This window comes from Manis javanica, chromosome X, assembly GCF_040802235.1.
Source record: "Manis javanica isolate MJ-LG chromosome X, MJ_LKY, whole genome shotgun sequence".
NCBI classification, from domain to species: Eukaryota; Metazoa; Chordata; class Mammalia; order Pholidota; family Manidae; genus Manis; species Manis javanica.
Window position 1 is genome coordinate 93,664,745 of NC_133174.1, and position 124,582 is coordinate 93,789,326.

At 40.4% G+C, this 124,582-nt stretch overlaps 3 protein-coding genes and 1 pseudogene across 11 annotated transcripts; 2 read left to right on the plus strand and 2 right to left on the minus strand.

The window, feature by feature from the left end:
* Window positions 1-21,218: 21,218 nt before the first annotated feature.
* GPRASP1 (G protein-coupled receptor associated sorting protein 1) lies at window positions 21,219-26,723 on the minus strand. The gene has a single exon (XM_037008545.2). It carries the CDS (start codon window positions 26,477-26,479, stop codon window positions 22,343-22,345), a length of 4,137 nt encoding a protein of 1,378 aa, XP_036864440.1. The 5' UTR covers window positions 26,480-26,723; the 3' UTR covers window positions 21,219-22,342.
* On the minus strand, window positions 26,553-67,862 carry ARMCX5 (armadillo repeat containing X-linked 5). Of its 9 annotated transcripts, none has more exons than XR_005058616.2 (8): window positions 67,785-67,862; window positions 67,509-67,567; window positions 63,612-65,524; window positions 31,309-31,421; window positions 28,471-28,697; window positions 28,125-28,211; window positions 27,109-27,191; window positions 26,553-26,791 (listed from the first exon to the last, which is right to left on the minus strand). XR_005058616.2 is itself a non-coding variant. In XM_073227895.1 (8 exons), coding segments are annotated over exons 3-8 (1,923 nt in total). In that variant the 5' UTR covers window positions 65,067-65,524; window positions 67,509-67,567; window positions 67,785-67,862; the 3' UTR covers window positions 26,553-26,790. The 9 variants fall into 9 exon arrangements, 5 of the variants coding, with proteins under 5 accessions (XP_073083996.1, XP_073083998.1, XP_073083994.1 ...); XM_073227895.1 differs by lacking the exon at window positions 31,309-31,421 and adding an exon at window positions 45,703-45,772; XR_005058617.2 differs by having other exon boundaries at window positions 26,617-26,791; window positions 27,105-27,191.
* Window positions 67,863-83,883: 16,021 nt separating this feature from the next.
* Window positions 83,884-87,197, plus strand: LOC140847356 (melanoma antigen preferentially expressed in tumors-like). The gene is made up of 4 exons (XM_073227516.1): window positions 83,884-84,185; window positions 84,638-84,878; window positions 85,035-85,240; window positions 86,151-87,197. The coding sequence occupies exons 1-4, from the start codon at window positions 83,884-83,886 to the stop codon at window positions 86,662-86,664; spliced, it is 1,263 nt and encodes a 420-aa protein (XP_073083617.1). The 3' UTR covers window positions 86,665-87,197.
* Window positions 87,198-90,687: 3,490 nt separating this feature from the next.
* Window positions 90,688-111,283, plus strand: LOC118970564 (T-complex protein 11-like X-linked protein 1; annotated as a pseudogene).
* Window positions 111,284-124,582: the final 13,299 nt, after the last annotated feature.

Sequence of the window (124,582 nt, forward strand, 5' to 3'; positions counted from 1 at the left end):
TTCTTAATCATGGGGTATAGACTGCAGCCCCACCTGACTAGGGAGAATAGAAAGCAACCCCACCCAAACAGAGAACATTCTACAGCCTCACTCAACTACAGAGTATAGCTGGTGGTCATGTCAGACCAGGGAACCTGGACAGCTAACTATCTTTCCCAACAGCAGAGTACAGCCAGTGGCCTACACAGTTGGAGAGCCTACCCTAAGGCTCTGGAGAAAAGCAAGGCAAAACCTGTAGCTCTTCCTGATGTGGAGCAAAGCCTGAGGCCTGGTATAATCATGAAGCCCAGACTCTGGCCCACATGACCTTGCAGCCCAACCAGTAGGCATGCCTAAACAGGGAGCCCTGACAGCATCCCTGTATGAATATGGAGCCCAGCCAGCAGGCCCAAATAACCATGGGACACAGATACTGGCCTCCATTCCTCCTACCTCAGAGCATAGGAAGTGGTCCTGCCCAACTAGAGACTCTGATACAAAGCCATGTCTGCACACAGACACTATAGGTGATACGTCCAGAAACCCAAACTGGACTGAATGATTAATACCTTTTCCCACTAAATCAAATCTGTAAAGACTAAAAGAAGAGACTGCTTCCTTAATTACAGATGCAAACACAAGGATATAAGGATCATAAAGAGTGAGATAAACATGACACCACCAAATGAAACTAGTAGAACTCCAGTCATTGACTCTAAAGAAATGGAAATCTAAGAACTGACTGACAAGTTAGATTCCTCTTAAACAAGTTCAGTAAACTACAATAAACATGTACAAATGTATAACTAAACAAAATTAGGAAAAGAATACATGAAAAAAATTAGAAATTCAACAAATAAATAGAAACCATTAAAAAATACTAGAAACCCTACACCTAAAGAATATAATGACTTAACTGAAGAATTCAATACATAGCTTCAACAACAGACTAAGCAGAAGAAGGAATTAGTGAACTTGGAAGACATGTCATTTGAAATGATCTAGTCAGAGGAACAAAAAGCAAAATAATGAAAAGAGTAACTAAAACATATGAGACTTAATGGACAGCTTAAAACAAAATAATATATCTGGGATTATGAGAATCCTAGAAAAAGAAGATGGAGAGAAAGGCACAAAGTATATTTAAAGAAATAATAGCTAAAAACTTCCCAAATTTGGGGAGAGAAATGGACATATGTTCTCTCATGAGGCCTAAAATTCTCTATGTAACTTGAACACAAAAAGGGCTACACCAAGACACATTATAATTAAATTGTCAAAAGTTAAGGACCAAGAATTTTGAAAGCAAGAAGAGAAAAGTGACTCGTTACATACAAGGGAGCCCCATAAGACTATCTGGATTTTGCAGCTAAAACCTTTCAGGCCAGGAGAGAACAGGAAGATATATTCAAAATGTTAAAAGAAAAAATATCCACCAAGAATACTATATCCAGAAAAACCATCCTTTGGCTATGATGGAGAAATAAAGACTTCCCAAACAAAAAATGAGCCAGTTTGTAAGCACTAGATTTCCCATAAATGCGAAAGGACGTTCTTCAAGCTGAAAAGAAAGGACATCAAGTAAGATGAAGGAGTTTGTCGTCACTCAGCCTGCCTTACAAGAAATGCTAAAGGGAATTCTTCAAACTGAAAAGGAAGGATGCCAATTAACAACATAAGAGCATATGAATTATAAAACTCATTGTGGAAGGTACATATAGAGTCAAAGTCAGATTCTCTAATATGGTAATGGTGGTATGTTAGACACTTTCAACTCTAGTGTAAAAGTTAAAAAACAAACAAATGTAAGACAGCAAGAGAAAAAGAAGGAATAAAGGATCTACAAAAAGGCAGAAAAAAATTTAACACAATGGCAATATTAAGTCATTACCTATCAATATTATTTTTAACATAAATGGATCGAATCCTCCATTTAAAAACATAGTGTGGCTGAATTTATTTCAATAAAAGATGCAATGATATGCTGTCCATGAGAGACTGACTTTAAGTTCAAACATATGCTGAAAGTGAATGGATAGAAATGATATTACAAGAAAATAGTAACAACAACAATAACAAAAAATCCAGGGGTGGCTATACATGTATAGGGTTCCTCCACAATGAAGAAGTATTGCATTCCTATGAAACCCTTCATAAGCCAAAATGGCATAAGATGAAGTGTTTCCCTCACATTTCAAAAGTTCACATTATTCCACTTCAATTTTCAAAAGACCTACATTAATTTGGCAATTTTTTTTAAAAGCAAAAATCCTCTTCAGATTTCCTTTGGTTAGTGAAAACAGGTACTAATGATATGTCTTTCACAAAAGAAAAGTTGCATAACACGAACTTTTGGAAAGTGAGGGATACCTGTATCAGACAAAATAGACTTTAAGTTAAAAGTGGTCATAAGGTCACAAATAAGATCATTACATAGTGATAAATGAATCAGTTAATAAAGAAAATATAACAGCTGTAAATATGTATGCACCAAACACTGAAGCACCAAAATATATAAAGTAAATGGTAATTGAATTGAAAGGAGAAATAAACAGCAATACAATAAAGGTAGGTGACATTAATATCCCACTCTTAACAATGAATATATTATCCAGGCAGAAAATCAATAAGGAAAAAGCAGATTTGAACAACACTATAATGCAAATGGACCTAATACACATATACAGAACAACCTATCCAATATCAGAATATACACTACTGTAAATGCCTAATTTAAGAAAAAAGATCTCAAATAAACAACCAAACATTATACCTCACAGAACTATGAAGAAAAAACTAAGCCCAAAATTATCTGAAAGAAGTAAATAATAAAGATTACAGCAGAAATATATGAAATAAAGAAAAGGAAGACAATAGAAAATATCAACAAAATTAAGAATGGGTCTTTTGAAAGATGAATGAAATCAACAAACCTTTAGCTAGACTAACCAAGAAAAAAGAGAGCAACTGATACCACAGAAATAGAAAGCATCATAAGAGACTACTATGAACAATTATATGCCAACAAATTGGGTAATTTAGAAGAAATACATAATTCCTAAAAACATACAATTTGTCAAGAGTGAATCATGAAGAAACAGAAATTTTGAACAGACCAATAATGAGCAAGGAGATTGAATCAGTAATCAAAAACCTCTCAATAGGGAAAATTCCAGCACTAGATGGCTTAACTGGTAAAGTCTACCAAATATTTAAAGAAAAATTAATGCCAATTCTTCTAAAAAAATTGGCAACAGTTGCAAACTCGTATCATAAGGCCATCATCACCCTCATACCCAAGCTAGTGAAGGACACTATAAGAAAAGGAAATTATAGGCCAATATCCCTGATAAGTATACATGCAAATATTCTCAACAGAATACTAACAAACTTGATTCAACAGCACATTAAAAAGATCATACACTATAAGAGGGGCAGAGAAAGATGGTGGAGTAGGAAGGCAAGGCAGAAATCTCCTCCCAAAAACACATAAAAGAAAATACAGCAAGTATGACTAAACCTGAAAACAAACTGAAGACTGCAGAACAGAAGGCCACACAGAAAAGGCAGAGCTGTGACTAAACAGGACCCAAGCCATCCTCTGACCCCAGCCCACAGGTGGGAGAAAGAGGAACAGAGTGGGAGGGGATAGGAGCCCAGGAGCACTACACACGTGGCCCTGGATATCTGCTCCAGAGCATGAGCCCACATTACACTAAGTTTTGGTGATTAGCAGGGCTGGACACCAGGGACAGGTGGAACACTCTGGGAGGCTGAGACTCAAGCCACTTGTGGAAGACAGGCATGCTCCACCAGTTGTGGGGCCCAAAGCAGAGGTGGCAGTTTGAAAGACCTGCCAGCAGTGGGAGGGTTGCCAGAAGGGTAAGGGTTGGATAGAGTTCTCTCCTCAGGAGAAAGGGCAGGTGTCAGATACATCCCCAGCACCCCCTTGGCCCAACAGGTCAAAACTCTCAGGAGCCCCAGATGCTCCAACCCCATTGCTAACAACGCAGCCCCAAGGCTCCTCCCTGAGCATGCTGCTGTCAGACAACCCACTTGGCCCAGCAGAAGTATCAGACTTTGCTGCCTGGCAGGTAGAGGGAGACTCCCAGCTTTCTTGGCTCCATTTCAGCCTAACTGGGTAGGTACCTGCAGGAGCAAGCCCCAAGAACTCCATCCTCCCCACAGGTGTCCAAGCCAGGTGCTGCATCTCTGGTCAGGGCAGAGCCACACACGAACCAAGCCACCCCATTATCCCTGCAGCCCCACCATTACTGCAGGTCGGTAAGAGGGCGGCCGTGCCCACAATGAGCTCAACAGTGACTCCTGAGCTGGTCACTAAGGCAGTGGCTGAAGCAAACTACCGGCACAGACAGAAAGATGCCCTGCTGACAGCATACCAATAGTGGGGCTCCTGCAAAATAGAACAAGGCACTAGAGAGTAAAGAATCTTCAGCTTCTGGGCACCACAGGACACCTTCTTCATAAAGCTATTACTCTACAGGCCAGGAAACATATCGGAGCCATCTAATACAAAAGAAGAAACACAGAAACAGAGACAAAATGAGGCAGGAGAGTATGTTTCAAACAAAACTACACAACAGAACGCCAGAAAGAGGGCTCAGTGAAATGGAGGTTGCCAATCTTCTTTATTTTTTATTTATTTATTTATTTTTTATTTTGGTATCATTAATCTACAGTTACAGAAAGAACATTGTTTATTAGGTTCCCCCCTTCACCAAGTCCCCCCCAAATACCCCTTTCACAGTCACTGTCCATCTGCGTAGAAAGATGCTGTAAAATCACTACTTGTCTTCTCTGTGTTGCGCAGCCCTACCCGTGTCCCCAAGCACTATACATGCTAATTGTAATGCCCTCTTTCTTTTTTCCTCGCCCTTATACCTCCCTTCCCACCCATCGTCCCAAGTCCCTTTCCCTTTGGTAACTATTAGTCCATTCCTGGGTTCTGTGATTCTGCTGCTGTTTTGTTCCTTCAGTTTTCCTTTGTTCTTATACTCCACATATGAGTGAAATCATTTGGTACTTTTCCTTCTCCGCTTGGCTTATTTCACTGAGCATAATACCCTCTAGCTCCATCCATGTTGTTGTGAATGGTAGGGTCTGTTTTTTTCTTATGGGTGCATAATATTCCATTGTGTATATGTACCACATCTTCTTAATCCATTCATCTACTGATGGACACCTAGGTTGCTTCCATATCTTGGCTATTGTAAACAGTGCAGCGATAAACATAGGGGTGCATCTGTCTTTTTCAAACTGGAGTGCTGCATTCTTAGGGCAAATTCCTAGAAGTGGAATTCCTGGGTCAAATGGTATTTCTATTTTGAGCATTCTGAGGAACCTCCATACTGCTTTCCACAATGGTTGAATTAGTTTACATTCCCACCAGCAGTGTAGGAGGGTTTCTCTTTCTCCACAACCTCGCCAACATTTGTTGTTGTTTGTCTTTTCGATGATGGTGATCCTTACTGGTGTGAGGTGATATCTCATTGTAGTTTTAATTTGCATTTCTCTGATGATTAGTGATGTGGAGTACCTTTTCATGTGCCTGTTGGCCATCTGAAATTCTTCTTTAGAGAACTGTCTATTCAGCTCCTCTGCCCATTTTTTAATTGGATTATTTGCTTTTTGTTTGTTGAGGTGTGTGAGCTCTTTATATATTTTGGATGTCAATCCTTTATCGGATCTGTCATTTATGAATATGTTCTCCCATACTGTAGGATACCTTTGTGTTCTATTGATGGTGTCCTTTGCTGTACAGAAGCTTTTTAGCATGATATAGTCCCACTTGTTCATTGTTGCCTTTGTTTCCCTTGCCCGTGGAGATATGTTCATGAAGAAGTCATTCATGTTTATGTCCATGAGATTTTTTCCTATGTTTTTTTCTAAGAGTTTTATGGTTTCATGACTTACATTCAGGTCTTTGATCCATTTGGAGTTTACTTTTGTATATGGAGTTAGACAGTGATCCTGTTTCATTCTCTTACATGTAGCTGTCCAGTTTTGCCAGCACCATCTGTTGAAGAGACTGTCATTCCCCCATTGTATGTCCATAGCTCCTTTATCAAATATTAATTGGTCATATGTGTTTAGGTTAATGTCTGGAGTCTCTATTCTGTTCCACTGGTCTGTGACTCTGTTCTTGTGCCAGTACCAAATTGTCTTGATGACTGTGGCTTTGTAGTACAGCTTGAAGTTGGGGAGAGAGATCCCCCGGACTTTATTCATCCTTCTCAGGATTGCGTTGGCTATTGGGGGTCTTTGATGGTTCCATATGAATTTTTGAACTATTTGTTCCAGATCATTGAAGAATGCTGTTTGTAATTTGATAGGGATTGCATCGAATCTGTATATTGCTTTGAGCAGGTTGGCCATTTTGACAATATTAACTCTTCCTAGCCAGGAGCATGGGATGAGGTTCCATTTGTTAGTGACCTCTTTAATTTCTCTTAAGAGTGTCTTGTAGCTTTCAGGGTATAGGTATTTCACTTCCTTGGTTAGGTTTATTCGTAGGTATTTTATTCTTTTTGATGCTATTGTGAGTAGAATTGTTTTCCTGATTTCTCTTTCTATTAGTTCATTGTTAGTGTATAGAAAAGCTACAGATTTCTGTGTGTTAATTTTGTATCCTGCAACTTTGCTGAATTCCGATATTAGTTCTAGTAGTTTTGCAGTGGAGTCTTTAGGGTTTTTTATGTACAATATCATGTCATCTGCAAATAGTGACAGTTTGACTTCCTCTTTACCAATCTGGATTCCTTGTATTTCTTTGTTTTGTCTGATTGCCATGGCTAGGACCTCCAGTACCACGTTGAATAACAGTGGGGAGAGTGGGCATCTCTGTCTTGTTCCTGATCACAGAGGAAAAGCTTTCAGCCTCTCACTGTTCAGTATGATGTTAGCTGTGGGTTTATCATATATGGCCTTTATTATGTTGAAGTACTTGCCTTCTATGCCCATTTTGTTGAGAGTTTTTATCATAAATGGATGTTGAATTTTGTTGAATGCTTTTTCAGCATCTATGGAGATGATCATGTGGTTTTTGTCCTTCTTTTTGTTGATGTGGTGGATGATGTTGATGGATTTTCGAATGTCGTACCATCCTTGCAGCCCTGAGATGAATCCCACTTGATCATGGTGTATGATCCTCTTGCTGTATTTTTGAATTCGGTTTGCTAATATTTTGTTGAGTATTTTTGCATCTACGTTCATCAGGGATATTGGTCTGTAGTTTTCTATTTTGGTGGGGTCATTGCCTGGTTCTGGTATTAGGGTGATGTTGGCTTTATAGAATGAGTTTGGGAGTATTCCTTCCTCTTCTATTTTTTGGAAAACTTTAAGGAGAATGGGTGTTATGTCTTCTCTGTATGTTTGATAAAATTCTGAGGTAAATCCATCTGGCCCAGGGGTTTTGTTATTGGGTAGTTTTTTGATTACTGATTCAATTTTGTTGCTAGTAATTTGTCTGTTTAGATTTTCTGTTTCTTTCTGGGTCAGTCTTGGAAGGTTGGATTTTTCTAAGAAGTTGTTCATTTCTCCTAGGTTTTCCAGCTTGTTGGCATATAGGTTTTCATAGTATTCTCTAATAATTATTTGTATTTCTGTGGGGTCCGTCATGATTTTTCCTTTCTCGTTTCTAATTCTGTTGATGTGTGTTGAGTCTCTTTTTCTCTTAGTAAGGCTGGCTAGAGGCTTATCTATTTTGTTTATTTTCTCAAAGAACCAGCTCTTGGTTTCATTGATTTTTTTCTATTGTTTAATTCTTCTCAAATTTATTTATTTCTTCTCTGATCTTTATTATGTCCCTCCATCTGCTGACCTTAGGCCTCATTTGTTCTTCTTTTTCCAATTTCGATAATTGTGACATTAGGCTATTCATTTGGGATTGTTCTTCCTTCTTTAAATATGCCTGGATTGCTATATACTTTCCTCTTAAGACTGCTTTTGCTGCATCCCACAGAAGTTGGGACTTTGTGTTATTGTCATTTGTTTTCATATATTTCTGGATCTCCATTTTAATTTGGTCATTGATCCATTGATTATTTAGGAGCATGTTGTTAAGCCTCCATGTATTTGTGAGCGTTTTTGCTTTCTTTGTAAATTTATTTCTAGTTTTATACCTTTGAGGTCTGAAAAGTTGGTTGGTAGGATTTCAATCTTTTGGAATTTACTGAGGTTCTCTTTGTGGCCTAGTATGTGGTCTATTCTGGAGAATGTTCCATGTGCACTTGAGAAGAATGTGTATCCTGTTGCTTTTGGATGTAGAGTTCTATAGATGTCTATTATGTCCATCTGTTCTAGCATGTTGTGCAGTGCCTCTGTGTCCTTACTTATTTTCTGTCTAGTGGATCTTTCCTTTGGGGTGAGTGTGTTAACGTCTCCCAAAATGAATGCATTGCATTCTATTTCCTCCTTTAATTCTGTTAGTATTTGTTTCACATATATTGGTGCTCCTGTATTGGGTGTATATATGTTTATAATGGTTATATCCTCTTGTTGGACTGAGCCCTTCATCATTATGTAATGTCCTTCTTTATCTCGTTACTTTCTTTATTTTGAGGTCTATTTTGTCTGATACTAGTATTGCAACACCTGCTTTTTTCTCTCTGTTGTTTGCATGAAATATGTTTCTCCAACCCTTGACTTTTAATTTGTGCATGTCCTTGGGTTTGAGGTGAATCTGTTGTAAGCAGCATATAGATGGGTCTTGCTTTTTTATCCAGTCTATTACTCTGTGTCTTTTGATTGGTGCATTCAGTCCATTTACATATAAGGTGATAATTGAAAGATATGTACTTATTGCCATTGCAGGCTTTAGATTTGTGGTTACCAAAGGTTCAAGGTTAGCTTGTTTACTGCCTTGCTGTCTGACCTCACTCACTTATTGAGCTGTTATAAACACAGTCTGATGTTTATTTCTTTCCCTTCTTTTTCCTCCTCCTCCATTCTTTATATGTTGGGTGTTTTGTTCTGTGCTCTTTTTAGGAGTGCTCCCATCTAGAGCAGTCCCTCTAAGATACCCTCTAGAGGTGGTTTGTGGGAGGCAAATTCCCTCAACTTTTGCTTGTCTGGGAATTGTTTAATCCCTCCTTCATATTTAAATGATAATCATGCTGTATACAGTATCTTTGGTTCAAGGCCCTTCTATTTCATTGCACGAAATATATCATGAAGTCTGATGATAGCCTGATGGGTTTTTCTTTGTAGGTGACCTTTTTACTCTCTCTGGCTGCCTTTAATCCTCTGTCCCTGTCCTTGACCTTTACCATTTTAATTATTATGTGTCTTGGTGTTGACCTCTTTGGATCCTGTCTCTCAGGAGTTCTGTGTGACTCCATAGTCCGAGCAACTATTTCCTCCTCCAGTTTGGGGAAGTTCTCAGCAATTATTTCTTCAAAGACACTTTCTATCCCTTTTTCTCTCTTCTTCCTCTGGTACCCCTATAATATGGATATTATTCTTTTGGATTGGTCACACAGTTCTCTTAATATTGTTTCACTCCTGGAGATCCTTTTATCTCTCTCTGCATCAGCTTCTATGTGTTCCTGTTCTCTGTTTTCTATTCCATCAATGGCCTCTTGCATCTTATCCATTCTGCTTATAAATCTTTCCAGAGTTTTTTTCACTTTTGTAATCTCCCTCCGGACATCTCTGATCTCCCTACAGACATCTGTAATCTCCCCCTGGACTTCATCCCTTAGCTCTTGCATATTTCTCTGCAGCTCTGTCAGCATGTATATGATTTTTATTTTGAATTCTTTTTCAGGGAGACTGGTTAGGTCTGCCTCTGCAGATCCTTTCAGAGGTGTAACTATCTCGGTCTGGACCAGATTTTTTTGCCTTTTCATGGTGACTGCAGTGGCTGTAGGCAGGTTGCGGGTGTGTCAGCTGGGAGAAGAAAGTCCTTTCCTGCTTGCTGGATGCCTTGCACTTCTCCGCTGCCTGTGACGGCTACCTGCTCTCCTGGAGCAGCCACCAGGTTAATCTCCTAAGCTGCTGTGGGCGGGGTGTCCATCAGAGCAGTGCGGAGCCCTGCAGGGAGTGGCAGGCACGCCAGGTGCACTCCTCTGTGCTAGCGGCAACCCTGCCAGGCAGCAGTGTGACAGCAGCGGCCTTTGGGTCTGGCCCAGGCGGCTGTGCGTTGCACTGGGATTCCGGTCGGCTCCTGGAGCGCACCTGCTCCCTCTGGCTCCGCTGCCAGTGTGCACGGGGCTTTTCTGCGCAGGCTTCTACCGGGCTCTGGCTTCACTGATGCCGGTGTGCGCAAGCCACACCCAGGCTGTTCGGTCGCGCCACTGCAGGCTAGCCCTGCGGCACACGGATCTGCTCTCGGTTCCTTCTAGCACTTCCGCCCCCGGTGCGCACTCCCACTCTCCTGCTACTGGGCCCGTGTGTTGGGGTCCACGCCAGTTGGAGGAATGACTGGCAGATTGCCTGGTTCCTGTGAGGGGTTTCAGAGCTGCACTGCCTCCATTTAGGGCGCCTAAGTTTCCCCGGTATTTCCAGCTGCCGGGACAACTTCGTCCAGCTATGGGGTTCCTGTCTCTTTAAGACTTGCAGAAAGCACTCACTTTTCTTTTGTCTTAGGGGCGTCAGTTGTGGGGACCTACCCACAGGTTTTGATTTTCCGTTTCTCTAATATCCAGCACCCCGTGCACCTTGTGTCTGTGTTCCGGGTGCGGATTTCTAGAGCTGGTTGTCTAGCAGTCCTGGGCAATCACTCCCTCCCCATTCCCACTCCTTTCTTCCCGCCGGGTTTTGGGGTGGCGGAGCATTCGGGTCCCGCCTGGCTGCGGCTTGTTTCTTACCCCCTTCGTGTGATGCTGAGTTCTCACAGATGTTGATGTCTACTGGCTGTTGTAGTGGATCCACTGGTGTCTTTTTTAGGAATAGTTGTATTTATTGTATCTTCATAAATATATATATGTTTTGGGGAGGAGATTTCCTCTGAAATACTCATGCCGCCATCTTCCCGTGATCCTCCGCCAATCTTCTTGATAGACATTTCAAAATAAAAGTCATAAACATGCTCATGTATTTACAGAAAAATATTCAATATCTCAGAGAAGCCTTCAATAAAGAGATAGAAAATCTGAAAAAGAGCTATTCAGCTGAAGAATACAGTATCTGAAATGAAACATACAATGGAAGGATTTAAAAGTAGATCATTTCAGGTATAGGAGACAGTGAATGACATGGAAATTAGAGAACAGGAACACAAAGCAGCTGAGAAACAGTAAAAAGGACCACTAGAAATGAAAGAATGACAATAGAACCATGTGAGCAATCCAAATGAAACAATATGTACATAATAGGCATACCAGAAGGAGAAAGAGAGCAAAAGGATAGTCTCTTTGAAGAAATAATTTTTGAAAACTTCCCCAGTGTGCGTGGGGAAACAGACACTCATGTTCTGGAAGCACAGACATCCCCTAACAAAAGGAACACCAGGAAGACAACACCAAGGCATATATTAATTAAAATGGCAAAGAGCAAGGATAATGAGAGAGTGTTGAAAGCAGCCAGAGAAAAAAAAAGACTACTCATAAGGGAAATCACATCAGGTTATCAGCAGACTTCCCCCACAGAAACTTTACAGGCCAGAAGGGAGTGGCATGATATATTTAATGTGAAATAGAAAGACATACAACCAAGTATCCTCCACCTGGCGAGATTATCATTTAAATTTGAAGCAGGTATTAAACAAATTCCAGATAAACAAAAGTCAAAGGAAATTACCACCACTAAGCCAGCCTTACAGGATATGTTAAAGTAACTGTTGTAGATGGAAATGTCTCTAAGGTAAAATAGTTGTCATCAGTGAAAACAAGCCCACAGTAAAGGCAGTAGACAAATTAATTAACAAGCAAGTATGACATTAAATAAAACAAAAGTAGAAAAATCAGCTATACACAAAATCAGTCAAGGGATATACAAAAAGTGCAGATAATGACATCTAATATGAAAAATGTGGAGGAGGAAAAGAACAATAAAAGCATATTTAGATTGTGTTTGAAAGAGTAATCAGCAATTTAAGATAGACTATTATATAGTAAGGACACTATACTTGAACCTTTGGTAACCACAGAACTACAGCCTATAATACACACACACACACACACACACACACAGACACACACACACACACACCGAAATTTTTAAAAAGAGAAATCCAATCACAACACATCAATAACAAGAGAACAGTATAAGAGCAGAAGGAATGGAGAGGAGCTGTAAAAAACAGCTAAAAAACAGTTAATAAAATGGCAATACGTACATATTTATTGATAATCACCTTAACTGTAAATGCACCAATCAAAAGACACAGAGTGGTAGAATGGATAAAGAAACAACACCCATACATATGCCGCCTACAAGAGACTCATTTCAGACCCAAAGACATACACAGACTAAAAGTGAAGGGATGGAAAAAGATATTCCATGCAAATAAAAAGGAGAAAAAAAAGCAGGATGAGTAGTATTTATATCAGATAAAACTGATTTCAAAACAAAAAAGTAACAAGAGACAAATATGGACATTACATAATGATAAAGGGATCAGTCCAATAAGAGGATTTAATCATTATAAAGATCTATGCACCCAAAATAAGAGCACCTAAATATGTAAAACAAATACTAACAGAATTAAAGGGGGAAACAGACTGCAACACATTCATTTTGGAAGACTTTAACACACTGCTCACATCAATAGACAAATCAACCAGACAGAAAGTAGATAAGGAACCAGAGGCACTGAACAATACATTAGACCAGAGGGACTTAACAGATATCTACAGAACACTCCACTCAAAAGGATACACATTTTTCTCAATTGTATACTGCACTTTCTCAAGAGTAGATCACATAGTGGACCACAAAAAGGGCTTCAATAAATTAAAAGAGATTGAAATTGTATCAAGCAGCTTCTCAGACCACAATGGTATGAAACAAGAAATAAATTACACAAAGAAAACAAAAAAGCCTACAAACACATGGAAGTTAAAACAACATGCTTCTAAATAATCAATCAGCCAATGAACAAATTGAAATAGAAATAAAGGAATACATGGAGATGAATGAAAACAAAAATACAACAGCCCAAAATCTGTTGGAGGTGGTAAATGCAGTTCTAGGAGGAATGGACATAGCAATACGGGCTTACTTCAAGAGACAAGAACAATCCCAAGGAAACAGTCTAAAATCATAATTAAAGAAACTAGAAAAATAAGAACAAATGAAGCTCAAAGTCAGTAGGAGGAGGGACATAATAAAGAGCAGAGCAGAAATAAATCAAATAGAGAAAAATAAAACAACAGAAAAAGTCAAGGAAATCAGGAGCTGGTTCTTTGAGAAAATAAACAAAACAGATAAACCCCTAGCCAGAATTATCAAGAATAAAAGAGAATGTGCACACATAAACAGAATCAGAAACAAAGAAGAATAACCACAATGGATACCACAGAAATAGAAAGAATTAGAGAATACTATGAAAAATTATATGCCAATAAATTGGGCAACCTAGAAGAAATGGACAAATTCTTAAAAAATACAACCTACCAAGACTGAAACAGGAAGAAATGGAAAATCTGAACAGAAAAATTACCAGCAACAAAATCAAACTAGTAATCAAAAAAACTCCCCCAAAGCAAAAACAGCAGGTTCAAATGGCTTCACAGCTGAATTCTACCAAATGTTTAAAGAAGAGCTAGTACCCATCCTTCTTAAAGTCTTCTAAAAAGTAGAATAAGATGGAATACTTCCAAACTCATTCTGTGAGGCTGGCATCACTCTAATACCAAAACCAGACAAAGTCACCACAAAAAAGGATAATCATAGACCAATATCCCTGATGAACATAGAGGCAAATATACTCAAAAAAATACTAGCAACCTGAGTTTAAAAATACATCAAAAAGATCATCCATCATGACCAAGTGGGATTTATTCCAGGAATACAAGGATGGTACAATATTTGTAAATCCATCAATATCATACAACATATCAACAAAAAGGACAAAAATCCCATGATCATCTCAATAGATGCTGAAAAAGCATTCGACAAAATTCAACATCCATTCATGATAAAAACTCTCAACAAAATGGGTATAGAGGGCAAGTACCTCAATATAATAAAAGCCATATATGACAAACCCACAGCCAACATCATATTTAATTGCAAAAGGCTGAAATCTTTTCCTCTAAGCAGGAACAAGACAGGATGCCCACTCTTACGCTTTTATTTAACATAGTACTGGAGGTCCTAGCCACAGCAATCAGAAAACATAGAGTTAAAAGGCATCCAAATTGGTATGGAAGAAGTTAAACTCTCACTATTTGCAGATGACATGATATTATACATAGAAAACACTATACTCCACCAAAAAGCTATTAGAACTAATAAGTGAAATCAGTAAAGTTGCAGGATACAAAATTAATACACAGAAATCTGTTGCATTCCTATATACTAACAACAAACTAGCAGAAAGAGAAATCAGGAAAACAACTCCATTTACAATTACATCAAAAAGAATAAAATACCTAGGAATATACCTAACCAAGGAGGTGAAAGACCTATACTCTAAAGATTACAGAACATTGATGAGAGAAATTAAAGAAGCCATCAATAAATGGAAATTATCCTGTGCTCATAGATAAGAAGAATTAATATTGTCTGAATGGCCACCCTGACCAAAGCAATTTACAGATTCAATGCAAGCCCTACCAAAATACCAATGGCATTCTTCAATGAACTAGAACAAATAGTTCTAAAATTTGTATGGAACTACAAAATACCCCTAATAGCCAAAGCAATCCTGAGAAAGAACAAAGCTAGGGGGATTATGCTCCCTGACTTAAAGCTCTACTACAAAGCTACAGTAATCAAAACACTTTGGTACTGGCACAAAACGGACCCATAGATCAAAGGAACAGAATAGAGAGCCCAGATATAAACCCATCTATCTATGATCAATTGATATATGATAAAGGAGCCATGAATATATAATAGGCAAATGACAGCCTCTTCAACAACTGGTGTTGGCAAAACTTGACAGCTACATGAAAGAGAATTAAATAGGATTAATGTCTAACTCCATACTCAAAAGTAAACTCAAAATGGATCAAACACCTGAATGCAAGTCATGAAACAATAAAACTATTAGAAGAAAACAAGTAAAAATCTCTTGAATATAAGCATGAGCTATTTTTACCAGGACACATCTCCTCGAGCAAGGAAAACAAAATAAAAATGAACAAGAAAGACTACATCTAGTAAAAGCTTCTGTACAGCAAAGGACACGATCAGCAGAACAAAAAGTTATCCTACAGTATGGGAGAATATATTCATAAATGGTTCATCTGATAAGGGGTTAATCTACAAAATATTTAAAGAACTCATATGCCTCAACACCCGAAAAAAAAATAACCCAATTCAAAAATGGGCAGAGGACCTGAACAGACAACTCTCCAAAGAATAAATACAAATTGCTAACAAGCACATGAAAATATGCTTCACACGGCTAATCATTAGGGAAATGCAAATTAAAACCAAAGTTAGCATGGACTCACTTCACACCAGTTAGCATGGCCACTATCCAAAAGACAAAAAAACAACAAATGCTGGCAAGGATGCAGAGAAAGGAGAGCCCTCCTACCCTGCTGGTGGGAATATAAATTAGTTCAACCATTGTGGAAAGCAATATGGAGTTTCCTCAAAAACTTAGGAATTTACCCAAAGAAAATAAGATCCCAGATTCAAAAAGACATATGGATCCCTGTTTATCACAGCACTACTTACAATAGCCAAGATATGGAAGCAACCTAAGTGTCCATCAGTAGATGAATGTATAAAGATGTGGTACACATACACAAAGGAATATTATTCAGCCATAAAAAGTAAATAAATCCTGCCATTTTCAACAACATGGATATATCTAGAGGGTATTATGCTCAGTGAAATAAGCCAGGTGAATGACAAATACCATATGATTTCACTAATTTGTCTAATATAAAAACAAAGCAAAGCAGAAGGAACAAAACAGCAACTGACACATAGACACTGAGAAGTGACTAGTGGTTACCAAAGGGGAGCAGTTGGGGCAGGCTTGGCCGGGGAGAGGAATAAAAGGGCAGAATAATTCACAATCACAATGTAAGTTGATAATGGGAACAGTGGTACAGCATGGAGAATATAGTCAATGATTTTGTAACATCTTTCTATGTTGAGAGATAGTAACTACATTAGAGGAAGTGAGGACTTGGTAAGTGTGGGTAACTGTTGAACCACTGTGATGTATACCTGAAAGCAACATGAGATTGTATATTAACATTACTTTAATTAAAAAAAAGATTATACACTAGGATTAAGTGGGATTTATGCCTGGGATGAAAGGAGGGTTCACCATATGCAAATCAATAAATGAGATACACCACATTAACAGAATTTAAAGAGCATTCCCACCATTTTTAGAACTGGTAAGATTGGCTCACTGTGCCTAAATTATTTGTGCAAATAATATGGTCTATGCTAAATACCTTTTTTCTTTTTGTGAGTTGGAATTTTGGTACATGCTAGGCAGAGGGTACCTACATGAACAGTTCCCTGTCCTCCCCCAAATCTTGGGCATCTGAGTACCTAATAAGCTTCCTTGGCAAATAACATTCACAAACGTTGTCATAATTTGTTGTTGGAGGATTTAAGGGTATCCTGTGTGACTCTACTGTGAGAGGACTATTGGAAGCTTGTGCCTGGTTTCTTTTGGACTTTCTCATTCACTTTTGCCTTAACTGATTTGTTTTTGCATCCATTTGTAATAAATTATAGCTGTGAATACAATTATATATTGAGTCCTGTGAGTCTTGCTAGTTAATCATTGAAACTGTGGCTGGATTTGAGTACCCCTGGCACACTGAATATTTTACCTTTTTCCAGGACTCAGCTGTCATCCTAATATAAATGTCCACATATATGTGGCAATATACAGGCTAGCTGTTTTCTATTTATCTTTTCCTGAGTCAGTTCTATTCTGTTTTACTAACTATAGGTCAATATTTTTTTAAATTCCTGGTGGGACAAATACTTTCCAACCTCCAAAGTATTTTTCTTTCATAATTATCTGAACTGTTTATAGGCTTATGTATATACAGAAATCCATAAGGAGTTCTTGAGCCACTAAAAATCTCTAAACCAAGAACCTCTAAATGGCAAATGGGAAAAATTTACAAATACTCTGCTCACAAAAAGAAAATCCAACTGGCTAAGAAACATCTGAAAATAGGTTTAACCTCATTAATAATAATGAAACAACAAAGCAATAACATGTTCTGCAATTCCATTAGCAAAATACTTAAAAATTACATGGCTAGTATCACAGTCACTTTAAAAACCGTATCTACCAATCTCACCATATGTTTCTAAGACAAACTATCCAGCCTCATCCCAAAGGAAGAAGTCCTTGCTTAACTCTTGAGTAAGGTATGACTACAGGACCAGCACTGGACACCTGAAGGGGAGAGTTCATGGAGTTGGTGAAAGGAATCAGGAGTGTCACCATGAATGGGGTAGAGGGCATTCTAGAAAATCTCTGAAGAATGGACAGGCCTTTGAGAGAGCTTATAGAGGGCTGGGGATGACTGGTGGTGGGAAGGGACAAGTGAGAGAGAAAGAGGACCCCTCCAGGTGCAAGAAACTGTGGTACAGATAATGATTATGAAAAGTCTATTTTTATCTGTAAAAGTATACTTCTGCATTTTATTATTTATATATGTAAATTAAATAATATTTTATAATGTATGTGCTGCCCTAAAAGGTATTAAGTAAAGAAGGTTTAAAAGAAAAATTCTAAGGTTTCTTTAAGGTACAGACACTATGTTATACAAACTCTTCCTGAGACTAGAAAAAGAACAAAAGCTATCAAACTCATTAAATGAGGCTAAGATAACCTTGAAACTACGATGAGAAAACTACAGCATAAAAAACTTTGGGTCAATCTCACTCACGAAAGAATTAAAAATAATTAGCACATTGAATCTCTCAGTATATTAAAAAATAACAACTTAAATACTGTGGTAGAATGTCAAGGAGATAGGCATATCCACAATTAAAGTCAAAGATTTCAGAACCTCTCTCTCAATAACAAGTAAAGACGAAATAAACATATACAATAAAGGACATAAACAACATTATGAAACAAGTAGACCTAACTGACATTTATACAGTTCACACAACAGGATACACATTCTCAAGTGCAATTGGAATATTTACCAGGATAGACCATATTCTGGGCCATAACAAATGTCTCAATAAATGAAAAGGTTTCAAGTCATACAAAATATGTTCTTCAACCACAATGGAATTGCAGTCTGCTTTGTAGAAATCCATAAGTGAAAAATACCTGGAAAAGCCCCAAATACTTGGGAACTACATAGTATACTTCTAAGTAACTCTTTGAACAAAAAAGAAACCAAAAGAGAAATTAGTATGTAATTTCATTTGAAGAAAAATGAAAATATAACATATCAAAATTTGGGGGATACAGCTTAAGAATTATTGGAGGGAAATTAATAATAAAATGCCTATATTAGTTAAAAAAAGTCTCAAATCAGTGACTGCAGCTTCTATTTAAAGTAGCTAGAAATGGAAGAGTAACAAACAAAAAGTAATTAGAAGAAAATAATCTAACAGATATCAATGAAATGGGAAAAAGAAAAGCAATAAAGAAAACCAATAAAACTAAAAGTTTTTTGAGGTCAATAAAATTGATAAGCCTATCACCAAATGATAAACAAAAGAGAAGACACAATTACTAACCATCAGGAATGAGAGAGGTGACATCACTAGATATTCTACAAATATTAAAAAGATGGTAAGAAAATGACTGGCAAGGTAGGGAAACAGGCACTCTCATACTTTGCTGGTGGAAAGGAAAATTTGCAAGACCCCCTTGGAAGGATATTTGAGAATACCCAATAAACTACACATGCACTTATTTGATTCACCATCCCCACTTCTAGAAATCTGTCCTGAATATAGATACCCCTAACCATACAAAAATACATTTGTACAAGGTTATCCTTTGAGCATTGTTTGCAACAGCAAAATATTGTAAACAAATGTCCATATATAGGAGAATGATTAAACAAATTATGGTAGTGACACAATGGAGCATTATGCAGTTATAAAAAGTTGAGAAAGATCTCTATGTATTACCTGGCTTCAAATATGTAAATTGTGCAAATAAATAGAGAGGTAAATGGGGTTAGAAAAATGTATTTTTCCTGACTATATTCTCCTAAAAGGACCTTGATATCCTATGGCTATCTCACAGACCCCAGCTCTGACCAAAAGGGATCAGCACAAATAATGGAGTGCCACTAAGGATAGCTGCAAATCACCAAGTCTTAAGCACTGACCAGAAAACAAAAACAAAGAAAAGGACAAAGCCTCTATAGACCAGAACACGTCAGACTATCTATAAAGCACTTTCTCTAGGTGGTTTCCAGAGAGACTTTCCTTTGAGGCCCAAGACCGAAAAGGAAGGGAGCCTCAGATGCAGCAATTGGAGCAGTGACCCTTGCAGTCTCAGATGTAAGAGAGCTGTTGAGGAAGCAATGGGATACAGCCCTTTCAGAATCTCACATCTAGGGCACAACCCCTGGATGTTCATGCCTGAGATGAGATACAGGGATACTCTTGGAGTCTGAGAAGTTTGGTGGCATTCCAATGAGAAATCCTATATGAAGGGCTCAAGGCATCTAGATCCTCTCTTCATAAGACTGTTCCCCTCGCCCTTCCTTAGAGCTGTCCAGATTGGAGTTAGAGTTCAGCAGCTGAACCGTTAGAGTTATAAAGCAGTTTTATTCACGCCCTCCTTTTCCTACAACCCCCTCCCACCCATCCCCTGCAATTCTGAGCTGTCCTCAGCCATCCCCATCGTCTGGAAAAGACAGACAGTAGACAGTGAGTGCCCAGTAGGTGGGAGGAAGGGAGTGTAGCTCACGGTTCCCATCTTCACATCTGCCTTTCCTGAGCCAACGCCACGGGTGTTCACGAACTGTCAATTCACCATTTCCTCTCTCTGGGCTCCCCTGAAGCCAATTTCCTCCATGAGTCCACCTCCCTGACTGACACACAGAAACACATAGTCAGTCACATACCTGGGCAGGGAGCCCTGAAAGGAGGAGAAGGGGTATTCAGAAGGCAGGAGGGAGCAGGAGGGTCCAAGGCACTTTCTGCACCCGATCTAGTCTCAGCCACCACCTACATGCGCGCCTCGAACCCATCCCCTCCAACAGCGCTCTCTCCACGATGCCTCCTGCAGGATGGCTTCCTGCTTCTTGAGCTGCAGGACAAAAGAGACCCCCGCCAAGACGCTCGTGATTGGCTGAGGGATTGCTTCCTCTAACAACAAATGCTGTCTTAACAATTCTGGTTGCCTGAGTGATTAGTTTTCGGGCTAGTGCAGCATGGAGAGACACCGCCCACCCACTATAACATCCTACCACTCTTTCCACGCAGTCTGTCAATTGTCGGGTGTGGGTCCTTCCTGTCCCTTTTGGAAACAACACACCTCAATATTTGCCCCTAGTGAGAGAAGCGGTGACGTGACCTACCGTCGGCACCCACGTGATCATACCTTCTGCTTGTCTGCCACAGTCCTGCAGCAATGATGGCAGGATCTTCTCTCGGGTTGAACTTCTTGCTAGAAAAACCTGAAGCTCCTGACGGTGGTGAAGACAAGAGAGCTGAAAGAAGTCTGGATTTAGAGCTAAAGCTTCCAGCTCTAGGCCTGGGCCTTGCTCTGTAGGAGGACAGGGCTGGTGGGGAGCACTCGATGGGAGTTTGGAAACGAACTGATTTTTAATATTACATATAATACTCGGGCAACATATTAAACCACACACACAGGATGTCTTGAAAAATACTGATAAACAAAACATTCAAACTCCATTTTCCACCACCAGGATGATCCCTGTTAACACTTCTTGTTGTGGAGGGAAGCAAAATTGCCCCTTTGCTCTACTTCCATAAACTTTCTGTACTAGAATCGGGTATGGAAAAGCACTTTGCACCCCCAGACAAACCAAAAATAACATGGTTACCATGTCTGGTCCTTTTTCTGAAAAATAATAAAACTATTTCTCCTAAGCCTGGACACCCATTGCCCCAAACCAACTTTATTCCTGGCTTTTGCTCTTGCATGAAGATACCATTGTGAATGCAAAAAAAAAAAAAAAAGTATGAATTCAGGAACTTTGGAAATTTTAGTTTATTCCCTTTATATAATTACATATTTTTGTCTGTCAAGCCAGTCCTTCAGAAGTTGTAGTCTCTCACACTTCTTTAATTCTTTGACATATCATTGCAGAATTTTCCATAATCAAATATAAATTTGCATAAATTCAGTCTGTTTATACTTTATAATGGGATCATACTTTCACTTGCCATTTAATAGCCAGTCTTCTCTATTTCACAAATATAGAAAGCATCAGTATTTTTGTTAGTAAATTTAAAATTCTATTTATCACTTTTAGTGGCTGTATATTACCATAACATTTTGCATGAACACCATCATGAAGAAATGGTCTTCCTCAGTTAAATTTGTGTGCTTTACTGTCTTATTAACTTTTAGGCAGCATGGAAGAAACACCCATACATTGAGCTACAAAACTCAATTTCTCAGCTCTTCAAAACTTACCTCATTCTCTATATAACTCTTAATACACTTCCTTTACAGCTACTCCAAGCAGACTGGATACCTCACTCCCACAGAACACTTTTTCCAACTCTGCTTTTCTTCACACTATCCAGCCTCTTTCCTGCATTTCAGAGAACTTAATTGGGTCCTTTTTCTCTGATGCATACCCTCAGTAGCTGCCCATGATAACCTGTGCATTTAAAGCTATGAGAGTAAGCTTTTTCAAGAAGCATAGTATTTATACATTATATCTGTGTTCATATGGTATCCTTGCATCTGCATTTTAAGTTCAAGGAGAAGGGTGATTTCTATCAACTTTAACGTAGAACTTTATTGAAAACACAAACAAGACTCAAAGAGACATCAATACACTAGAACAACAATCAGAAGGGTAGCTTACTTAAGGCAGCTCAGTTTCCTATAAGTGTACATACTAAATATCACAATCTGGACAAAAAGATACTATCAACAAATGCGTTTTCAGTTATAATATTCATTTGGCATTAGAATGACCCAGAACACACAGAATTGGGCAAAGATAGTATCAGCATTAAAGATATACATTACAATATAGAACAAAGTGTGAAAACCAAAGCATTATTCAAGGATCATTAACTCAGGAACACAAGGACAATCAGAGGCAAGTGACTAATCATACTGATTTTCTTGGTCTGCCTCAGGGTCATTTTGATAATTTGTTTTGCCTTGCCGTTCCTTAACAAATTCCTCAACTTCATAGAATGCAGAAATAAGTGGCTCAAAATTGAAATCATCATCAGTGAATACTGCCTCTGTTTTGATATTGTTACCAATATTTTCCAACACTGCTAGAGCAATCTGAACATTGTCATTTGCCTCTTTCCTGTCGAAAAGGGCCATAAATTCTGAAACTGCATCAGCACTGAGTAATTCTTTTGTCACAACAGGACTTTCAGACAGATTCAGTAGTACTTTCAAAACATGAAACCTTGTTTTGGTATTGCCCATGGCTAATAAACAGAGAAACCCAGGCATATATTTGGCAACCAGTGTGTGATAGTCAGTAGTTGAAGTGAGGTGCCTAACCATCCTTAATCCAGATCGCTGCTCAGGGGAATCCAACCTATAACCAATAGATTCCTCACACACCTGACATACGTATGTCTGAATCATGTTTAGATTTGGATAAGGTGGAGCTGTGCGAATCATATTTTCCAAAAAACTTGTCCTAGGTCGGGAAGAAGGATAATTGAGCAAGGCTTCAATAAGTGAGACAATACCTGAATCCCTAATGATATCTCGGGTAAATTGAGAAGCACCTCTCATACCCATTGCAATTTTAGAAATCTCATGAATAAAAGGATCTCGAACTCTGTCCATTAATAAAAGGAGCTCTTCAAACTCTTCAGGCCCAATTTTAAGCTCACACTGTATGCAGCTGCAGGACCAATTCTCAGGCTCTGCACTCTCCTTGACCCTAAGATGTTCTCTAATTTCCTTGACTGACCGGTAGGATGGATCATATCGAAATGGGAAGTCAGGGTCAAGCTGGTAAGGATGAAGCAAACATTCCTGCTCTTCCTCTTCTAGGCTCAGTTCTATGTCCTTGCACTTTCCTCCAAACATTTCAGAGAATAGAGATGCTGTTTCTTGTGGAAATCTAAAGGTGACTGGGCATGGGAAGCCAAGCCTACCCCATGGACCAGGCTTGAACTTAACAGTGACCTCATCCCAGCTCTGAGGCCTGCGTGAAGCATCAGGCTCCTGCTCAACTGAACACCTGGACCTGGAAATGACCCTGAACACGGGGCTAGGATTTGATTCAAAATGGGCCTCATCTCCTTCCCAGAACCAGGACCCCACTATAGCCTCATCCTCCTCAGCTAATGTCCTGGACTCACAGTTGGTTCCATTGCCAGTCCTGTCGTTGGCCCCATCTTCAGCTCCAAACAAGGACCCAACAACTGCCTCTTCCTCATTTCCTAGGCTGGATTCACAGGTGGCCACAGTTGCAGTCCCGTTAAAGGCCTTGTCTTCAGACCAGAACCAGGATTCAACAATTTTCTCTTCTTCATCCTCTGGCTTGGATTCACAAGTCTCTGCTTCTACATTTCTTTCTTCTGCAGCCCAGAACCAGGATCCAAAAATGGTTTCTTCAGTCTCTAACCTGGTCTCTTCTACTGCCTGGGGCCCAGCCTCTATATTGTCTTCTTCAGCCCAGAACCAGGACCCAACAATAACTTCCTCTTCTTCAGTCCCAGGCTCAGCCTCAACACCAGTCTCTGCCTCCAGTCCAGCTTCCTCTTTAGCCCAAAACCAAGGCCCAACTATGACTTCCTCCTCTTCAGCTTCTGGACTGGATTTGCTGCAAAAGCCAGCTTCCTTCCTAATAGTCTCTTCTATGGCCCAGAACCAAGAACCAAAAATAGCTTCCTCCTCAGCTGCCAGCCTGCCTTCTCGAGCCTCAGCTGCTGTCTCAAGCTTGTCCTCTTCCCCAGCCCAGAACCAAGAACCAATAATATCCTCTTCAGTGTCTGGCCTGGATTCTTCTCTGTTTGTAGTTTCTGTAACAGCTTCCTCCCCCTTCCAGAACCAGGATGTGATTGTGGCCTCCTTGGTCAGTGGCTTGGCCTCGTTTCCAGTCCCATCATCTATACTGCCCTCTTCTGCAGCCCATAACCAGGGCCCTATAATGGTGTCCGGCCTTGTGTATTTTCTAGACCAGAACCATGAATCAACAGTGTCATGTTCCTCCTCTGACCTAGACTTCCAGCTACCTCCATTAGCAGTGCACATATGGGGATTATCTTCTGCCCAGAAGCAAGATTCATTATTGATCTCTTCACCTGCCATAAATTTGCATCTGGCACCAGCTTCATACTTTGTACTGACCTCTTCTGTGGTCCCATTCCAAGATGGCATAATAACCACTTCCTTGTCCTCCAGGCTAGACTTGTTACTGATTTCAGTGCCAACACAAGTTTCTACTCCAGCCCAGAACCATGACCCAATAATGGGCTCCTCCTCTTCAGCCCTTGGAATGGTGTCACAGCTATCTTCAGCCTCAGAATCCACCTTGGCCTGGTTTCCAGCCCAAAACCAGGACCCAAACATTGTCTCTTCTTCAGCTCCTGGGCTGGCCTCTTCCCCAAACTCAGCCTCTGTATTGACTTCTCCAGCCCAGAACCAGGGACCAACAACTTCTTCCTTTTCAGACCCTGGCACTGATGCAAAGCTGGTTCCAAAACCAGCTTCCACATGGGCTTCATCACTGACCCAAAACCAAGACCCAAAAATGGTCTCTTCCTCAGCCTCTGAGGTGTTTTCACTAGCCCAGAAGCAGGAACTGGCAATGACCTTTTCTTTATTATCTGTCAGCATAGATTTGCAAGTGGCCTCAGTCTCAGTTTCCACACTGGTCTTTTCTCTAGTCCCAAGCATGGAATTGCCAATTGGCTCCTCCTCAGTTCTTGGTCTGAGTTTACTGCTGGCCTCAGTCCCCATACTGGTCTCTTCTGTCCAGAACCAATTGCCAACAATGGACTCATCCTCTACCTGAGAACTGGACTTAACACTGGCCCCATCTCCTATGCTAGACTCTTCTGCAGCCCAGAACCAGGTCCCAATGAAGAATTCTTCCTCCGACTTAGCTTCTCGCCTAGCCCTGGCTCTGGCCTTGGTTTTGGCCTCTTCCTTTTCCATTGCTTTGGCGCAAAACTCTTTCTTGGACTTGGGCCTTGATAAGTTATTAGACTTTTCTCCAGGCCAGAACCAGGACTCTGTTTTACCTATGCCAATAGACCCAGGCATGAGATCAATGGAAGCTTCTCGTTTAGCCCTGTGCCTGGCCCTGACATTGGACCTTTTCCTAGCTCTGAGTTTGGATCTGGATTTGGCCTCCCCTCCAGCCCAGAACCAGTACTTTACATTGTCCTCACATTCAGATTCAGAACTAGACTCAGCGACTTCCTTTTTGTACCTCAACCTGGACCTGCTATTGGTCTCTTCCCTGGGTCGGGACCAAATATTGGTCTTTTCTCTTGCCCAGAACCAGGATGTCTTAATAGATTCATCCTCAGAACCAGAACTCGACACAATACAGAGCTCCCGATTAGCTCTGGGCCTAGACATGGCCTCTTCTTTGGCCATGTGCCTGGACCTGGTACTGGCCTTTACCGTGTCACTAGGATGAAACTTTGTACTGACCTCTTCTCTACTCCACAACCAGGGACTGACAGAGGATCCATCCATCCATTGTAAATCACAATCCTGAGAGTCCTTTTGTTTGGATGTAGGCCTGGGAAAGCACCAGGACCCCACATTGGTCTCCTCTGGCCCAAACAAAGGCTGGATTCCTAACTGGGCTTTGAGCTTGGTGCCAGGAAAGTACTCAGTATCCATGTTGACCACTTCCTTATCTACAGACAAGGTTTTAGTTTTAGCAACTGACTCAGACTCAGTACCAACCAGTGGCCAGGTGATAGCACTGGCCTGGGGCACTCCTTCTGTTTTTAATACAGCCCCAGCTGTATCAAACTCAGTCTGGGCCCATAAATGGGCTTCATCCATTTCATCCATGAGCAGTGCCCCAGGGATTGCCTTGACATCAGCCTCAGGATGTGCTCCACCCATTTCTGTGGCCTCAGTTTTGGGCCTTGCCACAGGTATACCCTGAGCTTGAGTCCTAACCTTGGGTCTGACCACCAATGGGACTTCATTCTGTCTCTCAGCCCCACCCCCAGCCTCTATTCCAGCCTTCTTTTTAGTCTTGGCCTGGGCGCCAGGCTCAAGCTCAGCCCCAGTCATGGTACAAGTTACAGAGAAGGCCCAGTTAAATACCCCTACCACAGTCTTAGCCTCTACACAGATCTGTCTCAGTTTTCTATCTTTGCACTCTGATCTTCCAGTAACTCAGATGATACTCAACAAGAATTAGAGGCAATCACCAGTTCAGCAGTTAATCAGCCTCGTTCCCAAGCCCAGCCTCAGGCAGTATTAGAGAGTGCAGAAGAGGCACAACCTGCGGGAAGGTAGGTGGTTCTCTGGTGGGTGCAGACCTGTTGAGGGTGGTGGTCAGCAGCAATTCCAACACCACCAGAGCTGCCACTGGAGGTGGATCTAGGGAGAGAGAACGAGATAGAACTTTGTCTCCTCCAATTGTGTCACTCTATGAAGAGTCTCACCCAGAGAAACTGGACCTTGAATGCTTGATGGGACAGTTGGACTATTAGAAAGTCTTTGTTACTCTTATTTCACCCACACCCTTTATCCCCAGAGTTGCCACATTACTCCGCCTGCTACAAAATAGGTGGGAAGATGGTGGGAAAGTGTACTGGGAATAGGAGAGGCTGGGGAACACCAAACTAGACCCTAATCACTAGACATGTGTTAATTTTCACTACCCATGTCAAAGCTGTACCCATTCTCATACCAACCAGCACTGATATGGTGTTAACTTCCTCCTCCTTTCCTTGATTCCAGTAGTGTCAGACTCTACCGTTGTAGCCTTCAGGTTGTCCTAGGAACAAGTAAACATACGGGACAGAATGGAGCCTGGCTGCTAAATAGGCAGGCAGGCACTATGACCCTGATAAAGACTTTTCTCTTTCTCTTTAAGGGTACAGTTTATCTAATGCTTCCTGTTTCCAGGTCCTTGTTCTCAGGTCTTCTTTCATTGACAGCCCAATCCACACCTACCCCCAAGTGCCGAACATCTCCTGCAGAAAATGGACAAGGGATGCTGTGGCAGTGTGCTAAACTGGCCAAGAGTAGGACAGGTGGAGGAGGGCCTGCCAAGATCTTACTCTGTAGCTGTCTCCTGCATTTTCTGATTCACACCAACCTCCATAGATATGAGCCACTCTCGTTCTCCTTTCCTTCCTTGCAGAAGCGACCAGACTTAAAGCAGGTCTATGAACAACCAGATGAAATGGTAGGACAGGAAGTAATTCTAGTAACTGAGTGCTTGGTGGGCAAACCAATATCAAGGATGGGAGTTCACTATTATCTGTTTTTTACATGTAGGGTCCTACTGGTAGACTATGATGTAGGCCTTCTGTTTCAGGATTCTGCATAAAAATTCCTACTCTTCACATCACACCTTCCTGTTACTCCCCGCTCCAGTTTCTAGGGTTTACCACTAGGTGTTCAGAATCCCATGCACTGCAGAGTGTAAACTGGGGGAAGAGCGCCAGTATATTCTAGAAATCAGGTTGTGCAGTGATACTTGCAATTACGACTCTTTCTCACCCTCACCTCCAAGCCCATCGTTTCCTGCTGCCAATTTTGGGTGGAGGTAAGGGACATGGCCAAGGGAAGTGCCTATAAAGCTGTGTGGACAGAGGTGGAATTTCAGGTGTTCCTGGATGTCCGACAGACTCTCGACCCAGTCACCCCACATCTAGTCGAGTCTCCCGTCAATGGCTGCTGCCCACCCGCCAGTCCCACACACCTCCAGAAATCCAGGCCATTTTCCTGCTCTTCCTTTCTCTGAAGTCTCTCCTGTACAGATGCACCCTGCCGCCTGAAACCGCCAGACCTACCGCGCAGACAGGAGACTCGGGCATCAACGAGGCGCCTGCGAGAAGGGAAAGCACGCAGGACCCGGGGCCCAACAGGCCCTTTGCAGCATCAGGGCCCGCAGCAGCCCCCGTCCCCCGCTCCCGCCAGCTCGGCCCAGGGCTCGGACGCCACCCCGCCCCCGCCCCGGCGGGCTCCCCGGGCGCCCCCCATCGCAGCTCCCGCTCCGCCATTTCTCCGCAGCGGCCTCCCCTCCCCAGTCTTCTCCCGGCACAGACACCGTCGAGCGCGGGTCGCAGGAAAGCTGGCCGGGTAGTGGCCGGCGCCGTTCGCCTCCACAGGATCCGAGGGCGCCTCTCCGGCCCGACTCTGCCCCCCGGGCCCAGCCCGCGCCGGTCGCGCGCCGTCTCCTTGCCAGGGATCTCCCTGCGCTGCGCACGACTCAGGGGCCGGCTCCGACACAATCGCCGCCTCCTCGCCAGGCTGCCAGGGTCTGGGGCGCGGGCTGTAAGCCGAGCGAGAGGGCGGGGCTGCGGGGGTGCCACCCCCGCCCCCCACCACACTCGCACTTGCCTTTGCAGGCTTAGGGCCCGGGTCGTCGGCCTCCCCCTCCTCTCCGGGCTCCTCGATCGGATTCCCACCGCCTTCGGTGCGCTCGGAATCGCAAAGAGGCGTCCCGGCCCCCGCACCGCTGCACTAAACGGGGCAGGGGCTGCGCAGGATGCGGCACGAACCGCTCGCGGAGACGGTGTCGGGAAGGGGGGCGGAGGGATACGGCACGAATGAGCTCGACGCCCCCTCCCAGGCCCACCGTAGTTCCGACCCAGAGGGGGCGGGGCCGGGAGGAGCCCCAGCCTGAGGGGCGGGCTAACACCAGCCGGCACGGCCTCAGGAGAGCGCCGCGGGCCCCTGCCTGGCGACCACTCCCACCTTCTGCCACCACAATAGAGGGGGCGGCAGGCGGTTGGCGGGGGAGGGGGCAGGTGCCTGGATCGGGAGGCCGGAAGGGACGCTTCGGCCGGAGCAGCGGAAGGATACCAACCGCCCCTCGGGGTGTGCGCGAACCCTCAGACTGTTCGGTGCATGCCTGCCGCCCCCGTCCTTCCTGGACGCTGAGGGGAGAGGAGCTGCAAGGACCACTGGCCGGCAGGGGAGGGACGCTGTAAGGCCAGACCGCCCCGAAGGTTTGGGGTAGCCCGCCCAAGTTCTTTCACGGCTTCGCGAAGCCGCGGAGGGGAGGAAGGTGGGCCGGGGCGTCCGTGGAGGCCTCACCACTGCCCCAGTAATGAACGAAGGCAGACCTAGCCCTCTAACCTGAGGCAACCAACCACCAGTCTGCGCTCACTCATTCTTCCTGCCACACTGCTGTTTACTCAGTGCTCGAAGTGGTACCACACTTTGCCATTTCGCGGTCCCCCCGGTTGCCGGAGAGAGGCCTTTCCCTGTCAGGACCCGCACCGGGTCATAACAATCCTCCCTGTCTGTTGTCCCACAGCCAGTGTCAGGCACCCGCTAGGGCCGGTCCTGGCTCCTCTTCCTCTGTTCTGTCTGTCAAGTCTCCTCTTGCGGTCACATAGAAGCTCTTATCATCTTTGGCAGTGTGGAAACGTGGCAGGGATTAGAACCCGCTTGGATCCCGGCCACTTGACATACGCACCTGGCTAGCTTCCCCAGTCATTCCATGCAGAAGGCCCCATTATTTACCCAATCCCTCCGCCCCGAGAGAAATCTGGTAGTTCTTGAATCCTCTGGTTACTTCACCCCAACAGCCTTCCTCTAGTCTTGAGCCCCTCCTTTCTGTGCATCATAGGGAAACCGAGCACAACCAGGGTTGAGCCCAAACCTGCTGGCACGGTTGCCCATTTTAAAACCCAATTAAATGGGACCCTCACTGTGGTAGGCTGAAGTAAGGTCTCCCGCGTCCTATTGCCCAGAACCGGTAAATACGTGATGTCACATGGCAAGGAGTATTTAAGTTGCTGGGGGAGTTAAGATTGCTAATCAGCTGAGTTTAAAATATAAATATGCTGGATCATCCTGATCAGTGTAATCGCAAGCTCCCAGCTCCACTTTACATGTGGAAGAGGCAGGCAGAAGAGTCAGTGGCACAGTAAAGTAGCGGTGAGAAAGACTGGACAGGCCATTACTGGTTTTGAAGATGGAAGGAAGCCAGGGGCCAAGGAATGCAGGCAGTACCCAGAGGCTGGAAAAGGCAAGGAAACAGATTTCTCCCCAGAACCCTTCAGAGGAATGAAGCCCTGCCATCACCTTTATTTTACACCAGTGAGACCCTTTTCGTATACCCAACCTCCAAGACAGTACATTTTTTTGTTATTTTAAGCCACCAAGATTGCGGTAGGAACTGAACTCACTCACCATCCTGATTAACATCCATTCCCCTCCACTTTCTTTATTTGGGCATCAGCTCCCGCGGATGATACAATTTTGAGGCTCATCTCTCACCACTGTCACCACTGTCACCAGTCTCACCACCCTCTCCAGCAATTCCCTTCTCTGTCTTTTTTTTTTTTAAGTGAGATTGTTGGAATGGTCTGTGAGGCTCATCTTGGAGAAAGTCCCCATTTGCTGAAAATCACTGATGTTTCCCAGGAGGAAAAGGGAACCTTATTCTTACCATGAATTTTCATTTCAGCCTTTGTTATTAGGTATAATGTGTAGGTGATAGGGAAAAAAATCCCTGAAGATGATTCTACACAGTATCTGGGGACACTGGATGTCAATTTCAGATGATGGCCATTGTACTGTGCTGTTTAAATGGCCTTAGCTCAATTGTGGATTACTTTTTCTTTGCTCCACAGTGTACTGTCTTGGGTGAATGGCAGGCTTGAAGAAGAGAGCCTGAGCTCTGCTGGGATCTGTGGGTGCCTGTGAATCTCTTTGCCTTCCCTGAACTGTTCCCTTCTCCCTCTTAAAGTCTCTGGTGCCTTTCATTCCTTCAACAAACTTATATGAGTACCTACTTTATCCTAGGCACTGGGGATGCAGTAGAAACAAACCTGAATGAAGTTTCTGGTTTTTCTGGAAGTTACATTTATTTGTTCATTTCTTACTCGGTTTCTTATCCTAAAACTTTACAGATATATCCTAAATCATACCAGCACAAATTCCTCTGATAATTCTGGATGTGGTGGGATCTTGATTCCAAGATGTTTGCAGACAGAGGAGTGGATCTACCAACAGATGATTTTACTGTGAGTCTTTGAAATACCTGTTGGACAATTTGTTGTTAATTCATTTAGAGAATAGGCACTATCATCGATTAACATTTAGTGAACTGAGAAAGGCCCTATTTTAGGCTCTTTAGGTGTATTAGATTACAACAATCCTGGACAGTATGGACTATTACCAAAATATACTTGGAAACCAGCTCAGATAGGTTAAGTTTCATCTTTAAAGTGAGAAACCAAAACAAAACGATTGAAAAGATGGTGACCTACATATGTCTGACTGTTTAGCAGCACTTACTTCATCCTAAAATGGATTCCAGTCTAACAGATTGCAACAGCCATGGTTTCACTCTCCAGTGCCTCCACTAGCACCTGTATAATCTTGTCTTGTCTTGCCCCTGAAGTCTTAATTTCAGAACCAAATACCCCAATTGTTAAGCCCAGGATACAGAAGCAGCTGTGCTGATCTATTATACCTACATTTCTTCCCCCACTGTACCTATTCTCCTGTAGTTTACATTCATTCATGGTTTACTCTGTATTTAATTTCTTATTCTAAATGTTTATGATTATTATACCAGTGTAAGCTTCTCTAGTAATTCTCAAGGTAATGGGATATTGATCCCAACATATTTACTGAAAGAGAAGTGGACCTACCAAAAACTGACTGACCTTACTAGAGTCTTATAAATACCTGTTGGACAATTTATTGTTAATTCACTTACAGAACAGGCACTATTGATTAACATTTAGCGAACTGAGAAAAGTCCTGTTTTAAGTTTTTTATGTATTAGCTATTCATGTGTATATATCAATAGGTTAAGTGTCATTTTTTAAATCTGAGAACAAATAAAAGATTGAAACAGGATACTGACCTATGTCCGTTTGACTACTAAGTAATATTCTATTTAATACCTCCTAAAATGAACTCCAGCATGATTGCAACAGCCATGGTTACACTCCCTACTGTCTCCACTAGCACCTGTGTATCAATGACTATCCTCTGAAATCTAAATTTCTATAATTACCTGGCAGTATGCCTTTTGATTGTAGTGTGAATCACTTATATCTTTTGATTAAACTACACCCATTTCAAAAGACATCCATCTTGAATAAATATTGTCACCTATATGACACAGTTACAGCAACACAACAGATAAGGAACTAGCACCCGTGCCCCCCCCCATCAATGAAGTTCCCTTTCAGAAGCCCCTGGGTAGACCAGACAGCTGAATCCTTGAGTAACCTGTTTTTTTCCTTCAGGTATCCAATTTCTTGTTCTTATGCTTTAAATTAGGCAATAAAAAGTGACCCTGTTGAATCCTAGGCTCCCTACTTTCAGATCCTAATCAAGGCAGAGCCCCAGTTATCCTTATCTTTCTCTCCCTCTCTGTCTGCACACACAAGTTTCCTAACTGAGGACGCTACCATCAATAGGCTTGGGATCTATGGAACAATTTCAGAACCAAAAGTCCCCCGAACATTAAGTACGGGATATAGAAGCAGGTGTGTTGCTTCATCATAACTACAGTTCCATCCCCAGCCCCACCCCTACCTCCCACATACATTCATGTGAACTTTCCCACTAGCATACCCCTTGTCTGTGCAGCTTGAATGACTTCCTCTTATCTCTCTCAGTCATTATGATTATTAACCTGTTCTTGCCCACTTAACTTGCCTCTCTTCTGTACTTCACGTACCTCAAGCAAACTTTCCTTCTGGTATCTCCCTTTAATCCAATGTTCAGCCAAACCCTGTGCACTCTCAGAATGTATCCATCCTTCTATCCCTGAATTTCAGGAGCTTTATGCAGGAACTCAAATCCTTTGCAGTTGGGAACAAGAAGGCTAGGTTGGGTCTTTGTGAACTAACTGATGAAACTGGCTCAACAGATGACTATTTTCAGTCGAGCCTGAAGGGCCTCTGGGAAAGATATTGACCTATGTCTACTACTTGAAACAAGGCATATTTGGAAAACTTATGGGAAGGCCTAATCTAAATATATTTTAGGTCACATTTGGGTTGATTTCCGCTTTAAGAGAATTCATCCTTAGGGAAAACAGCCAGGCGCAATGCCTGTCATTAGGGTAGTGTAGCTATTCTAATGGTAGCACTGGAATTAGGTCTCCTGTTTTTGCTTGTTTTAACATATGTCCTCAACTGTATGTCTGTTACAACAAAGACAGATTCATAAATTACCCCAGAAATACCTGTTTGCAAATAAACTGTTTAACACTCTGGTGTGCAGATCCCATTTATAAAGCGTAACCTAAAGAGAGGAAAACATTCTCCTCCCCAACATGGCTTTAAAGTTTAGACTAGTCCTCAGCTCTGACACTGTGAGGACTCTGGGCTGAGAAAATTAGAGGGAGCAGTTGGGGAGACTTAAGTGCTTGATAGTAAATCTTAGTGTTTTAACAAAACCTGGAAAAATCATGTGAGAACAAAATTCAGGATATAGGAAATACCCCTTGAGGATATTTACAACAGCTGGGGAGGTGCGGTTTACTAGTTTTGAAGAAATCCTGAATTTTCACAATGCCAGCAAATACAGTTACTTGAATGTCAATTGCGTCCTATATTGGCTGTGCCATTTTACATTCCCACCAACAATGTATAAGGATCTCAATTGCTTTTTAAATCCTTGCTAACACTTGCTGTCTTTTTTTCTTTTTTGACAACAGCCATCCTAACAGGTGTGCAGTGATACCTTATTTTAGTTTTGATTTGCATTTCCTTGATGATTAGTGATATTGAGTACTTTTCATGTACCTGTTGACCATTTGTATGTCTTCTTTGGAGAAGTGTCTATTCAAGTCTTTGCCTTTTCCCTTTTTTTTTTTTTTTTTTTGCTATTGAGTTTTAAAAGTTCCTTATATATTTTGGATATTAGCCCCTTAAATATATGGTTTGCAAATATTTTCTCCCATTCTGTTGATCATTTCCTTTGCTGTGTACAAGATTTCTAATTTGGTATAGACCCATTTGTCTATTTTTGTTGTTGTTGCCTATGGTTTTGGTTCTATATCCAAAAAAATCACTTTCAAGATCACTATCAAAAAGATTTTCTATGATTTTGTTTAGTTTTACAGTCTCACGTCATATGTTTAAGTCTTTAATTAATTTTTTAGTTGATTTTTGTGTATGTTAGCACTCTAACATAGAATTTTGGGGGAGCAAAATTCAACCCATAACATGATGAAAAGCTTTGGGAACAGTGGTGATGGATGTACAACACTGTGAATGTAATTAGTACCACTTAATTGTCCACTTAAAAATGTTTAAAATGGCTAATTTTATGTCACATATAATTTGCCATAATAAAAAAGATATCACACTTCTCTTCTCTCCTCAAACCCCAGTTACTTTCCACCTATTCCTCAGTCTCAGCTGATGACCTTGCTTATTTCATTGAAAAAAAAGCAACTTGAATAGAACTTTCACAAACTCCTACCACCCTATCTACTCACCACTTGCATCTATGCCTATAAATTTTGCCTTTTCTGATGTTCCATGAATGAACTTCCCATACTTCTATCTACAGCCAATGTCTCCATTTGTCCACTGGATGATATCCTATCTCTTCTACTCCAGGTCATTGTTCCAAAATTTTCTTCTCTCTCCTTTATCATAAAAATTTCCCCTCTCTAGTGGAATATTCCCATCAACAGTCAAACATTCTGTACTGTATCCTACCTTAAAAACAAAACTCTCCCCTTATCTCATATCATTCCATACCTATGACCCCATTTCTGATTTGTTTTGCTGCAAAATGCTTCAGAACAGTGGTCTACAGTTAGCATACTGACACTGTCTCCCCACTTTTTCCTTAAACTACTCCAATCTTTCATCCCCATCATCAGTGAGATTTTACTGTTCCACTGAAACTGCTCTTATCAAGGTTGCTCATGATCTCCATATTGGTAAATCCAAGAATCAATTCTCAGTCCTCATCTTGACCTACTATCCTAGTGACCATATAATTTATCATTCAAATCAGAACACCTCTGAGAGTGAAAAAGATTGTTAAGAATCGTTCCTATAAAACAGACATAATCTGGGACGTCCTGGGAAAATAGAGATATTTGGTCACCTTACCTATCATTGAAACATCTTGACTTAGTTTCTAGGAAAACACACTCTCCTGGTTTATCACCTACCTTACTGGCTACTCCTGACTCCACATTCTTAGCTTTCTTTTTTGTTTTGCTAGTTCATTATCATCTTCTGTATCTCAATATTGAAAGACCCCAGAGCTCAATCTTTGGACTTCTTCCCTGACTACCTATACTATCTATATTCCTTAGTGATCTCATCCAGTCTTGTGCCTTTAAATAACATCTGTATCTTGATGGCACCCAAATTGCTATCCCTAATATGGATCTCTCAAAAATCCCAGACTCGTATATCCAACTGTACACTTTTCATCTCCATGTGTATATATTTAGAAGGCATCTCAAACTCAACAAATCTAAAGCTGAGCTAATCTTCCCCCTAAAACCTGATTCTCCAGTCTTTATCCACCTCAATAAAAGGCATCTTATCAGAATCATCGATTGCTTTTTCTTTATATTCAATCCAACCTCAACATCTATAGCTCCACCTCCAAAATATATGCCGAAGCTGGACACTTATCACCATTTTCACAACTAACACAGTCTAAGCCACTATCATCTCTTACCTAAACAGTGCATTTGCTTCCCAGCATCCAGCTGGTCCTGTTTCCATTCTTGTTTCCCTTGGTCCATTTCTACACAGTATCCAGGCCTATCCCTTAAAAACAAGTCATATCACACTGCTCCCCTTGTCAAAATACTGAAATGATTTCCCATAACAATTAGATTTATATGCAGACTTCTTTCTATGGCCTACAGTATTTCACAAGATCTGGTCCCTGGTACCACTCTAAACTCACATCCAACCATTCTCCCTTTGCTTACTGCATTTGAACCCACACTGGCCTCACTGTTTTTTCTTGAACAAACCAAGCCCATCCCTATCCAAGTAGCTCTACATTTGCTGTTCCCATTGCCTAGAGTACTTCTTCCCCTCAGATTGTGGTCCATTCCCTCATTTCATTCAAGTATTTACTTAGAACTTCTCTGATTATTCCATCTAAAATAGTATCTCTTCACCCCAATTCCAATATCCTCTATTTTCATATACTGTTTTCTCTATAGCATTTATCACTACTTAATATTACATTACTTATTTTATATATTTACTTTTTTACTATCTGTTTCCCTCCATCCCTAAATGAGGACAACAATTTATTTTACTCTGTACTATATTCCCAGTACCTAGGAATAGGACCTGGCACATAACAGACTGTTCAGTAAATATTTATTGAATACTTAGATGCCTCCAGAACCCTGAGGGGACTTTTTTGTTGGTTATATATATATATATCATTATCAGCTATACTACAATTTAAAATCTGGGGAGAATTATTATGTTTTTATATGCTTCTATCATTGAGTAGACTTAGAAGCACACCATTAAAAATCATTAGACTATTTTGTTAGAGGTAATATTATGTGTTGGTGAAGGTGAAAGTGTCCCACCCAGTGTTTTTTTTCCTATTCTGCTGTCTAAAGCAGATAGAAGGCTAATATATTCACTATCACACTTGTTTAGTATGATTTATAGTTTGGAATTTTAAAGAAACCTCCACAAAATTCTACACATTCACTATAAAAATGGAGCTTTTTTCCCCAAGCTGATGTGTCAATAAATTAAAGTTTGAGGATATATTAGTTTGCTGAGGCTTCCATAACAAAAGACCATAGATTGGGTGGCTTAACAAATTAATTTTCTCACAGCTCTGCAGGTTAGAAGTCCAAGGTCAAAGTGTCAGCTGCTTTGCTTCCTCCTGAGGTCTCTCTCTTTAGCTTTCAGATGGCTGCCATCTTGCTGTATTCTCATGTGGTCTTTCTTCTGTGAGCAAGCATATCTAGGGTATCTCTGGATGTTTAAATTTCCATTTTTCTTTCTTTTTAAAGCTTTTGCTGTTTTTTTTTTTTTGAGAGGGCATCTCTCATATTTATTGATCAAATGGTTGTTAACAACAATAAAATTCAGTATAGGGGGGTCAATGCTCAATGTACAATCATTAATCCATCTCAAGCCTAATTCTCGTCAGTCTCCAATCTTCTGAAGCATAACGAACAAGTTCTTACATGGTGAACGAATTCTTACATAGTGAATAAATTCTTACATGGTGAACAGTACAAGGGCATTCATCACAGAAACTTTCGGTTTTGATCACGCATTATGACCCATAAACAATCAGGTCAAATATGAATATTCGTTTGAATTTTGTACTTGATTTATATGCTGATCCCACATTTCTCCCTCTATTATTATTATTATTTTTATTTTTAATAAAATGCTGAAGTGGTAGGTAGATGCAAGATAAAGGTAGAAAATATATTTTAGTGCTGTAAGAGGGCAAATGTAGATGATCAGATGATCAGGTGTGTGCCTATGGACTAAGTATTAATCCAGGCTAGACAAGGGCAGCAAGACATCCACGGATGCAGAAGATTTCTCTCAAAGCAGGGGGGGTGAGGTTCTGAGCCTCACCTCTGTTGATCCCCAATTTCTCACCTGATGGCCCCCATGCGACTGTGCCTGTCTTAGGTTGTTCCTTCCTTGAGGAATCTTACCCGTCTCTGGCTAACCAGTCATCTTCCGGGGCCATACAGGGAAATGTAAAGTTGGTAAGTGAGAGAGAAGCCATATTGTTTGAAAAGGTTAGCTTTTTACTTCTTTGCAGATTTATGCCCTGTGGCTTCTATGCCCAGCACTTGTCTCGAGGTATCTTTACCACCTGGAGGAATTATGATACTCGGTAAATTCGATATGAGGCACGAATTCTATTTAAGGGTTATAATTAGGAAGGAAGAAGAAAAGCTATAGAGGTAGCATATGGAAGGAAACATGGGAGGATTGATTATTTCTTTGACATATCTTTTTGCAGAGTACCTTAAGTATGTATAGGTTTTAAATTACTAACTAATTTGCACACACTTATTAACATAATAGGAATACGGTGGCATAAACAAAGCAAATCTATAATTACCATCCATCTCCAGTGAAGCCAAGAAAACTATTTAGGCACCCTAGGCATTTGCGAAAATTTATCTATGATATGATGGATATTGTCCAACTGTACTTGAACAATCAGACAAATTAAAGCAGCCAATTTCTGGGATCTGTTCACATCCCATATGTTCTTTTAACCGTAGATAGTCTGTAGTCGTAAGATTTTGGAGTGCTACAACTTGCACCCCTCCCAACTCCTGGTTGAGTTCCAACAGTACAGATCCGGTCAAATTCGTTGTCTCACTGTATGCACATGCCAGCCTAGACATCTCCCTCCTCATTCCTATGGCAAGTCCAGGAGACGGTGGGCTGGATGCAGCCACAACCGCAGCATCGTCCGGATCCCTGTGGAGGCTTTTTGATGATCATCCCCCTGGCACAAGTCCTCCAGAGAGTGCTGATGCCGGAAGCTCCTCCTCATATCGTATCTTAGTTCATTTTCTGGATATCCAAGCTAGGCCTTGATCTTCTGCATAGAAACAAACAGACCGTTTGCCCACACTTTGACATGCCCTCTATACCACTGTGCAGAACTCATTGGAGGTCAGCACACAGTAACTGCTTTTTTTTTTTTTTTATTAAGAGAAAGGAATATTATCAGAAAAGAGTACCTCCACAGCTGATCATCTGACACCCTTTAAGTGATCAACATTAAGGATATTTAAAGCATGCGTTGATCTTTGATTTACCAATAGTTTTATCCTATCAAGGGGTAATCCCCCTTTTCTTTCTTTCTTTCTTTCTTTTTTTTTTTTAATTTTTAATCTACACTTACATGAAGAATACTATGTTTACTATGCTCTCCCCTATATCAGGTCCCCCCTAACAACCACATTACGGTTACTGTCCATCAGCTTAGCAAAATGTTGTAGAGTCACTACTTGTACTCTCTGTGTTGTGCAGCCCACCCTCCCCTTTGTCCCTCCCCCCCATGCATGCTAATCTTAATACCCCCCTTCTTCTTCCCCCCCACTTATCCCTCCCTGCCCACCCATCCTCCCCAGTTCCTTTCCCTTTGGTACCTGTTAGTCCATTTTTGGGTTCTGTAATTCCGCTGCTGTTTTGTTCCTTCAGTTTTTCCTTTGTTCCTATACTCCTCAGATGAGTGAAATCATTTGGTATTTCTCTTTCTCCGCTTGGCTTATTTCACTGAGCATAATACTCTCCAGCTCCATCCATGTTGCTACAAATGGTTGGATTTTTCCACTTCTTATGGCTGAGTAGTATTCCATTGTGTATATGTACCACATCTTCTTTATCCATTCATCTACCGATGGACATTTAGGTTGCTTCCAATTCTTGGCTATTGTAAATAGTGCTGCAATAAACATAGGGGTGCATCTGTCTTTCTCAAACTTGATTGCTGCGTTCTTCGGGTAAATTTTCCTAGGAGTGGAATACCTGGGTCAAATGGTAGGTCTGTTTCGAGCATTTTGATGAACCTCCATACTGCTTTCCACAATGGTTGAACTAATTTACATTCCCACCAGCAGTGTAGGAAGGTTCCCCTTTCTCCACAGCCTCACCAACATTTGTTGTTGTTTGTCTTTTGGATGGCAGCTATCCTTACTGGTGTGAGGTGATACCTCATTGTAGTTTTAATTTGCATTTCTCTGATAATTAGCGATGTGGAGCATCTTTTCATGTGTCTGTTGGCCATCTGTATTTCTTTTTTAGAGAACTGTCTGTTCAGTTCCTCTGCCCATTTTTTAATTGGGTTATTTGTTTTTTGTTTGTTGAGGCGTGTGAGCTCTTTATATATTCTGGACGTCAAGCCTTTATCGGATCTGTCATTTTCAAATATATTCTCCCATACTGTAGGGTTCCTTTTTGTTCTATTGATGGTGTCTTTCGCTGTACAGAAGCTTTTCAGCTTAATGTAGTCCCACTTGCTCATTTTTGCTGTTGTTTTCCTTGCCCGGGGAGATATGTTCAAGAAGAGGTCACTCATGTTTATGTCTAAGAGGTTTTTGCCTATGTTTTTTTCCAAGAGTTTAATGGTTTCATAACTTAATTCAGGTCTTTGATCCATTTTGAGTTTACCTTTGTATATGGGGTTAGACAATGGTCCAGTTTCATTCTCCTACATGTAGCTGTCCAGTTTTGCCAGCACCATCTGTTGAAGAGACAGTCATTTTGCCATTGTATGTCCATGGCTCCTTTATCAAATGTTAATTGACCATATTTGTTTGGGTTAATTTCTGGAGTCTCTAATCTGTTCCACTGGTCTGTGGCTCTGTTCTTGTGCCAGTACCAAATTGTCTTGATTACCTTGGCTTTGTAGTAGAGCTTGATGTTGGGGAGTGAGATCCCCCCTACTTTATTCTTCTTTTTCAGGATTGCTTTTGCTATTCGGGGTCTTTGGTGTTTCCATATGAATTTTTGAATTATTTGTTCCAATTCATTGAAGAATGTTGCTGGTAATTTGAGAGGGATTGCATCACATCTGTATATTGCTTTGGGCAGGATGGCCATTTTGACGATGTTAATTCTTCCTAGCCATGAGCATGGGATGAGTTTCCATTTATTAGTGTCCTCTTTAATTTCTCTTAAGAGTGACTTGTAGTTTTCAGAGTATAAGTCTTTCACTTCTTTGGTTAGGTTTATTCCTAGGTATTTTATTCTTTTTGATGCAATGGTGAATGGAATTGTTTTCCTGATTTCTCTTTCTATTGATTCATTGTTAGTGTATAGGAAAGCTACAGATTTCTGTGTGTTAATTTTGTATCCTGCAACTTTGCTGTATTCCGATATCAGTTCTAGTAGTTTTGCAGTGGAGTCTTTAGGGTTTTTTATGTACAGTATCATATCATCTGCAAATAGTGACAGTTTAACTTGTTCTTTACCAATCTGGGTTCCTTGTATTTCTTTGTTTTGTCTGATTGCCGTGGCTAGGACCTCCAGTACTATGTTAAATAACAGTGAGGAGAGTGGGCATCCCTGTCTGGTTCCCGATCTCAGAGGAAATGCTTTCAGCTTCTCGCTGTTCAGTATAATGCTGGCTGTGTGTTTATCATATATGGCCTTTATTATGTTGAGGTACTTGCCCTCTATTCCCATTTTGCTGAGAGTTTTTATCATGAATGGATGTTGAATTTTGTCAAATGCTTTTTCAGCATCTATGGAGATGATCATGTGGTTTTTGTCTTTCTTTTTGTTGATGTGGTGGATGATGTTGATGGATTTTCGAATGTTGTACCATCCTTGCATCCCTGGGATGAACCCCACTTGGTCATGGTGTATGATCCTTTTGATATACTGTTGAATTCTGTTTGCTAGTATTTTGTTGAGTATTTTTGCATCTACATTCATCAGGGATATTGGTCTGTAATTTTCTTTTTTGGTGGGGTCTTTGCCTGGTTTTGGTATTAGGGTGATGTTGGCCTCATAGAATGAGTTTGGGAGTATTCCCTCTTCTTCTATTTTGTGGAACACTTTAAGGAGAATGGGTATTATGTCTTCTCTGTGTGTCTGATAAAATTCCGAGGTAAATCCGTCCGGCCCCGGGGTTTTGTTCTTGGGTAGTTTTTTGATTACTGTTTCAATTTCTTTGCTCGTAATTGGTTTGTTTAACTTTTGTGTTTCTTCCTTGGTCAGTCTTGGGAGGTTGTATTTTTCTAGGAAGTTGTCCATTTCTTCTAGGTTTTCCAGCTTGTTGGCATATAGGTTTTCATAGTAGTCTTTAATAATTCTTTGTATTTCTGTGGAGTCTGTCGTGATTTTTCCATTCTCATTTCTGATTATGTTGATTTGTGTTGATTCTCTTTTTCTCTTAATAAGTTGGGCTAGAGGGTTATCTATTTTGTTCATTTTCTCGAAGAACCAGCTCTTGGTTTCGTTGATTTTTGCTATTTTTTTATTCTTCTCAATTTTGTTTATTTCTTCTCTGATCTTTATTATATCCCTCCTTCTGCTGACTTTAGGCCTCATTTGTTCTTCTTTTTCCAGTTCTGATAATTGTGATGTTAGACTATTCATTTGGGATTGTTCTTCCTTCTTCAAGTGTGCCTGGATCGCTATATACTTTCTCCTTAAGACTGCTTTCGCTGTGTCCCACAGAAGTTGGGGCTTAGTGTTGTTGTTGTCATTTGTTTCTATATATTCCTTGATCTCTATTTTGATTTGTTCATTGATCCATTGATTATTTAGTAGCATGTTGTTAAGCCTCCATGTGTTTGTGAGCCTTTTTGTTTTCTTTGTAGAATTTATTTCTACTTTTATACCTTTGTGGTCTGAAAAATTGGTTGGTAGAATTTCAATATTTTGGAATTTACTGAGGCTCTTTTTGTGAGCTAGTATGTGGTCTATTCTGGAGAATGTTCCATGTGCACTTGAGAAGAATGTATATCCTGTTGCTTTTGGATGTAGAGTTCTGTAGATGTATATTAGGTCCATCTGTTCTAGTGTGTTGTTCAGTGCCTGTGTGTCCTTACTTATTTTCTGCCCGGTGGATCTATCCTTTGGGGTGAGTGGTGTGTTGAACTCTCCTACAATGAATGCATTGCAGTCTATTTCCCTCTTTAGTTCTGTTAGTATTTCTTTCACATATGCAGGTGCTCCTGTATTGGGTGCATATATATTTAGAATGGTTATATCCTCTTGTTGGACTGAGCCCTTTATCATTATGTAGTATCCTTCTTTATCTCTTGTTACTTTCTTTGTTTTGAAGTCTATTTTGTCTGATATTAGTACTGCAACCCCTGCTTTCTTCTCACTGTTGTTTGCCTGAAATATGTTTTTCCATCCCTTGACTTTTAGTCTATGCTTTTCTTTGGGTTTAAGGTGAGTTTCTTGTAAGTAGCATATAGATGGGTCTTGCTTTTTTATCCATTCTATTACTCTATGTCTTTTGATTGGTGCATTAAGTCCATTTATATTTAAGGTGACTATTGAGAGATATGTACTTATTGATATTGTAGGCTTTAGATTCGTGGTTACCAAAGGTTCAAGGTTAGCTTCTTTAGTATCTTACTGCCTAACTTAGCTCGCTTACTGAGCTGTTATATACACTGTCTGGAGATTCTTTTCTTCTCTCCCTTCTTATTCCTCCTCCTCCCTTCTTCATATGTTGGGTGTTTTGTTCTGTGCTCTTTTTAGGGGTGCTCCCATCTATAGCAGTCCCTGTAGGATGCCCTGTAGAGGTGGTTTGTGGGAAGCAAATTCCCTCAGCTTTTGCTTGTCTGGGAATTGTTTAATCCCGCCATCATATTTAAATGATAGTCGTGCTGGATGCAGTATCCTTGGTTCAAGGCCCTTCTGTTTCATTGCATTAAGTATATCATGCCATTCTCTTCTGGCCTGTAGGGTTTCTGTCGAGAAGTCTGATGTTAGCCTGATGGTTTTCCTTTATAGGTGACCTTTTTCTCTCTAGCTGCCTTTAAAACTCTTTCCTTGTCCTTGATCCTTGCCATTTTAATTACTATGTGTCTTGGTGTTGTCCTCCTTGGATCCTTTCTGTTGTGGGTTCTGTGTAATTCCATGGTCTGTTCGATTATTTCCTCCCCCAGTTTGGGGAAGTTTTCAGCAATTATTTCTTCAAAGAGACTTTCTATCCCTTTTCCTCTTTCTTCTTCTTCTGGTATCCCTATAATACAAATATTATTCCTTTTGGCTTGGTCACATAGTTCTCTTAGTGTTGTTTCATTCCTGGAGATCCTTTTATCTCTCTCTATGTCAGCTTCTATACGTTCCTGTTCTCTGGCTTCTATTCCTTCAATGGCCTCTTGCATCTTATCCATTCTGCTTATAAATCCTTCCAGGGATTGTTTCACTTCTGTGATCTCCTTCCTGACATCTGTGATCTCCTTCCGGACTTCATCCCACTGCTCTTGCATTTTTCTCTGCATCTCATCCCATTGCTCTTGCATTTTTCTCTGCATCTCTGTCAGCATGTTCATGATTTTTATTTTGAATTCTTTTTCAGGAGGACTGGTTAGGTCTGTCTCCTTCTCAGGTGTTGTCTCTGTGATCTTTGTCTGCCTGTATTTTTGCCTTTTCATGGTGATAGAGATAGTTTGCAGAGCTGGTACAAGTGACAGCTAGGAGAGCTTTCGTTCTTGTTGGTTTGTGGCCTTCCTCTCCTGGGAGAATAGCGACCTCTAGTGGCTTATGCTGGGCAGCTGTGTGCAGACAGGGCTTCTGCTTCCTGCCCAGTTGCTATGGGGTTTATCTCCGCTGTTGCTGTGGGCGTGGCCTGGCTGGGGCTGCTCCTCCAAAATGGTGGAGCCCTGTTGGAGGGGGAGCGGCCGGGAGGCTATTTATCTCCGTAAGGGGCCTCTGTGCTTCCTGCTGCCCAGGGGATTAGAGTGCCCGTAGATCCCCAGATTCCCTGCCTCTGGTCTAAGTGACCTGTCCTGCCCCTTTAAGACTTCCAAAAAGCACTCTCCAAACCAAAACAACAACAGCAACAATGAGAGAGGGAACAGAACAAAAAAAAAAAAAGGAAAAAACACGCGATTTTTTTTTTGTCCTCAGGCGCCGGTCCCAGGCACCCGCTCACTGGTCCTGCTGCCCTGTCTCCCTAGCACCAGGGTCCCTGTCCCTTCAAGGCTTCCAAAAAGCATCCACCCACCAGTCCCGCAGGGAAAAACACGCGATATTCTTTGTCCTCAGGCGCCGGTCCCAGGCACCCGCTCACCAGTCCCGCCGCCCTGCCACCCTAGCACCGGGGTCCCTGTCCCTTTAAGGCTTCCAAAAAGCGCTTGCCAAAAAGAGAGAAAAAAAGGGGAAAAACGCACGATTTCCTCTGTCCTCAGGTGCCGGTCTCAGGCATCTGCCCACCGGTCCCGCAGGGAAAGACGCGGGATATTCTTTGTCCTCAGGCGCCGGTCCCAGGCACCCGCTCACCAGTCCCGCCGCCCTGCCTCCCTAGCACCGGGGTCCCTGTCCCTTTAAGGCTTCCAAAAAGCGCTTGCCAAAAAGAGAAAAAAAAAGGGGAAAAACGCACGATTTCCTCTGTCCTCAGGTGCCGGTCTCAGGCACCCGTGCACCGTTCCCGCAGGGAAAAACGTGGGATATTCTTTGTCCTCAGGTGCCGGTCCCAGGCATCCGCTCACCGGTCCCGCCACCCTGCCTCCCTAGCACCGGGGTCCCTGTCCCTTTAAGGCTTCCAAAAAGCACTCGCCAAAAAAAAAAATCCGCTCTGGTTTTTTTCCACCCGCCGGGAGCCGGGGGAAGGGGCGCTTGGGTCCCGCCGGGCCGGGGCTTGTATCTTACCCCCTTCGCAAGGCGCTGGGTTCTTGAAGGTGTGGATGTGGTCTGGATGTTGTCCCTTGTCCTGTGGTCTCTATTTTAGGAAGATTTTTCTTTGTTATATTTTCATAGCTCTATGTGTTTTTGGGAGGAGATTTCCACTGCTCTACTCACGCCGCCATCCTGGCTCCGCCCCCTAAATTTCCATTTCTTATAAGGACACCAGTTAGAAAGGACTAGGATCCACTCTAATGGCCTCATTTTAACTTAATCACCTTTTTAAATGCCCTATCTCCAAATATAATCATACTCTGAAGTACTAGAGGTTAGGGTTTCAACATAGGAACCTTTTGAATTCATGGATGAGACATGGTAATAACTGTATGAAAGTCTGTCAAAGATATTCATATAATACCAAAAATTGAAAATACATGAATAGCTTGTCTTACCATAGCATTTACCTATTTGGAACATTTTTTTACTATTTCCATTACCACTGCCTTTACTATAACTGGTGTTGTAGGCTGAATAATGTCCCCCCAACAATGCCAATGTCCTGACCATGGAAGCTGTCAGTATGTTACCTTATAAGGCAAAAAGTGACTTTACTAATGTAATTAAGTTAAGGTTCTTGAGATGGGAAGATTATCCTGGATTATGCAATGGGCCCAAGATAAGTACAAGGTCCTTAAAAGAGGGAAGCAAGAAGGTGAAAGACAGAAGAAAAAGACAAGACAATAGAATCAAAGGTCAGAATGATGCAAGGAAAGGGCTATGAGCCAAGGAATGCTGGCAAACTCTAGAAGCTCAAAACAGGCAAGGAAATGGATTCTCCCCTCACAGCCTCCAGAGGGAACCAGTCCTATCAATACCCTCACTTTATCACAGTGAGACTAATTTTGGACTTTTGACCTCCAGAACACTAAGAGAATAAATTCATGTTGTTTTAAGCAACATTAATGGACTTATGTAAGTTACAGAAGTTCCTACTATTGTGAGTATACCAGAAAAATCACATTACTTTAACAGGAATCTCAAACAAAAGGCATAATCTTTCAGCTATGTCCTTGTTTCTTATCCATTTGGGATTTACACACCAAGGTTTGACATTCACATAAGTTTTTGTTTTTTATACCAGACTAGTTTTGACTCAGAAGAAATTATTATGTTTAGGAAAACTGAAGGATAGTTTGTCCCTCCACTAGTATCTTTTTTGTAGTTGGTCACTGGCTCACAAAGTGATGAATCATTAATTAAATGGGATTTCTCACCTGAGGTGCTTCAGAGAGCATGAAGTTATTTCAACTGTATTATTGCAGCGAAATCAATTGTTGCTGGAGAATAAAAGCTGTTTATATAGAATTTTTAATTTAACATATATACTGCTTAGGGTCATGTTAGTACAATCAGGTTGTGGAATTTGATGTAGCACAGAATATAGTTCTAACATCTGGAGATCACATCACATGTTTCCACTCAGCCATTTTCTCTCTTTTCAACCTGCATCATAGAGTCTATGTGCCTAACTTCTCTGGTAAATAAGTCAACCCCCCAAAATGACATTAACTCTAGCTAGGTTTAGACATTTTTAAAAGTTCAAATCTCACTTGAGAGAAAGAGAAAAATTTTAAGAAATTTTCTTTTTAATTTAAGAAATTAAGAAATTTCTTAAAAATTTAAGAAAATGGAATTTTGTATTTAAATAGAGCCTGTTTCCACAACTGCAGGTCTCAGCTGGGTTGATAATTGTAAGACACCATTAATTGTAAATGAATACATTAACAAAAAATCTATTGAGAATATTTTAGAAAGAAAAGTGTCAAATTTCATTTTACTAAAGAATCACCATGTAGAATGAAGATGACCAATTAAATTTTTCTTAATACCACCAAGATATATTGAGCTTTTATGTTTTAAATATATTCTTATAAGAAAAGCTTAGTAATCTTATTGCTGAATTTCATCATGTGATAGAATTTTAAATTATCATCACACTAATTACAGCTGATTTATTTTGATGACTTATATAATTATCTGAATTATCTCCACACATTTGAAACAAAAGAATAAAAGATCTTATAACAATAATATTAAACTCTCAAGTTTATGAGCACTCTAAGAATTCTTATATTTTCTTTGCATATCAGAATTTTGTGAATATTAAATTCATGCAAAGAAAAAACGCTTTTCTCTTCACTTTTCCTCAGCCTCCAAAAGGCTGCTATAAGCATTTAGCTGCTTACAAATCAGTTTGCATTCTTTAAAGGGAAATTCATATTGCTGATCTGATTCTTTTCTGTGAGTTAAGGGAGCTAATATATTTTCTTCAGTATTAGTAAAATGTAAATTAAAACAAAGAGGTATCATTTATCGGGTTGGCAAGTATGTTTAAATATGCAAAACTGTTGGTGGGTGTGTGGAAAACCAGTGACTCATATATTTGATAGAGTATAAAATGATATAATCCCTTTGTAAGGAGGTTTCAAATGTCTCTTAAAATCAAAAATGCCTATGACCTAAGAGTCTATTTCTCAGAAACACCCATAGAAACAAAAATGACACTGCAATACAGCACTAAGATAAAAAAAAATATATATATATATATATTTCTTTTTTAACATGGAAAAATCTCTAAGACATACTGCTATAAACAATGTTGCAGAATAATACATGTTTGATAAAATTTAGTAGTTAAAAAAAATCCTTAGAATACTTAGATATATACAAAAGTTCTAGGAACTGACAAATATGGGTTGCCTCTAGGAAGGAGACTGGGATTGGGGTTTCATTTAAAGAGGTCTAGAACTTTACTTTTGATGTCCAATTTTTTGAAACCAGAATGTATCAAGATTTTATATGAGTTTATATGTAAACTAAATTTTACATATCAAGTGTTTGAAGAGCCAAATAAATATCAATCCTCTTCCCCTACCCATGTTCTGAACAAAATAAGTAAGGATAAAACAGGAAGTGATATCAGCAACAAGGCAGAATAGGAACTTCTAGCACTTGACCCCCTCAGAAATATTAATTTGAATAACTATACATGCATAAAAATACCTTCACAAGAGCCAAGGATTTCATGTGAGGAATTATACCACCTGGGTGAAACACAAAATTAAGATGTATTGAGGAGGGTAAGAAAGATAGACTCATACTACCCTATCAACTCTTCCACAAGACCTAGCAGCCCAGCGTGGAGACAGACATCATTCCCATGGGAGGAGGAGAGTACAGTGAGCACCTGACTTCACCATAAACTCTAGAGCCAGACTGCCCCAGCACAAGGCCAACTCCTATGGCCTTAGGTAGCTTTCTGCAGGCTCCTTCCTGCAAACCCAGGCCCTCAGCATACTGTAGTACCTACTAGCTCCACAAATCTAGGCATTTCCCATGGTACCAAGTTGCCGGTCAGCTCCTGCAAACCCAGGCTCCCAGATCACCACAGTGCCTGTCAGCACCAGTGGTCCCAAGTGGCTCCCATGGCCGTAGGCAGCTTCCAGAGCATCAGGGTCCTGATGGGCTACCATGTACCCAAGCCCCCAACTCACCCTGGTACCTCCAAATTCCCACAGCCCTAGGTGGCTTTTGTGGCACCAGGCTCCTAGAAGGCTTCTATCAACCCATGCTCCTGGCAACATTTGCAACGGCCTGGAGTGGATCTGTGGGCACATTCTCAACAGCAGGCTCCCATAAATGTAGGTTACTGGATCATGCTGGTACTGGCTGGCTCCTGTAGCCCCATATTGGCCCTAAGTGGCTCCCATGACTCAGGCTCCTAGCAGACTCCTACAAACCTAGGCTTCTAGCATATCACCATGTTGGCCAGCTCCCATAGCCCTGGGTGGCTGCTGTCACCATGGGCTCCCAATCAACCAAGATCTTGGCTAGGCCCAATACCAGGCTGAGTACTGCAGACCCAGGTTTTTTACCAACCCCAGCACCAGGGTAGGTCCTGCAGACCCAGTCCCCCATCCCACTCCAATGCCAGGTTAGCCCCTGCAGATCTAGATACAAGACCAGCTCTTGTAGCAGCAGCCCAGCTTCAGTGGAGCAGCCTCAAGGGCAGCTCTCACATACCTAGGCTCCTAGCTTGCCTCAGCACTAGATCAGTCACCATAGCCCCAGCCTTAAGGCTGGCTCCCATGAAACCAGGCCTATGGCTCTCTCAGTACAGGACTGGCCTCCATGTATAAGACATTAGCCCCCCTGCCAGTGGTCCCTAGCAACGAGTAGGTTCCAGTGAATCCAGGCTCCAGGCCTGCCTCCATGGACCCAGGGATCAGGCTGGTCCCCATGTACTCAAGCACCAGGCCTGCCCACTTGCTGACCTAGGCACCAGACCTACCCACTCAAAGAATCCAGCAGAAAGCCCACAAGATGGCCCACACAGAGTCTCTGGCCAGGCTGATTAGTGATGGGTTTTGCCTTCACAAGCATTCTATAGAATATGGAAGAGGTTCTAATTCCTCAAATATGCCAGCAGTAAAACAAGGCCTTCAAAAGGATCATCAGTAATCAGGGAAATAGACTTCACTAAAGGAAACTAATATAAGTTCAATGACTGATCCTATAGGAAAGGATATCTCTGAATGATCTAACAAAGAATTCAGAATAATCCTCTAAGGTAAAACACTGAACTACATGAAAACACAGATAGATAAGTAAGTGAAATTAGAAAAAACACATACATAAAATGAAAAGTTCAACAAAGATATAGAAATCATTAAAAAAATAAGCTGAAATCCTAGAGTTGAAGACATTGCATGAACTGAAGAATTCAAGAGTTTCAATAACAGACTCAATCAAAAAGAAAAAATGAGTAATAGTGAAGACTACATGATTTATGGGATATCATTGAAAGATGTCTATATTATTAGATTCCCAGAAAAGAGGGAGAAAGGGTCAAGAAGCTTATTTAAAGAAATAATGGCTAAGAACTTACCAAAACAAGGGAATGATTTGGACATCCAAGTTCATGAAGCTCATAGGTCACCCTAAAATTTCAACTTAAAATGAGCTTTTCTAAGGTACCTTATAATAAAACTGTCTAAAAATCAAAGAAATTTTGTCAAAGACAAAGAGAGACTCTTGATGAAAGAAGTGGAGCTAAGAAGCTTATAACTTATTAGGGAACCCCCAAAATGCTGCTGATAGATTTCTAAGTACAAATCTTGCAGCCCAAGAGAGAATGGGACATCAATTCAAAGTGCCAAAAGAAAAAGAAACTGCTGACCATGAGTACATTACCTAGCAGAGTTGTCTTTCCGAAATGAAGGACAGATAACAGATTTCTCCAATAAACAAAAGCTGAGACAGTTCATCACCACTAGACCTGCCTTACAAGAAATGACAGAGTTCTTTAAGCTGAAGATAACAGGAAGAAAATTTAAAAATTCACAAATATGTGGAAATTAAGCAACAAAGTCCTGAACAACCAATGGATTAAAGATAAAACCAAAAGGGAAATGCTGAAATAATTGAAAATGGAAACACAATATGCCAAAACTTATGGAATATAACAAAAGCATGTCTAGCAGGGAAATTTGTAGTGATAAAACCTGTACACTGTTGGTGGAAATGTAAATTGGTTTAGCCACTATGGAAAACAGTATGGAGGTTCCTCAAAAAATTAAAAATAGAACTACCATATGATTTGGCAATCCCACTTCTGGGTAAATATCTGAAGGAAATGCAATCACTATCTCAAAGAGAAAGCTGTGCCTTCATGTTCACTGCATCATTATTCACAATAACCAAGACATGGAAACAACTATACATAAGTAGATAATGCAAATGGACAATAGAATATTATTCAGCCATAAATATGAAAATCCTGCCTTTTGGGACAATAACAATAGACCTTGAGGGCATTATGCTAAGTGAAATGGGTCATACAAAGACAAAAACTGTTCTCACTTATATGTGGAATCTAAAAAAATCTGAAATCATAGAAATAGAGAGTACTCTGGTGGTTGCCAGGGACTGAGGATGGGTGAAATAAGGAGATGTTGGTTAAAAGGTAGAAACTTCCAATTATAAGATGAATAAGTTCCAGGGATTTAATGTACATTATGGTGACAATAATTAATACTATACTACATACTTGAAAGTTAAGAGAGTAAATCATAAATATTATCACCACAAAAATATGCTAATCATGTGAGGGGAAGGAGATGTAAACTAACCTTACTAAGGTAATCATTTCACTATACATGTATCAAATCATCATAATGCACACCTTGAAATTACGTATGTTATATGTCAATAATATCTGCATAAAGCTGTAGGAAAAAGGAATAAAGGAGATGAGAGATACACATACAGTCTTTGTTATTAACAAATTTGATATGAATAAATGTGACTTAGAATTCTGGGCAATATAGCATTCCTAAAAATAAATCCCAGAATTTGATACAAATCCCACACAGTTAGAAACTAGGGGCCTATTCCAACCTATACTTGAAAACTTATGGAGAAGCCGAGTAGGGCACAGCCCTCTGTGCAAAGGCAATCTTTCAAAGAGAAAGGGAAGAGGGAAGGACAAGCATGAGTAAGGGTGAGGGCATAGAAATGTCAGAGTCGTTATTCTAAAGAATCTGCCACCACATGGAAGGATACATCAAAAGTGGAAATGAAGCATTATTCTCTACCATGTTTTAATAAAATATTTTTAAAATTTAATTTGTTCTTTTTCTTTAGGGAAGATGGGGGCTTTGGTGACCTTGAGCGCAGTTTCAGTAGAGTAGTAAAGAAACTAGATGGCATTGAATACTGAGTAGAAGATGAGAAAGTAGAAAAAACAAATGGAGAAATATAGAAACATTATTGTGAAAGGATGAAGAGAGAGAGAGGGTGGTAGGTAGAAAAGTGTGTGGAGTCAGAATTGGGAAAAAATATGTATATTTCCCATGCAGATATGGAGGAACCTATAGATATAGTGGGGTTAAAAATTGAGCAGAGGTTATCAGGAAAGCAAAGTTTCCAGGAAGGAGCAAACCTTACTGACAATTGAACAGAGAAATAGTTCTACAGTAATAGAGTTGGAGACTTAAAACACCACACTCAATAATGGGTAGAACATTTGGGCACAGATCAAAAAGGAAATAGGCCTTGAACAGTTATAAATCAACAGTTCTAACAGAAATATATGGAATACTCCATAAAACAACAGCACAATACACATTTTTCTCAAGTGTACATGGAACATTCTCCAGACATGTTAGGACACAAAAGAAGTCTCAATGAACTTTAAATGACAGAAATCATATAAATATCTTCACTGACTACAATGGGTAAAGCCAGGAACCAGTGCCCATTAAGAAAACTGGAAAATTTTAAAATATTGAAATTAAACAATACACTCTTAACCAATGGGTCAAAGAAGAAGTCAGAAGAGAAATCAGAAAAATAGAGGCGAATGAAAACCAAAACAATAATATGTCCAATTTTATGGGACACTGCAAAGGCAGTGCTCAGAGAGAAATTTGTAACTGTAACTGTCTGCATTAAAAAATAAGAAAATCTCAAATCAATTACTAACTTTACATCTGGAGGAAAGAAAACTAAACCCATACCTAGAAGAAGGAAAGAAATAATAAAAATTAGAGATAAACAAAATAGAGAATAGAAAAACAGTAGAGAGAATTAACAAAACCAAACGCTGGTTCTTTGACAAGATCAGCAAAATGGACAAACTTTTCACTGGACCAACAAAGAATAAAAAAGAGAAGACACAAATAACTAAAATCAGAAAACAAAGTGGGGACATTATTAGTAACGATACATAAGTTTTTTTCTTTTTGGGGTGAAAGGGTTATACCCAACTTAATTTCCAGGTGCCAGGTCAGTCACTAAAATCCCGTTCACTCAGAGCGAGTCTGCACACAAGCAAGCCCGTCTCTGACTCTGGGCCACTCTGTCCACACAGCTATCCTCTGGGCCTCTCTGCCTGCACAGTCATCCCAAATAGCCATCCTCTGGGCCTCTTTGCCTAGTCGTCCAGCATAGCCATCCTCGGGCCTCTGTCCTCAGTGCTGCCACCACTCCAGCCTCTGCTCTGCTCTCCTGCAACCTTGCAGCACTGCCACCATGTTGTGCCCAGAGCACTGGGCGGAGCTTTTATATAGGGTCAAATTGCCCACAGGTGTGCAGTGAGCTAGTCAATCATGGCCAGGTGAGAATCCTGGCCACAGGAACTCTCATTTTATCCACACTCCACCACTACAGGATTCTCTCCTCTCAATCTATGTGCCCTTAGTCCTCTGTAATGGTCCCTGTGCAAGGAAGCTCGAACCTTGTTCTCCAGCCTTTCCAGCAAAAAGTCTTGGAGACACACAGGCCAGACTCATGGCTCTGTCTCTGACCTCTGCCTGTTTGGTCTTTTTTTTAATTAAGGTATGATTGATATACACTCCTATGAAGGTTTCACAATAAAAAACAAACTGGTTACTACATTTACCCATATTATCAAGTCCCCACCCATACCCCAATGCAGTCACTGTCCATCAGTGCAGCAAGATGCCAGAGATCCACTATGTCCCTTCTCTGTGATACACTGCTCTCCCCATGATCCCCCACACCATGTATACTAAACATAATACCCCATAGTCCCCTTCTACCTCCCTCCCCACCCACCCTCCCACACCCCTCCCCTTTGGTAACCCCTAGTCCCTTCTTGGAGTCTGTGAGTCTGCTACTATTTTGTTCATTCAGTTTTACTTCGTTGTTATACTCCACAAATGAGGGAAATCACTTGGTACTTGTCTTTCTCCACCTGGCTTATTTCACTGAGCATAATATCCTCCAGCTCCTTACATGTTGTTGCAAATGGTAGGATTTGTTTCGTTCTTATGGCTGAATAATATTCCATTGTATATATGTACCACTTCTTCTTTATCCATTCATCTACTGATGGACACTTAGGTTGCTTCCATATCTTGGCTATTGTAAAAAGTGCTGCAATAAACAGGGGTGCATATGTCTTTTTGAATCTGAGAAGTTGTATTCTTTGGGTATATTCCAAGGAATGGGATTTCAGGGTCAAATGGTATTTCTATTTTGAGTTTTTTGAGGAACCTCCATATTGCTTTCCACAATGGTTGAACTAGCTTACATTCCCACCAACCAGTGTAGGAGGGTTCCCCTTTCTCCACATCCTTGTGGAGAACAGCATTTGTTGTTCTTATTCTTTTTGATGCTGGCCATCCTTATTGGTGTGAGGTGATATCTCATTGTGGTTTTAATTTGCATTTCCCTGATGATTAGTGATGTGGAGCATCTTTTCACATGTCTGTTGGCCATCTGAATTTCTTCTTTGGAGAGCTGTCCTTTCATATCCTCTGCCCATTTGTTAATTGGGTTATTTGCTTTTCGGGTGTTGAAGTGTGTAAGTTCTCTATATATTTTGGATGTTAACCCCTTGTCAGATGTCATTTACAAATATATTCTCCCATACTGTAGGATGCCTTTTTTTGTTGTTGATGATGTCCTTTGCCATACAAAAACTTTTTAGTTTGATGTAGTCCCATGAGTTCATTTTTGCTTTTGTTTCCCTTGCTCGAGGAGATGCGTTCTGGAAGAAGTTGCTCATGCTTATATTCAGGAGATGTTTGCCTATGTTGTCTTCTAAGAGTTTTATGGTTTCATGACTTACATTCAAGTGTTTAATCCATTTCAAGTTTACTTTTGTGTATGGAGTTAAACAATAACCCAGTTTCATTCTCTTGCATGTAGCTGTCCAGTTTTGCCAACACCAGCTGTTGAAGAGGCTGTCATTTCCCCATTGTATGTCCATGGCTCCTTTATCATATATTAATTGACCATATATGGTCGGGTTTATATCAGGGCTCTCTAGTCTGTTCCATTGGTCTATGGGTCTGTTCTTGTGCCAGTACCAAATTGTCTTGATTACTGTGGCTTTGTAGTAGAGCTTGAAGTTGGGGAGCATAATTTCCCCTGCTTTATTCTTCCTTCTTAGGATTGCTTTGGCTATTTGAGGTCTTTTGTGGTTGCAAATGAATTTTAGGACCATTTTCTCTAGTTCGTTGAAGAATGCTGTTGGTATTTTGATAGGAATTGTATTGAATCTATAGATTGCTTTAGGCAGGATGGCCATTTTGACAATATTAATTCTTCCTATCCATGAGCATGGGATGAGTTTCCATTTATTAGTATCTTCTTTAATTTCTCTCATGAGTGTCTTGTAGTTTTCAGAGTATAGGTCTTTCACTTCCTTGGTTAGGTTTATTCCTAGGTATTTTATTCTTTTTGATGCAATTGTGAATGGAATTGTTTTCCTGACTTCTCTCTCTGCTAGTTCATTGTTAGTGTATAGGAATGCCACATATTTCTGTGTATTAATTTTGTATCCTACAACTTTGCTGAATTCAGATAATAGATCAAGTTGTTTTTGAGTGGATTCTTTAGGGTTTTTTATGTACAATATCATGTCATGATACATAAATTTTGTAAAAGATTAAAAGAGAATACTATGAACAATTGTATGTAACAAATTAAATAACCTGAGTAAGACTGACACCTTCCTAAAAACACAAATTACCTAAATTGACTCAAAAAAAAATAGAAAGTTTCAACAGATCCATAAACAGGAGAAATTGAATCAGTAATGAAAACCTCCTAACAAAGAAAAGTCCAGGATCTGATGGTGCCACTGGAGACTTCTACCAAATATTTAAAGAAAAATTAATACTGATTTTTGAACTTCTCCATAAAATAAAATAGGGAACATTTCCTAATTCTATGAAGCCAGCATTACCCTAATACCAGAGCCACAGAAACATATCACAAAGAAAGAACATTAGAAACCTTATGACTACAGATGAAAAAATTCTCAACAAAATACTAGCACACTGAATCCAATAGCATATTAATAGAATTATACACCATCACCAAGTGGGATTTATCCCAGGAATGTAAGGTTGGTCAATATATGAAACCCAATCAATGTAATACACCACTTTAACAAACAATGTAATATATTGCTTTAATAGAAAAACAACATTAAAACCCATAACCTCATTTGATGTAAAAAAGGCATTTGACCAAGTGGTAAAGATACCTCAAGACAAATGCTGGGCATAGAAGCCACAGGGCATAAATCTGCAAAGAAGTAAAAAGCTAACCTTTTCAAACAATATGGCTTCTCTCTCACTTACCAACTTTACATCTCCCTGTATGGCCCCGGAAGATGACTGGTTAGCCAGAGACGGGTAAGATTCCTCAAGGGAGGAACAACCTAAGACAGGCACAGTCGCAGGGGGGCCATCAGGTGAGAAATTGGGGATCAACAGTGATGAAGCTTAGAACCTCACCCCTCCCTGTTTTGAGAGAAATCTTCTGCATCCGTGGATGTTTTATTGCCCTTGTCTAGCTCAGATTAACACATAGTCTACAGGCACACACCTGATCATCTACAATTGCTCTCTTACAACACTAAACTATGTTTTCTACCTTTATCTTGCATCTACCTACCACTTCAGCATTTATTTAGAAATAAAAAAATAATAATAATAAAGGGAGAAATGTGGGATCCACATATAAATCAAGTATAAAAATCAAACGAATATTCATATTTGACCTGATTGTTTATAGTTCATAATGCGTGATCAAAACCGAAAGTTTCTGTGATGACTGCCCTTGTACTGTTCACCATGTAAGAACTTATTCACTATGTAAGAATTCGTTCACCATGTAAGAACTTGTTTGTTATGCTTCAGAAGATTGGAGACCAATGAGAATTAGGCTTGAGATGGATTAATGATTGTGCATTGAGCATTGACTCCCCTATACAGAATTTTATTGTTGTTAACAACCATTTGATCAATAAATATGAGAGATGCCCTCTCAAAAAAAAAAAGGCATTTGATAAAATCTGATACTCCTTCATGATAAAAAAACATTCAGAAAATTAGGCTGTGAAAGGAACTTTCTTAAAATGATAAAGGATATTTATGAAAACCTCACAGATACTCAATACTCAATATGATGTGGTAAGAAAACCACATCATACTTAATAGTGAAAGACTGAAAGCCTTCCCCCTAAGGTCAGGTTTTCCTCCTAAGATATATGCCTATTTTTACCAATTATTCAACACAATTTTAGAACTAGACAGGAAAAATAAATAAAAGATATCCAAATAAGAAAGGAAGAAAGAAAAGTATTTTTATTTGTAGATGACATGATCCTATATATAGAAATTCCCAGAGTCCAAAGAAAGGCTACTAGAGTTAATAAAATTCAGCAGAGTTGTAGATTACAAGATCAACACACAAAAATCAGTGATGTATCTATATACTAGCAATGAATAATCTGAAAAGGAAATTAAGAAAGCAATTCCACTTGCAATAGTATCTAAAAGAATAAAATATCTAGGAATAAATTTAACCAAGGACATGAAAGAACCATATATAAACTACAACTATTGCTAAAAGAAATTAAAGATTTACATGAATGGAAGTATACCCTGTGTTCATGGATTTGAAGACTATTTCTAAACTTACTACAAAGACACAGTAATCAAAAACCTGTGGAACTGGCATAAAAATAGACATAGGGATGAATGGAGTAGAATTGAGAGTTCAGAAATAAACTGACATGTCTATGGCCAATTGATTTTGACAAGGGTGCCGAGTCCTTTCAATGAGGAAAGAACAGATGATTCAACAAATGGTACTGAGACAGACAACTGGATTCAAAAAATGAAGGTGGACATTTTCTTTATACCATATGTGAAAATTGACTCAAAGTGGATCAGTGACCTAAACATAAGTTAAAACTATAAAACTCTTAGAGGAAAACAGGTAAATCTGCCTGGCCTTGGATTCTTAGATATGACACCAAAAGCACAAACAACAAAAGAAAAATGATAAATCAGACATCATCAAAATTAAAAACTGTGCATCAAAGGACATCATTAACATTAAAAAAACCCTATAGGAGAAAATATTTGCAAATCATATAACTGCTAAGGGACGTTTATCCAGAATATATAAAGAACTTCTACAATGTAGCAACAAATAGACAAACAATACAACTGAAAAATGGGGAAAGAACTTGAACAGACATTACTCCAAAAAGATATGCAAACAGCCAATAAGCACATGAAAAAATGCTAACACCATTAGTCATTAGAGAAATGGAAATCAATACCATAATGAGATACTACTTCACATTGATGAGTAGAGTTATTAAAAATGGTAAATAACAAGTACAACAAGTGTTGGCAAGGATGTGTATAAATTGGAAACTTTGTATGTTGTTGGTGGGAATGTAAAATGGTGTATCTAATGAAAATAGCTTGGCATGACTGCAGTGGGGTATGGGGAGGGACTTGAAAATAAGGGTGAATGTAATAACCACACTGTTTTTCTTGTGAAACCTTCGTAAGAGTGTATATCAATGATACCTTAATAAAAAAAAAAGAAAGAAAATAGCTTTGCAGTTCTTTAAAAAGCTAAACATAGAATCACCATATGGGCCAGCAATTCTACTTCTAAGTATATAATGAAAAAAATTGAAAACAGGGACTCAAACAGGTATTTGTGTACCAGTGTTCATTGTGGTATTGTTCATAAAAGCCAAAGGTGGAAACAACTCAAATGTACACCAATAGATGAAAGGGTAAACAAAATATGGTGTATTCACACAGACCAGAATATTACTCAGCCATAAAAAAGGAATAAGCTATGATACATGTCACAACACAGATGAACTTTGAAAACACTATGGTAAGTGAAATAAATCAGACACAAAAGGACAAATATTGCATGGTTCCACTAATAAGAAATATTTAGAGTAGGCATATTTGTAGAGACAGAAAGTAGACTGGGGATTACTATGGACTGACAAGAAGTGGTTAATGGGGAATTATTGCTTAATGGTTACAGTTTCTCCTTTGGGTGATGAAAAAGTTTTGTAAATAGTAGTGATGGCTGCACAACACTGTGAATGCAATTAATGTTACTAAATTCTACATTTAAAAATCATTAAAATGATAACTTCTTGTTACGTATTTTACCACAGTAACAAAATACTTAAAAACATTAAAAGTTGGTGAATGAAAAGATGGCAGCGTGAGAGGTGAGACAGAGACCCCCTCCTAAAATGACATACAGTATGAAAATATAATTAATACAACTAATCCTGAAAGAGCAACAGGAAAGAAGGCTGCACCAGACTGCATACACCTGGAGAAAAGAACATACCTCATGGAACAGGGTAAAGTACTAAAGCCATGACCCCACAGGACCCAAGCCCTTCCCCCGCACCAGCTCACAGGCAGGAGGAAGAGAAACAAGAGTAGAGAGGAAGTGGAGGCCTGGGACTGCTGAACACCTAGCCCTAGAGATCTGCTCTGGGAGCACGAACCTACCTTGCATGGTGCTCTGGTGATTAGTGGGGTTGGAAAGCTAAGACAGGTAGAATACCTGGAGAGACTGAGATTCCAGCTACTTGTGGAAAACAGGGATCCATATCCAGCTGCTCTGCGTGGGCAGTCTGAGAGACTTCCTAACAGTGAGAGGGCTGCTAAAGGGGCAAGGATTGCACAGAGCTTACTGCAGCCTGCTGTGCCTACCTCCTGGCCAGCCCACAACTGGCTGGCAAACTGGCAACCCCTGCCCTGGCATCAGGCCAGCCAGAGGGAAGCCCCACCTACAGCAGCTACAAATGCAAAGCATAGAGGCTTCATAGCAGCCAGGATGCTGCAGTGGGATATGGGGGGACATGATAATATGGGTAAATGTAATAACCACATTGTTTTTGCATGAGAAACATTCATAAGAGGGTATGTCAATAATATCTTAATTTTAAAAAACCAACATGTTAAAAGTGATGGGCCACGAATGCTTAGTTGCATAGGAAATGAAAATAATGCAAGAGATAGGTTACAGAAAGGGAAAAATCTTAAGAGATAAGGGACAGGTGTGTCTAACAACACTCATATTTAAGTTTGGGATGGCCAATGTACTAGGAGCTGTGTGGGGATACAGTTACAAAGTGATTATATATGCTAGCTAAAGATTCAGACTGCAAATGTTTGAGTCTAAGCTCTGTTACTAACCAACTCAATTAGCTTGACAAAGTTATTTAACCAATCAGTATCTCAGCTTTCTGAAATGTACAGTGGGTAACAGTACCCACTCCTCATGGACGTTTTAGGAATTAAGTGAGTTAATACAAGTAAAGCACACAGAATGGTATCTGGCCCATAGTAAGGCCTTAATGAATGTATAAATGTTAATAATTGTTATTATTATACAGAATAAAAAGTTCAGGCTTTGGAGTCAGACGCTCTCAAAGCCCAAGCTTCTTCTCTATGCTAACTGTCCTTAAACACAAGTTCCAACATACTAAATCTCCAAGGCATGGTATAAAGACAAATGCTAAAACAGAGGAACAAATAAAAAACAATGGAAATGCCGAAGGAGCTATTAATTCCAACACAGGGACAGGGAGGATAAGGGTGTCAGAGACTTCAAAATGACATGGCATTTGAGCTGAGCCTAAAAGAAAGAATGGTTTTACCACAGGCAGGGAAAGGGTTGTAAAAGCATTGCAGGATGAGTGAAAAGCACGAGGAAATGCACAGAGGTATGGAAGTGCATAAAATAGGAAACAAATAGTCCAGTGTGGTTTGAATGTAGGTCACATGGGATATAATGGGAAAAATGGAAAGGTGCTGAAGGACATAGAGCCTTGAAAACCTTGCTAGGGAATTTGGTGATATTTTATAAATGCCTTCCCAACCAAAGTTCCTCTTGTAAAGTTGAGGGCATGGTAGAAGTCCCGTGGGTACAAACAGCCAGCTGTGCTGTAGGAAGATTACATGCTTTACTTTATGACAGGGAAGATAAGAAATTTGCACTCATTTTTACCCCCAGGTAGCAATATTTTACGACAGGTAATACTGTATAAGTCCTGATACTACCTAGTCTTGCCTGAATCATTTTTCTAGGAAAGGAGATGAAACAAGAGAAGAGCAATGGGGTTTCAACATCAAACACACCCTAGGAACAATTCGGGAAATGACTCTGTCTCCCAAAATTCCCACCCAAGAAGAGAACATCAGCTTCTTACTTTGACACAAATACCTATATTCCCCACACTCACCCTTTTCTTTAGCTGATGGGAAATTCCATAGCAATCAACTGATTAAGTGTGTGCTCCATAGGACATTTGAGAAACAGAATATTTCCAAAGGGTCTGGTCCAACTGTACTGTGAAGATCCCCAACTGTGAAAGCAGTACCCATAGCTGGAATTCCAGGCTATGGGAGTTCTGCGGATTAAAAAAATGTTATAAAGAACTTCAAAAATCATCTGAGTTGAAACTGCATGGTGCAAAAAGCCTACCTGCTTAATTTTTCACTCTTAATGCACAAATGTGGGCATTTGTCCTTCATTTTAACTCCTAGATGTGTGAAAGATAAGTTCAAATCTGACCTCAATAGAAATTAAACTAAGGACAGCTGCTAAAACTAGGGGCACATGACACCCTGTTGAGATTTTTCAATTTAGGCCTTCCCCCAAATACATAAAAAGGGAGAGAGGAAGTTCAAAAGAAAGATCAGTATTTGTACACTGACCCTAATATCTATATTTCCCAATTCTAGGTAGTAAAGGAAAAGGACAATAACAACAAAGGAGGCAGAGGTGACCCCAGATCCCAATCTATACTCTGGCATTCTATGCCACAAACACCAGCCAGAACCTAGCTTTTGTTAAGTAAACAGGGGAAGCTAAAGCAGTACAGACAACATGGCTTCAGCTCTATAAGCTGTACAGATAGCACAGTGGGACTAGGGGAATTAATTTCTTCTTAACTACATACTCCAAAAGCACTTTGGTATCCTGTGACTGTCTCATAGAGCTTAGCTCTACCAAAAGAGATCAGCATAAACAAGGGGTTACCACCAAGGATAGATGCAAATCACTAAGTCCAAAGCATTGGCCAGCAAGCTAAAGCAAGGATGAAAGTAAACAACCACCAAGATGGAACAAATAAGACTATCCATTTAAGTTTTTGTAGTGGGTCCCCAGAAAGACCCTCCTCTGAGGCCCAGGGCTACAGGAAATGGGAGCCTTAGATGAAGAAATAAACCTGGTAACTCTGAATGGAGTACCTGGATGTTGAAGGCACAGGCTGGGTCCTTTCAGAACCACACTTCCATGGCTTTGCTGCACAGGGGTGAGAACCAGAAATCCTTTTGGGGATTAAAAACTTCAAAGTATCCTGATGAGATATGCCATGTGAAAGGCTGAGCACAAGTTCTGGGACTCAGACTGGAATGAAAGCATCTGTTTTCCCTTTCTCCTAAGTCTATGTCCTTACTCCTTTACCCAGATCTTCCCAGATGTCAGCTCAGTGTTCTCTTCTTGTGTATAGAGTGATTCTACTCCTTGAACATGTTGAAACGAAAGGATCTGTTAATGTGAACTTGTTTTAGCTGTACCCCTCCCACAGACAGAGTGCTCTTTATCATCTTTGTGTTATTTGTGCTTTATCCCTCTGTCTATAGTTCAACTAAAGAACTAGGACAACATTTTCACCAGTTGTAGCATGCAACTTTATTAACATGTAAGTAAAATCTCAAATGAATACATTTATGTTAATATAAATCACAGAAGTATAGCGTACTCATGATGAATAGATAGATGAATAGATTATCAGGTCATGTTGCAGAAATATTAAAAATATCTCAATTTATATAGCACAATAAAAAATCAACAAATATTCAAGCTCTCCAGGTCATTTGCTATCCATAAAATTACCTCCTTCAGTCAACAGATAACATAAATATTGAACTTATACTATGAATCAGTTTCATATTACACCAAAAATTTTTCATGGACTTGTGAGAACACACAGCTATTCAGAGTTTGAGTATTAATCGTACAACTTTATCTCTCACCTCAGGATCACTGTGCTCTGCTAAGTCTTGGAGTTTCTGACCAAACTCTTTTGCTTCCTGGAATATGGAAATAAGTTCAGATTTAGTGAACTGTTCCTTGGTAAATAGCTTCACCTTCTTTTTGAATTGGAAATTTATATTTTCAAATATTTCAATGATATTAAGAATATTGGCCTTTGATTCATTCTTGCTAAAGGGTGCAACCAATGATGATAGTACTTTGGCACTGATCAGTTCTCTTGTATTGGCTTGATTTTTAGACAAGCGCAAAAACACTTTTAAAACATAAAACTTGGTTTTGACACTTCCCTTGTTCAACAAGGTTAGGAAATCTGGAATGTAATTAGCAATCATATGGTGATCCTCAAATTTCACACTCAGGTGCTCTAGTAATTTTAGTCCAGCCAGTTGCACAGGGGAGTTCAAGGGATAAGAAATTATGTCCTTACAAACTTGATGTATGTATGACTCTCCTGTTTTTGGTTCTTCAGGAGACTCAGAGTTGTCATCCACATTTAAAGCTCTAGGGTGTTCCGTAACATTGGGATTATTGACCAAGTTTTCAATCATAACAGTAATACCTACATCATGAATTATATCTTGGGTGAATGGATAAGCAGGACTGATGCCCATTATCATTGTAGCTATTTCATGTATGAAAGGATCCCTAGTTAGTTTAAGTAGGGCAACAAGTTCATCAAACTCTTTAGGCTCTAAACTAAAGTCACGTGATTTGCAGCGGCAGGCTCTTGGATTAGGCCCGTACTTTTCCCTATACCTAACCTGTTTTTTGATCTCAGCTAAGGTCTGGAAGTAAGGCCCATCATAGGGTGGGATCTTGGTCAGTGGCCGAATCCCCAGAGGAGTCTCAATCAAGGTCTCAACCAGAGTCCAATTCCCTTCTGGAGGCAAGGATCGCTCCCCTCCCTCTACTGGGACTAGGACACTATACCTGGCCCTTGACCATGCTGCTGCTTTTTGTTTTATAGTAAGTTCAGGTTTGGGTGTGGACTTGGGTGTTTCCTGGATCTTAGGTGGAGGCTTATAAACTTGAAAAGGGGTCTCTTCTTCAGGCCAGAACCACGATCCTATGCTAGGCTCCTCTCCAGTCCAGAACCAAGAGCAGACATTTTCTTCATCCTCATAACTGGACTTGATTACAATACCAGCTCTGTCCCCAGCCCTGAACTTGATGCTGGCCTCTCTCCTTCTCTGGGACCTGGACCCAATATTAGCCTTATCATCAGCCTTGGCAAAGGACTCAATATTGACTTCACTCCCAGCAACAGCCTTGACTTCATACTTGGTCACAGCACTGACTCTGGACATAGGCATGGCCTTTAACTTGGTTTGGGGCATTATACCAGGTTCTTCCAGGGGTTTTGCCTTAGTCTCAGTCATGACTCTAGTCTCAGTCATAGCTTCCATCTTGCTCACTTCCCTTGTCATAGCCATGGTCTCAGTGAAGGTCACTGTGTCCTGGCCACTGCTCCATCCCCAGCCTTGGCATGGGTCACTGGTCCTGTTTTGAGTTCTGCCTTGGCCTGGACCTTATCCTTGGCTCTAGTGTTGGCAGAGCCACTGATTCAAGATTTCAGGCCAGCCCCAGACCCTTCTCTGCCCCTGCCTTAACCTTGGAGCCAGTTATGATCCAAGTTAAAGGCAAGACCACATTATGTATCCCCACCCCCGTCTCAGCCTTGACTGAAGGTCTGTCCCAGGTTGGTGTTTTCATACAAAGTCCAGTAGTTACTCAGCCCCCCTTTCCAACTATAGGCTCTGCCAATGATATAAACAACGTGCAGAGGAAGCTCACTCAGGGAAGGGAAGGATGGCTGTGTGCCTGAGTTCAGCCCTGTGGAGGGTGGTGGTCTTCAGCCACTCCAAGGCCACCAGATCTGCCACTGTTGGACCTAAGGGTGGAGGAAGGAAATGGGGCTTTGAGTCTCTTCCAATTTTTTTCCTCATGTTGATTAGCACAGAAAGACAGGACAGTATGGAAATTCAGTGCTAAGTGGAAGAGGTAGATAATTAGCAAACTCGCTCTGCCTTCACTTCATGTTCCCTAAAACTGCAGGTGCTACTAATCTTTACAGACATGAAACAGGAATTTGGGGAGTGGGAAAGATGGGTGGGAGTGAGACAAACAGGAATCCCTAAACTGGCTATTTATTCCTGCTGGACCCAAGTAGGTTTCTACCTTATCCTACAGGTCTACTGGGAAGTCTCCACACTCAAACCAACCTGCCCTGATCTGGAGCAATTTTCTCCTCCTTTCCAATGATGACAAGCCCTACAAGAGATCTATAGGCAAATAATCTATGGACAGATAAATAAACAGACTGATATGGAAACTAATCTCTAGGTAAATAGACCTTGGTCCCTGGTCCCTATATTTGTAGTTTGTCTAGCGTTTCCCTCCTTTTGGTCCCTTCTTCCCATTGCCTTGCTTCAGGGCTGTTCCTCCTTCTCCCTGTTGCCCACCACTTTCTTCTTCAGTGACTGTGCTGGCATTTCCCTAGTTCAGAATTAGCTAGGGTGAAGTGTAAGAATAGGAAAAGCAAGTGGGGAATGAGAAAAGCATGTGTTACCCTTTCATACCCCCAAAGCTTACAAACACTCCCAACTAAATCAGCAGGGAACCACACAGGGGTTAGTAAACTGGTAAAACAAAATAATGAGAATTCTCTAGAATTAATCATCTCCCATCCCTCTATCTTCACACCAATCTTAAATACATACAGGGAACTTTTCTCTTCTTTATTATTTCCTAGCTTCAAGTTGGGTTACCATTTATGAACCTTCACAACAACTGAGAGTTCCACAGACCTAGGGATAGATCTACACATATAGATACACAAACGCAGATATAAATAAATAGAGACACGGGAGACAATGGAGACTGAGTCCTTGGTAGAGATCAGCAACTAGAACACTGATCCTTTCTGGATACAGGTACCAGTTTGCCAACATTTTCTATCTTCTTTTCTTCCTCTCCCACTACCCCCAAATTTCCAACCTCTTCTGCTTCATTCCCAAAGTCTTACAATTCCCCTGCAGAGACAATTCAAACATCCCTGCAAGATAGTGGTGGTGTTAGTAGGGATGAAATGCTCAGAAAAGCCACAGAAGTTGGCTGGGAAATCAATGAGAAGTATCATTTCCAAATTTCATCCAAGTTCTTTTGTTTCTTTCCTCTCCTCAAAGCTGATCATTTTCTGCAACACCAAGGGAGTAAAAGGGGACTGTCCTGAAAGCTGGCAGAAAGATCTGGATTCCTTTAGACACTTACCTGCTCTAGTTTTAGTCATTGACCACCTCTAAGCACTGCCAACTACAGAAATTAGGCTAATTTTTTTTCCTCCTCCCTTTGAGATCTGCTGCCCCCTACAGATCTTTACAGAAACGTGTACTACCGCAAGCTTAGGAACATACCTGCACAAATAAACGCATGTTACACACCAAAGACCAAATGAAGACCAAATGAAATTGGTTATTAATGGCCAAACTAGTAACCAGAACACGAGACCCGTTTCTAATCCAGGGCCTTGATTATCAAACACTTTCAACCTCTTTTACACTCTTTCCCTTCCAGGGATTCCCAGTCAACTGTTCTCACCGATTGCAGCAACCCCTCCTATTTACAATCCGCCATTTCTCCGCTAGAAGCCGCCACTATACTCCTTTCCCTTCCCAAACGTGGTCGGAGGTGGGGCGAGTGTCTGGAGATCAAGCTAGCAAGAGTCAGATCATTTTAAATTTATCGTTGTGTGCCAGTCAATTCATCCCCATCCTTTTCTCCCTCTCACCGCCCGTGCCCCACGACCAGATCACGAAACCCACGTTCATCTGATAACCATATCCACACTCCCAAGCAATGCCCGCCTTCTCACTGACCTGCTCTGCTTGGATCAAAGGCAGTTTTCTCATTTCCTTGCCTCAAGGGGTGCCATGCCCTACAGAAAGAGGGGCGGACAGTCAGATGGACACAGGACACGAGACAATGGCGCCATGTTCGGGAATTTGTCCCGGCACCTAGGTTTAGGATCAGATACCTGCTTTATTAGATTAAGGGTCGTAACTGGCAAACACCTGTCATTTTTTTGTATTCCCTTCTCCTTTCCGTCCCCAGGGCTCTCAGGGACCCGCTCCTAATGACTAATTAACAGCTACCTTTTCCTCCGCAAGCTTTGCCATGCCACGTCCCCAGAACCAAAACCGACAGCGGGAGGAGCTAGAGTGTAGTTTAAGGGGATCCGGCCTTGTTGGAGCGGAGTGATACCAAGCTTTGCATAGCGTCACTTCTCTCTCTGTCAGGTAGCTCCGCCCTGATTATTCCAGTTATTGGAATGGGCTAGGGCGGCATCCAGATATACAGAAAGCGCTGGACGTAGAGAAGCCGATTAACATCAGAGGGTCTCGCATTGGTTCCGCTTCTTTTGGAGTTCCGCCAACCAAGCCTACATTTCTTTTCTTTGAACTGAAATGTGTACGGAATTCTGGCGGTGGCGCCTGTGAGTCAGTTTCCGCTTAACGAGGCGGATGGACACCAAAAAGAAGTGTTTATACAGTTTACACAGTCACCTCTCCAAAGACTAGCGCCTACCTCTGTACGCGGGTTAGGGGAGGGAGCCGAGGTAAGAAGGTCGGGAAAGCGGATTGCGACAGGGAGGATCCAGACACAGAGGAGGTTAAATTCTAATCTATTTCTGAAATTATACGGCCTTTCTACGAGAGAGGCCCCTGCAATCCATCCCTCCAAGCACTTAATTTTCTACATGAAATGGGCAGGATGGAAGCGGGACTTCTGGGTTGCCCCGGTCTGACTTGATCAATATCAAGTACTGGGTCGTACAATCCTCCCTGCCTGTTGGTCCCAGCTCAGTAAATGTCAGGCACCAGACAAGGCGCATTCTAGGTCCCCTAACACTGTCCTCCCTAAGGAAAAGGGACGCTACCCACGCACTCCTCAGGGTAGATCCTAGCTGCTCTTCTGACTCCTCCTTTTCTCTCACCACTACATCCTGCCCAATTAACGCATATGCTCCATCCTCCTGAATATATAATTTTTTTGACTTTCTCTTGCAATCAATGGCAGGAGGGAATTTGAATTTGACCATAAATTCCATGAAGGAAGGGCCCCTATTAGTCTGTTAATCACTGTATTCTCAGCACCACACATTGGAAGGTAGTGAGGGGCCACTGAGTCTCGAGCATTCCCTGGCACCTTCTGTTGGCTGCTGATCAATGCCTATCTATAGGTGTGTCTTTGTCTTTGAGGTCTGCAACCTCAGCATTTATCCTAGAGTCTGCCACACAGTCCGCTTTCTATACAATTTTTTCAGTGGATGAAGGAAGAAAGGGTTTTCCAAAATAAAATTTGGAATGAAACATGGAGTATCTTGATATCTCATATTACAATGAATATTTTGAGGGTTACAAGTAATTTGGATTTAATAATAGTCATTTGTTTTTCTGTCTCCTATTTATGCTTAAAACTTTGCCTTACTAAGCTCCTTGATATAAAGAAAACCTCCATAAACTCATAAAGAAAAGATCAATGACCAACAATGCAATAGAAAACATGGGCAAATATATGAACAGATGGTTCATAAAAATCAATGACAAATCAATGTTTCTTAAATATATGAGAAAATGTTTCATCTCACTGATAACAAGTGAAAATTATAATTGCAATGATAAATTATTTTTCTATCATATTCGCAAAGAAAAAAGTTTGAAAATAAATTATATTGGAGAAGAGGTGGGAAAATTGGCATTCTATTTTTTTTGGTTTCATTAATATACAATTGCACGGGCAACATTGTAGTTACTAGATTTCCCCATTATCAAGTCCCCAACATATACCCTGTTACAGTCACTGTCCATCACTGTAGTAAGATGCTATGGAATCACTACCTGTCTTCTCTGTGCTACACTGCCTTACAAGTGCACCCCCTGCTACATTATGTGTGCTAATCATAATGCTCCTTGTTCTCCTTCTCCCTCCCTTCCCACCCATATCCCCAGTCCCTTTCCCTTTGGCAACTGTTAGTCCATTCTTGGGTTCTGTGTTTCTGCTGCAATTTTGTTCATTCAGTTTTTTCTTTGTTGTTATACTCGACATATGAGTGAAATCATTTGATACTTGTCTTTCTCCACCTGGCTTATTTCACTGAGCATAATACCATCTAGCTCCATCCATGTTGTTACAAATGGTAGGAATTGTCTTCTTCTTATGACTGAATAATATTCCATTGTATATATGTACCACATCTTCTTTATCTATTCATCTACTGATGGACACTTAGGTGGCTTCCATTTCATGGCTATTGTAAATAGTGCTGGGATAAACATAGGGGTGGCATATGTCTTTTTCAAACTGGGCTGCTGCATTCTTAGGGTAAATTCCTAGGAGTGGAATTCCTAGGTCAAATGGTATTTCTATTTTGAGTTTTTTGAGAACATTCCTACTGCTTTCCAAAATGGTTGAACTAGTTTACATTCCCACCAGCAGTGTAGGAGGGTTCTCCTTTCTCGACATCCTAGCCAACATTTGTTGTTGTTTGTCTTTTGGATGTTGGCCATCCTAACTGGTGTGAGGTGATACCTCATTGTGATTTTAATTTTAATTTCTCTGATGACTAGTGATGTGGAGCATCTTTTCATGTGTCTGTTGGCCATCTGAATTTCTTCTTTGGAGAATTGTTCATATCCTCTGCCCATTTTTTAATAGGGTTATTTGCTTTTTGGTTGTTGAGGCATATGAGTTCTTTATGTATTTTGGATGTTAACCCCTGGTCAGATATGTCATTTACAAATATACTCTCCCATACTGTAGGATGCCTTTTTGTTCTTCTGATAGTGTCCTTTCCTGTACAGAAACTTTTTAGCATGATGCAGTCCCATTTGTTCATTTTTTATTTTGTTTCCCTTGAGCGAGGAGATGTGTTCAGGAAAAAGTTGGTCATGTTTATATTCAAGAGATTTTTGCCTATGTTTTCTTCTCAAGAGTTTTATTGTTTCATGGCTTACAGTCAGGTCTTTGATCCATTTTGAGTTTACTTTTGTGTATTGGGTTAGACAATAATCCAGTTTCATTCTCTTGCATATAACTGTCCAGTTGTGCAAACACCAGCTCTTGAAGAGGCTGTCATTTCCCCCATTGTATATGCATGGCTCCTTTTATCATATATTAATCGACCACATATGCTTGGGTTTACATCTGGGCTCTCTAGTCTGTTCCATTAGTCTATGTGTCTGTTCTTGTGCCAGTACCAAATTGTCTTGATTACTGTGGCTTTGAAGTCAGGGAGCATAATTCCTCCACTTTATTCTTCCTTATCAGGACTGGTTTGGCTTTTTGGGGCCTTGTGTGGTTCCATATGAATTTTAGAACTATTTTCTCTAGTTCATTGAAGCATGCTGTTGGTATTTTGGTAGGAATTGCATTGAATCTGTAGATTCCTTTATGTAGGATAGCAATTTTGACAATATTAATTCTTCCTATCCATGAGCATGGGATGTGTTTCCATTTATTGATATCTTCTTAAATTTCTCTCATGAGTGTCTTGTAGCTTTCAGAGTATTTCAGAGTATAGGTTTTTCACTTCCTTGGTTAGGTTTATTCCTAAGTATATTATTCTCTTGATGCAATTGGGAATGAAATTGTTTTCCTGACTTCTCTCTCTGCTAGTTGATTGTTAGTGTGTAGGAATGCAACAGATTTCTGTGTATTAATTTTGTATCCTGCAACATTGCTAAATTCAGATATTAGATCTCGTAGTTTTGGAGTGGATCCTTTAGGGTTTTTTATGTACAATATTATGTCATCTGTAAACAGGGACAGTTTGAGTTCTTCCTTACCGATCTGGATGCCTTTTATTTCTTTATGTTCTCTGATTGCTGTGGCTAGGGCCCCCAGAACTATGTTGAGGAAAAGTGGGGAGAGTGGGCATCCTTGTCTTATTCCCTATCTTAAAGGAAAATTGTTCAGCTTCTCGTTGTTAAGTATAATGTTGGCTGTCAGTTTGTCATATATGGCCTTTATTATGTTGAGGTACTTGCCCTCTATACCCATTTTGTTGAGAGTTTTTATCATGAATGGATGTTGAATTTTGTCAAATACTTTTTCAGCATCTGTGGAGATGATCATGTGGTATTTGTCCTTCTTTTTGTTGATGTAGTGGATGATGATGATGGATTTTCGAATGTTGTACCATCCTTGCATCCCTGGGATGAATCCCACTTGATCATGATGGATGATCTTTTTGATATATTTTTAATATGGTTTGCTAATATTTTGTTGAGTATTTTTGCATCTATGTTCATCAGGGATACTGGTCTGTAATTTTCTTTTCTTGTGGTGCCTTTGCCTGGTTTTGGTATTAGGGTGATGTTGGCCTTGTAAAATGAGTTTGGGAGTATACCCTCCTCTTCTACATTTTGGAAAACTTTAAGGAGGATGGGTATTAGGTCTTCACTAAATGTTTTATAAAATTCAGCAGTGAAACCATCTGGCTCAGGGATTTTGTTCTTAGGTAGATTTTTCATTACCAATTCAATTTCTTTACTGGTAATTAGTCTATTCAGATTTTCTGCTTCTTCCTGGGTCAGCCTTGGAAGGTTGTATTTTTCTAGAAAGTTGTCCATTTCTTCTAGCTTATCCAGTTTGTTCCGTATAATTTTCCATAGTATTCTCTCTGAATTCTTTGTATTGCTGTGGTGTCCATAGTGATTTTTCCTTTCTCATTTCTGAGTCTGTTTATGTGTGTAGACTCTCTTTCTTTCTTGATAAGTCTGGCTAGGGGTTTATCCATTTTATTTTCTCAGAGAACCAGCTACTGCTTTTGTTGATTCTTTCTATTGTTTTATTCTTCTCGATTTTATTTATTTCTGCTCTAATTGTTATTATGTTCCTCCTTCTATAGACTTTGGACCTCATTTGTTCTTCCTTTTCTAGTTTCATTAATTGTGAGTTTAGACTGCTCATTTGGGATTATTCTTCTTTCCTGAGGTAGGCCTGTATTGCAATATACTTTGCTCTTAGCACGGCTTTTCCCTGTGTCCCACAGATTTTGTGGAGTTGAATTATTGTTGTTATTTGTCTCCGTATATTGCTTGATCTCTGTTTTTATTTGGTCATTGGTCAATTCATTATTTAGGAGCATGTTATTAAGCCTCCATGTGTTTGTGGGATTTTTCATTTCCTTTGTGTAATTTATTTCTAGTTTCATACCTTTGTAATCTGAACAGCTGGTTGGTACAAATTCAATATTTTTGAATTTCCTGATGTTCTTTCTGTGGCCTAGTATATGATCTTTTTTTGAAAATGTTCCATGTGCACTTGAGAAGAATGTGTATCCTGTTGTTTTTGGATGGACTGTTCTGTAGATGTCCACTAGGTCCATCTGTTCTAGTGTGTTGTTCAGTGCCTCTGTCTCTTGACTTATTTTCTGTCTGGTTGATCTGTCCTTTGGTGTAAGTGGTGTGTTGAAGTCTCCTAAAATGGATGCATTGCATTCTATTTCCACCTTTACTTCTGTTAGCATTTGTTTCACATATGTAGGTGATCCTGTGTTGGGTGCATAGATATTTATAATAGGTATATACTCTTGTTGGACTGACCCTTTTATCATTATGTAATATTCTTCTTTGTCTCTTGTTACTTTCTTTGTTTTGAAGACTACTTTGCCTGAGACAAGTAGTGCAGCTCCTGTTTTTTTTCTCACTATAATTTGCATGAAATACCTTTTTCCATCCCTTTACTTTCAGTCCATGTATGTCTTTGGTTTGAAGTGAGTCTCTTGTAGGCAGCATAAAGATGGGTCTTGTCTTTTTATCCATTCAGTAACTCTATGTCTTTTGATTGGTACATTCAGTCCATTTTCATTTAGGGTGATTATCAATAGGTATGTACTTATTGACATTGCAGGCTTTAGATTCATGGTTTCCAAAGGTTCAAGGGTAATTCCCTTACTATCTAACAGTCTAATTTAACTCACTTGGTATGCTATTACAAAACAACCTAAAGGCCCTTTTTTCCCTCCTTTTTCTTCCTCCTCCATTCTTTGTATGTTATGAATTATATTCTGTACTCTTTGTCTATCCCTTGGGTGACATCTATTTAGCCTCAGGAATACTTCTATCTATAGGAATCCCTCCAAAATGTACTATAGATGTGATTTGTGGGAGGTAAATTTTCTCAGCTTTTGCTTATCTGAAAATTGTTTAATCCCTCCTTCAAATTTAAATGATAGCCTTGCTGGGTAGAGTATTCTTGGTTCAAGGCCCTTCTGTTTCTTTGCATGCCACTTCTTTCTGGTCTGTCAGGTTTCTCTTGAGAATTCTGATGGTAGCCTGATGGGATTTCCTTTGTATGTGATCTTTTTTCTCTCTCTAGCTGCTTTTAAAAGTCTGTCTTTATCCTTGATCTTTGCCATTTTAATTATTATGTCTTGATGTTTTCTTCCATGGGTCCTTTGTGTTGGGAGATCTGTGCACCTCCATGGCTTGAGAGCCTATCTCCTTCCTCAGATTGGGAAAGTTTTCAGCAATTACCTCATCAATGACACTTTCTATCCCTTTTTCTCTTCTTCTTCTGGTATCCCTATAATCTGAATATTGTTCCATTTGGATTAGTCACACAGTTCTCTCAATGTTCTTTCACTGTTAGAGATTCTTTTTTCTCTCTGTGCCTCAGCTTCTTTGTATTCCTCTTCTCCAATTTCAATTCCATTTACCATCTCTTCTACTACATCTGATCTGCTTTTAAATCCCTCCATTGTATGTTTCATTTTGGATATGGAATTTCTTAATGATTGAATCTCTGTCTTAAATTCATTCTTGAGTTCTTGAATATTTTTCTCTACTTCCATGAGCATGTTTATGATTTTTATTTTGATCTCTCTTTCAGGAAGATTGGTGAGTGCAGTTTCACTTGGCCCTTTTCCTGGGGTTTGTGAGATTTTGGTGTTAACCATGTTCTTTTGATGTTTCATATTTCTATGTGGCTCCCGCTAGTGCTCACAAAGTCTAGTCTCTGGAGCTGCTCAGCCCCTAGATTGTGGTTGGGGATCTTAGGGGAGTGGAGCTGGTGCCTGGGGGTAGGATAGATTTGTTTCCTTATTCCTATATGAAGTGCCTGTCTCCAGTGTAAGAGCCAGTGAGTAAAGCACACAGGTGTAAGCCTCTGTGTTTTGTGTCTCCTGCTGTTGTAGGCAGGGCCTCCCTCTGGCTGGCCTGATGCCAGTACACTGACTTCTGGCTTGAAAACCAGTGTCAGCAGGCTAGCAGGAAGTCGCAGCAGGCTGCATGTCACCTTGGGGCCCTCGGAGCCGAGTATGCAGCCAGGGGGATTAAGTGCCTGAAGCTCCTCAAAGTTCCCAACCAGCTGGGCAGAGCACACCCAGACAACCTTGTCCCCCTGTCCCTTCTCCCATGCAGCTAGCTCCATGCACACACCACCCCTTCAGCATCCCTTTCTCTGCTAGGAAGTCTCTCAGACTGCCTGCCTATCCTCTGACACAGAGCGGTTGGATGTGGATCCTGCCCTCCACAAATGGCTGGAATCTCAAGTCTCTCAAGCACTCCACGTGTCCATTCTCCCCAGCGTCCAGATCACCACACAATATGTTTCTGCTAACAAAGCAGATCTCCAGGTCTAGGTGTACAGCAGTCCCAAGCTTCCACCCCCTCACCGCTCCATTTCTCTTCCTCCCACTGGTGAGCTGGGTAGGGGTAGGGCTTGGGTCCCACCAGATGAAGGCTTTGGTATGTTATCCTGTTTTGTGATGTCTGCTCTGTTTGTGAGGTCTGTATTCAGTCTGGTTCAGCCTTCTTTCTTATTGCTGTTTTAGGGTTAGCTCTATTAATTAACCACATTTTCATACTATTTGTGGTTTTCGGAGGAGTTCTCCATCTCACGTATCCTGCTGCCACTTGAATCCCCTGCACTTTCCTTTTAACAGCTCCATATTGCATGGAGGTATACCATCATTTATTTGATATGCCCTATTTTGATGACTGTTTAGAATATTTCCAATCTTTTCCTATGAAAAACAATTCTGCAGTGAATATACATGTACAGACAGCATTTTTCAGTGTACAAATATTACTTCAGGATAGATTCTTAAAGTACAATTGCTGTTCAATGGCTATGTGTTTTTGTGTTTTGGTAAATAAATATTGCAAAAAACCTTTACAGAGGGTGTAATAATTTATGCTCCCACTAATGTATAAGAATGCCAGTTTTGACAGACTGATTCAAGATGGCAGCATGAGAGGTGAGACAGAGAACTCCTCCCCAAATCACATATAGTATGAAAATATTGTTAATAAAACTAACTCTAAAACAGCAACAGAAATGAAGGTGGCACCAGACTGCATATACCTGGAGAACAGAACAGACCTCATGAAACAGGGAACGTATGAAAGCCTTAATTCCGCAGAACACAAGCGAGAGTGTGCTTGACTTTCTTTTTTTTTTTTTTTATTGCCTCTCATCTTCAAGGAACTTGTCCTGAGGTGGATGCCCTGCTCTTTGCTTTCTACCCAAGGGGATCCAAGATGGTGGGGCACAGACGGACATGCAAAGTTTCAGCACTGCACGCTCCGTGGAACCAGTTTCCTGGAGGCGGGTCATGAGTCTGGCCCCGCCTCCCAGCACAGAGCTGTTTGACTAGGAGGGGGTCACCTGACCTAAGCTCTGCCAATAGAAATCCTCTCCCTACCAGTTTAACTTCGAGAAGAAACCGTTGAGACTCCGTGCACTGTGAAGACTGGTGTTCTTTTGTGGCAGCCCCGTGAGAAGAAGAAAGGGGCTCCCGCTACTAAGGTCTTGGATGGTTCCCAAGTTTTCTCTAACTGTCCTAGCAAGTAGGTAAGTTACACTAGTCTTCTCTCAATGAATAATACCTGTATCGGTCTAAACTACCCACAGTCGAGGTTTGGAGATTAAAAAGAAAGGAAATCCCGTCAGATTGGAACCACTTTCCTCTCCGCTCTCTCTGCATCCCACTATTCTTACATGTGATTTGCTTCTGTGGTATTGTTAATAAACTAAAATTCTCTCAGAATCTAACAGCTTTCTTAAAACAAAGTATATTTCTCCTTTGCATCTTAGTTTTATTTAGATTACTGTTGCTGTCCCAGACCTTAAATTGTAAATATTGAATTGTGTGTGTATGTATATACATATATATATATATATGTGTATATATATATATATATACTTCTCTTTCTATTGTATTTCATAACTTTCATACTTACAATGTTTTTCTCATGTGGAGCGTAAATAAGTACTCAATGTACATCCTGGGCATGAATGGAGCTTCATTCCTTAAAATGGGCTCACAAAGCAGTTTGAATTCATTTTTTAATGGGTATCGTGTTGTGAGCATTTTTCCTACTGTATTCCTCACTGTGTTTCAGCTGGCCAAATGTTATTAAACTGGGTGATTTATAGACTAACCATGTCTTTAACTACTGACCTTGTAGTTTTTAATTTCTTATTTTGAATAATTTTAGATGCAAGTTAAGGTCGCAGAAAATAGCACAGAGCATCTTTACCCAGATTTCCCTAACATTAACAGTTTGTAACACCATAGAAGGATGATCAAAATCAGGAAATTAACACTGATGCAATACTATTAACAAGCCAGATACTTTATTTTAATTTCACCAGTTGTCTGACTAATGTCCTTTTCCTATTCCAGGATCCCATGCAGGATACCTTCAGGGCATCTGGCCATCATTTCTCCTTAGTCTCCTCCAGGCTAACGGTTCCTCAATCTTTCTGGGTCTTCACAGCTCTGACGCTTTTGAAGATCCTATACTGGTCCGGTATTTTATAGAATGTTCGCCAATTTGGGTTTGCCTGATATTTTCTTAGAATTAAATTTAAGTTACTCATTTTGGGCAAGAATTACTGTTTACCTCCATTGGTGATGGAAGACTTTCCACCCTAGTATTATGAGGGTGGCGAAACACATGACATCTGACACTGAGCAGGTGACATCATAGCAGTTTATTAATAATATGTACTCAACCCCTGGGCATCGGGGACACTACACACCAGGTAGTGCCTCGCAGGTGTCATGCTCTGGAAGAGAGTGAAAACCAGGGGCTGTAGGGGGCAGTCTTCGTATTAACGAGAGGATGAAGTGATCCTTGGTTCACATGGGAGGATGCAATCGGCTTGTTTGAATAATTCTGTGGACTGGTTGTGAATGGAAACTGACTACTCAGGGGTAAGCAGGCACTGTGCATAGTTCCCATGATAAGAAGGGTTTCTTTGGCCAGGGAACCTTCTTTGTGGGAAAACAATACGGAGGGGATGTCAAGGCATGTATATTATTGGGCCTTAATTTTAGGACTTATACCACGATACTGAAAAAGTGATTTTGCTCCCTTTCTACGTGCATCATGTCAGGGCACATGGGTCTGTATGTTGTACTTGCTACTGATGGTATTCGTGTTGATCACTTAGATTGAGGTGGTGGCATTCATGTTGCTCCAGGTAATGCTGATGTTTTCCCACTGTTAATGACAAATACTTTATCAACTTGTGTAGGAAACACTTTGAGGCTATGAAAATACCTGTTTCTTCTCACACTTTTCCTCACTGCTTTTAGAATCCATCTGGGGATCTTGCCTAGAACAGTTATGACCTAATGCTGACTTCCTATTGTCCTCATTCCTTTCACGTTTACTTATTGGAATTCTGAAGAGCCATCCATTCTCCCCCATTTATTTTATACATTTTCGAGTTTATTTACAAAATTTATCTCAAATTACTGATTCAGATAACTTATTCAAATTATTTTTATCATGGACTCCCAGACAACCATGATACATTATCTGTTATAGTCAAATTAGTTCACGATTTATTTTGTTCCTTGAGTTATTCCAGCTCTGGTCATCCGGAGCCCCTTTCAGTTGGTTCTGTGTTCTTCTGACAGACCCTATCCTTTATCACACTGGCACCGTAAGATGTTTATGTTCATTTTGTGTTTTTTTCCCTATGCAGCCCTGGCATCGAACCACATCTGCAAGGATCTTTGGGTCCTTTTTTGGAGACTGACATTTAGAATCCAGTATCTCAGTGTGCATCCATTGCTAGTGGTGTTTCGTTGCTGCTGGGCTCTCTGCATAAAAACCAAGTAGGAAATACATTGTATGTATGTATGTACCCACGCTTCCAGACCATCTATATTTATTTCTGTACCTCCCTATATGTATAGATATTAAAAGTGTTAAAAGCCAGAAGCTACTGCTGACATATCTCATTTCAATCCATTCTAGTCTTATCTGTAACTTCTCTGATCTGACTCCCTTTATCTACTCTGCTTACCAGTTTGTTCATGCCTGACATATACACATAAACTAGTTGTAGGTATTCTAACCTCTACCCCCATTAATAACAGATCTAGTAAGTTGTATTTTTGTACAGTTCTTTTGTCTTTAGCCTCAGAAGATGCAATCAAAATACTGTTTTCCCAAGTTTCTTAGATTAGCTGTTTTCTTCCTCACCTCTCAGTGTGGTAAAGATAGTCATTTACAATACGGTTAGATTCATTTGTCGCTCTTTGTATTTGCATTTGGGACCAACCCCCACACTAACTGATTTTAATTGTTCATTTAATTGTTGGGAGTCATTACCATGATTCAGAGTCAAAAATGTCTTCTTAGCAAAGGATCACTTTTTTGCTTTAGTATTAATTTGTGTGATTGCAAGTTTGAATTATCATGTGTTTGAGGACCATGATATATATTTTTATGAATCATCTGTTCATATGATTTTCCCATTTTTTGACAGAACTATTAACCCTTTGTCCTTCAATATATAAAAGTTCTCTATATATTTGGGACATTACCCATTTGTCTGTGGTATATGCTGCAAGTCCTCTATCCAAGTTTCTCAGTTTTCTTTTGATTTATTTAGGATGTGTTTGTCAAACATTTAAGACATTTTTGTGCAGTCAAATTGATCATTCTTGTCTTTCATGGCCTCTTAATGTGAGTCACAGTTAGAAAGCCTTTCCCTACACTGAGGTTAAGAAAACTTCTCCCACGCTTTCTTCAAGAACTTGTGGTTTCAGTTTTTTATGTTTAAATCCCTAACACTTTTGCAGTTTGTTTTCTGAAAGGTGTGTGATATGGATCTACTGCTATTTTTCTCCAAATGTCTCTGTTGTTCCAGCACCATTTATTAAATGTCCATCCTTGCCCCAGTGATGTTCTATATCCCCCTTTTTTTAGTACTATAATTTCCGTATGTGCTTGGGTGCATCTCTGTGTTTTCTATTCTATTCCATTGGGCTATGTATCTGGCCATGATGTAATTGCAGAGGCTTTACACCGTGCTTGAATGTCTGGTATCATTCCTCCCCTCTCGTAGGTTTTCTTTTTCATTTATATCCTAGGTATTCTTGCATTTTTTAAACTATGAACTTTATTATCGACTTGTCTAACTCCACAACAATGTTTGCTGCCATTTTTGAGATTTTATTCAGTCTATAAATGCACTTAGGGAGAACTGACATCTTTTTAACGTTGAACTATTCTGTCCATGGACAGTAACTGTCTTTCCATTTACTCACTATCACAAGGGAAAAAGTTTTCCTTGTATAGATGCAATGACAATTCTTTGTCATTCAGAAAAACTTTCTTGTATCAATGTTCTTCCTAAGTTTATATGTATACATTTATTATCATGTGTTGCTGTCATATATGGGATCTTCTCTCCCAATGTGTTCTCTCCATTAGGTTTTTCTGTAGTTGTATACAAGGACTATAGATTTTTTTATGTTAGCTTTATATGCTGCTCCCATACTGATTTTGATTGTTGTTTCAGTTAATATGTCATTGTTCTGTTGGATGTGCAGGTATACTGTAATATCATCGGCACACAGAGATGGCTTTACCTTTTGTTCTCCATTCTTATAAATCTGATAGTTTTCTCTTGTCAACTGACGAATACTTATAGTACAAGACTGAGTAGGAATGAAGGAGTGGGCATCCGTTCCTTGCCTCTAGTGGTCCCCCATTTAATAAAATACTGGCATTAGGAATTAATTATGCATCTTCTTTCATGTTAAGAAAACATCACCTGGCACCTGTTTTCCAGATGTTTTTCTTTCCTTAACATGTATCGGTGTTGAACTTTCCCAAAGGCTTGTTCAGCATCTATGGTTGTCCTTAACTATGTTACTACCATGAGTGATATAAATGGAATTCCTAATATAGAACCAACTTTGTATTAATGGAATCAATCCCAGTTGGTCGCAGTGTATTAGTTTCTTAATGTATTATTGTTGGGTGTTTGCTAATGTTTTATTTAGGAATTTCATATGTACATTTTACCTATCAGTGTCATACTGGCTTCATAGGAGGAGTTAGATCGGACTTTTCCTTCCTTCTAATGTTATTGAATAATTTATAGAGAGACCATTGGTCCTGTGGCATCCTTGATACTTTACTAGAATTCACCTGTAAGACCACCTGAGCTAAATGCTACTTGGGGGTAATTGCATAATAACTTTATTTCTTCTATGAAAATTGGCAAATTTAAGCTTTTTAGCACTAGAGTTAGCATTTTGTTAGTCTGAATTTCTCTAGAACAATATCTACTTCATGTAGATTTTCAAAGTTATTTGCAAAGAGGTTGCACAGGAATTTGTTTTTTCTGTTTCAATATTTATTTTTATTCCTCCACTTTTACTTATAAAAATTTTTAGTGCTCTGAATTTGCCTCTGATCACTACTTTATGAATTTCTGTCATTTTTTCTGTTCAATATTTATTTTCTTTCTTCCACTTTTTCTTGTAAAAGTCTTTAGTGCTCCCAATTTGCCTCTGGTCACTACTTTATGTGTATCCTATGGATCCTGGTATATAGTTTGTGTAACTTCAATTTGATTCTCCTCTTTAACTCAAAAATTTTTTAAATCAGAAACCCTTTCCTGGTAGGAAAACCTCTCTGTTTTCAGTTTCTGTTAGTAATTTTAACTTTTGTTGCTTTGTGATTAGAGAGGACTATTTGGGGTATTTCTAATTTTAACTTTAATTGCTTTGTGTTTAGAGAGGACTATTTGGTCTATTTCTAATTTATGGAAGTAAATGATGCCATCCCTCTTAAATTTTTATCAATTTTGAGAAGAAAATATATTCTCTATTTTCAGAGCATGTACACACACATATGTATATAAATACTGTATATATATATGTATATATATATATACACACACACACACATATAGTTTACTTTATTATGTTGTTTAGATTTTCTACATCCCTACCCAATTTTTTATACTACTTGATCTGTCTTATACTGAGACTGATGTATTAAATCACCCATTTTTATGATATTTTTATCTTATGTCTCCTTGCCTTTTTGCTTCATAAAAGTGTTTGCTCTGTTATTTAGGCTATAAATATTCATAAGTGTTACATTTTCATTGTGAATCTTGGCTTTTATTATCAAGATGTGTCCTTTGTCATGTTAAATGCTTTGAAAAAAACTCATCCTGAACTACCCTGTTTTCTGAACACTTTCATATCTGGTCCATTCCTCCATACTACCAAGTATTATTTAAAACTCACCTATTGCATTATGACAAAAAGTTTATCTGTCTTTTGTTCTATTCTTCTGCTTTCTCTCATGTTTAATTGCACAACTTCTGTGTTTTCACAATACTGAAGCATTTCTACATTAGTCTTCCTCCCTTTTCCAACACCTGGATTTTAGTATTAGCTGTAACATGCTCACCATGAGATATTTTGGTGGTGTTTTCCATCATCACATAGGGGATCACAATCCTAATTCATCTTTTAGAAGATTCTTGGCAATCAGCCTGTGAAGAGGCATACAGTAAATGTTTTTAAGTGTGTGGGCCACAGTATCTCTGTCAACTTTGCCATTGCAGTGCAAAAGTGTCTATAGACAATATATAAATGGTTAGTTGTGGCTTTGTTCCAACAGAATTTTATTTACAAAATCAAGCGATGGACTAGATTTGGCACAATGGGATGCAGTTTGCAAATCCCTGCTCTAGTAGATAGCTCAGAAAGGGCTGAGGGGTGCCGAATTCCCAAGTTCTTATGAGTTGAAAAGCTTTCTTTATAGGCTGTGATATTTGAAGGACACTCTAGCTGGGATGTAAAATCTCAACTTCAGACTTGCTTTTGGTTCACTTCTGTTTGTATAGTTTTAAAAAGGATTCTGATTCACACGGGTTTCATACCCTCAAATGCTTGCTTGAGTGCAACTCTGGAGTGTTGGCTCACAGTCTCCTGCTTTATGGTTATTTCGTATGTGTGAAATTTTGTTTCCTCATCTTTTTTATTTGCAATGGTTGTGTATGGGATTCCCCTTCCTTTTTCTCATGTGTATGATATTGGGTTTATTGCCAGGATTCCTAGTTTTCTGATGTCATTTTGAGTCAGTATAGCAAAGTCCAGATCCTTTATTTATTTTGTTTTGGTAAGGGAGGGAGAAGCTGTGGTTGCTCTGATTTGTGGTTCTCTTATGTCTTGGAAGATCCTTCATTTTCCCCATTACCCAAGTGCCTGGGGATGCTTCTCCTTTGCTCCTTGACTTTATTCTTCCCTGGAAGTTATGTCTTTCAATGACTTCACCTTTATACCATTCCTACCACTTTAAATGCTCATATTCCAGATTCTTTTCCCTGTAGTTTGTGATATCACCTTTCAGGAGACCATTTTGGTATTTTCAGACTTATTCTGCTGCAGTTTTAGGTTATCTTTAAGCTGCTCATCATCTTCCTTCTTCTGTATGTCTTGCAGCTTTTCTAGGTCTGTCTTTGCACGCTAGAAAGCCTAGTGATGGGAGTGTGACAGCCTATGTGCTGGAATTTCACAATTTGTGTTACTCCCATTTCTACTGAACTCTGCACATTCTCTAAGTTAAAGTAATGATCAGAGTGTGGCTTTGGTGTAGATTTACATTTTCTTTCTGATTGGTCTGTATCATTTTGGGATGAAATATATTGGGAGGAAGATAGCTCTGTGGTCAACATCATATTCTGCTAACTTAACTGTGATTTCTAGGGGCATTTTATCGTGTGTGTGTGTGTGTGTATGTGTATGCACACAAACACATACTTAAACACACAAGCCTCTTTGTATTCTGTCCCTGTAGTAGGGGTCACTAGAGGTCACCGTATATTTATTCAATAAATATTTTGGCTGTAACTGACACTGGAGGCTGTGGATGTCCTCTTAGGATTTCTAAATATTCTTTACCCTGAAGCATGTTCAAGAAGATGGACCAGAAGCCCACAGGCACTCTGCTAGAGCTTGCTGCAGAGAGTCTGCTGAGTAATGAGCTGGCTGCTATACATGCCCTGGATGAGCTCCCAAGAGACCTCTTTGTTCCACTGTTCATTCCTGCCTTCGTGGGCAGGCATAAGGAGATACTAAAGGCAATGGTGAGGGTTTGGCCCTTTCGCTGTCTCCATATCGGGACACTGAGTGTACAAGGGTCAGACTGTGACATCTTGGAAGCCATGATTGATGGTCTGCAGCTCCTCCCTGCCCAGAACTCTTCTTCCTGGTAAGACTATATCCAGTAGCAATAGAGTGAGTCAGCAGGAGAGTGTGCTGGAGCCTGGGGCAGGGGAATACCTAACAGTCTTCCTGAAGTAGCCAGTAGTGAATGCTGAAGATCTCTGTGGGGCTACTGGTCCAACACTTGGGGTCACTTTAACGACTCTAATGTCTCACAGACTTGATTACAGAATAGAGGTGACTGAGGATGTACTTACCTCCTGAGTGTAATTTCATAGAAGAAGGACATGGGCATTGATATGGGAACAGAACAGAGGTGAAAAAAGTAGGGGGAAAAGAACAAAAGGTACTGAATTTTTAGGAAAGGAATTCTTGGTAAATGACATATGCTGTGAAAAACCAGGGATAAAGGGTATTGTGCCTTCTTCTCAACACTGATCTTGGGAGATTACATTACAATCGGCTACCTCTCATGTGTTCTGTCTCCTCTCCTTACAGGCCCCCAAAACTGAGGCTCTTAGATTTAAGGCAGGACCTGGACTGTAAGATAATATGCTCTGATATCAGAACCACATTCCCTACCTGCTTTCAATCTTGTGCTTACTCTCAGAACTCTACTCTTAGAACAGAAGAAGCCCAGCATAGCGTCAGGTGCACTGGGTTTGATAGTTCAGAGTCAGAGCCTCACTCAGCCTTGGAAACTGTGGAATTACTGGTGGACCTCTCCCTCGATGGAACTGTGAGAACACAGCAATTTGTTTCCTTTCTTCAGAGTAAACTCAGGCAGAGCTTTGGGTCTTTGCACCTCTGCTGCAGAGATTTGAAATTTTTTGACATGTCTGCCCACAGAAGTATGCTGCAGTTTCTGGATCCACGATGCATTGATCACCTGCAGGTGGATCTGGGTCATTTGAGGGATGTCAACACTCTTGTGGCTCAAACGGCCCACCTGTACAGCCTTCGTCTGTCTAACATTCGCTTTACATGTTTTGAACGGAGAGACTTCCAAGCTTTTCTCCACTGTCTTGAGAAGCTGGACAGCCTGCAAGAGCTCGACTTGTCTGCCTTGTACCTCAGAGATCGATTGCACAGACTTCTCAGGTGAGCGGGTGGGAGGATCCTGGGTTCCCTGCATACCCCATGAGTAAGAGAAGAGAAGAGAGCATGCTTAGATATTCCTAAGCTCCTTGTAAAGTATTTCTCCTTCCGCCTCAGCATGGGAAGTGCTGCAAATTAGCATTTGGCCAGGCTAGAGAGAGGTACTTCATGGTGAGGAGAAAGACAAGATTAGAAAAGGAAGCTGTGCTCATTCGTGCATTCATTCATTCAGTCAACCATGGGTAGACTCTATGATGAGTCTGTAAGTATATTGGTAAAAGTCTCAGTCCTAGTGGTGTCTACAGCTCTCTAGAGAGCAAGAGGAGGCGTTCAGATGGAAAAAAGTCTTATTCTGTAACACTGATGCACATCCCCCAGGACTGGCCACAGTAGTTAACACTGCCAGATCCTCTTGCTCCTGTGTTTTCCCCAAGGCTTGGACACTGAATGGAGAAGCAGTCATCTGGGAATCAGTCAAAGGGAGCCTTCAGTTGGCTGCTTTCCCAGACCTGTCCTCGCCATATAAGTGAACAGGAGTGGCCATTGATGGTATTGCATAAACTAAGTGCATACAAGTTTTTTTTCACTTAATATGCTGAACAACTCTGTAATGATAATTACTGGTGTGCACATATTAAAGATTAAAAACATGTGTCTTAGAGTAGGAAAGTAACTTTCTCATGGTCACAAACATATTTAGTCTGATTCCAAAGCCCATGTGACTAAGGACTGTTGCAAAATAGGTACAGAAGTGACCATGGGGGAGGGGCTAGGGTGGGACTAAACCAAAACAAACAGGGTAAGATATGTCTAGATTAGATTATTCTAGACCTTATGTGTGTATTATTTACGGCTCACTGCCCTCGTCCAATACTCATTCTTCTGAAATAACCTTTTTCTTTTCTCTCTGCAGAGTGCTGCCACCTCAGATAGAGACATTGAATCTGTCTTTCTGTGGCCTGTCTTACAAAGATATCACCATCCTGTCCCAGAGCTCTCAGGCCACCCACTTAAAGCAGTTGAATCTCAATCACAACCAGGTATTCTCAGAGGCTTATGAGCCCTTCCAGACTCTGCTGCAGAGGGCCTCGGGTACCCTGAAGCATCTGGAAATAAATAATTGCCTCTTAACTGATTCCACTCTCTCAGCTCTTCTTCCGGCTCTGAGCCACTGTTCGTGCCTCCGTGTGCTTAGCTTTGCCTTCAACACCATTACAATGCCTGTGCTCACGAGCCTTCTGCAGCACCTAACATCCTTGATGGAGCTGAAGCATGTGATTTATCCCATCCCTCCTCATTGCTACAGAGAATGGGATGTTCCTGGCAGTTTGGACCGACAGCGGTTGGCTGAAGTGCAGGCCCAATTGAAGGCAATGCTGCATGCGGTACAGCGGGATGACATGCTTTGGACTACTCATTCTGTGTGATTCCTGTAGTACAAGGAGTCGTGTCAGCACTGATGTGTGGCCATAAAAGCACTCAGTGTTTTGCTTGAAGGCCTGATTTGTAGAGACACATGTAAAATTGTACAAGCCTTTTGCAGCACCTTTCTTCTGTTCGGGAAAAGGAGGCTCAGGGAGATTGGCAGTGTCCTTGACCTCTGTGAAAGAGGAACTCTAAGAAGGAAGGAGAGTAATTTGGAAGCTCCTGTGGATCTGTTGCCCATTGCCCTCTACATCCTCTTCTGCTTACTAAGTACAGTGTTGGTTATGTGATGGAAGCTCTCCCAGTCATGTACCATCACTTCCCTGTGCACACGGGTGGGTCCATTCATCATCTTATAGGCCCTTGGCACGAGTCCAGTGAACTGAAACTCTCCCTGGCTGTGGTAGTTGTTGAAGCCAACAATTCCACCCTCGAGCGCCCTGAATATTTGTATGTATGATTGCCTTAGGTTGCTTATGAGAAACCCTATGCAAGGGAAAGGAAACAAACTGTCCCCACTGCCTACTGGTGTCTTCGTCATGCTGCTAGCTGCCTCTGCAGGTCTCAGACACCTGGCTCAGTGATTTTTACTTCACATATATTCACCCCGTGTCTATTGTGCTTTAGGTACTGTTCCAGGTGATAAGAAAGATCAGGTCCCTGATCTCAAACCACTGAGAATAACAGCTGCTCCAATGTTTTGTCCATTTCTCCACTCTTTCTTAGGACATTTGGTAAATTTCGCTTCCATGGCCCAGATTTTTGTTCACTTTTTCCCTTACGTATAGCTGCTCAACCCTCAGGTCATGGCTTTAATGTTATCTCCTCCACTTGGTTTTCTCTTACTTCCCCATTTAAGTAGGTTTTTACTTGCTATTGGTCTCAATGTGCCATGTGCATGAATATTCCTTCACAGTATATTCTATTTCATATGTGTTTGCTTCCTCTGATCTACCACTAGGTATGCACTGCTCTTGATGGTACACACTAACCACATGTGGCCACTGAGTGCTAGAAATCTGGCTACTCCAAAATGTGATGTACTCCAGGTGTTAAATGCACACCACATATCCAACAGTTAGTAAGAAACAGGATGTAGAATAACTAATTGATAGTTTATTTATATTGCTTAAATGTTGAAAGGAAAACACACTGCATGTCAGAGACAGGGAAAAAAGAATGTACATTGTTTTTACTGTTGAAATGGTAGCACTGTATTTCAAAATTCAGTATGAAAAGAGTGAAAATGACTAATGAATGATCTGTTTATGCCTACATGTCAGAATGATAAAATGCTGTATTTCAAAGACATTGAAGGAAAAGAATGTAAAATTACTTGTTCTTGCTTACATGTTGACATGATAGCACACTGAACTTTAATGACTTCACAACAAAAACAGAATGAAGAATAAGTAGTAGTTTGTGCATACTGTTCTGTTGAAATAGAACAAACTTGATAAGACAGAAGTATATAAAGGTAATTGAAGGAATACTTATATTGTTTTCATGTTGAAATGACAACACATGTATTTCAAAGGCTCAGTAAAATGTAATTTAGAGTTATTCTTTCTTGTTGCTTACACAGGTAATAACAAATTGCATTTCAAAGACTGAGAGAAAAGAATGTAAAAATTTATAAAGAAAAAAAGAGTTAACATTTTTCATCTGTGTTTGGCAACAATACATAGCATTGGACTTAGACGAACCTGTTAAAAGAGCTTGTAAATAAATTGCGTGTACTCTTTCTTTGTTCAAATGGTAACAGATGGCATGTCAAGGACTTTGTAAGAAAAAAGAATGGACAATCAGTAATTTGTCTGTATTGCTTATGTGTTGAAAGTCCACACTGCACTTCAAAGGCTTCCTAAGAAATGTAAAAACTAACAATGTCTTGGTTTCCATGTTGAAATTGTCATTTTTGTTCACTGTTGCATTAAATAAAGTCACTAAAATTAAACTCACCTGTTTCTTTTAACTTTAAGAGGATTTCACTTTTATTTTGGTGTGGCTGATACTGCATTTCTTTTGGACAGCATGGCACTTGTGTGGGAACTGGGAGAGGAGAAAGCAAGGTCAACAGAAGAAACATCAAGCTGCTCTGTGGGTAGCACATTCCTTCCTCTCTGACCCAGAAGTCTCTTGTGTTCTCCAGAATCTATGAAACAGTGGCAGGCTAACTTACCTCACAAGGAGAGGAAAATAACACACCTTCCATGGTTCTTGAGAGTTTGGATGACAAAGATGGGATGTTGACAAAGACATGGTTTTTCTGAAGAGGAAATGCCAGGGGCCTTCTTCCTGGTCTGGAGGATATGGGGAGGCTCCCTGAGATCTCCTACTGAATGTCCTCACTCAAAGTAGTGAGTGAGAGCAGTTGAAGGTCCCCAACTATGCTGCTTGTTAATGAGTGCCTGGAAACTGAGTGGCAAGGGGTAGGAGTACTTCGCTCCTAGTCTGGTAATTTAGTCAAGATATATTTGATTGTTGGCTCCCGAGCTTCCTATCTGTACCACCTTGGTCACATGATGCTCTTTTGCATTTCAGGTTCTTCATCCATAAAAAGAGGAATGACACTGTTTACTTCCCAGGCATGGCATGAAGGTTAACCAAGTTTCTCCCATGAAGTGCTTGGCACAGTGCCTGGCACAGTGGCTGTTCAGTTAGTGGGGACTCTTAGTACTTTAACAATGCCTGGTTTAAGCAACACTGACTGACAAAGCAGTGTCCATTATAAGGGTGGTGAGGAAAGGACGTGCAATCAACTGGCAAGGTTAGAGGTAGAGTCAGTTCTGGTTTATTCGATCTTCTGGTTTTATGCGCCGCATACACTGCCAATGTTTGAGAAACTGTTATTTTCAGGAATAATAACTATAACAAAGTCCCCAGCTTTGCTGTGGCACTGCATATTTTGTTCTCCCCAGTAATACCAAATGGTGAGGAAACATCTATAAAAAGTGAGGAAAGGGGGGCGGAGCCAAGATGGCAGCGTGAGTAGAGCAGCAGAAATCTCCTCCCAAAACCATATATATTTTTGAAAATACAACAAAGACAACTGTTCCTAAAAAGTGAGGAAAGGATTCTGATGTAACTGTGTGGTAACTAATTAGCGGCAAGGACACTGATTGAGGGGATCACACATTTTTTAGATTCATAGCTTCATATTCTACGTGCGAGGACAGCATTTGGTTTTATGCAGCCATGTTTATGGTGTAGAGAGCTGAATGTGAGTCACCAAGTAATGGCTGTTTTATCCCAGCATGAAGTCTTCTCCCCCTCTCTGCTTCTTACCGTTTCCCCCACCAATTTGCAGCATGGCAAACTGGACACAATTATGGAACATGGAAAAGTTTTGCACATGCTTGAGACAGCTATTGCAGTATAGAATTGAGCACGGGAAGTGATGAACTTGCTAACTGCTGCTTGAGAACCCTTCTCCAGCAGTTGCCAAAGAAAATCCGGTTCATTGTATGCCTTTGCAGGAAAGCCCACTTGAGGCTTTTGCTTTTACCCTTTGAGCTGATCATAAAGCCTTTCAAGAAAGATCAAGCTATTGAAGGGCTTACTAAAAAGGGAGGCTCACATCAGACTGTTTGGGTATCCACGTTTCAGGGGCCCATGTCCTCACCCGAGTCTTAGAGAGAAGATGGCAAAAGGCAGTACCTGGGCTTTCGATTCAGACTGACCTGGATTTGAGTCCTGAGACGTTCCTTCCACTTCAAAGGCAATAAACAACAAAACCCCATAGAGGCCCGCACGCTTCCCATGCTCTCACAAGAGTTCCTAGTCAGGGTCGGACTTGGTATTCCCGCTGAAGGGGGTACACAATGTCTGAGAGTCAGGGCATCATGAATGGGGAGGGCAACTAGGACCCCTACAGTGTGTCAGGCCCTGTGACAACCATTTCACAAGTCCATTTAATTCATTCTTCACAGCTGCCCAAGAGGTGGGTACAGTTAGCCCAGTGTGCAAACGAGGAAACTGGGAGGTTAGGTACTGGGCCCGAAGTCACAGGGTGAAGACCTAAGATGAGAGCCAGCAAATTCGCACCGCCTGTGTCGCTGGCGCCCAAGCTGTGGGGGCCGACAGCCATGGATGCGGATCAGACCAGGATGCTAGGGGGCGGAGTGGAGGTGGAGAACAACAGTGGGAATAGAAATTCAGATGGCAAACAGGCACATAAAAACATGCTGTACATCGCCAATCAGCATAGAAATTCAAATTAAAACCACAATGAGAAATCACCTTACACCAGATAGGATGGCCATCATGCAAAAGACAAACAACAACAAATGTTGGCAAAGATGTGGAGAAAGGGGAACCCTCCAGTCTGTCCTTCCATTTCTTGCACAGTGTGTCTCAAATAGCTGCAATTTGGAGTCAGAACTTGCTGTTCTGACAGGAGTCTTCTCTGACTGAGCAAGTAAGGTAAAATCTTTCAGTTTTATTGGGCTTTTTCTAAATCTACAAAATAGTATGTTGGATTGAATCAATGATCTTATTGTTTAATCCCATACAGTCATTATACAAAAAAATGAAACATTCTCAGGAGGCCATGAAAGAGATAAAAAGTAGGAAGCCTGAGTTGAAAAACAGCTCTAAGAAGTAGTGTTGAGGATGGTTTGAAAACCACTGGCCTAGATGATGTCTAAGGGTTCCTGTATTATTTTCTTCTGGCTGCTGTGACAAATTCCCATGAACTTGGTGGCTTAAGACATGCATCACTCTCTCACAGTCCCAGAGCTCAAGTCTAAAATCAGCTTTACTGGGTCAAAACCAAGGTATGAGCAGGGCCACCCTCCCTCTGGTAGCTCTAGCCTGGAATTTGTGGACTTGCCTTTTCTACTTCTAGAGCTGCATTCTCATCTTCCTTGCCTTGTGACCCATTCCCCCCATCATCCAAACTGGTAGCATAGAATCTTGCTTCAGTCGTCACATTGCCCCCTTCCTCTGTGTCAAATCTCCCTCACTCTTCCTTTTAATAAGGGCGCACAGTGTTACTATTAGGAACCCCCAAGACAGTATCTGTCCATCTCAAAATCCTGAGCCTCATTACATATGCAAAGTCCCTTTTGCCACATGAGATAACATTCACAGGTTCCAGGGATTAAGACATGGTTATCCTCGGAGGCCACTATTCAGCTTTCTACTACAGTCTGCCTTCTGGACCCCAAAGATTCATATCTCCTATGTGCAAAACACATTCACCTCCTCCCCAAGTCTCCCAAAGCCTCCACACATTACATATCAAGTCCAAAACTTTGTCTGTAAATAATTTAATCAGATATGTGAGAAACTGGGTATTGTCCTCCCAGAAACAGAACATCTCTCCATCAATGGGCATGGGAACTAGTAAGAAATGGACTTCCAAATTACAGCACTGGATAGCCATAGGAAAATAGCTGCAAACATTCCTTCTCCAAGTGAAGGAAAATGAAGAAAAGAGTTATCAGCTCCAAGCAATCATGAGATCAAGCCAGGCCAACTCCATGAGGCTTCAAGGCCTGGGAATAATCCTCTGTGGCTGGAAGCTCTTTCCTCTGTGCCTGAGGCTCCACCTTTTACATCCAACGCTCTGTCCTCACAGCCATCCTTCTATTTTTCTTGAAGGATAGTACGTGTTTGCAGGCAAGTACTTTTATCAGTGTGTTCCCTGCCTGTAGAATTTTGACAGTCCAAGAGGTTTGCTTCTTTTGGTGCTCTCTCTCTCCCATTCAGTTTGAGTTTGCAGCATTTCTGCTCACACAACATGCTGACTAAACCCTCTGTGTTTAGAGTGTGTGTGTGTGTGTGTGTGTGTGTGTGTGTGTGTGTGCGTGTGTGTGTGTTTGTGTGTCAAGAATTCACTCCACTTCACCAGGAGATCTTTCACCGATCTTCCCAGACAATCTTATCTCTTTTCTCAATTCTATGGAAATTGTGGAGGTGATAAAAAAAAGTATTTGAAGAAATAGTTGCTGAAAACTTCCCAAAGAAATGCATTCAGATTGCAAAAAAATGATTAAGAACTGTCTCTATTTGCAAATGTGATGACAGTCTACGTAAAATATTCCAAGCAACATGCAAAACCAAACTCCTATATCGAACACATGGGTTAAGCAAGTTGGTAGGCTATAAGATCAATGCACAAAAATCAACCACACTTGCATATGACAGCAAAACTGTGAACACAGTGACAAAATATAGAATTAAATTTATAAATGTCCTAAATTAAAGATATTCTTATGAATAAATATAATAAAACCTGTAAAAGGTCTGTATGCTCCACATCTCAAGATGCTGAGGAATGAAATCAGAGATGTAAATAAATGCAGAGACATACCACATTCACAGATTGGAAGAGTTAACAGAGTAAAGGTGACAATTCTCCCTGAATCGATGTACAGGTTTAGTACAATTCCTAGCAAAACCTCACCAGGCTTTTTGGACATGTAGAGAAGCTTATTCTAAAATGTACGTTGAATGACACAAACCCCAGGATAGTTGAAGCATGCTTGATGAAGAATATTAAAGTAGAAGGAATAACTTTATGTAATGTTATTCTTACTATACAGATATGGCAATCAAGATAATGTGACATCAGCCAAAGTATGGACAGACGTGTGAATGGAACAGAATATAGACCCCAGAAATAGAACCACACTATGTTCAAGTGACTTTTGAAAAAGGTGCAGAAGTGATTTAATGGGGAAAAGGTAGCCTTTTCCACAAAGGTCGTGATGTGGTAATGGGGCATGCAAAGGCAAAAAAGAAAATACAAAACAGTCTTTGACCTAAAGTGCACCTTACATAAAAAACAAACTCAACATGAGTTACAGATTTAAATGCAAAACTGTAATATTTTAGGAAAATTTCACAGGATGAAAACATTTATATCCAGAGCTAAGCAGAGTTCTTATACATGACATCAAAAGCACAATCCATAAAAATGTTAATAAATGGGTCCTCATCTAAATTAAAAACTTTTCTCTTTGAGAACTGTGGAATTGATGAAAATGCTAGCTACAGAATGCAGGAAAATTCAGAAACCACATATCCTTCAGAACACTAACATCTAGAAAATAAAATCAAGTCTCATCTCAACTATCAAAGTGAAGGAAAGCAGGTAGAAAATAGGTGAAAGACATGAGCAAAAGTTTTGGCCAAGAGGACAGACAGATGACAAATAAGAATATCAAAATATCATCAACATCATTAGGCATCAGAGATATCACTATACACCTTTTAGAATAGCTAGAAATTTTTTAAAAGGGGATAACATCAAGATCCAATATGGCGGCATGAGTGGTGAGACAGAGAACTCCTCCCCAAACCACAAACAGTACAAATGTACAGTTAATTAATAAAACTAACCCTAAAACAGCAACAGGAACGAAGTCTGCACCAGACTGCATACAGACCTCATGAAACAGGGTAATGCACCGAAGCCTTGATCTGGCAGTACCTGACTTTTTCCCCCACCCCAGCTCACTAGCAGGGGGAAGCAAAATGGTGTGGGGAGGTGGTGGAAGTCTGGGATTGCTGAACACCTAGCCCTGGAGATCTGCTTTGTGAGCAGAAATCTATATAGTGTGGTGCTCTGGAGGATGGGGAGCTCAGACAGGCAGAGCGCTTGAGAGACTGAGATTCTGGCCATTTGTGGAGGATAGGATTCACAGCTGGCCGCTCTGTGTCAGAGGAAAGACAGGCAGTCTGAGAGGCTTCCTAGCAGTGAGAGGGCTACTGAAGGGGTGGGGATTTCACAGAGCTTGCTGTGGGTGGGGGGAGGGAAGAGCTGGCCAAGGTTGTCTGGGCATGCTCGGCCCAGCTGGTTGGGAACTTTGAGGAGCTTGAGGCGCTCCATGCCTCAGACAGCCTACTCAGCTCCGAGGTCCCCGTCTCTGACATGCAGCATGATGCATCTCCCTTCTATCCTGCTGCCACAGGATCGCAAACTGGCAGTAACTACACTGGCATCAGGCCAGCCAGAGGGAGGCCCTGCCTACAATAGCTAGAGACACAGAGCATAGAGGCTTACACCTGTGTGCTTGGCCCACTGACTCTGACACTGGAGATAGGCACCACAGACAGGAATTAGGAAACAGATCTTTCCTCTCATCAGGCACCAGCTCCACTCCCATAAGAACCCCAACCTCAGTCTAGGGGCTGAGAAGCTCCGGAGACTGATGCTTCTGGGCACTAGTGGGCACCACACAGAAATATGAAATGTCAAAACAACATGGGTCAGACCAAAATCTCACAAACCCCAGAAAAAGGGCCAAATGAAACTGAGCTCACCAATCTTCCTGAAAGACAGTTCAAAATAAAAATTATAAACTTGCTTACGGTGGTACAGAAAAATATTCAAGAACTCAGGAATTAATTTAAGTCAGAGATTGAATCATTGAGAAATTCCATATCTGAAATTAAACATACAGTGTAGGGATTTAAAAGCAGATTAGATGGTAAATGTTATAGAAATTGGAGAAGAGGAATCCAAAGAAGCTGAGGCACAGAGAGAAAAAAAGGATCTCTAAGAATGAAAGAACATTGAGAGAACTGTGTGACCAACCCAAACAGAACAATATTCAGATCATAGGGATACCAGAAGAAGAACAGAGAGAAAAAGGGATAGAAAGTGACATTGAGATGGTAATTGCTGAAAACTTCCCCAGTCTGGGGCCAGAGATAGTCTCTCAAGCCACGGAGGTGCACAGATCTCCCAACACAAGGGACCCATGGAAGACAACATCAAGACATACAATAATTAAAATGGCAAATATCAAGGATAAAGATGGACTTTTAAAAGCAGCTAGAAAGAAAATAGATCACATACAAATGAAAACCCATCAGGCTATCATCAGATGTCTCAAGAGAAATCTTACAGGCCAGAAGGGAGTGGCATGATATATTTAATGCAATGAAGAAGAAGGGCCTTGAACCAAGAATACTCTACCCAGCAAGGTTATCATTTAAATTTGAAGGAGGATTAAACAATTTTCAGATAAGCAAAAGCTGAGAGAATTTACCTCCCACAAACCACCGTTACAGTGCATTTTGGAAGGACTCCTGTAGATGAAACTATTCCTAAGGCTGAATAGATGTCACCCAAGGGATAGAGAAAGAGTACAGAATATAATTCATAACACACAAAGAATGGAGGAGGAAGAAAAAGGAGGGAAAAAAAGGACCTTTAGGTTGTGTTTGTAATAGCATACTAAGTGAGTTAAATTAGACTTTTAGATAGTAAAGGAATTACCCTTGAACCTTTGGTAACCACGAATCTAAGCCTGCAATGTCAATAAGTACATACCTATCAATAATCACCCTAAATGAAAATGTTCTGAATGCATCAATTGAAAGACATAGAGTTACTGAATGGATAAAAAGACAAGACCCATCTATGTGCTGCCTACAAGAGACTCACTTCAAACCCAAAGACATATACAGACTGAAAGTAAAGGGATGGAAAAATATATTTCATGCAACTAATAGTGAGAAAAAAGCAGGAGTTGCTGTACTTGTATCAGTCAAAATAGACTTCAAAACAAAGATAGTAACAAGAGACAAAGAAGGACATTACATAATGATAAAAGGGTGAGTCCAATGAGAGGATATAACTATTATAAATATCCGTGCATCCAACACAAGATCGCCTACTTATCTGAAACAAATACTAGCAGAATTAAAGGGGTAAATACAATGCAATGCGTTCATTATAGGAGACTTCAACCCACCACTGACTCCAAAGAACAGAAAAACCAGACAGAAAATAAGTCAAGAGGCAGAGGCACTGAAAAACGTATTAGAACAGATGGACCTAACAGACATCTACACAACAGTCCATCCAAAAGCAACAGGATACACATTCTTCTCAAGTGCACATGGAACATTTTCAAAAAAAGATCACTACAAGGCCACAAAAAGAACATCAGTAAATTCAAAAAGATTGAAATTGTACCAACCAGTTTTTCAGATCACAAAGGTATGAAACTAGAAATAAATTACATAAAGAAAATGAAAAAGCCCACAAACACATGGAGGCTTAATAATATGCTCCTAAATAATCAATGGACCAATGACCAAATAAAAACAGAGATCAAGCAATATATGGAGACAAATGACAATAATTCTACAAAGCAAAATCTGTGGGACCCAGTGAAGGCCTTGCTAAGAGGGAAATATACTGCAATACAGGCCTACCTCAGGAAAGAAGAACAATCCCAAATGAGCAGTCTAAACTCACAATTAATGAAACTAGAAAAGGAAGAACAAATGAGGCCCAAAATGTATAGAAGGAGGAACATAATAAAGATTAAAGCAGAAATAAATAAAATTTAGAGGAATAAAACAATATAAAGGATCAACAAAAGCAGGAGTTGTTTCTTTGAGAAAAAAAGAAAATAGATAAATCCCTAGCAAGACTTATCAAGTAAAAAATAGAGTCTACACACATAAACAGACTCAGAAATGAGAAAGGAAAAATCACTATGGACACCACAGCAATACAAAGAATTCAGAGAGAATACTATGGAAAATTATATGGAACAAACTGGATAACCTAGAAGAAATGGACAACTTCCTAGAAAAATACAACCTTCCAAGGCTGACCCAGGAAGAAACAGAAAATCTGAATAGACCAATTACCAGCAAAGAAATTGAATTGATAAGGAAAAAACTACCTAAGAACAAAACGCCTGCTGCATTTTATCAAACATTTAGTGAAGACCTAATACCCATCCTCCTTAAAGGATTAAGCCCTTGCGAACTGGAGTATGTGCTTCTTTCATGGTGTGCTTATCTGGTTGAATGCTCTTAATATCCCTTTGTGGTGTAGACTCTTATAAGCTCAATTTTTGGTTGAGGGGAGACGAGACACATGGAAACTAAGTAACCTGTCCAAAGACGACCCTGCTGTTAAACAGAAAACCATGGATTCAAATCCACATCACTGTTAGTCTAAAGCCCAGGCACCGCCTTTTGCCATCTTCTCTCTGATACTTGGGTGATGGCATGACCTCTGAAACGTGGATGCCCACACAGGCTGTTGTGAGCCTCCCTTTTTAGTAATCCCTTCAATAGCTTGATCTTTCTTGAAAGGCTTTATGTTCAGCTCAAAGGGTAAAAGCAAAAGCCTCAAGTGGGCCAGCAAAGATATACAACTAAACTGATTTTCTTTGGCAACTACTTGGGAAATGTTATCAAATAGCAGTTAGCAAGTTCACCACTTGCTGTGCTCAATTCTATACTGCAGTAGCTGTCTCAAGCATGTGCATAACTGTTCCATGTTCCATACTTGTGTCCAGTTTGCCATGCTGCAAATTGGGGGGGGGAAAGGGTGAGAAGCAGAGAGGGGGAGAAGACTTCATGCTGGGATAAAACAGCCATTACTTGGTGATCCGCATTCAGCTCTCTACACCATAAATATTGCTGCATAAACCCGAATGTTGTCCTCACACGTAGAATATCCAGCTATGGATCCGAGGAATTGGTGATCCCATCAATTAGTGTCTTTGCCTCTAATTAGTTACCACAGTTATGTCAGTATCCTCTCCTCCCTCTTTATAGATGTTTCTTCACCATTTCATATTTCTGGGGAGAACAAAACATTCAGTGCCACAACAAAGCTGGGGTCTTTGTTACAGTTATTATTCCTGAAAATAACAGTTTCTCAAACATTGGCAGTCTATGGGGCATCTATAACCAGACGATCGGATGAACCAGAATTGACTCTACCTGTAACCTTGCCAGTTGATTGCACTTCCTTTCCTCATCACCCTTATAACGGACACCACTGTGTCAGTAGGTGTTGCTTAAACCAGGTATTGCTAAAGTACTAAGAGTCCTCATTGACTGAACAGCAACTGTGCCAGGCACTGTGCCAACACTTCATGGGAGGAACTCAGTTACCCTTCATGCCATGCCTGGGAAGTAAACAGTGTCATTCCTCTTTTTATGGATGAAGAATCTGAACAACAAAAGAGCGTCATGTGCCCAAGATCATACAGATAGGAAGCTAGGAAGCCAACAATCAAAGAGATCTTGACTAATTTACAGGACTGGGTCGAGGTACTCCTATTAGTTGTGAATGTGCTTTGGTTAAATTCTAAGCTGTTTATGGAACTAATATGCCTGTGCCATTTCATAAAGATCTGAAGTCACGATACCAAATGGGATTTTCCGATCTTTTGTAAAGATGTAACTGGCATGAAATTGTCTGAGTGCCATTTCTCATTTGATTAATTTCTAGCATACTATTGCTTCAAGACATTTTCCCTTTCATGTAATTGATAAGCAGGGCCTTGTCTCTGTGTCTATACTGTTGGGACACCTGCTGTAAAATCACTGCCTGTGGTTTTTAAAACCAATGTGTAAAACCGCTGCCCTAGGAATTCAGTTAACTTTGGAAAGGATGAGGATGAGAAGGCAACCATTTAACCTCTGGAAGTTGCTGATGGCTACAAAGGCAGGCCACTAAAGAGAGGTGCTAAGCTGTAACCTGGCAAACTCACTGGGTGCAGGCACATCTGGGATGGAGCTGAGAGAAGGAGACTCTGGGTTCCAATCATTGCCCCAGTGCTGTCTCTACGATAATAGAAAAATGGACCACAACTGACATGTGTGAAAAAGGATGCCTACTGGATGAGAGCAGATTCAGTTCAGGCCGCTGGGACAGCGAAGTGCTAGGAAACAGCCTTTATTTCCATGGGAAGTTCTCTTCTAACAAAAGCTACTTAACGGTTGGAAACATGGGGCTCTGATGTAGGTGGGAAAGCTCTGGGCTTGACTCAGAAGATAAAACTACATCATTCCCTGCCACCACCATGTAAAGCAAGAAATGAAAGGAAGGAAAGCTCCTGCTCTCTCTGCCCGTCAGATAATATTAGTGATGCAGGTGAGGTTGAGGACCATGTGGCCCCTTTCTCTTGTTCCCCACATCTACCCCTGCCTCCCCTCACTAGTTGTCCATTTACCGGTGGCTTGTCCCCTTGCAATTCAGGTCCAGCCTTTGTGAAAATACATCCGAGCTCCAAGACCTACCTGTACAGAAACCCACGATGGTTGAAGGATGTGCAATACACATTTTTCCTCCTGTGACTCACTGAAGAAAGGGTATTATTTATCATCCAATTTCCATGTCTAATGAGGGTGCTCTTCCCATGGGTTATTCCGGGTCAGTACACCCTAAAGGAATGGGAGAACGTTACAGTGCGAGGACCTGCAAAGGTTGAGTGTACACCCCGAGATGTGGTTGTCACTCTTTTGAACCCACTTTCCCTTAAGATCTTCACACACAAAGTCACTCACTCATTGCCATTCTGACCTTACTCCTCATATGGGATTGTAAATCCTAGGAGGACAAGAACTCTCTTACGCATCTCCCATGTGTCCTACACAGACCCTTGGGCTTAAGAAGCTCTTGACACACGTCAGCTAAATTGAAGGAATGCTTTACTCTTCCCCAAGTATCTGTCCCATTTCTAAATCAGTAGGTCTAGTCTGGGTGCTGAGAATTTTTATTTCTCACAAGTTTTCCAGTGATACTGTTGCGGCCGGTCGAGAGACTGCAATTGGACAACAAGTGATCTAAAGTAAAAGTCCTGCAGATGAATGACTCCATCAGTTCCCTCTCAAGACGTCAGTATTGACCAGTTTCCAGGAAACAAAGATTCTGCACAAAAGAGACCGAGGAGAAAGGTGCTGGAGACAAAGCACTTAGTCACACGTCGCAAAGGGAGGGAAATGGTCACACATATACACCATCACTTTGCAAGACCATGACACAAGAACATCCCTTGGCCTCACTGAATCTGAACCTCTGGGGTTGGGGCCCAGGAATGCGCACTATCAACTAAGGGTTTCTGGGGAACCACACAATGAAAACGGCTGTTGCATATATTCACAAATAATCATCCAATGCGTGCACCAAGTCCTGCACGTTGTCCTAAGTTCTCCTCTTTTCTTATGGAGTGGTAACTTCTCCTGCACGACTTCAGAAACTTGTCTTTTCCTCTCAGTCTCCTCACTCACCAGATGTATTTCCACCATGTATCGTGCTTCAGTTCTGCCCTGGGCCCTGCCATCGAGTTACCTTTCTTCTTTCCCATAAGTGGAGCTGCTACAGTGAGACCTCCGTGATGTGAATTTGCAGTATTTCTGGTCCATTGAGGTAAAATTCACATATTATACTGTGTAAGCTTAAGATGGATTACAACATAATTAATTGATATATGTATATATTGTGTGACGATTACCACAATCAGGTTAGTTAACACATCCATCACCTGGCATAGTTAAATTTTTTTCTACAGAGAGAACTTTTAATATGTTCACCCTTGGCAACTTCCAAATATACAGTACAGTATTGTTAACTAGAGTTACCATGCTGTACATCACATCCTCAGAACTCATTCATCTTGTAAATGGAAGTTGGACCCTTTGGCCACCTTTGCTCGTTGTCCCTACACACCACTCCACCCAGCCCCTGACAACCCCAATGTGCTCTGTTTCTCCAAGTTCAGACTTTTTTTAGATTGCACAGAAATGTGAGAGCATACAGTATTTGCCTTCCCTTTCTGGCTTATTTCACTAAGCGTAATGCCCTGAAGGAGGTTTATCCATGTTTTCACAAATGGCAGAGTGGCCCTATTTTTTAATGACTGAGTAATATTCTGTGTGTGTGTGTGTGTGTGTGTGTGTGTGTGTGTGTGTGTGCATGCGCATGTGTGTGTGTGGTGTGCAGAGACAATTCTGTTACCCATTTGAGTCTGTGTGACATCTCTTTACTAGCCATTTATCTGCCAAGAGATACTTAGGTGGTTCCCATGTGTTGGCTCTTGTAAACAATGCTGCAGTGAACAGGGATGCAGGTACCTCTTTGAGATTATGGTGTCATTTCCTTCAGATACATACCCAGAAATGGAAGTGCTGGATCACTTTCTGCTTTTAATTTTTTTTATTGTAGTTTTTTTTATTTTGGTATCATTAATCTACAATTACATGAGGAACATTATGTTTACTAGACTCCCCCCATCACCAAGTCCAACCCACATAACCCATCACAGTCAGTGTCCATCAGCATAGTACAATGCTGTAGAATCACTATTTGTCTTCTCTGTGTTGCACAGCCTTCCCTGTGCCCCCACCCTACATTATGCATGCCCTCTTTCTTCTCCCCTCCTTACACATCCCTTCCCACCCATCCTCCCCAGTCCCTTTCTCTTTTGTAACTGTTAGTCCATTCTTGGGTTCTGTGATTCTGCTGCTGTTTTGCTCTGTCAGTGTTTTCTTTGTTCTTATACTCCACAGATGAGTGAAATCATTTGAAACTTGTCTTTTGCCACCTGGCTTATTTCACTGAGCGTAATAACCTCTAGCTCCCCATGTTGTGGCAAATGGTAGGATTTGTTTTCTTCTTATGGCTGAATAGTATTCCACTGTGTATATGTACCACATCTTCTTTATCCATTCATCTACTGATGGACACTTAGGCTGCCATTGTAAACACTGCTGGATGTTAAATTTTGTTGAATGCTTTTTCAGCATCTATGGAGATGATCATGTGGTTTTTTTCCTTCTTTTTGTTGATGTGGTGGATGATGTTCATGGATTTTCGAATGTTGTGCTATCCTTGCATCCCTGAGATGAATCCCACTTGATCATGGTGTGTGATCTTCCTGATGTATTTTTGTATTCGGTTTGGTAATATTTTGTTGAGTATTTTTGCATCTATGTTCACCAGGGATATTGGTCTGTAATTTTCTTTTTTGGTGAGGTATTTGCCTGGTTTTGGTATTAGGGTGATGCTAGCTTCATGTAATGAGTTTGGGAGTATGCCCTCCTCTTCTATTTTTTGGAAAACTTTAAGGAGAATGGGTATTATGTCTTCTTTATATGTCTAATAAAATTCAGCAGTAAATCCATCTGGCCCGGTGGGTTTGTTCTTGGGTAGTTTTTTGATTACCAATTTAATTTTGTTTCTGGTAATTGCTCTGTTTAGATTTTATGTTTCTTCCTTAGAAATTTCAACATTAGTGTTGGAATGTTTGATTTTTCTAGGAAGTTTTCCATTTCTTCCAGGTTTTCCAGTTTGTTAGCATATAGATTCTCATAGTATTGTCTAATATTTCTTTGTATTTCTGTGGGGTCCATCATGATTTTTCCTTTCTCCTTTCTGATTTTGTTTATGTGTGTAGAGACTCTTTTTCTCTGAATAAATCTGGCTAGGGGCTTATCTATTTTGTTTCTTTTCTCAAAGAACCAGCTGTGGGTTTCATTTATTTTTTCTATTGCTTTATTCTTGTCAATTTTATTTATTTATTTTCTGATCTTTATTATGTCCCTCCCTCTGCCATCTTTGGGCCTCATTTGTTCTTCTTCCAATCTCAATAATTGTGACTTTAGACTATTCATTTGGGATTGTTCTTCCTTCTTTAAATAGGCCTGGCCTGCTATATACTTTCCTCTTCGAACTGCCTTCACTGCATCCCACAGAAGTTGTGGCTTTGTGCTGTTGTTGTCATTTGTGTCCATATATTGCTTGATCTCTATGTTAATTTGGTCATTGATCCAATCATTATTTAAGAGCATGTTGTTAAACCTCCATGTGTTTGTGAGCCTTTTTGTTTTCTTTGTACAATTTGTTTCTAGTTTTTTGCCTGTGTGGTCTGATAAGTTGGTCGGTAGAATTGCAATCTTTTTGAATTTACTGAGGCTATTTTTGTGGCCTAGTATGTCGTCTATTCTGGAAAATGTTCCATGTGCACTTGAGAAGAATGCATATCTTGCTGCTTTTGGGTGTAGAGTTCCGTAGATGTCTGTTAGGTCCATCTGTTCTAGTGTGTTGTTCAGTGCCTCTGTGTCCTTACTTATTTTCTGTGTGGTGCATCTGTCTATTCGAGTGAGTGGTGTTTTGAAGTCTCCTAGAATTAATGCATTGCATTCTATTTCCTACTTTAATTCTGTTAGTATTTGTTTCACATATGTTGGTGCTCCTGTGTTGGGTACATATATATTTATAATGGGTATGTCCTCTTGAACTGGTCCCTTTACCATTATGTAATGTTCTTCCTTATCTCTTGTGACTTTCCTTGTTTTGAAGTCTATTCTGCCTGATACAAGTACTGCAACACCTGCTTTTTTCTCCCTATAGTTTGCACAAAATATGTTTTTCCATCCCTTGACTTTTAGTCTATGTGTGTCTTTGGGTTTGAGGTGAGTCTCTTGTAAGCAGGATAGAGATGGGTCTTGCTTTTTTATCCATTCTATTACTCTGTGTCTTTTGATTGGTGCATTCAGTCCATTTAAATTTAGGGTGATTATTGACAGATGTGTACTTATTGCCATTGCAGGCTTTAGATTCATGGTTACCAAAGGTTCAAGGGTAGCTTCTTTACTATCTAGTCATCTAACTTAACTCACTTATTTAGCTATTATAAACACAGTCTGATGATTCTTTATTTCTCTCCCTTCTTAGTCTTCCTCCTCCATTCTTTATGTGTTAGGTGTTTTAATCTGTACTCTTTTGTGTTTCCTTTGACTGCTTTTGTGCATAGTTGATTTTATTTTTTTGCCTTTAGTTAGTATTTAGTTTGTGTGCTTTCTTTGGTGTGATTTCATTTTCTCTGGTGACATCTATTTAGCCTTAGGAGTGCTTCTATCTAGAGCAGTCCCTTTAAAATATCCAGTGGAGGTGGTTTGTGGGAGGCAAATTCCATCAACTTTTGCTTGTCTGGAAATTGTTTAATCCCTCCTTCATACTCAAATGATAATCATGCTGGATACAGTATTCTTGGTTCAAGCCTCTTCTGTTTCATTGAATTAAGTATATCATGGCATTCTCTTCTGACCTTTAAGGTTTCTGTTGAGAAGTCTGATGATAGCCTTATGGATTTTCCTTTGGAGGTGACCTTTTTTCTCTCTCTGCCTGCCTTTAATCCTCTGTTCCTGTCCTTGACCTTTGCCATTTTAATTATTATGTGTCTTGGTGTTGACCTCTTTGGATCCTGTCTCTCAGGAGTTCTGTGTGCCTTCATAGTCTGAGCAACTATTTCCTCCTCCAGTTTGGGGAAGTTCTCAGCAATTATTTCTTCAAAGACACTTTCTATCCCTTTTTCTCTCTCTCTTCTTCTTCTGGTACCCCTATAATGCGGATACTGTTCTATTTGGTTAGGCACACAGTTCTCTTAATATTCTTTCATTCCTGGAGATCCTTTTATCTCTCTCTGCCTCAGCTTCTCTGTATTCCTGCTCTCTGATTTCTAATCCATTAACGGCCTCTTGCACCTCTTCCACTCTGCTCTTAAGTCCTTCCAGAGATTGTTTTATTTCTGTATTCTCCCTCCCAACTTTATCCATTAGCTATTGCATTTTTCTCTGCAGCTCCATCAGCATGGTTATGACCTTTATTTTGAATTCTTTTTTGGGATGATTGCTTAAATCTATCTCCCCAGTTTCCCTCTCAGGTGATGTCTGGGTTATTCTGGTCTGTATCAAATTCTTCTGCCTTTTCATGGTGACAGAGGTAGTCATGGGCAGTTGGCACGTGTGTCAGCTGGGAGAATAAAGTCCCTTCCCCCTTCCTCATCACCTTACTCTCCTGCGAGAACGGTGACCCCTAGTGGCTTGTGCTGGGCAGCTGCATGCAAACGGGATTTTTAGTCTGGCCCAGGTTGCTGTGGAGATGACTCTGCACAGCTGCTGTAGGGGTGGCCGTTCTCAGGTTGTTGCTCCACTATGGCAGGGCCATTCCAGAAGGGGAGCCGGCAGGAGGCTGTTATTGCCATGAGGGGCCTCAGAGCTGAATGGCCACCCAAGGGTTAGGGCACCTGGAGATCCCTGAGATTCCCAGCTGCTGGGCTGAGTGTGCCAGGATGATTCCATGCAGCTGTGAAGCCCCTGTCCCTAAGAAACTTTCAAAAGGCACTCACTTTTCTTTTGTCCCAGGGGGGCTGGCTGTGTGGATCTGCTCACAGGTTTTGCCATTCTGTTTCCCTAGTATCCTGCACACCATGCATTGTGTGTCTGCACTCTCAGTGCAGATTACTGGGGCTGGTTATTTAGCAATACTGTGCTTCCACTCCCTCCCCACTCTGACTCCTCTCCTCCTGCCAGGAAGCTGGGGTGAGGGGAGCACTCAGGTCCCACCAGGTCGTGGCTTGTGTCTTACCCCTTCATGAGATGCCGAGTTCTTGCCGGTGTAGATGTCGCCTGGCTGTTGTACTGTGTCCTCTGGTCTCTCTTTTAGGAATAGTTGTATTTGTTGTATTTTCAAAAATATATATGGATTTGGGAGGAGATTTCCACTGCCCTACTCACTCCACCATCTTCCCTCTCCAAGGAACCTCTTTTAGGAAAGATAAACATTGAACTCTACTGCGAAAAATATAGAGAAGACTCATGTAAATCAAATCATAAATGGAAGAGGAGATAACAAAATTGATACCTCAGAAATACAAAGAATCACATGAAACAACTATGAACAATTGTATATTTAGCAACTGGATAACCTGGAGGAAATTGATCAATTCCTAAAACATACAACCTAACAAGACTGAATCGTGAAGAAATGGAAAACCTGAATGGAGCAATAAGTGAGGAGACCGAATCAGGAATCACAAAGCTCCCAATAAACAAAAGCGCAGGACCAGCTGGCTTTGCAGGTGAATTTACCACACATTTAAAGAAAAATTCATGCCAATTTTCTTCAAAATTTTCTTTCAGAAATTGAAGAGGTAGGAGCCCTTCTAAACTCATTTTATGAGGCTACCATTACCCTAACATCGTAGCTAGACAAGACCACTACAATAAGAGAATGTTACAAGCTGATAGTCCTAATAAGCAGAGATGCAAAATATCTCAACAAAATACTATCAGACCGAACTCAATAGCACTTTATAGGGGTCATACATCATGATAAAATACAGGATTTCTCCCTGGGATGTAAGTATGGGTCAACCCACAAAGGGCAATGTGTGATACACCATGTTAACAAAATGAAGGAAAAAAATCACACAATCATCTACATAAATGCAGAAAAAGCATTTGACAGAATTAAAATATCTTCACGATAAAAACTCTCAACAAATTAGGTTTTCGAAGGAATGCACCTCAACATAATAAAGGCAATATTTGACAGCTAACATCACGCTCAACACTGAAAAGATGAATGTTTTTCCCCTAGAATAATGAACGAGATAAGTCCACCCATTCTCTTCACACTAGATACTCTAGTCAACGCATAAGACAAGAAAAGGAAATAGAAGCTACACAGATTGGGAAGGAAAGCACAAAACTATCTCTTTTTTCACACAGATGATATGAAAGTCTATGAAGAAAATCTAAAAGCATCAACAGTCTCCTGGAATTAATAAGTGATTATAGCAAGGCTGCAGGATACCAACTTAATATACACAAGTCAATTGCTTTCTTATATACCAGCAATAAAGAAGTGAAATTTGAAAGTAAAACCGCAATACCATCTATATTAGTACCCCAGATAGGGAAAAAGTATGTATAAATCTGGCAAATTATGTGCCACATCTGTATGAGTAAAATTACTAAACTCTGAGGAATGAAATCAAAGAATAACCAAATTAATGGAAAAATGGTCTATATTCTTGGATAGGAAGACTCAGTATTATGAGGATGTCAGTTCTTCCCAAATTGATGTATAGATTCAATGCAATCTAAGTAAAAATCCCAGAAGTTGTTTCGTGAATATTGATAAAATGATCCTAAAGTTTCTATGGAGAGGCAAAAGGACCAGAAAAGCCAAGACAGTATTGAAGAAGAAGAACAAAGTAGGAGGACGGACACTACCCAATGTCAAGACGTACACTAATCCACGCAGTGTGGTACTGACCAAAGAACTGGCAAATTGAAATAGAATGGGGAGCCCAGAAATAGACCTATGTAAATGCAGTCAATTGATCTTTGATGAAGGAACAAAGGCAATAAATACAGTGGAGAAAAGATAGTTTCGACAATAAATGGTACTGGAATAACTGGACATCCACATGCAACAAAAAAATGAATATAGACACAGAACTTACACAGAACATAACAGCTAAGTCAAAGTGGATCACAGACGTAAATGTGAAATGTGGAACTGTAAATCTCCAGTGACATTACATAGGTAGACAGCCTTGGTTGCGGTGATGACATTTTAGATGTAACGCCAAAGACACAATCCATGAAAGAAATCATTGACAAGCCATCCCTCATTAAAACTAGAAACTTTTGCCATGCCAAGGACAGCATCAAGAAATGAGAAGACAAGTCACAGACGAGGAGGAAATATTTGCAAGAGATATCAGACAAAGGAGTGTTGTCTAAAATAAAGAAAGAACTCTTAAAAGTCGACAATAAGAACCCAAACAACCTGATTAAAAATTGGGACAGAGTGCTTAAAAGACACCTTGCCAATGAAAATACACTGCCGGCAAATTAGCATATGAGAAGATGTTCCCCTTCCTATGTAATAAGGGAATAGCAAACTAAAATAGGGAGGGACCACCACACAACTATGAGAATGGCCAAAATCCAGAAAAGCAACTCCACCAAACGCTGATGAGGATGTGGAGCAACAGGAACTCTCATTCATTGCTGGTGGGAATGCAAAATAGCTGAGACACTTTGGAGGACGGTTTGGCAGTTTCTCTCAAAGTTCAACATACTCGTATCATATGATCCAGCACTCACATGCCTTGGTATTGAACCAAGGGAACTGAAAACCACTGTCCACGTGAATACCTGCATACAGATGTTTATAGCAGTTTTATTCAGAATTGCCAAACCCTGGGAGCAACCATGATGTCCTTCAGTAGATGACTAGATAGATACACTGTAGTATATTTGGACAATGGAATATTACTCAGAGCTAAAAAGTAATGAGCTTTCAAGCCATGAGAAGAAATGAAGGAATCTTAACTGAAAGAAGCCAAGCTGAAAAGACTACTTACTGGATAATTCCAAGCATATGACATTCTAGAAAAGAGATCAATGGCTTCCAGAGATTAGGTGGAAGCAAGGGATCAGTAGGTAGTGCACAGATGACTTTTAGGGCAGTGAAACTCCTCTGTGTGATACTATAATGGTGGATACATGTCTATACACATTCGTGCAATGCCACAGAAGGCACAACAACCAAGAGTGAACCCTAATGTAAACTATGAACTCTGGGTGACAATAATGTATCCATGTAGGATCATCAATTGTAAGAAATGCAGCACTCTGCGGATAGGGGGGATGTTGATAATGGGGCAGCCTATGCATGTATGGGGGCTGAGGGCATATGGGAGATTTCTGTACCTTCTGCCCAATGTTGCTGCAAACCTATAACTGCTCTATAAAAAACAGATTTTGTTTAAAAGACAGTTTAACTTACATGAGTTTTGTACTAATAGAATGTTAGGTATCACTGTGTAGATTTTTTTTAAACAATGCAGCTTTCTGTGAGGAAACAGATTGGTGTTATTCTAGATACCTATTCTTATGAAAAACAACAAGTAGAAATGTGATTTTTTAAAAAAGAGAAATCAACTTCTGGTGTAGTGATATATCTGCTTTATGAATGTAATGTCTTATTCAGCTCATCTGAATTTGTGGATAAACTCAAATGCATAAACAAAGCCCTGACAGAAGAATTTAACTGCAGGTAAAGTTCATAGACTAAGCTTAGTCTTGAAAACACTATGTGCTCTTGGGGACATAAAAGGAAGTTTCAGGTAACTGTGCTATTGCTCATTCTTCATTACCAGCCGCATAGGGGACCTTGGGAACCACCTGCAAAGATTGTTGGTGTCCTTCGATAAGTCATATTGAGGCTTGGGATGGTGGGGGTGGGGAAAGACCTTCTTTCTGAAGAGGAGAGTATGGGAGCCAGTTTGCTAAAAATGAGTCACTCTGTACTTGAAAAGGTGACACTTGATTTGTGTATGTCCAGAAGCTGATCAGTTGGTCAATAATATTCATTGATCATTCATGGCCTATAGAGAACTAAAGCCAAAGTGGAAAGAGGAAACAGTGCAGGTCTCTTAACACAGTTACCATTTAATTGGTGAAACAGGAAATGCAACCACGGAAAATACCCAAGAAAGGCTTAAAACAGTATTTAAATAAAGTGTGTGGCACTAAAGAATAGTGAGTGGGTGCAAGGACAGACCTTATTCAATTTATCTTTTCTTCGAAGTGGAATGTGAGGTGATGTGTCTGAACTGGTTGGCACCTTGAGGGTAATGGTGAATGTATTTCACCTGCACATGGTGTCCTGCGGTCTACTAGTGGTGGGGGGCTGGAATTCTCCTTTGAATGGGCCTGGCTTCAGGAATGGCGCTCTCTGTGCTTTGCTGCGATGCCAGGGCCACTCTGTTTTCTGTCCTTCATCACTATGTCTGAAGAGGCGATGCTGAGTGTGAGTGAACAAGTGTCTTAGGAGTATCCATCAAGGCCTCAGAGACAGGGGTTTCACTGCCCTGAGCAGTGAAAATGCAGCATCACTTATAGGCCAACTCCAGAACATCGCTAAGAAGGATAACTGTGTTCGTAGCATCATCGGTAAAGGTCCTCCCCAGATTGTGGTGGCAAGGGTTGGCAAGAATGGGGAAGATGAGCTGGTGGACACAGCCCTGGAAGTAACCTCAAAAACCACATAGAAATGGAAAAGCATGATCACTGGGAAATTCTTTTGGCCTTAGTTTCCTCATGTATAATATGCAGGGTTGCAGTTGACTTCTTGCAGTTTAAAGAGAATGCATAAGTCTGAGGTGTATCTGCAGCTAGGATATATGACTGTGAGGTGTGTGAGATACTGTCCCACCAACCCTACTAAATCTCCCCTGGTCATTGTCTGATTGCAGCCCAAGGACTATGGTAGGAAACCTTTTTTGTATCTCATGCTTTTAGCTACCAAGCTGGCCTCTACTCCTCCTAGGAACTGATGCTGACTTAGGCTGCAGGACATATTTCATGCTTGAATGGAAGCACTGAACTTGACCAGCTAGCTTCTAACTTTCATATCTTTATATAGTCTGCTTTGGGTGTGTAGAGCTGAATTTAGTGCATTGGCCTGAACGTGTGGTCCTTAGAATCTCACATGCAACATCTGGGAGCCTCCTAGTAGGTCAGATGCATGCCAGGAGCTCACTTACAGCCACGTAGCCTCATTAATGGACAGAAATTTACGAGCTTAACATATTTTGATCATGCACTCTGTTGGGGAGTTTCATCGCGTACTCTCCCCCAGAATAAACCAAACAGATCTCATTTAATTTATTTACCCAAATGGGTGCGTAGGTCAGTGAAATTCCTCAGGTAACTTAAACTTTGGGGAGCAGAGAGCACAAAGGCATTGTGCATTTCTTCTCAAACCTCTTTGATCTTCTCCTTTCCATAGTTTTCGCTAGTTCATAGGTCAGTGGACCCATGTGCTTCTCCAATGCCGATTGGTTCGTGACACACAGAAATCTCGGGTAGACTTCCCTAGAGGCCTTACTGTCACTGAGGGGGAGCTGGCAAAACTGGGCTGTAAGTTTCCCAACCTGATGCATCCCAACCAGCAGGTGTTTAGCCCCTGCTATGCTGAAATCCTAAAAAAATATCATCCCATCAGCTCAGGCACAGGGAACACAAGTGGAGTCTATCTGATAGTGCTGGCCCCTGGCCGTGGCAACAGGGATCCAGAAGAGAGGGCTCAGCATGTTGCTGGGATGCCGTCACCTGTGGCCGGCAGAGCAGTCTTCCTCACTACATCCAGGATGCAGGACTGCAGGGTACAGGCATATAAACACTGAGTGGCCCAACCCCCTTCATCAATAAACTTCTGAGCTGCAGGGAAACCTTGGTTCCTTCTGTGTTACAACTGAACCCAGATCGTGTGCCCTTATCCCCTATCCCCTAACTAGGTGAAAGGAAGCCAGTGGGCCCTCAGTTTGCCTTTCAGTGACTGATCTTTCTTCAGTATGCTCGCTTGAGCAGGCACCAGGGTATCACCAGCTGCTAGCATTATTTTCTCTAGTGAGAAATCGTTGTCTTGAGCACCATGAGAATTCTGTGAAATTGTCCAGAATGTGAGTATAAGGGCTTCTGGAAGTCAGAAATTCACTGCACTACAGATCAACAGAGGACATAAAACCCCATTTTAGGACCAGATTTCCCTACAGTTTTCAAGGATGCAGCAGTAGTAAGAGCCCCCACCTTGCTGTGTGACATGAAGCAGTATGAAAACTGGGGTCTGGACTAAAGCTGACACTGTCTGCTAGCAAGCACTCAGTTGGGGACAGGTCCCAGCCTGTATCTCCCAAGGGATCCTCGGGATCAGAGATGGAGTGTCTGATAGTGACAGCGGAGCCAAGCAGTTAGGTCAGTGACTTATCTGTGTTCACGTCCATCCCTGGTCCCATTCTGTAGCTGAAGGAATCTCCTGTTTCCACACCTCCAGGCTTAGAACACACCATTCTCTTTGACGGAAGTGATGTGGGTATTCAGCGCTGGGAGCAGCCACCACGACTCTTCCCACTTGCAGTCTGGGAACAGTGTTAACTGCTGGGTTATGATCGTCAGCTCGGTTGGCATCACAGATGACCAGCGATCTAGCTTTGCAGGTACCTGGGCTTCTTTTCTTAGGATGTAGAGATTCATCCTCTCATTCTCAGGCCAGTTGAAGCAGACCAACAGCAATCTACGAAGTTATGGGGAAAAGTCGGTTTAGATTTGGACTTGGTTGGACTGGACAAGAGAAAATAGAAACTCACTTATGGTATATTGTAAGTGGGTGGGAAAATGTCCTTACCATTTCAGAATGGAAAGAGCTGTGTATCCTACTAGCCCCGCCCCCAACCCCACCCACAAGGCAGTAACAGGTGGGATTTTAGTTCTGTGAATCCCAGGGTGATTTCTCTGGAGGGTGGATTCCAGATGGGTGATACAGCCCGGTGAACAGAGTGAACCTTTTACTTTGGCTGCATGTAGAGAACCGGGGAAAGAGACCATTCGGGGGTTCTAATTTTGTGACTTAAGTCTCAGGAATGAAACCAAGGCTAGTTACTAGGGTGTATTTAATAAACAAGCAGTGAACTGTTTCTAGTTGGATTTTCTGAATCTGATTTGCCATGAGAAAAGTTTAAAACAGAAACCTTAGCTTTGGAAGCCGAATTTCTTAATAGAAAGATGTGCTCTTAAGGGATCCTTGTGGAGGTGACTGAGTAGTTGGCGGCTGCAGACATTGGACTGGAATGCAACTTTACTTGTTATTTTATAATTAAAATTTGGCATGACTGATTTCTTAGGGATTCTGAGTTGGTTCTGTATCCTCACATGGAGGAGGTAGGAATCCTAATCGAAAACAAACACAGTCCACTGGATCCTGCTCATCATGGAGGGAGAATCATATGTATGTAGTACGTGTATGTGGTGAAAAAAGACGTGCGGAGAAAAGTCAATTGCTCTCCCAGCCCGTTTCTCATTTTCCCTATCCACAGGAAACTGCTGTTACCGTATTTTTGTGTATCCTTTCAGAGACGGTCTACACCAGTGCAAGTGCATATTATGATAATAGATGATGTTTATCAGCACATATGTGCCCAGCACTGTTTTAAGCTCTCTACAAAAATGATTTCATTTATCTCTAGTCTGTCCTTCCATTTCTAGTACAGTGTGTCTCAAGAAGCTGCAATTGGGAGTCATAACTGGCTGTCTTCTCTGGCTGAGTGAGTAAGGTAAAATCTTTCGGTTTTTCTGGGCTTTTTATTCATCTATAAAATTGTGCATTGGATTGAATCGGTGATCTTATTGCTTAATCACATACAGCCGCTCTACAAAACAGCGAAATATTCCCTGGAGGCCATGAAAGATATAAAAAGTAGGCAGCTTGAGTTGAAGAGCAGCTGGAAGAAGTAGTTTTGAGGATGGTTTGAAAACCACTGGCCTAGATGATGTCTAATGGTTCCTGTATTATTTTCTTCTGGCTGCTGTGACAAATTCCCATGAGCTTGGTGGCTTAAGACGTGCATCACTCTCTCATAGTCCCAGAGCTCAAGTCTAAAACCAGCTTCACTGGGTCAAAACCAAGGTATCAGCAGGGCCACCCTCTCCCTGGTAGCTCTAGGGGAGAATTTGTGTTCTTGTCTTTTCTGCTTGTAGAGCTGCATTCTCGTCTTCCCTGCCTTGTGACCCATTCCCCCATCATCCAAACTGGTAGCATAGAACCTTGCTTCAGTCTTCACATTGCCCCCTTCCACTGTGTCAAATCTCCCTCTCTCTTCCTACCAAAACCTAACCAGGCTTTTTGGACATGTAGAGAAGTTTATTCTAAAATATATATGGGATGACACAAACCTCAGAATAGCTAAAACACGCTCGATAAAGAATAATAAAGTAGAAGGAATCACTTCATGTAATGTTATTCTTACTATACAGCTACGGCAATTAAAATAATGTGACATCAGCAGAAGTATGGACAGATGTGTGAATGGAACAGAATATAGACCCCAGAAATAGAACCACACTATGTTCAAGTGATTTTTGAGAAATGTGCTGAAGTGATTTAATGAAGAAAGGGTCGACTTTTCTACAAGCATGCTGGTGTCATAATGGGACACCCACAGGCAAAAAAGAAAAAAATTAAAATGATCTTTGACCTAAACTGCACCTTACAAGAACAACTAACTCAACATGAGTCACAGACTTAAATGCAAAACTATAATACTTTAAGAAAATATCACAGGAGAAAACATTTGGTTCCAGAGCTAAGCAGAGTTCTTTGACGTGGCTTCAAAAGCACAATTCATTAAAAAATTAATAAAGGGGACCTCATCTAAATTAAAAACTTTTCTCTTTGAAAAGCTGTGGAATTGATGAAAATGTTAGCTACAGAATGCAGAAAAATTCGGAAACCACATATCCTTCAAAAGACTTCAAAAGACTAGGATCTAGAAAATAAAATCAACTCTCACATCAACTATCAACAGTGAAAGAAAGCAGGTAGAAAATGGGTGAAAGACATGAGCAAGTATGGCACAGGACAGACAGATGGCAAATAAGAATATCAAATATCATCCATATCATCAGGCATCAGAAAGGGAGATATCACTATACACCTATTAGAATACCTAAGAAAAATTTTAAAAGGGGATAACATCAAATACTGGCAAGAATGTGTGGGGAAACAAGAATGTGTGGGGAAACTGGATCACTCATGCATTAATGGCTGGAATGTAAAATGGTTCAGGCACTTGCTAAAATGGTTCGGCAATTTCTCTGAAAGTTAAACATGAACTTAACATGTATGCCAGAACTCTCACTGTGGGATTTAAATTAAAGGCTTAATTTCACACAGAAACTTGTACAGGTTTTCACAGCACCTTTATTTGTAATACTCACCAAACAGAAAACCCCAAGTGTCCCCGAATGGGTGAATGGTTGAAGAAAGGGTGGTATATCCACATCACGGAATTCTACTCAACAATAAAAAGTTACACATTCTTGACAAATCCAAAAACTCTGGTGGATATTCAGGGAATTGTGTTGCGTGAGAAAGAGCCAAACCCCAAACTTACTAATATAGGATTCCTTTTACCTAGTTTTGAAATGGCAAAATTTTATAAATGGAGATGTTTTAGGAGTTTCCATAGGTTAGGTATGGGGAAGCATTCTAGAACGGAGGTAGGTGTGGTCATGGAATAGAACACTATAAATGAAGAAATAGAAAAACAAAATGGCAAAACTAGAGAGATCCTCTGGGTTTTCCCCAGATGTCAAGGCGTGTATATCATTGGGCCTTAATAATTTTAGGGCTTATACAATGAAACTGCAAAAGTGGTTTTGCTCCCTTTGTATGCATATCATGTCAGGGCACACGGTGTCTGTATGTCATACTTGCTACTGCTGGTGTTCATCTTGATCACTTGACTGAGGTCGTGGTGATCATGTTGCTCCAGGTAATGCTGCTGTTTTCCCATTGTTAATGACAAATACTTTATCAACTTGTGTAGGAAACACTTTGAGGCTTGAAAATACCTGTTTCTTCTCAGACGTTTACTCACTGCTTTTAGAATCCATCTGGGGATCTCGCCTATAACAGTTATGACCTAACGCTGACTTCCTATTGTCCTCATTCCTTTCACATTTACTTATTGGAATTCTGAAGAGCCATCCTTTCTCCCCCATTTATTTATACATTTCAAGTTTTTTTTCAAAATTTCTCTCAAATTACTGATTCAGATAACTTATTCAAATTATTTTATCATTCTGGACTCACAGACAACCATGATACATTATCAGTTATAGTCAAATTAGATCATGGTTAATTTTGTTCCTTGAATTGTTCCAGCTCTGGTCATAGGGAGCCCCTTTTTGTTTCTTAGCTTAGCTGTTTTCTTCCTCACCTCTCAGTGTGGTAAAGATAGTCATTTACAATATGGTTAGATTCATTTGTCAATCTTTGTATTTGAGTTTGGGACCTGCCCCCACCCTGATTGATTCAAATTGTTCATTTAATTGTTGGGTATGGGAATCATTACCACAATTCAGAGTCAAAAATGTCTTCTACCCGAAGGGTCACTTTTGTGTTTTAATACTCATTTGTGTGATTGCAAGTTTGAATCATCATGTCTTTGAGGACCATGATATATATTTTGTGAATAATCTGTTCATATCATTTTCTCATTTTTGACAGAACTTTTAGCCCTTTGTCCTTCAATATTTAAAAGTTCTCTATATATTTGGGACATTACCCATTTGTCCATGGTGTATGCTGCAAGTCCTCTGTCCCAGTTTCTTAGTTTCTTTTTGATTTATTTAGGATGTGTTTGTCAAATATTTAAAAAAATTTGTACAGTCAAATTGATCGTTCTTGTCTTTCACGGCCTCCTAATTTGAGTCAGTTAGAAAGCCTTTCCCTACATTGAGGTTAAAGAAAAGTTCTGCCATATTTTCTTCAAGAACTTGTGATTTCATTTTTTTATATTTAAATCCCTAACATCATTGCAGTTTGTTTTCTAGAAGGTGTGTGATATGAATCTACTGTTATGTTTCTCTAAATGTCTCAGTTGATCCAGCACCATTTATTAAATGTCCATCTTTGCTTTGCCAAGTGATGTTACATGCATCGCCCCCCCTTTTTTTTAATACTAGAATTTCTGTATGTACTTGGGTGCATCTCTGTGTTTTCTCTTCTATTCCACTGGGCTATGTATCTGTCCAGGTACCAGTGCTATGATGTTGTAATTGCAGAGGCTTTACACCGTGCTTGAATGTCTGGTATTCCTCCCCTCTCATAGGTTTTCTTTTTCATTTATATCCTAGGTATTCTTGCATATTTTAAACTATGAGCTTTATTATGACTTGTCTTACTCCATAACAATGTTTGCTGCTATTTTTGAGATTTTATTCAATCTATAAATTAACTTAGGGAGAATTGACATATTTTTAATGTTGTACTATTCTGCCCATGGACAGTGACTGTCTTTTCATTTACTCACTGTCACAAAGGAAAACATTTTCCTTATATAGATGCAATGACAATTCCTTGTCATTTGGAAAAACCTTTCCTTGTATCGATGTTCTTGCTAAGTTTGTACCTGTACATTTAATCTTATGTGTTGCTGTCATATGTGGGATCTTCTCTCCCAATATGCTCTCTCCACTGGGTTTTTGTGTGGTTATATACAAAGACTATTGATCCTTTTATGTTAGCTTTATATGCTGCTCCCGTACTGATTTTGATTATTGTTTCATTTAATATGTCATTGTTCTGTTGGATGTGCAGGTATACTTTAATATCATTGGCACACAGAGACAGCTTTACCTCTTATTCTCCATTCTTATAAATCTGATAGCTTTCTCTTGTCAACTGACGAATACGTATAGTACAAGACTTAGTAGGAATGAAGGAGTGGGCATCCGTTCCTTGCCTCTAGTGGTCCCCCATTTAATGAAATACTGGCATTAGGAATTAATTATGTATCTTCTTTCGTGTTTAGAAAACATCCCCTGCCGCCTATTATCCAGACGTTTTTCTTTTCTTAGCATGTATCGGCGTTGAACTTTCCCAAAGGCTTGTTCAGCATCTATGGTTGTCCTTAACTATGTTACTACCATGAGTGATATAAATGGAATTCCTAATATAGAGCCAACTTTGTATTAATGGAATCAATCCCAGTTGGTCGCAGTGTATTAGTTTCTTAATGTATTATTGTTGGATGCTTGCTAATGTTTTTTTTTTTTGAGAGGGCATCTCTCATATTTATTGATCAAATGGTTGTTAACAACAATAAAATTCTGTATAGGGGAGTCAGTGCTCAATGCACAATCATTAATCCATCTCAAGCCTAATTCTCGTCAGTCTACAATCTTCTGAAGCATAACGAACAAGTTCTTACATGGTGAATGAATTCTTAAATAGTGAATAAGTTCTTACATGGTTAACAGTACAAGGGCAGTCATCACAGAAACTTTTGGTTTTGATCATGCATTATGACTTATAATCAATCAGGTCAACTATACTTGATTTATATGTGGATCCCACATTTCTGCCCTTATTATTCTTATTATTTTTATTTTTAATAAAATGCTGAAGTGGTAGGTAGATGCAAGATAAAGGTAGAAAACATAGTTTAGTGTTGTAAGAGAGCAATTGTAGATGATCAGGTGTGTGCCTGTAGACTATGTGTTAATCCAAGCTAGACAAGGGCATTAAAACATCCACGGGTGCAGAAGATTTCTCTCAAAACAGGGGGGGTGAGGTTCTAAGCCTCCCCTATGTTGATCCCCAATTTCTCACCTGATGGCCCCCATGCGACTGTGCCTGTCTTAGGTTGTTCCTCCCTTGAGGAATCTTACCCGTCTCTGGCTAAACAGTCCTCTTCTGGGGCCATACAGGGAAATGTAAAGTTGGTAAGTGAGAGAGAAGCCATATTGTTTGAAAAGGTTAGCTTTTTACTTCTTTGCAGATTTATGCCCTGTGGCTTCTATGCCCACCACTTGTCTTGAGGTATCTTTACCACCCGGAGGAATTATGATGCTCGGTAAATTCGATATGAGGCACGAATTCTATTTAAGGTTGTAATTAGGAAGGAAGAAGAAAAGCTATAGAGGTAGCATATGGAAGAAAACATGGGAGGATTGATTATTTCTTTGACATATCTTCTTGTAGAGTACCTTAAGCATGTACTTTAAACTACTAACTAACTTGCGCACACCTATTTACATAATAGGAATACGGTGACATAAACTAAGCAAATCTATAATTACCAGCCATCTCCAGTGAAGCCAAGAAAACTAGTTAGGCACCCTACGCATTTATGAGAATTTGTCTATGATATGATGGATATTGTCCAACTGTACTTGAACAGTCTGAGAGATATCAGACAAATTAAAGCAACCCATTTCTGGGATCTGTTCACATCCCATATGTTCTTTTAACCATAGATAGTCTATAGTTGTAAGATTTTGGAGCGCTACAACTTGCACCCCTCCCAACTCCTGGTTGAGTTCCAACAGTACAGATCCACTCAAATTCGTTGTCTCACTGTATGCACATGCCAGCCTAGACATCTCCCTCCTCATTCCAGTGGCAAGTCCAGGAAATGGTGGGATGGGTGCAGCCACAACCGCAGCATCGCCCGGATCCCTGTGGAGGCTTTTTGATGATCATTCCCCAGCACGAGTCCTCCAGAGAGTGCTGGTGCCGGAAGCTCCTCCTCGTATTGTATCTTAGTTCATTTTCTTGGTAGCCAAGCTAGTCCTTGATCTTCTGCATAAAAACAAACAGACCCTTTGCCCACACTTTGACAAGCCCTCTATACCACTGTGTAGAACTCATTGGAGGTCAGCACACAGGAACTGCTTTTTTTTTATATTAAGAGAAAGGAATATTATCAGAAAAGAGTACCTCCATAGCCGATCATCTGACACCCTTTAAGTGATCAAAATTAAGGATATTTAAAGCATGCATTAATCTTTGATTTACCAACAGTTTTATCCTATCAAGGAACAATCCCCCTTTTCTTCCTTTCTTTCTTTTTTTTTCTTTTTTTAAAATCTTTAATCTACACTTCCATGAAGAATACTATGTTTACTATGCTCTCCCCTAAAAACCACATTACAGTCACTATCCATGAGCATAGCAAAATGTTGTAGAATCACTACTTGTCCTCTCTGTGTTGTACAGCCCTCCCTCCCCTTTCTCCCTCCCCCCCATGCATGCTAATCTTAATACCCCCTTTCTTCTTCCCCCCTCTTATCCCTCCCTACCCACCCATCCTCCCAAGTTCCTTTCCCTTTGGTACCTGTTAGTCCATTTTTGGATTCTGTAATTCCGCTGCTGTTTTGTTCCTTCAGTTTTTCCTTTGTTCTTATACTCCTCAGATGAGTGAAATCATTTGGTATTTCTCTTTCCCTGCTTGGCTTATTTCACTGAGCATAATACTCTCCAGCTCCATCCATGTTGCTTCAAATGGTAGGATTTTCCGTCTTCTTATGGCTGAGTAGTATTCCATTGTGTATATGTACCACATCTTCTTTATCCATTCATCTACCGATGGACATTTAGGTTGCTTCCAATTTTTGGCTATTGTAAATAGTGCTACGATAAACATAGGGGTGCATCTGTCTTTCTCAAACTTGATTGCTGCGTTCTTAGGGTAGACATTATACATGCTAATCATAAGGCCCCCTTTATTTTTACCCACTCTTATCCCTCCCTTTCCACCCATTCTCCCCAGTCCCTTTCCCTTTGGTAACTGTTAGTCCATTCTTGGGTTCTGTGATTCTGCTGCTGTTTTGTTCCTTCAGTTTTTGCTTTGTTCTTACACTCCACATATGAGTGAAATCATTTGGTGTTTGTCTTTCTCCTCCTGGCTTATTTCACTGAGCATAACACCCTCTAGCTCCATCCATGTTGTTGCAAATGGTAGGACTTGTTTTCTTCTTATGGCTGAGTAATATTCCATTGTGTATGTGTACCACATCTTCTTTATCCATTCATCTACTGATGGACACTTAAGTTGCTTCCATACCTTCGCTATTGTAAATAGTGCTGCGATAAACATAGGGGTGCATATGTGCTTTTGTTTTTATGGGTTTTTTGTTTTGTTTTTTATTAAGGTATCATTGACACACACTCTTATGAAGGTTTCACAAGAAAAACAAAGTGGTTACTGAAATCACCCTTATTATTGAGTCCCCCCACACACCCCATTGCAATCACTGTCCATCAGTGTAGTAAGATGCCACAGAGTCCCTACTTGTCTTCTCTGTGCTACACTGTCTTCCCCATGACCACACACACACCATGTGCACTAATAATGATACCCACAATCCCCTTCTCCCTCCCTCCCCACCTCCCTCCTAGGAGTGGAATTCCTGGGTCAAATGGTAGGTCTGTTTTGAGCATTTTGATGAACCACCATACTGCTTTCCACAATGGTTGAACTAATTTACATTCCCACCAGCAGTGTCGGAGGGTTCCCCTTTCTCCACACCCTCGCCAACATTTGTTGTTGTTTGTCTTTTGGATGGCAGCCATCCTTACTGGTGTGAGGTGATACCTCATTGTAGTTTTAATTTGCATTTCTCTGATAACTAGCCATGTGGAGCATCTTTTCATGTGTCTGTTGGCCATCTGTATTTCTTTTTTAGAGAACTGTCTGTTCATTTCGTCTGCCCATTTTTTAAATTGGGTTACTTGTTTTTTGTTTGTTGAAGCGTGTGAGCTCTTTATATATTCTGGACGTCAAGCCTTTATCAGATCTGTCATTTTCAAATATATTCTCCCATACTGTAGGGTTCCTTTTTGTTCTATTGATGGTGTCTTTCACTGTACAGAAGCTTTTCAGCTTAATGTAGTCCCACTTGCTCATTTTTGCTTTTGTTTACCTTGCCCAGAGAGATATGTTCATGAAGAGGTCACTCATGTTTATGTCCAAGAGGTTTTTGCCTATGATTTTTTCCAAGAGTTTAATGGTTTCATGACTTACATTCATGTCTTGATCCATTTCGAGCTTACCTTTGTATATGGGGTTAGACAGCAGTCCAATTTCATTCTCTTACATGTAGCTGTCCAGTTTTGCCAGCACCATCTGTTGAAGAGACTGTCATTTTTCCCCATTGTATGTCCATGGCTCCTTTATCAAATATTAATTGACCATATATGGTTGAGTTAATGTTTTGAGTCTCTAATCTGTTCCACTGGTCTGTGGCTCTGTATTTGTGCCAGTACCAAATTGTCTTGATTACTATGGCTTTGTAGTAGAGCTTGAAGTTGGGGAGTGAGATCCCCCCCAAGTTTACTCTTCTTTCTCAGGATTGCTTTGGCTATTCGGGGTCTTTGGTGTTTCCATATGAATTTTTGAGTTATTTGTTCCAGTTCATTGAAAAATGTTGCTGGTAATTTGATAGGGATTGCATCAAATCTGTATATTGGTTTGGGCAGGATGGACATTTTGACGATATTAATTCTTCCTAGCCATGAGCATGGGATGAGTTTCCATTTATTAGTGTCCCCTTTAATTTCTCTTAAGAGTGTTTTATAGTTTTCAGGGAATAGGTCTTTCACTTCTTTGGTTAGGTTTATTCCTAGGTATTTTATTTTATTTCATACAATTGTGAAAGGAATTGTTTTCCTGATTTCTCTTTCGATTGGTTCATTGTTAGTGTATAGGAAAGCCACAGACTTCTGTGTGTTAATTTTGCATCCTGCAACTTTGCTGTATTCCGATATCAGTTCTAGTAGTTTTGTAGTGGAGTCTTTAGGATTTTTTATGTACGATATCATGTCATCTGCAAATAGTGACAGTTTAACTTCTTCTTTTCCTATCTGGATTCCTTGTATTTCTTTGTTTTGTCTAACTGCTGTGGCTAGGACTTACAGTACTATGTTGAATAACAGTGGGGAGAGTGGGCATCCCTGTCTTGTTCCCGATCTCAAAGGAAAAGCTTTCAGCTTCTTGCTGTTCAGTATAATGTTGGCTGTGGGTTTACCATATATGGCCTTTATTATGTTCACGTACTTGCCCTCTATTCCCATTTTGCTGAGAGTTTTTATCATGAATGGATGTTGAATTTTGTCAAATGCTTTTTCAGCATCTATGGAGATAATCATGTGGTTTTTGTCTTTCTTTTTGTTGATATGGTGGATGATGTTGATGGATTTTTGAATGTTGTACCATCCTTGCATCCCTGGGATGAATCCCACTTGGTCATGGTGTATGATCCTTTTGATATACTGTTGAATTCTGTTTGCTAATATTTTATTGAGTATTTTTGCATCTACATTCATCAGGGATATTGGTCTGTAATTTTCTTTTTCGGTGGGGTCTTTGTCTGGTTTTGGTATTAGGATGATGTTAGCTTCATAGAATGAGTTTGGGAGTATTCCCTCCTCTTCTATTTTTTTTGGAAAACTTTAAGGAGAATGGGTATTATGTCTTCTCTGTGTGTCTGATAAAATTCCGAGGTAAATCCGTCTGGCTCCAGGGTTTTGTTCTTGGGTAGTTTTTTTATTACCGTTTCAAATTCTTTGCTCGTAATTGGTTTGTTTAACTTTTGTGTTTCTTCCTTGGTCAGGCTTGGGAGGTTGTATTTTTCTAGGAAGTTGTCTATTTCTTCTAGGTTTTCCAGCTTGTTGGCATATAGGTTTTCATAGTAGTCTTTAATAATTCTTTGTATTTCTGTGGAGTCTGTCGTGATTATTCCATTCTCATTTCTGATTATGTTGATTTGTGTTGATTCTCTTTTTCTCTTAATAAGTTTGTCTAGAGGCTTGTCTATTTTGTTCATTTTCTCAAAGAACCAGGTCTTGGTTTCGTTGATTTTTGCTATTGTTTTATTCTTCTCAATTTTGTTTATTTCTTCTCTGATCTTTATTATGTCCCTCCTTCTGCTCACTTTAGGCCTTATTTGTTCTTCTTTTTCCACTTTCGATAATTGTGATGTTAGACTATTCATTTGGGATTGTTCTTCCTTCTTCAAGTGTGCCTGGATCGCTATATACTTTCCTCTTAATACTGCTTTCGCTGCGTCCCACAGAAGTTGGGGCTTAGTGTTGTTGTTGTCATTTGTTTCTATATATTCCTTGATCTCTATTTTGATTTGTTCATTGATCCATTGATTATTTAGAAGCATGTTGTTAAGCCTCCATGTGTTTGTGAGCCTTTTTGTTTTCTTTGTAGCATTTATTTCTACTTTTATTCCTTTGTGATCTGAAAAATTGGTTGGTAGAATTTCAATATTTTGGAATTTACTGAGGTTCTTTTTGTGAGCTAGTATCTGGTCTATTCTAGAGAATGTTCTATGTGCACTTGAGAAGAATGTATATCCTGTTGCTTTTGGATGTAGAGTTCTATAGATGTCGATTAGGTCCATCTGTTCTAGTGTGTTGTTCAGTGCCTGTGTGTCCTTACTTATTTTCTGCCCAGTGGATCTATCCTTTGGGGTGAGTGGTGTGTTGAAGTCTCCTAAAATGAATGCATTGCAGTCTATTTCTCCCTTTAGTTCCGTTAATATTTGTTTCACATATGCTGGTGCTCCTGTGTTAGGTGCATATATATTTAGAATGGTTATATCCTCTTGTTGGACTGAGCCCTTTATCATTATGTAGTGTCCTTCTTTATCTCTTGTTACTTTCTTTGTTTTGAAGTCTATTTTGTCTGATATTAGTACTGCAACCCCTGCTTTCTTTTCACTGTTGTTTGCTTGAAATATATTTTTCCATCCCTTGACTTTTAGTCTGTGCCTGTCTTTGGGCTTGAGGGGAGTTTCTTGTAATCAGCATATAGATGGGTCTTGCATTTTTATCCATTCTATTACTCTGTGTCTTTTGATTGGTGCATTAATTCCATTTACATTTAAGGTGACTATTGAGAGATATGTACTTATTGCCATTGCAGGCTTTAGATTTGTGGTTACCTAAGGTTCAAGGTTAGCTTCTTTAGTATCTTACTGCCTAAC

Excerpts from the sequence above, each read along its gene's own strand:
- LOC140847356 (XM_073227516.1), top strand. The coding sequence starts at position 83,884 with ATGTTCAAGAAGATGGACCAGAAGCCCACAGGCACTCTGCTAGAGCTT. Across the intron at positions 84,879-85,034 it reads ACCTCTCCCTCGATGGAACT|GTGGATCTGGGTCATTTGAG; the intron begins GTGAGAACACAG and ends GATCACCTGCAG. Across the intron at positions 85,241-86,150 it reads CGATTGCACAGACTTCTCAG|AGTGCTGCCACCTCAGATAG; the intron begins GTGAGCGGGTGG and ends TTCTCTCTGCAG.
- ARMCX5 (XM_073227893.1), bottom strand. The coding sequence starts at position 65,066 with ATGGCTATGACAAGGGAAGTGAGCAAGATGGAAGCTATGACTGAGACT. Across the intron at positions 45,773-63,611 it reads CAGAGCACAGTGATCCTGAG|AGACCACAGGACAAGGGACA; the intron begins GTGAGAGATAAA and ends TTCCTAAAATAG. Across the intron at positions 28,698-45,702 it reads CCCAGCGCCTTGCGAAGGGG|CCCGCGCCCCAGACCCTGGC; the intron begins GTAAGATACAAG and ends CTCGGCTTACAG.
- GPRASP1 (XM_037008545.2), bottom strand. The coding sequence starts at position 26,479 with ATGACTGGGGCTGAGCTTGAGCCTGGCGCCCAGGCCAAGACTAAAAAG.